Source organism: Camarhynchus parvulus, chromosome 2, assembly GCF_901933205.1.
Source record: "Camarhynchus parvulus chromosome 2, STF_HiC, whole genome shotgun sequence".
Taxonomy (NCBI): domain Eukaryota; kingdom Metazoa; phylum Chordata; class Aves; order Passeriformes; family Thraupidae; genus Camarhynchus; species Camarhynchus parvulus.
This window is the reverse complement of record NC_044572.1, coordinates 48,131,239-48,275,417: the sequence shown is the minus strand read 5'-3', so window position 1 is coordinate 48,275,417 and position 144,179 is coordinate 48,131,239. Positions and strand designations below refer to the sequence as shown.

The window sequence follows — 144,179 nt, the reverse complement described above, 5'->3', positions numbered from 1 at the left end:
GCCAACTCATATCAGGCTAAATGCACTATTGTAGCTCCCAGGATAAACAGCTGCAGCTGCTTAAGCTGTTTTAATTTGAGTTTGCTCAGCAGATGTTTCAAAACAGTGCAAGCACTCAGTACAGTCAAATCAGCCTGGCTTTGTACCAACACATCAGAACCATTCTCACTGAGAGAGTCATTCGTGGGAGGACAGGGCAACTCAGTGTCAAAGGTCTGGGCTTTTCCTGGCATTCTCAAAATCTCTTCTGCCTCTCCACTGATTTAATTTGGACAAGGATAAATGCAGCAGACTGTATTTTACTCTGCATGGGTCTGAGGCACTGCAGCTATTGTGATGTGATAGTGTGGGAATCGTAAGTTCACCCACTTCCCTGGGCATAGAAGTGGCACAATGGAAAGTGGAGGCACTAATCAATTGGCAAGACTGGTAATTACAATTGATAAAAGGGGTGATAAAATCATGGGAGTAAAGTACAAGCCCTGACTCCTATCTTAGATACTACAGGGAAGATTCTCAATATTGAGAAAGCCAGATGAGAGCTTCCTGCAGATTTCTCACAGACAACAGAACTCGTAGATTGAAGAAAAAAAAAAAAAGTGCGTGTATGTATATGTATATATATATATATATATATATATATATATCCGTCTTATAAAAATGTCATAAGAAATCCAACACAACAGTCTGCCAATGGTAATTGATTTGAGATAATACTCTGCCCTCCAAAGCACTTTGGTAGCTTTCCCAAGAGAGGTGGGTTTTTTTTTTTTAATCTTTAATGACTCTCAAGTCACACAACATGCAGTTCATGTAATTCATTAAGTTACATTGCTGCTTGTCTTGCCAGCAGCAAGCAGAAAAACACAGACTTGCCCTTGCTCCATTTCTGTGCCTATTGATTATATCATTAGGTAAGCAAATTGGTTACCTCACTTCAGACTTGATGCTAAATTACAGTCACTAAGGTTTGCTATCACCTTAATAGGGTATTGACTGCCATGAAAGTAATATGTTGAAAATCCCTGTATCCCAGGAGAAGTGACTGTGAAGGAGTGTTCCAAGCTCAGATACACTCTCCAGCATGACACACGTTGTAATAAGTTGTCATTTATATCAAGGTCAAAATTCAAGTCATTGTAATGACTTGAACTGCAAGTATTCATTTTAACAGATCAAGTAAGCTACTGATCAAATAGAGATTTCCCTAATTTCCCTCAGTTAAATGGCTCTGTCAATGGACAGGACACTGACCTCTCCGCAGAGAGAAGCCCTCACAATGCGTTAATGATGGCTGAACATCCTAAGAGACGGAGATATGGCAGATTTATGGGAGCCTCCATCTGCAGGGATGCTTTTCTGATCCTGCAAGTCTGACTCCTGGGTTTTATCGCCAGCTCTACCACTCCCTTTACTGAGGATTTTTGGCTCTGTTCACCTCTGTCCTGATGAGACAAGGGGATTTTACTGCTTTCACCCACCTGTGAAACAGCCCCAGTGAGGGGAAAAATTGGTCAAAGTGACTAAACCTTACCAGACACAGGAGTAGCCTGACCCCAGGTCTGGCTCTTCCTCCTTCCCTATCTCATTTGAGCTGGAGATATAGCCAGCAAATAATCTACTCCAACCAGTCCTCAGGCCCAATTTTCACCTTATGGCATAGATATATATAATGGGACCATTTGGTTTTGGGCTTTTTCCTAGTCTGAGCTGCTTAAAATCTTTAGCAGCCCCAGAAGGATACAGTGAGTCTGGGCTGAAAGCACATCCTGACTTCAGCCTCAGGAAAAGCACATTGTCACTGCTCTGCAAAATGCCCCAGCCTGTATTGAAGGGACAAAGTCACAATGCCAGTTTGGTTAGGTCCTGAAAGCAGAAGGATGGGCAGAGATGGCTTCTGCTTGGGTCAGGATGATACCAGGCATCCCAGAGGTAATGTCTCCATCCAAGGCAAACACACACCCTACTTCTGCTGGGCTCCTGGTGAGTGAAAAAGTAGAGTCTTCTGAAAGGACCTCTCTGTTAGTCACAGAAAGTGTTCATTTCCATCAACTTCTAGATTAGGCCCTTAATTATTATTAACTATGGCTGGGGATTGCAAAGCAACTTAGCAAAGCAGCTTAGCAGCAAAAAGGCTGGCAAATACTCAGACTGCTCTGTTCCTTCATCTTTAGGTTCAGCTCAAGTTGGGGCAAACATACAGGTTATCACCTGCTTAACCTAGAGAAAACAGGTTGTCTGCCTCCTGGCTCTGTTGTGCATCTCACAAATCAGTATTCCTTCTCCATGTACACATCCATGTACAGTTTTCCTGGAGTTTTGCTGTACAAGAGAGTTAGCCAGGGAGTTGCATTTCCCAGGAAGCAGCATCAACAGTGTGTGACACCCCTGCCTGCAGCCTGTGATGACAGTGCCCCCCAGAAGGCTGCACAAGCAGGTCATATACCACAAATCCCACAGAGAAAGCAAGACATAGAGGAAAGAGGTGGACATGGAGAACTTTGCACAGCTGTGCTGCTAAGCCTGGAAGAAAACAGCTCCTTTGCCATTCTCCAGAACCTCAACTTCCTCTTTTCCAAGAAAGAAGCGAAGCTGTGATTTTCCCCATGCAATTAGAAAAATTGGTGGAAGACAACAAACGAGTAGCTCCCACCATGGGAGAGGCCACATGTTCAAGGCAGGATGTTGAAATGAATACACCAGGGAGGTGCCTCATCCCCTGCAGCTTCTTCCCAAGTCCAGAACAGACATTAGGAAAATCCATCCAGGAAGGGCCTTATGACAACTACATAGCCCCTGAGTAGTTTATTTATTACAGCCTTGTCTCTCTGAACCACAATAACTGGATGATTATAAATATAGTTTCTTTGTAAAGGTATTAAAAACTCTTGTCATCATCTCAGGCATTGAATTCAATGAAAGATTCACTCAAGCACAAACAAAATTCTAAGTAGCTTCAAGGAAAATGGATGACTTAGAAGACCTGACCTGGACCACAAGAATTTAAGGGTTTGAGGCATATTTATTAGTGTAACATATACTCCCAAAAGAGTGGCCTAATATTTATTGAACTAGTGTCTAAATAGCTTTATCAGTACTGGGTGTATTTAATGGATATCTTTTATGATTAAATTTCCAGGCAAGGATCTGTGGATCCTGTCAGAAAATAATTCTGCATGTCAAGTTGACACACGCCAGATGTGCTTATTTTCCTGACATTTGAATTTCAAAGGAAATTCATTTTTTATGCTCCTCATTTTGTTTGTTTCCATATTTCCAAGAAGTTGCAAAGCTCAGTGCTTTTTCTGGCAGGGCAACCTCAGCCCAGAGCAGGGAGAGTGTCCTTCATGCAGTCTAGAAAGGAAAATCAGACAAGAACACCTGCACAGACAATCTGCAAACACTAACTTCTCTGTTAAAAATACAGCAGGAGACAGCAATTGTAAAAACTGTGCTGCTGCCTGGGGACCTGATTGTTCCTCAGGCTTCAGTAACACTCTGTGCCTGAGCCTGAGTGATTTTGTAAGGAAGCCATCTCACTCACATCTCATTGCTGCCCTGAGGAAGACTGCAAGGACACTTAACCCACTAACTGGGCACTGGCATGAGGAATTCATCCCTGCTGGAACGAGGGCCAAGGCTCCCTGTGTGCATGTGTGGTCATTCTCCCCACCTCAAGCAGTGGTTTCCATGAGCCATCAGTGGTTTCCATGAATCCCTGTTTGCAGTGAGGAAGCTCCTTTCCCAGCTCCAGCCAAAGACAGTGCACAGCTCTGGCCAGGCTGAGCTGCTCCTCTTCTGAGGGCAACCTCTTTACATTCCTGTAATGTCAAATGCTCCAGGATCCAACATGTGCACTGGGCTGGTGGGCCCACAGCTGAGCTCTCAAGACCTGAAGCTGCACATTCTTCATGTATGCTGAAGAGCTCACAGCATTTTCTGCTCCAGGTGCTCTTTGCTGAAAGAGTCCTTAGAAAAAACTACAGTCAGCAGCTTTCTCAACAGCATATTGGGATGTTGAATCCCAGTTTCACAAAGTGACATGATTTGGTGTGTCTAGGCCACTTAGGTGCTTTAAAATTCTCCATCAAGAGATCTTTTTTTACTTTCAATTTTAGGAAGAAGCAGAAATTACACAGCAGGGGGGTACCTACCTCTTGATAACAAGGGATGTGAAAGGGATGCAGGAGTAAGCAGTGCTTGCAAGTAAGTCCTGAGAACCCTGTGCTGAGACAGTGCCTGCCTCAAAACTCACATTGCCAGAAGAAAATTAACAAGAGTCCACAGAGTTTGCCCAAGACAACCATCAGGTGGATCAAACAGAAATGGATAGGGAATTTTGTAGAGACTTGAGGAAAGGTATCAGTTGGAATCAACTGTGAAAGATGCATGAAAATTCACAGGACTGGGGAGAGAATGGTCACAGCAGCAGCCAACCTCAGTTCAGTGTTGCCAGAAAGTTAGGAGAGTTAATTATAAGAGGAAGTTTAGGCACTTTTAGACTCTAATTAGCATCTTGAAAGTATCTAGTCCCATGGCTTACCTATTGTGCTGCTGATACTAATGTTCACCAATTGTTGGTTTACTAGATAACCATCAGTGCTTTGATCCTGATTTGATGTAAACCATGTGAGCCAAGCAGTTGTTCCCTACAACACACCAGAAACTTTCCTGACTGCAGGGGACAGCATAAGAGGAGGAACAGGCTTCTGGGTCCAAATCCCAAATCTTTAATCATTTCTGAAAACATGACTCACCCAGCAGTAATTGTCCCCATCATATGGAAGTTTAGAGCACCATTTCAGTGCTTCATGGAGTGCTTTGAGATAAAAGATGCCATATAAAAATATTTTATGTTTAACACTTTGGCAGGTGGGACATTCCTTCTCATAAAGGAGAATCAGAGTGGTATGCAGGATAACACATTACAATTTTACCTTATGAGTCACCCAATCAGAATTCAAGTGCTTATCTAGCAAATAGGATAGAGCAAAACCAGAAACAACCCAGAAGGGTTTTTTTAATGTTATATTTAATTCCCTTTCAAACCTATTTTTTTATTACTTTTTTAAGAGCTGAAAGAATATGATATGTAGAATAGATATGTAAACTCAGATGTCTTTTCAAATGGGAGCAGATAAATTCAGAGCTCAAATTTTAAAACCTACATAAATGTTAGGGGTTTCTAGAGCTTCAAGTAGAACCATACTGCCATTTATGCTCCATTCATGGCAAGACAGATGCAGTCCCAAACCCAAAAAGGCCTGGATAATACAGATTGCTCCCATTCAGACATTTTCTGGACTTGTGCAATCAGCTGTTTCTCTAATAGAAACTACTTGGCAGCCTTTTTAAACACACATAAATGACCCAATCCCAAAATGTTATTCTTGTGAATTTGTGAGTATGGCTGATCTCCAGCCTCATAACTATATGTTGAGATTCTTTTCCTTCAGTTAGTTTCTTACTCTCAATATTTTGGGTGGGGTTTTTTTTTTGTTTTTGTTAGAGTGTTTTGTTTTGGTTTTCTTTCCAGGGGATTTATAAAACTAACATTAAAAAAAAAAGAAGGAAGAGAGAAATTTGTACGCATAAGGCAGTTATCCAGTAAGTATCCACCCAGATTTGAAATGTGATGGGAACCAATAATATCTGTAGGTTTTTCTATGTTGGAAACAAACTGCAGGAGAAACCTGGCTCAAGGCTATGTCTGCAACTCAGGGGCAGGGATAAACATTGGGAAAGTACAGGAGTCTCTGGTTTATCTTCTGAAGCTTCTCTGTGTCCTTCAAGGTTGCAACCAGACCTCAGGTAATGGGCTGCAACAAAATTTGTTTGTTCCCACAATTCTTTCTTAAGCTAAGGCCTAAAGCTCTACAGTCTTGGATGCACTTCCATTAAAAAAATAAAATGTCTTTCCAAAAGGCTTCCCTCCAAAATGTCTTCCTTGGCTTCCTACACAACTGAATGCTATGCATGGTCTATAAAGCTGGATATCAAACCCACCTTTCAGTGGTGAACAAAAGGAGCAGACCCCCTACTTGCTCACAGATCATGGATGTACACAAATGCTCAATGCATTGCCAAACCCACTACAGACACAGGGTCATGCCTGACACCTGTCAGCTACTAACAAACATTCAGGGGAAACAATGACCTCTTTTTGGACAAAATCTGCACAGCATATCTAGAAAATTCATCCTTATTCCCTTTGTCTGAACATTCAGACCAGTTAGCCACCACTTACAGAACAAACACTTTTTTTTCATGGTTTCATGGAGTTCTGGCCATTTCTTTTCCTTGACATGTGCAAAGCATATTACATTCCATGTGTAGCTTTTTTCCTTCAAGCTATGCATGTGAACAGCTTCTGCAACTCTTTCACAAGCATCTTCAGAGCATAATTTCTTGTTAAAAATATTTTTTAGACAGGAAATCTACTTTAAATATAACTACTTATCAACAATTCAAGGCTTAGTGTCCAAGACACCAAATTAGAGAAATTATCATCCTTTTCAGTACCCAAGTGTCTTTTTACTTATGCCACTACTCCTCTGTTGTAATCCCTCACCTGTGCACACACAGTCTCCCACATCCATAGCTATTAATGCCCACCACAGGATTTCTCAGACAACACCCCGTTTAGAGAGCCCAAGATCTTGTGCCTTTTTCTAAGAAACAGCCAGCAGTGCCAAGGAAACAGAGCAAATGCTGCAGAACTCAACCCAGGGAAGAGACAGCAATGCTAGCCCAGAGCAAACTTCCTTGGCAGCTCAGTGACCAGCTCTGGCAGGGGAAGCAGGTCACCCCCAGGGCCTGGGGCATGAGCACTTCCCAGTGTCACACAGGGCCCTCAGGACTCTGACCTTCAGACACTGCCAGCACAACAAGGGCTCCAACTTCCACCCACAGGTGAGAAGAGGAAACATAAAGAAAATAATTTCCATTTTACTTGGTGCCTTCATAGAACTTCATCTCCCCTTGCTTACCCTTTATTTTTGAGACAAGCATGTTCACAAGAAAAAGAACTACACATGAGGAGTGTTACAGCCCATGGTCCACCTCAGGTCACAAATTCCTGCCTCTGCATTCTTCACTTTTACATCAGACCCCCTTCTGGTGCAGGGTTTCCTCCAGAAATGCTGATAGTTCTGGGTCTTGGGTTCTGCTTTTTGGCACATGCTACAACTAGCAGCAAGGCACAAGGCAAAGAGGTGCTGAAAAAGCAAGCAGTGTGTTTCAAACTGCTTACAATCCAAACAAGTTCCAGCTGCTGCATACCCAGAAACACTGTCATTTTGGTAGTTCAAGTTTCTGGGAATAAGACCATTTTTTTTTTTTTAATTATTGTTTCCGTTGTTGTTGCAAAAGAACAGTTCACGTAACCCCAAGAACTGGAAAGTTTTGGTGTCCTATAAGAAGGAGAGGGTCTAGCAGATCCCATAACTTATTTCCTTTCCAAGCATAATCACTTCAATTCCATTTGATTTTGAAATCAAAGAATTCTAATGGTATATGTTGCTAGAAGAGATGGTCTATGAAAACAAACAAAAAAAAAAAATCAGAGTAGTGTACACGTTTTCCCTGTCCCAGTCTGGCACCATCTTATGTATCCAAAGCATTGTCTAAAAATCATCTGCAGAGGGGCTCCCTCATAGCTGAACTTTTAGCAAACTCATCTCTCCTGAGCTTTGGAAGACAACAGAGAGACCTCTTGTGAAAGAAGGATGTACTGCAAGCAGACACACCACAACACCTTCTAGGCAACTTCCTTGTCTTCCTTGTCTTTTCCCTCTTTCCTTACTAATGGGCTCTTCAAGTGAACAACTCCAGAAGTGAACAACTCCACCACAGTCTTGTCCTCAAATAACAGAAGGAAACAACCTCCTGCTCCTCCCTGCCTGTTTGTTAGGACATCCCTAGAGGAAGGTGAGTTTAACTCAAGAAGGAGAATGAATTTTCATCCATCATAAAAATTTAGACTTATTTCTACAGACTTGAAATCAGACCCATGTACGTTTGCAAAGTTCACCCTGCCAAGCCCAGTGAGACCATTTCTGACACAGGCTCAAACCCTGGATTCAAGAGCACAAGTCCTGCACTCAGTGTGGGACAGGGATCTGCAGGCTGTCCCTCAGGTCTTCCTTGAGAGGAACTTGAAGAAGCAAAGCCCTATAAAAATTCAGTATGTCACCCAAAGAGAAGTAAAAAAAAAAAAAGAACAAGCCAAGGAAAGGGAGGTTGCTAAGGTCCAAAGTCCTGCTCTGGCACTCTGCCTAGCAACAAGCCCCCATTTCAGCTGACTCCTGCCTCTCCCAGCAGTTTCAGCTGCTAGGGAATGGCTGGTCCAAGACCAGTGTCCAAGCTCCAGCAGCAGAGGTCAGCTTTAGTAATAGAGGAACAAAGCTCCTCAGCTCTGACTCAGAGGAAAGCAAACAGCCCACGCTGCTCAGTAAGGCAGAGAACAAAATAACACATTTTATCTCCAGCATCTCCATCCACCCTCAATCTATTTATCACTTGGGGACATGACTTACAAGACTGTCCCCTGTTCATCTCCTCTTGGATCCTTCTTTGTATCTGAGGTGTCAGATGGCACATCAGTGACAACAGCTCTACTCATCTCAGCCATAGGCACGAATCTTGGATTTCATCTCCAAAACAGACAAGCTGAATGGGAGGTGAGAGCAAAACAGTGGCCAAAACAGCCAACTCTTCCAATTGTGAAAAACACAGGGTGCCATTTGCTGCCAAAGGGTGACTGCTACAGGCACAGTTTGCAATGGGAAACCATTCCAGGAAAAAAAAAGGGCCGTAGAGTTTTCCAGCAGGGAAGACTTAAAGGATTCTCAGTAGGAAAAGGAGAGAAGACTACCTTCATTCAAGGTGTCAGCCCAGCTCCCACAAAAGCAGCCAAGAGCTGTAACCGAGCACTGGCTGCTGGGACAGCTGGGCCATCCCCTGGGACAGACCCTTGGGACCAGAACACCAGAGAGCTTTCCCAGGGAAGCAGGCAGAAGGAAGACATCTTTGCGGTTTTCCCCTGGGGAGATTTCAAACAAAACCACCCAATTTCCACACCCACCACCCATGGCAGCTGTGGTACACAAAACAAAAGCTATGCTAGCACAACTGACCTCCCTGTCCTCTCTTGTGCACGAGTCGAGGCATCATCAGAGCCATCCTCTGAACCACACTCTTTGCTGAGGGGGTGTCAAGAAGATTCCCATTTCAAAACTGGTGGTTTTTTCCCCTTTGGGAGACATTGTAAGAAGATGTCTATATTTAAAATGTTTTTCCAGGACTAATTTCAAAATCGGGAAACTTCTGTGCATCCTGGAGAGGAACAGCTGTTGGTGTCGAAGTTCATTTGTAAATTTTTTCTGCAGCCAAGCCCAAACTTTTGCATGGAGCTCCATGCCGAGTGGAGAGCAGCATCCCAGGCTCCCCATTTCTGTGCCAAGAGCACCACCCGGTGGCCTCCCTGGCCATCTCTCCCTCAGAAACTGTGATAGAACTGAAACATTTGAAGGGGAAGGAAAAATCAGAAGCCTATAGCTGCGCACAGATCTGTATGGATTAGGTGGGTATAAACCCTGATGTTCTTATTGAATGAAACCCAGCCAAAATAAGAGCAAATTTAAAAATCCTGCATTACAGGCGTCTTGAAGAAGAGGAAAGAGTCACAGGGTGGGTTTTGCTGGGACCAGGTGAATGCGCAGGGCTGCAGAGGCTTTGAGAGAGCAAGCCATGGTCCTGCTGTGGCACTTTCCTCCTCCTCCTCCAGCACCTCCCCAGACAGCAGCCCTGCTGCTCGTGGGGGGCAAGTACCAGCACCCCAAAGGTGCTGCACTGCACAGCAGCTGTCCCTGCTCCCTGCACAGCTCCCTGCACCCTCAGCAAGCCACAACAGCTCTGGTACTGCTGACCTGGGCAGTGATGGGCTGCCACCTCCCCTTTCCTACCCTCCCTTCGCTATCAATTTACTTCTACCCAGTGTGTTTAAGAGGGTCACATCAAGTTTTTGTGAAGCCTTGATGATCCTGAGGCCAAAAAGCAAGGATGTAACATGTGCTCATGAGTAATTTTCCATATACTGCTCACAGACTTTGGCTGCAGTTGTGCACTCATTGGGTTCCCTGGGGCATGCTCACCAGAGAAAACCTCCCTGAGCACTGTGGGATTTCTGTGTGCATCCTCCTGCTGCCTGGAGCAGGAAAACATTAAATAATTCAGTTCTGGCAAGGAAGACAGCCCTGTGGGAAACAATTTATACAAGGGTTATTGGCTGTTAATGAGAATCTTTGGGAAGAAAAAGGAAATGTACACTTCTATTTAGATTAAAAAGGAGTATGCCCATATAACAAGTAATTCCCAGTAGCTATGTCTCGAGGCCCATGTGCAAAGGATAAGAAAGGTCCATTGCTTTTAGTACTCTGTTCTGAAGGTTTTATATAAGAGCTGAATGGATCAGAGGGAAAATTAAAGAGTGATGAAAAAAGTCATGTTCTGCTGGCACTAGAGACCTTATCAAGAAGGCAAGGGAACTCACCAGCTACCTGAAGTATTAACAAATAAAAAGAGCTCACAACAACATGAGCAGGAAAGAGGCAAGGATCAGACATGGCTAATTTGGGAGTGAGCAGCCTACAGCAAAAGCCTGTGAGCCCAGCCTGGCAGCGCAGCATGATGTGTAGGATTGAGTAACCCAAGACACCTTTAGCTCGATGGTCAAAAGCCACCTGTCAGCTGAGACAATCCTTCACCTCTCTTCCTGCTCTCATTTCTTTTTGATTTCCTGTCCTTTCCACTTTAATTTTCCTCACAAGTTTAGGAAGAGCACTTTGTCTCCTCTGCAGACAGACCAGCTGGCAGGTCACACAGCCATGGCTATGACAAATACTCCAAATGTGGGATGAATACATCCAGCATATACTTGTCCTGCTTATCTTCTGGATGTCACTTTGTCTAAATACAGCTGCACCATGAGAGGTGTTTTCTTGCTAAAATATCAAAGCTGCTTTAGTAAAGACAGAATTACCGAAAAGGCTCTTCACTTCCAGAGACACTTCAAGACACCACAGCACTGTAAACCTTTATCATTTTAATAGAAAAATCCTCTCAATTGTTGTGTACTGTGAATGGTGTAGTTTCTGGGACAACATCACTGGAAAAAATGAGATAAGTACACGTGCACGAAGGTGTTGTGTAACAAAATGTAGTGCCACTTTCATTTCCTAAAATTGCAAGGGCCCAATTTTATTGAGAGACACTGGAAATTCTAGCCCACACTAATTAGAAGTTTAGAGTGATATTTTCCAGGTTTATCAGATGTTTGATGAACATTATCTAAATGATCTGTCTTATGCTTAAAGCTCTTTGGAAATGTATTCAATTATTTTTGTTTAACCACCCTTCCTTTGTTCATAAGAAATGGGTGAACACAAAAGGTACGTCTGTGTTTAAAACATAGTAACATTACTGGATTTTACTTTGACATAAAGATTCTTGATATTACAATATGCAAAGCAGCATTTTTCACCTGTTAATACAGCTTTGTGGGTCATGTCCTATTGTAGATATCCTTTTTCAATTTTTTTTTCCATCTGAAATGAATTTCATATTGCAATCCTTGTCAGCTTGAAACTACAGCCATATCTCTTTTTTCAAAGCTGTTTGCAGATTGTAGAAAAGGACGCAGGCAAGAAGACGGTTTCTCTGCAGCACTTGCAAAAAAATTACCTGCTGTTTACTTTCACTGTGGATTTCTACAAGGATTGCTTTCAGTAGCAAAATTTTGAAGAACGGCATTGAATTTTTTTTTTTAATTGTTTCTAAGGTGCTCTTTAGATTCTACTTATACATCCCCTACCACAACAAAGAAGGTCTCTGGATGCTGCTCCACAGAAGGTATTTTAAACAGTCTTTGTAGACCTCCTTCTTCTTAAACCTCATAGCACTTATCTAAGAAAAGTAGCTAAAATATTCATATAAAGTACCACTAAAACTCAGTTCTCAGAAGTATTTCTCCAGCAGCAATATCCCAAGCTATAAAGGTTTGCTTCTGCTGAAGCCACACAGAAAGGAATGAGACTGCAAAATAGGAGGAAAGACCCCATCTGGAAAGTGTTTGCAACTTACACACAGCTCTGTAATGAGGCACAGACAGCGAAGGAAGATGAAACATGAATTCCAGCATACACAGCAGTCCCTACTGCAGCCTTAATCAACACAAGCCATTGTCGATGACTGACAAGAGGACAGGATCCTTTTCCTTAAGCTTTTGAAGATCAGGCTTGCCAGTGGCCATAAGGAACGCCACAGGAATCTTACCTTGGCAGAAGATAGAGGCGTGACTCCCTAAAACAATTTCTAGTCCCCTGAAGTGTCACAGAAAATGCCTGGAGGAGACATGGCACAAAAGACCACAGCACAACACCTCTTTGAGCCTGAGGGTTTCCCTTCGCAACACCTGTCAGCTCAGGTCTCCCATTTGCAACTTTTTCCCGTTCTCCACAACCCCATGGCAATGTGGGCCTGCAGCATATGTAGACACTAACTATCATTCAACAACACAGAAAAAAGTGTTGTTAGAATCATAGAATGGTTTGGGTCAGAAGGGACCTCTAAAAATCATCTAGTTTCAAAATGCCAGCCTCCTGCAAGATGCAGAGGGCAGCTGTCATTCTCTAGACAAAGTGCAGATAAGACAGTGGGAACTCATGCACAGAGTAGCATCCCTCAGTGCCTCACTGCTCTCCTTGATTCTGCTACTCATTGCTACTATGAGGGATTTTCTCTTTGAATTTCTCCTTTTGAAACCAACCCTTTTACAAAGTGACTGTTTAATTTGAGGTTATTCGAGCCTCTTTGAAAATACTTTGCAGCAATGAAAAAATAGCTCCTCTCTCCCCAGCTGCTTTTAAAACCACCACTGATAATTGTCCTTGCCTTTCCTTGGCTGAAGATTTCCTCTTGCAATGTTTTTCTCCCTGCATAATTCTCTTCCCCAGGCTAACCTTTCTTAAACAGAATTTACTTGAGGGAATCTATCCAATTAGACATTTAAATCAATTAGGGTGATTGACAGGAGGACTAAGTCTAGCATATTCTTGATTACAGACACAAACACTCAGCTGGAAGAAATACCTGCTTCACATAAGGACTTGCTGAGGCTTAATTAGTTAATGTTTGTGAAGAGCTTTGAACACATGAAGTGCTGTACCTGCTCCATTATTCTCTCTGTTCCTAGTAATGTAGGTTTCAAATTTGGACGTGGTAAAAACAAGGATAGCAGACAGGGACCTTGACCCAATGCCACTGGGGACCAGAGCTGCAGGAGAGGACAGTGATATCTGGCAGGGCTTTACTCTAACTAAATATTTCTGCTGCTCTGTGCTCACAAAGCCTCTCTCATTTCTCTGCAGGATGGCATCAGCTCCTGACCTCCAGACCTCACACCAGGACTTTCCCCCATTCTGCAACCACACCAGCATCAGATCAGCAGGCAGGGCATGAATAAATTCTGGATCCCAGTTGTTCTGCATCCTGTTCTCCAGCATTCTTCCCAGGAGGGAATTCAGGTTGTCTGTGCTTTTAAAGAAGTGCCATTCACTAAGGCATCAAGGCACACACTGCTAATAAATAAACAAGAGCTCAAGTTTGTGGAGGCCTTTGAAGCTGCCCAAAAGCAGCACTGGTAATACTGCCAGCTAAACACACCTAGGAAATCTTCACATTTACAGAAAATCTCCACATACCTCAGCAATACAAAAAATCTCTTTTCAAAGAAGCATACATAAAGTGTCACCCTGAAAACTAAATTTCTCTGGTTATATGGGGTTAAATACAGATTCAGTTTTGCAAGTTGTATGCTTCACCAGAAAAGACTACACCTGAAAATCAGCAAAATAACTAAGTAATGAAAATAAGTAATTTTTTCAGCCCACACAGAACTGTCTTACCCAAATTGCAAATGTGTACACACATGTGAACTGAAAAACTTTAAGTTTGGGACTCACAAAATGTAGTTTAAAAAATCCTCAGAATCCAACCATTGTAGCATGCCAGTAAGGAGGTTTCCATCCAAAAAACAAAGCTGTCCCATCCTTACCCTTCCTCTGTCAGCCCATTTGACATTGAAAACAAATTGAACAACAGTCAGTCCGGGTGCTTTACCTTGGCGTAATGAAGCTGCTGAATTCTTTGTCTGTTCTCCTCCCAGAATCCCTTGTACAGGTGTGGCATTCACATTCTCTGAAAAAATCCCTTTGCCCAGGATTTTTCTCCTGGGAAGCTGAGAAACCTCAGAGAAGAGGAAAACAATTCTTAATCTCATTTGCTTCTGCTCTGTTTTGCTCATGCGGAATGTGTTTGGAGATTGTTTACCCACAAGTGATTGTTTCATTGGATTCTGGTGTGAGTTTTTTGACTTATTGGCCAATCAGGGCCAAGCTGTGTCGAGACTCTGGAAAAAGTCACGAGTTTCATTATTATCTTTTTAGCATTCAGTAAGTGTCCTTTCTGTATTCTTTAGAATAGTTAGTATAGTATTCTTTAATATAATATAGTATCATGAAGTAATAAATTAGCCTTCTGAGAACATGGAGTCAGATATATCTTTCCTGCCTTCATCAGGACATTCCCAGCAAGAACAATATACAGGATCTGTCCAAAAGTTCATCCAAAGTCCCCCTGATGAAGGCTGTTTACATTTTGGTAGAATTCATAGCAGTCCCATCACTGATTCATTAAAACAACAACCTGAAGACATTGTCTTTGCCAGCACATTTTGAGTAATTGCTGAGGATTTTTTCTGCTGTAAGGAGAAGTAGTAAAGCTGGCACATAGCACCAAGAACCAACACAACAGAGGGCATGCACAGAATTCACACTGATACCATTAAAACACGTGTGCACACACACAAGCTGTAAACCTGAAAAGTCTCAAGCAATAGTTAATTCCAACTAAGGGAAAGAAGTCTCCATCACCAGCTCTAATCAATTTAAACAGAGGAATGCCCTCAGAAACACCAGCAGATCTTTTAATTTCAGAACATACATTTTTGAAGATGCTCATGAAGGAATCTTTGCTACTGGAAAGTGCATAGGAGCTAAGTTTAGTGTCACAGAAACACAACACTAAATGTTTGTTTTCCTTAAAACTTGGATTAGCAAGCACCAGAAAATACTCTAAACAAGGGTGGGATTTTCAAGGCAAAAGCATAAATTGTACCATTGTTTCACAGGAAGTGATAATGTAAACCCCACGTTTGTGTCTTTTAAGATTCCCACCATCAAAGCTTTAAAAATACTAAAAGAAATATTCTATCATAAAAGAAATACGGGTTCATTTTCAGCAACGATCACTCAGTGGTTTCTTCTGGAGTTTAGAGAACCAATTGTTTTTCCTGGTCATTAAGAGATTTATCTGAATACCCTTGTTCCAGTTTTCCTGATATATCCTGCTGCCTTTCCCCAGGTAAGTCTGCACCTAAACACAGGTTTTGGAATTTCTGATTTTGTAAACTTACCAGTTATCAGCCAATAATTCATGTAAGGCTTCAGCTGTTAGGAGGAGTTTATTACTGTCACATTCTAACATCCACCTCTAACTTCTGTCCTTTCAACATTAACTGTGTGAGTTATGCAAGCATGTAAAAATAAACTTCCATAAAATTCTCCTGTGGATGAATAATTACTCAAAGTTACTTACATGGTGGAGCAGTTTTGCTCTTATTTCTTTTAAGGGATTCTTCTCCTATCCTGTCCTTAGAAAATTATGATCCAGGTGAGAAAATCCAGTGGTTGCCATAGTATCTGCTTGGAATCAGCTATTCCCAGACACACAGAAGGAACTGGGGAACCACCACAGGAATGTCACACACCAGCAAAGGCAGACATTTTTTATTTCACTCGTGAAGCTCTGGTAGATTTGTCTAGAGAATTGGTTTACTTCAGAAAAGAAAACATTTTAGAAAAAAAGTTGTTTTCTTTCAGATTTTCCTCCTATTTTATTTTCCACTTCTTTCTTTCAGCATCTTGCTTGTTTCAAATCACAGGGGGCTATTTAATATAGTGTCTCTCCTTCTTTCTTTATTTGAAGAAATAATACCTTAACAGGACACATGCTGGCTTTTAGCCAAACAGCCAACATGCTTCCATTTTCAAGAACAATTTTATGCTTCCATTGGAAACACTGGTCAATAATACATTTTTCATCCATCGCTCACCGTGTGAGCAATATTTTGGCCACTAAGTTTCCAGGCCGAAAGCAGAAATTATTAAGATGTATTCAACCCATTTAGTTCCAGCCTTACACTAGGCACAAAAGTTTCTTCTGAGCTGTTAAATAATACATTTTTATGCTGTAGCAGTGCCATGTCATTGAAACTCTCAACATTGCAAGCTGGGTAGTTCCAAATGCTTAGGTTCACAAAACTGAACTCTTCTTGAAAATCCAGCAATAAGGTTTTCTTGACAATTTACCATAGCAGTTAACATCTCACACTTCCATTTTCTAGGCAAATTATCTTCATTGCTGAAATCCTTTATGTTAAACACTATCTAAAATGTTTTATGCTGCAATTCTTCATGGGAAATGCCTTCTTACAGTACAATGGTTGTCACTGAAATTTAGAAAGCTTTATAAAGACGGCAATGACAATTCAGAATTAATCTTTTATATGATTCAATATATTTTTCCAGTGGTTATAAGGAGCACCCCTTTTTCAGACCTACACTCCTTATCCAATCTAGCAATCTCACACATCTCCAGTTGCAGCACTTGCTCAGCCCTAGCAAGGTACTTCATGTTCTCACTGCACCAAATATACTTATTGCTTTAATTGCTGAAACACTCTGGGAATAATTCTTGTATTTCTCTGGTTTTTAAAATGCTTCCAGCTCTTTATCAGTTTCTGAATTTGGAAAACAAAATATATTTCCAATGACAGTTTAAGGTTATTAGCTTTACTTTTTCTGATTTTTCAATTGCTACTTTGTCAAAACAGTTCTAATTTAAAAAAAAAATGTGCAAGAATACATCTGATTTTTATGATAATCACACAAATTTGTTGCACTGCTGGACTCTGCCTTCAACTACTTCTGACACAGAAAGCACATCTGAATCCCACTCTTAACAGCAAAGCATTAAATCAGATTTAATTAGCCGCCTATACAAATTGTTAAAATGAAGTGCAATAAATTTGTGTGATTATCATAAAAGTCAGTCATTCCAAAGAGTTTACTCTTATTCTTAGCGTAATAAGGAGGCTGTGATGTCTTTAAGGACCAATATGCAATAAAATTTTCTCACTGGCAGCCACTTTGTCACACATGCTCACATGCAGAGAAGGTAGCTTCTTCAAAAACACCATCAATATCCTAGACACAGTTTTATTTCCACTGCTTCAGGAGATACTGCAGGCATGCAGGAAAATACCATTTTTAATAACAGAACTGAAATGTACACAAGCCACTAAGAAACAGTCTCCTTTGAAAAAGCCACTTTTTGAAAGCGACTCCATTTCAAATAGAATGCCTGTTTCCACAAAGAAAGCAAACTTTTTTCTAAACAAACTTGAATTTTAAAGAAAATGATTTAATGATGGGAGAAATCAGTCCTGTATGCATTAAGCATAAGTGAAGCTGAGTCTGCTTGTTGTGATGGCTCTAACTACACAGCATATATGAATAAGACAATATGGGGCAAAAAATGGTGGTAAGATAAATCTCAGCTCCAGTTCTGCACAAATTTGTGCTGGTTTTAATGGGACTACATGCAGCAGCAAAGAAAAACACAGCTGTTAAGTATTCAAAGAACTGCAGCATTAGAATGGGTTCTGCTACTCATAAATGAAGGTATACACAATACTTACTGAAATTGCAAACCTTTTAAAACAAGCATTTCCAAATAGATACATTGCCAGAAGGTAAAAAAAAAAAAACAAAAAACAAACCAAAAAAAAAACCCCCAAAAACCCCAAAACAACTCGAAATACTTGGCCGCACATTTGTTTCCCAATTTATTGGAAAGAACTGAAACATAACATTTACTGTATAATTTACCTTTATTGGAGGTACAGGGGGAGGAATAACAACTTTTCTGCTGAAGTCTACAGTGTATTTTAATTTAGAAAATTACACCTTCAGCCAAGTTACAAATAAACCATATTGTAGAACAAACAGTGCCATTATACACTGTCAGCCCAGTTAAAGTGCCCATAATTCCTTTCAGGAACAAGAACATCAACAGTGAAGTATTACTCGTGGACTTAAAAAAGACAGAAAAATGCATGCCCAGAAACATAAAAAGCATTTTCCTTAAATTGCTTAAATTAAAAGAAATCCAGGTGACAGAAGAAATTATAGGAAAAATATTTAAGAGTGTTACTTAGGTGTCTTTGGGAAATCACTTTATAAGCACAGCAAATTTACTATCATTTCAAACAGACTGAATACCTCCCCAAATCTGGGTACTTGCCAAAAAGCAGGCAGTTGACTCCTGAAAGTTCACTTTAACAAGAGGATCAAACCCCAAGAGGCCTAAGCTCAGGGGATAACATCCCACTACTCCTCCATCACCCTACAGCCAAAAATTGCAGTAACAGAGATGTAGGAAATCCACCTATAATTCCAGTCAGAAATGAGGTTGCTGATTTGATGGTGTTTGAGCCCAGCTATTTCACACAGCTGCTAAACAATCTTAGATTAAGAAGGTCCCTGAATAAAAGTCGGTGTCTCAGAGGAAACAGTCTCTGCTGTACTGCTAAGCTTCAATCACAGGTCTCCTGGGCACACATTTTTAAATATTAGGAGACTAAGTATATGAGCAATGACCAAATACCCATTGTACATCTTCCGGCAGTTATGCACCATGCAGTGTGAAGCACCAGTCTTTTGCTCAGTTTCACATGCCTAAACACTTCCAAAATTTTTTGCTCATTCCCATTTCTAAAGCCAGAATTTCCTGAAGAAACGCACACTAACATGTGAAGATTTCATGATGTTTCAATAATGGGAGCGGTCCAAGGGGATAAGAGGCCAATGACAGGAGGCAGATGACAGGTGATAGAAAGTATGTAGGTGAGGTCTAGGGCCAATGAAATAGCATATGGGAAAGTGTAGAAGTTGACCTTGGTGGCAAATGGAGGGGATATCCAGGGACCACTTTATCTTCAGGCAGTTGAAAAGCTAAAAAAGCAACTCTGTCTATTAGGCATGTGTTTTACTACAAAATGAAACACTGATGACTCAATTCTACATGCCTGGATACATGCTTGCTTCAAGTCTGATGACATGAGAATATGCAATCGTGCTTAAAAGCTGCAACCAACTAAAGAAGAGCCAAATCAATGGTTAAAGATGATGGAGAGCCTCTGGTTTCTAAAAGGAGAACATTTATTGAATAGTCAATACCAGATAAAGAAATAACCCTGGAATAACTAGAACTTGATCAGGATCTCCATTATGAGTTAGGAACCAAACAATACCTTTTGAGAGGCATGAAAGGATTCCTACTCAGCTGATTAGCTAAAGCTTTCAGCAACAAACAGGTTCTTGCCTTCTATTGCCTTAGACCCAGCAAATCCTCTGGAAGTAGAACTTTCCTGTTGAGGTCTGCAATATTAATTAATATTTTGCACTTAGCTCTTGGGGGCAGGGTTGGTTTACTTGGTGATATATTCAGACTCTCTTCATTGTTAGTATTTAAAGAGATGAGGAAGACACCAAAACTTGTTTTATTTTCAGTGGAATATAAAACCTAATCTAATCTAATCCAATCCACAAAGATTTAAGGAGGGCAAGAAGAGATACTTCTTCTCCCTAACAAATCAGCAAGAATTTGCTCTGAGTCTATAATCTCCCTCAGCTTTGAGCTTCCTCAGACATACTTTAGAGAAAGGAACCAATCAAGAAATGAAAATATTAAGGGGAAGATGACTCCAGAACCCAAGGAGACAATATACATTAGAAAAACTTCAGGAAAGTATGAACAGTGATAATCCTCAACCACAGAGTGTGAACATGGTTCATATATCAGAAACCCTCTTACAGAGCATAAAGATCAGGTCTTCATTGGAACGTCACACAGAGGGAAAAGAAAAGCCTGAGAAAAGGCAGTAGGAGATGAGAGGGGATTTTCACCATTTTTTGTCTTAGTCCTGCCTAATATTACTTTCAACACCAGCAAGTAAAGCTTGAGGCTGAGCTCTCCAAAATCATATGGGTTTTCATTGCTACAAGTAAATTAAACCATAGTGTTTGGGGACCTGGACTCCCTTGGACAGCACAGAGGCAGTGCAAGAACAGTGGAAGCAACAAGAGAAAAGAAGGAATAATGAAGTAGGAGAGAAAGAAAGAAGTAAAAACCCTGAGAAGCACCTGGAAGCTTTTTCAGCCTCCAGCCTGAAGGAGGAGGGCCTAATGCCACACATCTATTAGCAACAGTGACAAAGCTGTGCCTCAGCACTGCCACAGTAGCATCTGTACTTACAGGTGCCCTGCAGTGACCACCTGGCACAGTCCATGTTTAACCTGTCTGGAACACAGAGAATGTGAAAGAAAAACAAAATCATTGAAAAAATAATTACTTTTATAATCATTACAAGCAAATTCTCCATCTTCTGCACTATGAATAAGGCTGCAGACAGGTTCTTAAAGGTGAAAAAGGCAACTTGTAACACAATCTCCAAACTTTCAGATTCATTGTTGATTAAATACTTTTTGTCACTTCAGACTTTATTCCTAAACAACTCTATTAAAAATAAGATAATTACAAAATATAGTATTGCACATCAGAAGCTATTTTTCCACAGTTTCCTATCCAAAATAGACTTAAATTGACAGAGGATACATTATTACCAGTACTCAATTACAATGTAATGCTTTTATAATATTAGGTTACATTAGGTTCCCTTAACTCAGGGAAGCACTTAAATCCATTCTTTTTTTCAGGAAAAGGAAAAGTCTTCCTGACTCACAGACTCCAAAGCAGAAGTATGACATATCACAGAGCTACTACTTGAGCATACAGTAAAGATCTGATTGGTTTGTTTCACCAATTCTTGAACTCCACAGCAAGTCTTATTCCAGTAAGTATTAGAAATAAGCTAATTCAATTTAAAGTGCAATTCTCCTTTAAAAGTCAAGTGATCTCTACTTTTATACATAACTCTTGCAGAAAAACAGTCACATGATGAAACAGAAACATGATGACAGCACCCTACACTTTTTGGTTATTCAGCAAGTTCACACAAAATATTAGCACTCACCAAAAATAATATTCTGGTTCATATAGTTGTGAAAATGTTCTGCTGATTCTGAAATGCTTCTGACATTTCTCACTATGAAATACATAGGCAGAGCAGCAGCTCTCCAAGTGTAAAACACCCTCCTTCATTTCTACAGGCTGTGTATTCAGTGCCAACACCACTGACATTCTAACATCAATATTATTTGCTAGCACATAGAACTTGAGGACAAAGAATTATAAAAGGGAAAACTCAAGTGCTTTTTGAATTTTATTTAATTAATCAGAAGTTCTGAGATTCAAAAGCTGGTCTAGGCCATGGCCCCTCTCTGGGCTGTAATTTTCCCCCACAGGATTTCTTTAAAACTGCATCCGATAAAAATATTAAAAACCACATGCAATAGAGCATCTGACACTTCCCCTGGGAGACCTTTCCACAGCCAACAAGTTGTTTTTCCTCAAGTTGGATTTTCATTTAATTTCATCCCATTGCCTATTCTCATGAAAGCAAGGAGAAAAGGTTACAGCGAGGGCAAGAGATGGAAAAACCCAACCAAACAGACAAAACAATTGCTAAACTACACTGAAAAAGTGTGTTGATGAAAGGGAAACTGTGAAGGCAAGGGTTAACTTTAGTCACAATTTCCAAACTTTTTCTTCTCCATCAGCATGGAAAAGTCACAGATGCACACGGATGTCTCCGAGAGGGAAAAAAATTCAATATGGAAAATTGACTGAGTTACCATTCCATAACTATGATTTTGGGAAAAGAAGCAAAGCGCCCTTAGAACTGCTTAACTTCCTACTGCCCAGAGGGGAAGAAAACCTCTTTGAAACTTGTTATTATCTTGTTATTATGAATCTTGAAAAGGTATCAGCCATATCTTCCACCTTTTAAAAACAAATGAAACCTACAGAGTACACCACCTTCTTGTAACAGGAACATTGTACCATCTATTACCCTGAACAACCAATGAAAGATGTCACCAAAGGAGATATCATAAAACATCAGATTTACTCAATAAGGGTTTGTATCCCCTCACAATCTAATAAATACAGTATCTGGCTGTTTATTTAATATATCCTACAGCTAAACATTTTATTTACTTTTTATTCTTCCTTCTCTGTGGCTAGAAGGAATTAGTGAAAAGACTCTTTAAAGAATTAGTGCAAGATGTGTATGCAGACAGCTATTTTGAAAACATTTCAAACACAAAACTCCTGGAGGATATCATACAAAAAGGATGAGAGAAGATTGACCACTAGTGTGAGTCACAGAAGCAAACATTTGTAAAAGATGTAAAAGCCCTAATCAGTACTTAAAGAAAAAGAATAGACACCCTCCAGAATTTACCTAGTTCCTACTGCTTTCAACAGAGAGAAAGCAAGTAACATCAGAGGAGGTGGATGTGAATGTGATCTCTGTCCTTCAGAATCTCAGAATCAAAAAAAAAGGCATGGCAATAGCCACCAACAGCTACACATTAAATTCCCAATTCATTTAGAAAAGAAAACATAAATGATTTGTTATCAATAAAAAGAAGACAAAATGAGCTTGAAAGATTTCATGTGTCCTCATCAACAACTTCCTTTCGGCGCTGGGCCCGGAAATGGCGCTCGATGTTTATTGTCACTTCCCTCTGCAGATTCCTGCTGTTGGTTTTCCCGGCTGTTCTGATCCAGGGGTGCTGAAGTACCTGACGTGCTGTGTAGCGCTTCTGGGGATCCACTATCAACAGCCTGGTGATGAGGTCTTTTGCTGCTATTATGAAAGAAAGCAAAGGAGAGAGGGGTGAAGCACAGCGGTGTGCAACACGCTCCAGGATGTGCAACCCTGTGCAATGTGCTGTAGCACGACCCTGCTTGAGCAGGGTGTTTGAAACACATCACCCACCATGGTCACTTCCAACCTTACACATTCTGTGATGGTGACAGTGATACCCACACAAAATGTCCTTCTTACTTTTTTCATTAGTTTTACCATGGTTTTTGTAACTATCCCCAGGAGCTATTCTAACAACTGCAGTTAGAGTTAGTGACAGAAAATATTAAATCTCCATGACTGATGTCATTTTCCCCTGAAACAGAGGAGAAAGTGAAGGGAATTTTATCTCAAAAGTGTGCTGGAGGCATCTGGCTGAGTGTTCACATTCACAGGAATGAGCACTGGCTATCTTATCTCTTATGAGGCATAAATGTTGTAAAATGCTGTGGAACAAGTCCTTTAAAAGACTGTACAGGAATTAAAGGAGTTCTAGGGTTTCTGATTTTGAAGACTGCACAAAAGACACTGTACTAGCCTGTGAGAAAGAAAAAACTATGTGCAGACCCCACTGTCAACAGGAAATCGACACTGTGTTCTGCAGGACAAGGATTTCATTCACAGCTTTTGAGATTTTTTATAACATCTTTAAAATCTAACATAGCCCTTGAGAGTATTTTGACACCTTTTTCTGCAGAGACACATAAACAAGATGAGGAAAATCCTTGCTTTTGCTTACAAAGGGAGGAATTGAGGCATTAAAGCATTCTGAACTAATATGCAGAAACACAGTACCAGAGCACTAAATTCACATTTAAAGCACAGATTCACACAAGAGAGACTCATAAAACACTCCAAGTTGATCAAGCTCACTACCCTAAAAAAAGAATTTCTCCCACTTCAGGGAAGAGGACTGCCACTTCTCAGATCTACTGTAAGTGCAGAATCTTACCTGCAGAAATATTGTCCCAGTAAGGGGATAGGAACTCGTAGTGACCCAGCTGTATGATCTGAAACAGCTCCTCTTGATCACGGTCCTGACTGCGGAAAGGGGGAAAACCGCAGAGCAGGATGTAAAGGATCACACCAGCTGCCCACATGTCTACTTCGAGGCCATAGCCTAAGGAAAAAAGAGAAAAAACACGTCTTGTTTTCGAAAGAAAACTCACAACTGCAAGGGAACTGTTTCTTGGAAACAGAATGAAAAAGAAACACAGAATCTCTGCTCAGTTCCTCAAAAAGATGAGGTGAGCAAAAGAATGAGTGGCTGGTACACCACGCTTACAAGCTGCCCATTATTAACCAGCGCTCTCACAGAGTCTCTCTTTTCCACAACATGTTTCACAAACACTGTCTCACAAGGCCAGTGTCAACTGGAAACTAATTGAGAAAACAGGGCATGTATTTCCAAAATAGTCATCCTCAGATTCCCTTCAAAAAAGAACTAAGAGTGCCAAGTTTCCATTGAAATTGGATATAACTGGAGATGTGAAACCCAGCTCCACAGAACAAAAGCCAGAAATAGATTTGAGTCACCAACAAAACTGACTTCTTTCCAGGTCTGAATCTTTTTGGAGCTGAAATCTTCAAAATTCCTTGTGATGCAAAACATGTTTTGAAATATTAAATAATTTTAACATACACGTTCACAATGACCTTGCATCATCAGGGGATTTGGAAAGTTGTTTGGATTGCAGTAATGAAATGGGGCTGGCTACTCTGCAACATGAACTTTTGGTCATTTTCCCCCCTTCAGCTATTATTATCTATGATATTTTACAGCTTATCTGCTTGGAAATCAGTGATATATTAGCACAGACATTAATAATGTAAATATAACTGATGTCATGCTCGTGTTTGTTAAAAACTAAGAGGTTTCCTTTCCCAAATTACACTGCTAGCCAACCTCCTACCCTAAAAAGATATTTCAGTAGGTTGAAACATTCTGGACTATTTCCATTATTAGAAAGTTCAGCATAATTGAAAGATTTATGACAAATTAAAAATATATACACTCACCCTTCTCAGCAAGTATTTCAGGAGCAACATACGTTGGTGTTCCACAGACAGTAAATATGGGTTTTGTAACCTGCTTAGCAAGGCCGAAATCTGCCAGTTTCAGTGTAGTAGATTTATCTGCATTGTGCTGAACCTATATCCAAATAAAATATATATACATGTTTAGTCCAGATGCATTTTAAAACAGCAAAATATAAAGGAAGCAGAAAATTAAACAGGAGGGAGTTCTAATAATAGTACTAATAATGGAAACAGTTTTCAGAACATGACTCTTTTCGCCCATACACTAAGTGTGTGCATTTATTTAAGAGGATAAGTATTTATTTAAGAGGATAAGCAATTATGGAAAAAAGAAAACTTTGCTCTACAAACTCTGACACACTGCAATTTCCAAGAAATTAACAGAAGTAACACAAAAAAATAACTGAGAGTCAATTAAATACTATTATTTCCTCTTGAGAAAATAAAATGTTCTTTTTCCCTGGGAAAGAAAAGAAGAATGCTGTGGACTTAAATGAGCCCATGTAAACTACTGATTTTGTTTTTTAGCCCCATATAGCAACTAAGTACCACACAACTGCTCAGTCACTCATCCCCCAGCTGCCCACAGTGGGATGGAAAGGAGAACCCAAAAAACAGTGGGTTCAGATAACAACAATTCACTAACTGAAAATTATAAAGTATAATAATAATAATAATAATAATAATAATAATAATAATAATAATAATAATAATAATAATAATAATAATAACAGTAGGAATGGTAACAACTATAAAGAGAAGGGGGACAGGGAGAGAGAGTGAGAGCAAGAGAAAGGGAAAAGAGTAAAACCCAAGAAAAACAAGTGCTGCACAATACAATTGCTCACAGCCCACTGACCCCCAGCTCAGCCCAGCAACTCCTGGCCCACTCTCCTCAGTTTATTTACTGAGCATAATGTTCCATGGCATGGAATATGCTTTTGGGTCAGCTGCCCTGGCCATGCTTACTCCCAATTTTTGGTACACCTGCTACCTGGCAGAGCAGGCGACACTGAGAATTCCTTGACCTAGGATAAGCAATGCTCAGCAACAACCAAAACATCAGTGTAGTATCAATGTTATCCTCATACTAAATCCAAAGTACAGCACTGTACTAGCTAAAACCAAGACACATGGGAAGTGTATCTCCATCATACTGGTCTAACAACAAAATACAAACCAACAAAAGCTTTACGTTCTTTACAAATTCCTCTGCTACTCTACCTGCTGCCCTGAAACTAGGTTATTAATGGTCACCACGCAGCAAGAGTTATAGAAATAGGTTCATGTAGAATGACCTTCCAATTGGGCCTTTTCAGCAGTTCTCATCTCCTACATCCACCTGGCAAATAGTCAAAACACCTTCTCCAATTCTAATTTTGTATGCACTTTGTATGGTCTTTAGTGTTACTTTATAATGCAGTTAATGAAGGGTTATTTTCAGAAATGAAATGCTAATGACATAGACAGTGGGACTGAGCACACCCTCAGCAAGCTGGCAAGCAACACCAGGCTGAGTGATGAGTTTGACAGGTCTGGAGGATGGGATGTCATCCAGAAGCACCTGAACAAGCTCAAGAAGGTTGAGCCTCGTGACGTTCAGCAAGGACAAGTGCAGGGTCCTACACCTGAGCTGGGGCAATCCCTGGTATCCGTACAGACTGGGTTATGGATTGACAGCAGCCCTGAGAAGAGCAATTTGGAGTAGATGGTGGATGAAAAACTGGAATGGGCTGGCAATGTGCAGTTGCAGTCCAGAACACCAACCATATCCTGAGCTGCATCCAAAGCAGCATGGCCAGCAGGGCAAGGGAGGTGATTCTGCCTCTCTGCTCTGCTGAGACCCCACCTGCAGGGCTGCATCAGCTCTGGGGTCCCAGCACAGGAAGGACATGGACCTGTTGGAGAGAGTCCAGGGGAGGGCCAGGAAGGAGGGATGGAGCACACCTCCTGCTGCAAGAGTTGTGGTTGTTCAGCCTGAAGAAAAGAAGGTTCCAGACAGATCTTATTGTGGCCTTTCAATAATTAAAGTAAGATGGGGACAGGCTTTTCAGCAGGGCCTGCAGCAATAAGACAAGGGGCAGTAACTTTAAACTGAAGGAGAGTAGATTCGGACTAGATATTAAAAAGAAATATTTTGTGGTGAGGGTAGCAAAACACCAGAACAGGATGCCCAGAGAGGTGGTAGGTACTCTACCCCTGGGAACATTCCAAGTCAGGCTGGACAAGGTTCTGAGCAACGTGCTCTAGTTGAGATGCCCCTGCTCATTACAAGGGCTTGGGTCAGATGACCTTCAAAGGTCTCTTCCAACTCAAACCATTCTAAGATTCCATATTCAAAGGCGAAGTCATAAACAATGAAGCAGGATAATCATATAAATCAGTATGCTCAATACTAGTGACTGAGACTCAAATATTCTTTGAGAGGTAAAAAAAATCATTAATTTCCTTTAAATGAAAAATTGTTTGTCCCTGCAGCTATGGGGAACGGATCAACAGCTAAAATGTCTACAAAAAAGCCAAGTAAACCTGGACTTGGTTTTGAATGGACAAACTGGAATATAATGTGACAGGTATACTCTGTGCTTTAATACCTCATAGTTCACCATCATGGCTTAAGAAAGCCAAAAATTCAGGATGGTCTCTATTATCAGATAACTAAAGGCACAGATGTGACAACATTTGCCCTTATACATTACAGTTGACTAATCCCCATTAATCATCTTTATGGAAACTGTAAGCACGCATCCAATTTTGATTAAGCAAAATGGGTTCAGCCTTCTTGGTGGGTTTTTTTTTTTTCTTTTCTTCTTTTAAGAGACAAAAAAGTATTCCATTACGAAATAATACAGTAAAGCCTACTAATCCCTTTTAACCCTTAAAAAAAAAATGCAGAAAACTGGGAGGAGTGACTGATGCCCCAGAATGCTATGTGGCTATGCTATTTAGAAGGATCTCAACAGACCTGAGAGACAGGCAGGGCAAAACCTTTTGAAATTTAACAAAGACAAGTGCAGGCTCCAAAACCTGGGCAGGAATAACCCATGCATCAGTACAGGCTGGGAGCTGACCAGCTGGAAAGCAGCTCTGCAGAGAAGGAGCTGGGGGTCCCAGGGGACAAGAAGTTTTCCATGAACCAGCAGTGCCCTTGTGCACTCTTCTAGCCTTTACTAAGCAAAATATTTTAGTGGGGTTTTTTTGCTGCTCTTCCATGAAAAAATATTTTTCAGTATGAAACTGAAAAAAGTTTACTACAACCATGCACTCAAAACTTCTACAAGACAAAGCTAAAATGCCACAGCCATTTTCTCTATTATATTAGGAAACCATGTGACAATCTTTTGCCATCATGCCCTGTGGACACAAACTGACAAAAATGACAAAAAAATTATAAAAGTAACACTTGCTTTGTAGAACAACATCTATCTATAGAATTTATATTCTACCAATAGGGGTAATAGTAGTAAGATGTTACAAAAATTCACAATTGAAATGCTCAATTTTATATGTAATACAAATATATGTGCATGAATGTATTTTCCTACTCTACATATATATTTTTAATTATATAAGAAAAGCATGTCACATGGAAATTCAACTACCCTGCATGCTACTGTACTAAGACAAACAATACTGAAACGTTTATATACAATTTTAGAAAACAGCAGGGTGGTGGGAAGGGTGGAGAACACAATGGTCTTAATCCCAAAATCTTCAGGAGACTTCTCCCTTTGTAAAATGCACCGTTACACTTTTTCTTTTCTTAGGATGCCAGACTCCTAATCTCCCATTACAGCACAAGGTGGCAACACAGCACCATCTGTTCTTTCAGGACAAAACCACTGAGCTCCCACTTTACTTAACAACGGAGCAGGTAGGAACAGCAGGCACGGTGGGTATACTTTCACAACTTTGTGACAATCACTTCAGAAACAGCATGTAATCTATCAGCAAGCCTGAAAACCTCACCCCAGAACTTCTCAGCAGCCTCACTAACACCGTGCTCAGAACAGCTCAGTCAGCTCAGAGAATTCCCTTCATCCCCAACTTCCTACTGTCCAGTCTACCTTTCCATCAGCTGGCATCACCTTGAGCATGCAAATATGCTTCACTGTAGAGACAAAAACTTCTCAGATTCTTTTTAATCATTCCCAAGGCCAGACTACTTCCTCATAGCAGTATTACAGAAATGCACAACCTGCTCAGGAGAAATCAAACCCCTGACATCCACGGTATGTATTCCATGCAGTGGTGAGAACAAAGCAAAAGTAGTGCTGCCTGCCTATAGACTTAATTGAGGTAAGAAGGACCAGTACACTTCATACACTTTCTATAAACAGGCAACTTAGGCCATACAAATACAGCATCCGGTGGCCTTGGACAGAAAGCAGTCAAGTCAATTGCACACTACTTACTCAAATACAGATGACATGTCAGAATATTAGAATATTGCCCAAGTATTTCTAGCTATGCCAGTCATACAACAAGAAGATTATATTATAAGGGCAAATTCATCTTCAAAGGGAAAAAAAAATCTTTCTCCTTCTATCCTGTCTGTGGATGACTCCCAGCACTTAATGCTTTTGTTTGAGTTCATATCTACCTTGTGAAATCCATCAGTGTGTTTAGATGATGATTGAAGACATTAATAGTTCTCTGTATGCACATGTATGGTGTAGCACAGATTCTTCTTATGGACATCATGAAAGCCAGTTAGCCCATGTGACATTTTGTACATGGGAAACAGATAGAGCTTAAGAAACGTTACTGCTTACACATTTGAGTTTCAGACATCCCTTGCTGCTAGCTAGAAGAATCTCTGTGAAAAAGCTTACAGAAAATTCTGGAAGTTATGACAGGTAAGTGGTTAAACAGGAGTTTGACTTGCACTCAGGAAACAGGCAGTGCTTTGTATATATGTAAATAATGTTGGAAAATGGACAGTCCTTTGTATACATGTAAATAGTGTTGGAAAATGGACAGTCCTTTGTATACATGTAAATAGTGTCACAAAGTTCAAGGGCAGAAAAGCTATACTTGGGTTTCTCACACATACATGAAAACTTGCAAGACAAAAAAAGGTGGAGGGATGCGCTCTCAAATGCATAAAAAGCTATAACATTTATGAAGTTGAGTGTTGAAGAATTAGCACATTAGCATGTGAGGGAAATGTACAATGAGATGAGTACACAAAGACAAATACAGCCCTCTCCCTTCCCCCTAGAAAAGGGTGACTTTATGTCTTTTACAGCTACAACATGGACAAACAACACCACATTTTGGGCATTAATTTCTCACTCACGAGCGAAGAAATGCCAGCAGCTGTAGAATTAAACAGCCCCTTACCAAAAAACCTTGCCAGAAAATCTTGCTCCCTGAGGTAGCATGAAAGAAGTGACTGGCTTCGTTTGTGAGACCAAACACACCACATTGCCCATCCTTAGCAGCAAAGGTTTTCTTGCTGAACACCTAGTCCTAGATGAGGTGATTCTGTTAGCAGATGGGAGGGAGTCGTAGCAGCTGTCTTCACACCAGCTGTCAAACAGCTTGTGTTTTTGTAGCGCAAGTCACCACCCTTCTGCCTCACAGCTACGCTGCAAGGAGCCTGATCAATGTGGGCAGACACGGTAGTGAAAGAGAGAGGGGAAAAAGCAGAGAGGATGATAGTGGCCTGGCACAGAAGTTTATAACTAGAGGACAGTTCCATAAGAGAAACTGAAGTGCAGTGAACTAATAGCTACACCAGGTTTCCAACTTTCTCTTGTGCCAATAATTTTACAATTTACTAGACATCAAAGTATATTTCTATCTTTTCTTCTGTGGGGACAGAAACTGTTTTCCTTCTTTCCCCAACTGCTTATTTTCATGAAACTTAGGGAAATATTTTTTCCCAGATTGCTGCTTGTCATCTCTTATGACAATTAGCCAATATGTTTAAAAGTCATTAGGAACAGGTTAGATTCTCACACAAAGCAGGTTCAGAATAGACATACACATTTCCTTAGTAAAATAGACCAAGGATCCTTACTCTTCCACTTCCCATCTCCTTGAAGGGGAAAAACAGTAGATGAAGATTACAAGATTACCGGACCAAAAGAAGACCCAAAGTAGGACAAACAAGTCAACAGCCTAAAAGTACAAACTTATACTTTGACCTTTGTGTACAAAGTCTAGGTAGACTAATTCAAATTTAAACATCCTCAGTGTAAAAAGAGGTATCCCACAAACAGGAACATCTCTGCAGGATGCTGGAACTTGAAGCACTTAGCTTCATCTCCTGATGCTCTTGCTCCACCAACAGCCAATGAACCCATGAAATTTGCTTCGATGCTGCTTGTTACTGTTCAGCACTGGATGATGGTAAGATTAGTGGCAGCTCTCCTTCCTACTTTGCTGCCCCAGCCACTCTAAGGAGACAGAGGCAGCACACTAAAAAGAACACTAAAAAGAAACCTCAGAATCTTGCTCAAATGGCCTTTTTTTATAGGAATACTTATTAGATAGCAGGTGACCTATCCAATACTATCAGGACCTTATAAACTCACCTGCATGGTTGAATAGACTTGCTTTTCAAAAGTATACTTTGTGTACATGGTATCTAATACTCATGTGCACAGAAAATTAATAGCAACGTGAAACTAGAACAGGTAAAATTTTATTTCCTGCAGTGTTTAGGTAACACTTGCACAATAAAATACCTACAGTCTGGGAGCTGCTCTGTCCTTGAAAATTGTATTCTGACTTTCTTTTCTTCTGACAGAAGGGGCAACATGATTATTTCAGAGCTACACAATGCTGCCACTGCCCAGCATTCTCGGTTTTGCAGTTCTGTGAGCTAAATGTGAAAACAACTGGAACAGACCTTTATCTTGCCCTTCTTTGCTTATCTACATCACTGTGATGATTATGTATTATAGAGGGAAATGAAGCATCAGATCTCAGGTGTTTCATTGAGCATTAGCTTATTTTCAGCAAATAGGAAAGAGCAGGACTTGGTTTATAGTGGAAAATCAGCTTCTGGAAAAAGCCATGCAGCTCTATGTGAAGTTTTGTTCAAACTCTGTGCAAACGAAACACAGGAAGGAAGGACCTACAAGCCCACTTTCTCCTGCAAACCAGCCAGTCACATTTACTGCATTCAGAGTTGCATTCATTCTTTCATTTTCAGAGATCACACACCAAAGATTTTCATTAAACTAAGCAGGATTCACAGCAGGACCTAATGAAGATACTATTGCTTAGTTTAAAGGTTTGGGAGCAAACTGTTCCAGCCTAGCCTTATGCAGCCTCTGTATTACCCTTGAGGCTACACTGCTCCTTTTCTCCAGAAATCCACACTGATCTCTGTGCAAAATTAATTCTCTTAAAAGCACTGAATAGCCCATAGGACTAAATAATCTATTACTTTTTGTGTTTGGCTAACCCTGAACTTCCAAAAAGTAGATGAAATCCAATTTTTTAGAGGCTGGCAAATACTCGCTATTTATCTGTTTATCAGGAAATTAGGAATGCTAATATAAAACTGTAACACACACTTAGCAAGGGAGAGTTGTTTACTGTTACAGCCCCCAATGTGAAGTGCTACAATTAAGAAGTGTCAATACTACAAACATTTCTATGCATATTCACACATGTCAATAACTCTATTGACTTTAGTGCTGGATGCAAAGAATGCAGCCTCAGAAATGTGATGGAAACAAGAATTTTTCTCTTTGGCATGAAGTTACTGTTTGAGCTGACTTTAATGCTGTATTCACCAAAACATTTTACTGTCAGATCATATCAATCAACTGCATAATATTTCTGCTTCTAAGCAAAGAAATTGTCACTCACAAGATAGAAATCACTATATTAGAAGACTAGCACACTAGTCTGAGAGATATACAAATGCAGTGGACAAAAAGTCCAACAAATAAATAAGATGATTTAGCAATTCTAATAACCTTTAGTCTACAAGGAAGATGCTTTATGATTCATCCTTGGACACCTAAAAGTCGGATGCTAAGTAACAGGCTTGATTTCTAAAAAATACAAATGCTCACTACCCCTGAATATCTGATGATTTTTACTTAAATTCCTTTCTACAACCACTGCTATTTGCAATGCACAGCAGATCTATGTAAAGCAAACTGCAATTGTAATTTCACTCCAACATTGTATCCATTTTTTTAAACAGTCCTGTCACAGCACATTATTTCTGTACGGGATTTGCTTAAAACAATTCAAAGAAACGTAATTGGAAGGAAAATAAATTCAATTCCTGCACAAATGCAAATGTTTGACAATACTTACCAAGAGATTCTCTGGTTTGAGGTCCCTGTGGACAATGTTCTTGCTGTGAATATAAACCAGGGCTTCACACAGGTCAGTGATCATGACAGCAGCATCGTGCTCTGTGAACTTCACACTTTCTATGATTGCATCAAATAAGTCCCCTCCTGGGACATACTCTAAGATTAAGTAGATCTCAGCTTCTGTCTCATACACCTCAATTAAGCTTACTATATTGGGATGAGAGAGACTCCGAATAATGAGGATTTCACTTTCCATCATGTCCTCCTTCCCCATCAGCTTGGATTTATCAACAATTTTCATTGCATAGATCTGATTGGAATCACAGTGGCGACATTCCTTCACCACTGCAAAGTTCCCATCCCCAATAGTTCTGCCAATCTCATAGTGCTTTTCCACATCAGTTCTGCTTTTAATGACGTGCCTCCGGCTTGTGCTTTCCAATCCCTGAGTTTTGTTGTCTTCCTTACTCACCCTGCGCTCCCCTGTTTTTTCTCGTCGAGTCATATCACTCTCTCTACATGTGCCATTCCCCTCTCTTCTGGCAGCTTCCTCTTTAGCCCTTTGTCCCTCTCTGCCCTCTCTATGTGTTTTAGACATTTTCTCAGCATCCCTCAGACAGTCTTTCTTTAGCCAACCACTTTGGTGCATTACACAGCTACTTCCATTATCTTCCTTCACTTCATGGGATAGCTGGAGCCCTTCTACAGCATTCTTCCTGATTTTTACTACTTCCTTCCCATGATTTTCATGCTTCTCCACATCCTTTTCTTTCTCAATGTTCCTTTTTTGTTTCTCCAGCCCTTCATTAACAATCCTATGTAGAGGCTTCCACATCCTCCTACTGCCATTATCTTTCCAGCCAACTTCCTCACCCTCCAGACAGGTTTCGGGAGACTTTCGGCTGTTCCTGACTTTTGTATTTCTTTCTGCATGGTACCTCTGACACACACCTGTGTTCAAGTCTCTATCCTCAAATGAGGCCTCTGCCTGCCTTTCCCTCCGTAATTTTTCTCTGGCCTGCCTTTCCTGTTCGCATTTCTCACATCTCAGCACCCCCTCAGAACTCTCTTCTAAGCCTTCCTCAGAACTCCTCTCATGCTTAAGGTACCTTTCACTTTCCCGTGTTTTCCTAGAAGGCTTTGCTCCATGCTCACCACCCCAGCTCTCTCTAGTCCACTTTTTTTTGGTTCTCATTTTTTCCTCTTGCTTTGTCTTGGTTTGACTTTTTCCTTCATGTCCAGCTACTAGCTGGGAAGACAAGCCATTGCTGCAGTTCTTGGTTGTTTCTGTCTCATCAAAGCCACTGTCTACTTTCGAGGCCTTGTCATACAGCCTGCTCTTCAGTTTTTGGGACTGCTCCTCATTCATCTGAATGGCAGCACTGGCAGCATAAGGATTTTCAGGATAGAGCTCTTGTAATACCACCTCCAGGTCCTTCAAAGTGAGGGGCTCCTTCCCCATAGCTATGAACGCATCACCTTCCCGGAAGAACTCAGAAACACTTCGGATTTCTCTGCCTCTCAGATTGTACAGCTTTCTCACACGGTCATTCTTCCAATGAGGAAATCCCAGAGCTTCTGAAATGTCAGCCATCAGCTGCTCAAAGGTCTGCACTGATCTCCTGTTGAGAAGCAAGGTTATCCTTCTGAGTGTGCGTCCCCCGGGTTTCACCACTGTAATTATCCTTGGCTTCACAGGACTGTGCTCTGAATGTATCGTGTGAAAACCATTGTGGGGACTGAAAAATGAGGACCTGTGGCTGTTTTCACCCAAACATGGTTTTTCATAGTTTCCACGGCCAACGGGAGGACAAGTCCCATGCAGCTTCCTCTCTTTTACTTTTGAGTCTGTGTTGCGTGGTGAATGGTCCAACAAGCCTTGGCGTCCTAAGGCAAACAAAAAGCAGGAATATTTATCATTTTGCATCATCAGACCTCTTGCAGCAAGTTTTCTATGTGTCAGTGCATGTGACCTCAGAGAGTAAGGGTAGGTGACTTCAAGGTTTATAAAGAACTTTTAACTACCACTATCTCCACATAGTTGTAACTCTGACATTGTCAACTTTGTGAGAAAATCTAAATTCATTTTGTGACAGGGGAATGTCATTAAAAAATAATAATATTGAACAGAAATAGATATTTCCTCTAAATCCTCACATCTTCCAGAAATCCTAGAAGAATAGCAGCATTGCATCCAGATTGCTTAGTATTCTTTTATTAGTACATCTCCCATAAACTCACTCAATTCCTTTCTGAACCCAATTGCAATTTTGGCCTCTGTAAACCCTGTGGCGACAAGTTGCACAATTACACTGCATGAAGTAAGATAAACTAATTACTTGTGTTTTAAAATTACTACCAGATGGCACTCTGTATGCAACCTTACATTTTTATAAATAATTATCTCCTCTTCATTTTCCCTAGACCTTCTATAGCAAGTTAAATAAATGCTTTTTAAAAATATTGCTTTTGCTATAATTTTTACTGTAATTTTATAGGTCATCTAACAGCAATGCAATTTAATCTTTTGCCTTAAAGAAAAGCCATCTCATTTTGTTTGATAACTGAAGTCATGGTTTTCAAAATTTTGGGTTGACTTTTTTATTCTAAAAATTATGTGAAGTCACACAAAGTTCTGAGTATTCTCTGGGGACATTGACATTTCATCTTAGAACATCATCAAAGAAAATGGCACCATTTGTTACGCATAATTGCGAAACAGAAGAACTGAAAACACAACATATGGTTATGGACAAACCAAGCCATAACACAATTCCATGTCTATCAACAATAAGCTCACAATAAAAATGTCCCCCAAAAGTATTCTGAGCTTTTGTACTTGCTAGGATTAAAACCTCCTTACAATGCATTTATTTTCAGCCTCAAGAAATGTACTTTCAGAATGAGATTGCAGAGTGTTTCCACCTCCATTTAACAGCCTTGCTCTTCAGCTGGGAACAAACATTCAATATATATGAGCTAACAGGACCAGGACAAAAGGAAACAGCCAGAATGTTTAACGAATCATTACAAGGAAATTTCTGTACACCAATTGCTTATCCCCCAGAAAATCAGGTCCGTTTTCATAATTACTGTGATTCCATAGCCACAGTGCAGTGGCCAAATCCTCAAAGGAAAATCTGCACATACCAGTCAGCGTCTCTCTTGGTGTTAGGCTCATGCCTATTACATTTTGGGTTTCAAGTGCAAGAAGCCATTTTCGGTATTTCACGCTACATATTTTTATTTGTCCTTTCCATCAAGGCATAATAGAGTGAAGAGGAAATACACCTCCTTTCCTAGAACAACAAACAAAAGGGAAAACTGCAGAAGTGCTGCAGCAGAGCATTCACTTGCTCTGCCTCAAAAAATACCCAATAGGCCAGGGCTTGAGTGAGGAAAGCACAGGAGGAGACACAGCTATAGAATCCACTCTGCTGTTGCCTCTGCTTGATGCAGGATGATGGACACTTCTTGGTTGTAATACTCTCACCAGCTAAGCACTGTGTGCCCCCCAGCATGTCCCTTAACTCTTAGCTTCATTTTCTTCCCCTGCCAAATGAGATGTTCTTCTCCAAACAAATATTACAAAGAAGCCCAGCTGCCAGCATGCTGATTGAAGACGTAAGCATTATATAAGAGCTACGTGTGACTAATGCTTGGTGGTTGTACAGGTTATTTCTGTCTTCATTCTGCTTTTTAAGGATGATCTCTTGTTATCAAAAGATGACTACATACGTACTAGTGATTTCTCAACATTCACGTATTTACATTCCACCCAAAATAAAGCTTGCTGTGAATGGAGGGGAAAAAAAATCAGCTGTAATAACAGTTCTCTGAAATCTAAATTAACTCAACAACATGTTAGTTACCAGGAACTGAGGAAGCTCTGAATTTAATCAACATTTCCAGGTTCTTGCGTACCCACTGCCATCAAAGCTTCATCTTGCTTATGGGAACTGTGAGTGACATTTTTACTGCTCATAATCTTGGTACAACATAAAAACAGTGGTGCACAAATAATGACTTTTCCCAGAGAATATGTTCCTCCCGGTTATGCTGCTATTATCATATCTTTGTATAAACCATTGATTTTAAGTGCTTGGTTGTACTGTTGATTGTTTCAATTACCCAGGCATCAATTATGTTTCCTTTCTTCACTAAATTGGCTAAGCCTTAAGGAGAAGACAAGCTTATTTTTTAATTCTGTAACTAATGGAATAAGAGCAGTTTTATGTCATTATTAAGAACAATACAGGAATGCTTTGTTCTTTCTAAACTAACTTGATTCCTAGCCAAAAACACTTCGACAAAAGCCACAAGTTGACATATAACAATGTTCCTTATAAGAGTAGAATTGCATATTCTTCTATGATGAGAAAGGAAATAACTGCTTAAATCATTGCATGAAAGCATATTCTAATATTTTCTAAGAAAAGGGGAAGTGTCAAATTTTGTCAAAGTGGTGGTCACAATGACTACATATTACATACAATTAAAAATTCACTTCAGTTGCCTGTTACAACTATTTCAGTCATAATTTCTGTTATTTTCCAGTTATGCTATATTTAACTGATACACAAGAAGCAAGACTCAATCTGTCAGGAAAGTGCATATGCTTAAAGCGGTAACAAGCATTTCTAGAAAGCCTTCAAAGGTCACACACATACCCAAATCCTATAGCTACAATTTATATTGCTTCAAAATCTTGTTTCCATATTTATATACAAGTGGGAGAAGGAAGAAGAGGGAGGTGGTATGAAAAATACACTTCAATGAGTTCAAGCACTGGCAAATTATACCTCTGTGAATAAAATGTGCTTTTTCTTTTGCTGTCCTCCTGAGAGCTAATGATTATTAAATATAAATATTCCTTAGAAATGCTAAGAAGGATCGATGAGTGTGTCTGACTTTATCTGTATACACATCTATCCATATATTCTAGTGTATTATGGATTATCAATGGTGCAGCATGGCCAAGGAGGAGGCTGAGGCTGCTGCTATGGATGGGCAGGGGCGAGGCAGCACAGCTGGTCACCCTGCACACCACCTAAACTGTGCACATGGACACAGGGAAACAAAAACTAGAACCTATGGAGAACTCCACATGATGAAGACATGATGGTCTTGTAAGGCAAACACTGACACCAATACTCTAGAGAAGCACGGAGGATGTAACAAACTGGGATTTGGGGGCTCAAACATGTATCAGAAAAAAGAAATTTAGCACCTATGACCAAAGCACAGATGCTCCCTACAGAGAAAATGTGCTCCCCTGCAGGGAGCACAGCTTCTGTGACTCATTTTTAAAATTTACAAATCACTTGTGATCATCACAGTCCATCCCACTGTGGGGGTAGGGAGGGTGGGAAAACACCGGGAGAAATCACAAAAATTCCTCTAGAAGACATTTCCTCGGAGTGTTTTGGATCATATTCTGGACATGGAGTAAAATTAAATGAATTCTGAAGACTTATGCTCCGAAGAAGTTGTGTATAGAGAGCATCAACATCTATATCTTAAGGAATTGCCTAGCTACACCAGCTAAAACAGCAGACTAACAGGGTTTGCCGGAGGTCACTCACTGCAACTAAAAATGTATTGCTGCCATTTGTCTTTCAAAACTTATCCTTTCCCTTGGCCAGTCCATAAGCTTTTGTTCATTAATTAAAATACTGCCACTCAGTTTGCATTCTTCTTGGCTCTCCTGCTGGAGATCACAGTTTCAGTAATTAACAGAATGGTTCACCATGCTGCTATAAAGGCACAGGTTGAAGGGGAATTAAATTTTTACAGGGAGTTTTACAACACAAAACAGAAGGCAGCAGTGAAATAGGATCTAGGCAAGGCATTGCTGTGAATAAGATGGTGTTATTTGAGCCCTCCAATTTTTTTAGAAGGCTTCCACTTACAAAAGCAATTATAAAGATGCCCCAAAGCATTAGCAGCAACTAAACTTGCACATGACAGAAACCGTGCATCTGGGAGTTGTTTTGCTATACTGGTCCAGATACAGGATAAACAAAACACTGTCTAAGTGGGCAGAGAAAGGACAGCAGTAAAAATGCCTGTTTTTTCCTTAAGAAAATTCCTGCTGAGGGCATGAAGAACGAAGACCATAGGGGCAAAAAAAAGAGAATGATCTTACTTGGTACAGAAAACATTTGATTCATTTCACAGTACTAACAAGTATCTTCAAGTACTTGAGTATGAAGAATGCCTCTGGCACTGAACTCGGAGCAGCCAAGTACGCAGCTCACACAGGTTACCAGTGTGCATCAGCAGGATGCAATCCAAGTCCTCTAGAAATGTGCCATCTTGATCTCCTCTCCTTGCTGTAAATTATTTAAAGTTGCAACTTCCAGAGCTAGTGCGCAATGTTAGTGCCCAAGACTGAAGCAGTAACATGGCAAGTCTTAGTTCACTAGATCAGATGCACAGAAACAAAACATGATCACAGGCATTCTTTTACAGCAAGTAAATTTTACATTATCTACAGCCCCACTGCTGGAAACACTACTGGTGAACTTTTCTCTGAAGAGTCATACCCTCTCTTTCCTCCCCTGCCATGTTTTACACCATTTTAGGGCAGAGATTTTGTTTGAGTGAGGACTGGTGGCTATTTGAGCAACAACACTGCAGGCAGACACATTGCATCAGTTTTCACCACACAAAATCCTGAGTAGAAAAAGAAAGTCAAATTTCACAAGGGCTGAATCAAGACAGTGTCAAATGTCTTGTTACTGTTGCTGTTAGTTGGACAGTCGCTGAACAGTTAGTTGCAGCCTGAGCAAGCTCCAAATGCTCACTCAGCTCAGAGGTTTGGAATTGAAAATGGAAAAGGAAGCCTAGTGAAGAACTGGACGGTGAGGATAAGAGCAAAGAGGAATTGTGACTGCAGAGAAGGAAGCCAATAGTGCTGTAGTCAGGTACTGTCTAACACAAAGCAGTTCCTACAAACTTTTATACCTGCTGATAGCAATTCCCCTGGCCTTTACTGACACAGTTGAAGCAGACAGAGACTGTAATAGGGCAGCAGTAAAACATGAGAATAAGAGTGGATCAAGAAGTCAGGTAGAATGCCAAACTTAGACAAAGAGATGGGATTGGAAGTCAGCAAGAGAACTATCCTCACATGGTCTGCTCCTTTGCAGTTCTCAATAAAGAAGATCTACCTGCTTTTGCTGTCACTTGCCATATTACCTTACATCGATTTATATTTTTTTAAATAACAGGAAGAACTACATACACACAAAGAGGGGAATACATTCAAAGAACATTAGCAAGGTCCTCAGTGAGACAGGAGAAAATTAAGAGTTATCACTCACATCCTGCATTGCATCAAAAGCAGCATGGCCAGCAAGTGAAGGGAGGTAGTTTTCCCCTGCTTTTCCATTCTCATGACACCTGGAGTGCTGCACTCAGCTCTGGGGCCCTTGACACATGAAGGATGGGGACATGCTGGAGCAACTCCAGTGGAGGGCATGATGGTGATCAAAGGGCTGGAGCACCCCTCCTATGAAGGCAGAATTGGGGACCTTCAGCCTGGAAAAGGCAGCAGCTCTGGGAATACCTTAGAATGGCCTTTTAGTGCCTAAAGGGACCTAGGAGAGAGCTGTAGATAGATTTTTACAAGGGAATGGAGTGATAGGATGAGGGGGAGTGGCCTTAAACCGAAAGAGAGGAGACAGATTAGATATGAGGAAGACATTTTTACTGTGAGGGTGGTGAGAGAGGCCTTGGGTGCCCCACCACTGGCAGTGTTCAAGATGGGACTCTGAGCAAGTTGGGGACAGTATAAGGTTCCCCTGCCTATGGCAGAGGGCTTGGAACTTAGATGATCTCTGGGGTGACTTCCAACCCAAATAATTTCTTCTGTGAATTCACTTCCTCCTTGCATACAAGACAGTTTAGATATATACACAGTTTTTCTTGTGTCCACCCCAGGGTACATTGGACCCTCTTTATCAAGTAAACTGGATTAAGGACTGTGTTGTAGAGAAATTTATGTAACTAGAAGAGCTGAAAAGTTTGTGACAAAATAGAGGAAGATCAGTTTCTCTGCTTAAGGCACTGCAGCTCTGAAGAATTGGATTTTGTCTCAACCAATTCCACTGAGTTTCAAAGGAATTGACTTAATTTATATTTTCCAGAGAGGATCAGAGTCTGGTAGCCAAAACAACATTCTGAGTCCTGGTCCACAAACCTACTCAGTGCTCATAGCTGCAAGGGTGCATACTGGAAGAGTACTTCAGACCACAAGATAACATAACACAACACACAGATAATGTTAAATCATCCCAAAATTCAGGACCTGGGCATCTCAAGTTTCTTTCTTGCCCAGATTAATGTACTTTTGACTTTATTTTCTGCACCTTGGCTGCCACTGAATGCAGTACAAGCCTTCCCTTTGGAGGTATCACAGATAGGCTAATTCATATTTGTTACTGTAGAAATAACCATGACAAAAAAGCCCAGAAGCTAATAAGCCTGTATTAACAGCAGGGCTCAAAAAACACACAGCAGAAGGCATGAAGAACCAGGGTAAACAGTAGAGTAGAGGCTCATTAGGAAAGCTTTGTCCATCACATACACTGATGGAGACAGAGTCCCTGGGGATAAAAAAAAGCACCATCTGATAATGAAATAATGCATATATCTTAATGCACAGGAACATGGGTTGGGGGAACAGCAGTTCTAATCAATAGCCATAAAAGCTTGACTTTGTAACCTGAATAATATTAGATTCTAACTACCTGGCCTCATAGAAATAGATTTTTTTAATACATTGAAGAAATACATCAAATAAGCCTTACATGCTCAGAATACATTTGATGGTAAGGCAGTTATAAACTATACTAGGCAATAAAATATTATTGTAAAGCATATGGTATTATAACCATGGTTTACAAAACAAAATAAAAGAAGCACAGTCTTTTTAGAGACCAAAGTGTATTTTATTCAATTATGTTAACGGAATTTAAAAAAAAAAAAAAAACCACAAAAACAAAAAACCCAAACTCATCATGGTATTTGCATTAATTCTTATCTGCATTAGCTACTGCAGCAGAAGGAAAACAAAATCATGTTCAATATCATTTATCAGCTGGATTCTTTCAAAAACAATTTTAATACTATAACAATGAAAAAAAAAAAAAGGGGCGGGGGGAGAGGGATCAGTTTAATTTCTGTAACATCCCTTCTGCCACCCTAATGGGCATTTCCAGTCACACTCATGCCAGCACTTCCATGTCTGATATGCACCAGTGTAGGGGAGATCAATCACTGACCCAGTCTAATGCAATTTGTAGAAAATGAAAATCACTCAGCAATTCAGACAGTGTTCTAAGTTCACTGAAGAAAAACTAATTTGGGCTCACATACAAAAAGAAAAAAAAATCAGAATAATATCTCTATCTCATAAATATACAGTCTTAGCCCTAAAAGATCATATAAAATTAGTATGATGGGATTCCAAGTTCTTTATCTTTCACAATTTCATATCAAGCATGCTTAAATTCGCATGCAATATTATTTTTCCTTTAACTGTCAGCCCTGCAAACTCAGCTATGTGTCAAGTTGGGTTCCTTCTGTCCCACACGTCACCAACAGAACTAAAGTTTCTCCCGGCCAAATGTGTCTGTTCCCATTAGGTGAGTTTCCAAAGTGTCAGCTTCAAGGAAAGAAAATGTTCTTAGTGGCTACACCTGGACTGCAGGACCATGGGAGACAATCACCTCTGGAGCCACTCTCTGGCCTCATGAGGGCAAGCAAGAAGACTTCAAAACTTTGCACTGTACACCTTATCTTCAGTACATCTGCTTTTTATTTTAAGAACAAACATACGCTGTGTTATGCAAACTGCAAACCAGAGATCCCTAAATCCTTGAGTCCTATAAGTGTCTGTTCTCATTCTTCCCCAGCCTCTCACACTAGAAAGAAAGAAGTGAGTCTTCTCTCTTCCCCCAGGCTCTTTATCTCGCTCCTTTTTTGGGACATAGACCTCAGAGTTAATGGGAGACCCTGGAGAACAAAGAGCACCAGAGCAGCTAAAATCAGGCAGACGTTGCAGCAAAGAAGTTCCTAAGATGAGAAGCACTGTCTAGAATGACAGTCTGATGGAAAAACTTTGCAGCTGGCTGGACTTCCGCAGAGGAGGGAACCTGAGGGATGCCCACATTACAAAAGCCTCCTTTGTGGCTAAGGGAGCGCTGGACTTTTCCATTCTGAGGACGGATGGTGCCTCTGTGACACCCTCAGCCCCAGTGTGAGTGTCATCCCACAGCCAAACACTTGTGGGAGGCTCAGCATGCCACAACATGTGACCATATTTACTGTATGAGAATCACGATGGATAAGTGACATTTAGCAACCACCTTTCCTTATTTCTCCTCAAAGATAAACTTAGACTTTGCTCTGCCTTATTCGCCCCACCCCCTTCTCCTTCACTAAATGTTCAGAGCCCCTTTGCACACTGTGCTGGTGTTCTCCTGTCCAGCTCCTCCAAGAAGGGAGAAGCAGGGACTGGACTGCCGCAGGGCAGCTGCGGTTGCTCTCTGTGTTACACTCCCCCTTCCAACCTTGCAACAGTGCTTGGGCAAAAATTATCTTCCCAGGTGCTTATCTCCTTCCCCTGCAGGCCCACAACCACCCCACTGTACCGCTGCAGGTTTTCTAAATCAAGCCATTTGTAATTAAAAAATAAAATATTTACAGCAAACACAGATGGTTGCTGCCATGTGTTAGTGTTAAACTGAGCTGAATCACACCCAGAGCAGCAGATGAAGGTAAAGATTTCATGGAGACTGGTAATGACTCACAAGTGCCATCATATTTACTTTTTTTTGGAGCAGAATCCCACTTTCATTATCTTCTTCTGACATTTTAAGGGTAGCAAATTAAGAAGCGAGCATAAAGAGAAGTCTTGTAGAGAAGTATACAGATGCATAATCTGTAAAGAACTATGTGAAATGTAAGACTGCACGTGAAATGAATCAGTGCCTTTGGAGGTGTGAGGCTTGGTTTAAGCTGCATAAAACCAAAAAAAGAATATTATGAAACTGCTCATTTATTTAATTTCTTTCAAAGATGACAGGCTGTGTATTTTATTGGGAACAGCCATGGCTGCTTCTTGCATTTTTTCTGCTTTAGGGTCTGCCCCAGTAACCAGGGAAGTCACTTCTGCAATCCAGGACTTTCCATCAAGGATCTTTCAGGAGAGGGATAGAACTGACAGAGGGGAACAAAAACATCTTACACAACTGTGGCATTTGCCAGAATCCATCTGGCAAAGCCCTCCATGTGCCTCTCAAGGCTCACTGTACAGGGAGCTCTTGACTGTTGATGCTCTTGACTCCTGAAGTACCATATATTTCAAATTAATTATTCATGTTTCATTGCAAAGTAAGCTTTCAACTGCTTTTTAGTCCTGTTAGCCAACAATGTCTCAGTCAAAGGAGCAGGATTCTGTTCCTTCTTGTGGGAGACATTATTTGCATTGCTTCCTAAATCTCAACTTGATGACTAATCGGTTGCAACTGAGCAAACCCAGTGAAAATAAAAGAGCCTGCAGAGGTGTCACTGAGAGTTTAATTAAGCTTCCAGATCCTTTACTACCAATAACCTCGTTGCATAACTAAAGGAAAGACCCGCCAGAGTCTGATTCTCCATCTGGTTTGCAAAAGGGGAAATCACACAGAAGTTTTCTTTGTAAATATAGCACTTTTAAGAGATGTTAACTCACATACAAAAGCAGAATTCCCAACCCCATTATTACAGAACCACTTTTTCGGAAGAGATTCATATATTGAAGTCAACATTGCAAAACAAATTGTTTCACAGGACTTATAAAGGAAGATGGGTTTCTCAGGGAAAACTGTAAGCCAGCACTAATTAGACTCAAAAGCATGATGACAAGCAGATCATGATTTTCACATCACCAGACATTTCCCAGCATTTCCATTAACTACATTACTTGGAGTGATGAGAAAACTAAAACCTGGAGAATACATGCAAGCTAGCACTATTGATGGAGTGGGAGATGGTGTTTTCAGAATGTCTGCTGAGAGCTTCCTCCACAAACATGTGGCATAATTGTTTTGCATTCTTACAATAATTAGACTGTGTAAACAATGCTAGCAACAGAGAGAAGATGGTAAACATGCCTGACTTTCATTTGCAGTGAAAGCCAACTACTGCTAGGTAAGAGGGACAATGTGCAAGCATTACCAAAACTCCAAATTTACATCAGAATCAATCAAGGCAGTAACTCCCACTCTTTCCTCATTGTTTCCAGAATCTAGTGAACACGCCAAAAGGACAGAGCCCATATCCTGAAATTGAGAAAAACATGAAAAACAGAATACTGTTATGAAGAGAAATGTCATTCACCTCTTCAACTACCATATTTTCAGCTCTGATCCAAGTTGCATTGAAGCTAATTAAAAGTTTCACATTAGCTTCAGCGAGATCTGAGGCAGCTAAAATCACCATACTGTTCTGATTCTAATTATATTTACAAGAAAGATTCTAATTTTATTTACAAGAAAATCGATGTAACACTAATTTCAAATGTTGTTAAATGTCAAGGAATCATTAACTTAAAGGAAATGAGAAAATCAGTGACAGAAACCAACTCAATTCGCCCTAGAGCTGTTGGAAGAGAAGGAAGGACCATGAACTTCCCTTATTTTTACAAAACTATAGATGTTTCTGCAGAAAACCAACCAAGCTAGGTAATCCTGGAAATGGGGAAATGAATCCCACACAACTTCCCTTAGTCACCACGCGCTGTAAGTCCAGCTGGTGCCAAAATCGTGACGCTTTGCGGAACATGACCAGAAAAAGCAGCAGTGAAAACAGATACAAAGCTTGTAGTGACACTACCAGATAAAGATACACTCAAAAGTCAGCCTAGCATGCCCAAGGTAATTAACTTGAGTATTAAAAAACCCAATCTAGACTCGAATTAAACCAACTTATCTTATCTTTGCTGACAGTTTAAGTCCAATTAGCCAATTCAGGATAATAAGTTCACAGATGGAGATTTATCAGAAGCTAACTCTCAGCTGATGTGCCCGAACACCCTACAAAAATTTTTCATGGAAAAGGTCATGTTATTTCAGAAGATCCACACCCATTATATTACAAGAAAGGGACTAATTCAGCAGGATCATTTTTATCTGGAGAGCTGAAGGGTGGCTTCCTGAGATATAAAATTCAGTTACCTCTTGAGCATGAGTTGCTACAATAACTGCACTTCTACTACATAAAGCAGCTGCAATATGTTTTGTAAGCTTCATTTCACTTGCTGACTGTTTCAGGAGTCTGCTGAGTTCTCAACATTTCAAAGTGTCAAAACTGCATTCAGATCATAGAAAAAAAAAACACAAGAAGCATCAAGAGAAAAAAAGAGGGGCTAGAAGAAAAGGAAACAAGTAGGTGGGAAGACAAACTTGTATATATGCATGTTTTCGTGTCTCTATAAAATTAATATCAAAAGCATGCATAACAAATTATCAGGTTCAAGGATAAACTCTCAGTTTATACCCTCACGCAGGATGAGTTTCAATCTAACTGCTCAGAGGAAGGAGCTAGAAACTTTTTACACTATTGCAAGGCATTAGGATTTTTTGTTGGTTTTGGGGTTGTCCTTTTTTAAAAAAGGAAACCTTTTAGTACCCAGTGCAGCAAAAGTTTCAGTTTATGGGGTTGTTCTCAAATACTGTGTCTCACAACCTGCAAACTGCTCCATTAGCTCAAACCAGTGGCCCGTCCAGTCCTGCTGACGCTGCATACTGAATGTACCCTGAGGAAGGCAGAAAATAATGCTGCACAGGGAAAAGTTATGGAGTAGTTCTCCTATAAATACCTGCTCAGTTATTAAACAGAAGCAAACACAACTGATATAACTACAGAAGCCAGGGGATGCAAGGGCACAGCCAGCATTCTCCCCGACAGAGGTCTGGCTACCACATATCACAGCATCTCCATCTGACACAAGAGCCCTCCCCACTCTGAGCCCCTGCCTGTAACCCATGTACCTCCAGGCGTGGTGATTTCCCAGCTGCGGGAAGATTCATCAGCCTCGAGTGTGTTTTAACACACACTTGTGCAATGGTTTAAAACCCTTACACTGCATTCTATTCACTTTCCCTTGCAGAGCATCAGTGCGCTCTGAGCAGCCCACAAGCATTCGCTCCAAGTGAAATACTCTCATGCCGACTATTAAGAGTGCAAGTTACTTCAGATCCTTAATTTCCACGGCAGCACAAATGACACCGTGCCTGCCTTTCCGAGCGGCGAACGCTGAGTTCGCACTGAGCCTTCAAAGCTTGCCCCGGTACCGGCGGGCTGCCGCGGTAGCTTCCCAGAGCAACCCGCTTCCTTCCCAGCCAGTGCACTTCGCTACTCTCCCCTACAGTACAAAACTCTGGGGGCGAAGGGGCTCCTCTTTAATCCAAAATACAGGCAATTAAAGGAGCACAGTGAAATAACCACCCCAACTCCGGACCTTCGGTGACCTCTCTCCCCTCCCAAAGCCCTCGGGCCAAGAGGCATCGTACCTTCCTTCCTCCGTCAGTCTCCAGCCCTATTTTCCAGCCCAAACGCCCCCGAAAGCTTCCCCCCCGCTCCCCACAAGGACCTGGGCAGGAACTTTCTCCGCCGCCGCCCCGCGTCCCCCTCAGCCGGGGCGCTGCGCCGCCAGCTCGCCCCCTCCTCCCGAAACCTGTCCGAGCAGGGTCCTGCTGGGGCGGCTGCCCGCGGGGAAGGGGCCGAGGGAAGGGGAAGGGGCTGAGAGAAGGGGAAGGGGCTGAAGGAAGGGGCACTCACCCTGGCAGTGGCAGCAGGCGCCCGCCGCGGGGTGGAGCGGGGGCGGCGCGGCGGCCGGCATGGCGCGGGGGCTCGGCTCGGCTCCGGCCAGGGGCTGCCCGCACAGCACCGCACGCTCCCTCCGCGCCGCCTCCCGCCTGCGAGGGCAGTCAGGGAGCGGGAGAGAGGCAGGGAAGGAAGGAGGAGACCCGGCGGAGAGGCGGTGCCGCACACCCGCGGTCACACCCCCGCAGCCTTTCCCGGGCTGCCCCGCCGGCGGCACCGCCCCGCCGCCTCAGCGCTCGCCCGCCCCCGCACCGCTGCTCGCCCGCCTCCCGCCTTTCCCCAGCGCCGGGCTCGGCCCCGGCCGCCGGGGTGTCCTCGTTTGCCCCCCAGCCGGGTGCCCGCCGGCCGGGCACGGGTGTTTGTTGCGTGCCCGGGGGCTCCGTGCGTTCCCGCGGGTGTCCCCAGGTGGCGGGATGCGGGGCATTGCTCCCAGCCCGCTCATGGGTGAAAACGCTTTCATTGCCACCCTGTAGATGCCAAGTAGACTTGGTAAATCATTCACAGAATCACAGAATATGCTGAGTTGGATGGCGATCCTCAAGTATCATCGAGTCCAACTCCTAGCCCTGCACATCACCATCCCCAAGAGTCACACCATGTGCCCGAGAGCATTGCCCAAATGCTCTTGAGCTCTGTCAGGCTGGTGCTGCGGCCACTTCCCTGGGGAGCCTGTTCAGTGCCCAACCACCCTCTGGGGCAAAAACCTTTTCCTGATACCCAACCTAAACCTCCCCTGACACAACTTCAATTTTGCTTGGATTAAAAAAGACAAGCAGTAAGCAATGTAAATAAAGTGCACGCTGGATGCATGAACAACTGGTTGCCCAACATCTATATAAAATATGAGGAGGAGTTTATTTCATCCAGACTGCCCATGGGATGCTGGCTACATGGCCGGCACACCTAAAAAGATATGCAAGCGAAGTGATGAGCCACAAAGCTTATTTAAGGGTTGTATAAGTAGAAATTGGTCCCCATACCATGCTACAAAAGGAGATGCAACTTAATAACAGCACATACATACCTTCATAGGGGAAAATACCACAAACTAAATGGCCCTTCAACTTTGTAGTTGAAATGAACAAGAAAGTCAATGTCTGGAAGCTGAATCTGAAGGATAAATTCAAATAAGAAATGTTATTGATGGGAGTGAGTAATCATTGGCACAAATTGTGGAGGGAAGCTGTATTTTATTCTTTGGAAATCTCCTAATAACACAAGATGTCTCTGTGGAAAATAATATGTAAATACTGTATGAATAACTGGCAAATACAGTATCCCAACAAAGAAGTTGGACTTTCATGCAAAATTTGTGGCCTGAGATATCCAGTAGGTCAGACTAAAAGATGTAGTGTTATGTCATTCTGGCCTCAAACTGTATGAACAGGACAAAGCAGAACATGATAAACATTTATCTATACTCTTATTTTTGCCATTTACTGAAAGTATTGTCAAGCTGCCCTCTTTAATAGCTTGTCTTCTATGATTTTACTTCCAAGGTATTTCATCATTTTGGGAGCAACATAGTTTAACACAAACATCTTTGTAAAAGTAGATCTTGAACAATATTTTCCCTGAAATTTATTTCACTGTGCTTATAAAGAAATGGGTATAAAGCAGAAATATCTTTACCCACTCTTTGGCATGGAGAATTAGTATTTGGCTAGACTATGTGGTGAGTGAAACTATGTAAAATAAAAACATAGACAAAAGCTGTCTTATAAACAAGGCAACACTCAGTTTGTCAAAACCCTGCAACATATTACAATACCAAAAAGATAGCATAACTTCACCATCTTTTGAAATCTTCATATTTGTTTAAAATCTCAGAAACTTTCAAATTCCGTATTTATTTTCTTATTTTTGCCATACCTTTTTATCTAGAGCTTGTTGCTTGCTACAGTCCTGCAATCATCATTATCTTTTTCGTTTTGAGCAACAAATGTTCAAGATTAGAATTGCCTGGAGGAGCAAAACTAAGGTGTTGCTTTTCAGTCATTTTCACACGTGCAGTTTATGTTGTGTCACAACACAAACCTCTTCTGACACCTCTTCTGACAAACCCCATGCCCATGTGAAATCTTGGCTTCAGTAAAGGCAATGGCAGGTGACTTCTGCTATTCCCCATCTTTCACCCGGTCCTTTAAGCAGTGTTACAACTGATTTCTGCAGATATTGGCATCTCAGTTTTTAACCCTGTCATAAGAAATCAGGGACTGTGTTCACTTCCTCTCTCTGGGACTCCTCCACCAGGTCATTTCACTTTTCTGTGTGTGACCTTTTCAATGTGAAGGGTCAAAAACAACATCAGTTAAAGGGATTGGCTGTTGATGGATGCAAAATCCTTAGAACAGCTAAGTATCACTCTGCAGTTGGCTTCCAAAACAAGAATGCAACATGACCCAAAAATAAACACTAGATCAGTGGCACCCTCATTTCTTTCCTAAAATGAAAAACAGATGAGGAGTGAATACAGACTTCTGAAGATACCTCATTTCTACTTGCGTCTGGAAAATTGTCATCTCTTCCTTCATCAGTCAGTGAAGTGGTTTTTCCTTTAATCCACTTTTTAACCAGCCAGTGACCTCAACCACTCCATTCCTCTGCTAAACTATCTGCTACTTCCTTGCCATTTCTTAATAAGTGTAATCAAGAACCACGAGATTTGCTTCTCAATGATACCTTTTTAACCTGTAAGCAAACTGAATTTCACAGACAAATCAGCAGGAAGTTGCCAAATACATGTCTCTGTGTTTTGCACACCAGCTCATACGTAGTATCTACAGATGGCTATGACTGACAACAGATATGGTGGTACACCCTTGGAAATGGGATATTCAGTCTCTTTTAGTAAGAAATCCTGCTTTCTTTTGGCCTTGTCCTAAAATCAGCAATTTTCTTCTGCCTTAGAAACCACCTCTTCATCTCCCTTTTCTCCTCCCTTGAGACTCAGGATTCTGCTGGCACCTGTTCTGTTTCAAGGGCTGTACTTAAATTAAAGGAGATATGTAAAACAAAATTTCCACCTGATCTTCTTGAGGAATTATTCTCTCTAGGTGATCATGCTTGGAAATTGCATTTTGTTTGCTTCTTGTCGTATTCTTATAAATATATCACTAAAAATAAATCCACATTTTTTTTCACAGTGGACCTATTAACCAGATAGGATCATCTGGTTATACCCCAGATAGGATCATCTCTTCTGCTATCAAAATACATTACTTTGAAAGTGATAAATCACCTATACACACCATACCAAGTGAGGAAGAAGTAGCAAGAGCTACTATATATATTTATTTGCCACTGTTTTGCATAATTTAAAAGAAATTGCAATTGCTTTGTGACAAGAAAAAATCAGCTACTTTCAACTTAATCAGTTTATTCACAAAGCCTGATGAGAGCTGTCTTCCAAATGTCCAGAAATCTAATCTAGGATATTGAATAAATTGGCATAGAAATATCAGTTTCATAATGTCTTTTCAGTAACAAAAATGTTAGTCTATCATTTTTATGTGAAAGTCATTCACACACAGTGGTTTTCCAACTTGCTAATAGTCCCTGAGGTGGCAAATTAGGCTTGAAGTCTCAGAGCCCAGTGCTATAATGTAATTTTTCCTTAGTTTAGAAAGAAAAGTGTGTGTATTGTTTTCAGATGAATAGGAATATCCCATGGCACTGGGATATTCCTAACACCCAGGAACCAATGGTTGCTTGGGGCACATTAAACTTTGTCACATCATGTGGCGTAAAGCAGCTTCCACTGACACAGAGGCTGAAATACAGAGGCTGAAATGCTGTGACAGGCAACCTGACACTGCTGCTTCTGGCAGAACTATCAGGGATTATTTCATATTTGCCAAAAATACCTATATTGTAAATAAGACAGCAGTTAATATAGCTCCTAAAAAAAAAAAAAAACCCGGTGCATTTAATATAAGAACGAACGACAAAAAAAAAAAACCCTGACCTTTACAGAGGACTAAAAATAATACTGAGTTATCTCTAAACCACATTTCTATCTCATCTTCTATGGCTTGAGTGTATGAAATACAAGGGGCAAAAGATGAAGGAATTAATCTAAATGAAGGTGATGGTAGCTAACAGTCTGCTGCTGTTAGAGCTCCATAAGCTAATATTTCAGATCTCTTCAATAAGAAATCAAAAGCCATCAGTAAAATACCAAAAATGACAGGCATTATTCAAATCACAAAAAACAAATGCCAAGCTATATGGGAACAACACAGGATTTACCCTCCACCCTCAAAAATAAATCTAAAAATACCAGTTTATATGCATGCTCCTCCTTAAATGTCATGAAGGAAAGAGTTCCCAATAGAAACCAAATTTTAATACCAGAGTGGAATCAAGACAATGTATAATTTTGCCAGAACAGTGATATTACGGGCATTTACATAACAACAGCACTGAACAAATTCACAAGATCAAATAAAAAACTCGGGATCCAAAGCTTCCTCAGCCACAGTCAGCAGGCCAGTAGCTATCCAAAGTGAAAACCAGACTTTGGCAATTTATTACCTAACCAAGAAAGAAGATAATGAACACAATTGACTACTTCTTTCCAGAATTAACTTTTTATTTAAAGGGCATATTTAAAAAAGATCATTGTATTCTCACCAAAGTAAGGTCTGTTATCTTCCTCTAGCATACTCCCTTATTTCAGCTTCTAAGCTATGAAAATACTTAATCAGTGTCAAATTCAGATAATTAGAAACTGCAATGGAAAAGGGCATTGATAATAGGTGTATTATAAATGGCAATGTTTTGATGATGTAGGATAATTCTCTATGACTCGTTTTGGAAAGTGTTCATGTATTAAAGAGACACTCATTGGTATCAAATGAGTAGAAATTGTGATTGCCTGACATCCCCTGACACTCCAGATTTCAGCTTTACCTGTGCTAAGCAATACATACAGAATTATGACTTCTAGTAAAACTCACAGAATGGCATGCTTATTATTAGGATACTTCGCTAAGGAGACATTGTATATTTTATTTATATTTCACATTTAATAATGTCTTTCATTCAGGTATTGCAAAGGTCATCAACATTCAGTGAAACCTTGCACAATGCACCATAAAGCACATAGGAACTTCATCAATAGATGACCTGATCAAAACCTAGAGCTGGAGAAAAATAGTGAAGGTACATAAACAGTATTTAGGTACCTTAAATGAATATGAAAAGCAAGACATTTCAAACGTGGAGACACTCAGTGAGGGTCATATAGAAAGTCACAGAAATAGAATCCAAACCTCAACTGCCTGACTTTGAGTGCCTCAATATTTGCCATTGTTATTACAATATTTGATGCTGAATGTGGTTTTTTTTGAAAATCCCCTGTGTATTTCCACACCTACATAAGCTTTCTGTGGATTTTTTAGAAGTTATATCCCCTGGCTGACAGTATAGCTTTAAAAATACACTCCTCTCCTTGCTTAGAAGTTATTCTCCCTTCCTTGCTTTGAAGTTTTGAACATGGTTCTTGCTCTGAATACTTCTATTTGCTACATATCAGCTTATTTTATGCCTCATGGAAAGTGAAGAGGAACCTTAGCTTCTTGGAAACATTGGTTTTCACTGCCACTGGCAGTGATGGCTCAGGCAACAGAAAATTTAGCTGCAAACAGTGTGAGACAGTGTTTGTACAGATACATTTTTAAATGACACAATTCATAGTGTTTGGAAGCAGGCAGTTCATACTTACTAATTATGTCTGTATTGTTACTGTAGAAATGGAACACTACCAGAAAAATAGAGATGGATGGGAAAAGCAGACCAGTAAACCAGAAACAGCAATACCAATCTGACATAATTTTTTACCCCAAGGTCATTTAATCTAACACAGGTCAGTACTGATGAACAGGCCGTACTTGTGAGTGACACCAGAACAAAGGGGCTGTACTGGGAAAGGCAAGAGAGGCATCACTGAATTTTAGGGCACCTCTTCATGTAAACTGAGGGGCAATATATGTTTCTCTCCTCATGTTCAGCAGCTGGGCTTAATGAATAAATTCAATTCCTCATTTCTGCACTGAATGAAAAGGCCGGAGCAAGGAATGTGTTTCTGTTTTCAGGAGTGGTTGAGCAGGACTCCAGGTGCCCAGCCTCTGCTGCATCTTTGGGAAATGTGGCCACAACCTGTCAGGTTCATATATGCAAAAGGGAGGGGCCAAGATACTGCAGTCAGTCTTCTGTGTAATATGGCTGTAGATCTTCCTTAAATTCTTGCTCACTTCTCTTTTGAGATAAGGACTTCTCATGCAAACAATGCCTGTGGTTGGTGGGAAAAGAAAGAATTTGAAAACTCTAGATTTTATCTGAGAAACTTCCCAAATAATACAAAGTGGACTTTAGCATCATTATAAGAAACATCATCTTCTATGCTTTCCTTAAAAATACTTGAAAACTATCTTTTGTGCGAGCTCCAGTCTGATTAATAATGCTTATGATTCTTTGGAAAAATGGATAAAGGATCCATATTTTCCTTATCACTCTTGAATACATTCCACTGTCATTAAAATTTCAAACAGCAAACAGGGCACTATCACCTCTACTTTCTCTTTTCTTGCAGCATCACTTTTGCATTTCTTACCCAGGACAGTACTTGTTTCTTGCCCATGCTTTTGCAAAGTCAGCCACAACAGTGTTCCTGATGGCCTTCTCCATCTCACCATAAAAAGCACACATGACATGGAGGGAATCCATGGGCACAGGGATTTGGCATTTTGAAACTTTTCCCCAAGGAGAATTCGTGGGGAAAGCCTACACAGGTGATAATCTCATGGACAGAGACCTCAGTGGGACTCCTAAGCAATCACATCAGGCAGGTCAAACCATCTGGAAAGCTAGGACCAGACTGAAGAGAGCCAGACCTCTCTATGGAAATATAAAGTCCTCGCAAAAGGGCTTTGTACTCAACAGGGAGGAGAATTTAGAGCATGTAGTTTACCTTCCCTCTTATTACACAAACCCCCAAAAGACTGCCTTGCAGTCCCAGTTATTCAATCCATTATTGTCATAGCACAGTGGTATTAAGAGGTGACAATGTAAAGTTGCCCCTGGAGTTAAATTAATGCATTGCAAGACACAGTTCTGACACTCTGATGAGCTGGGCCCAAATTTGCACTTCAATTAATTGATGATTGTCACTTACAATAGGAAGAAAGTACAAGGTTAAGCCACATGGAATAAGAATGTTTCTAATGGATTACAGCATGCACAAGAAGTTAACATATTTTTGTTTGTATGATTCATAACCCCTTTCACATCCACAGGAACCTGCTATTTAGTTCAGAAGAATAGGGAAACGAAGACCATTTGTCATCCAAGTCAGTAAGAAAGAAAGAAACCTTCTACAAAATAGAAAAGTATATTAAAGAACAGAATGTGTTGGGGAAAAAAACTTGTCACTTTGACAAGGCCAGGAGACAAGACAAGCCTGTGCATGGTAAATGCATGGAGTATTCACACATTTATGCTAATGACAATGTAAACACAAATGTATTTATTAGGAATGTAATTTTCATGAGAAGTCACAGCTGAATGACAAATCATGAGTGTCTGAAAAGCACGCAATGAAGCAGAATCCTTGAAAACAAATTACTTCTCTAACCCCCTTGTCTCAATAAAGACCTTAACAGCCTTGCATTAAAGTGAATGAATACTGCTCAGCTGCACCCAGAGTATTTCAAGTGTTTCGAAGAGTTGTCTATATTCCTGAAGTTTTTATAATTTTTCCTTAAAACTTTTGAGTTTTATAACACTGTATTAGAAATGCAACGCTTTAGCTGGGACCTTGACATGCAGCCAGGGAATCCAGGGAAGAGATTCCCATTGGGCAGCAGGAGACTGAGCTCTATTCTCAGCACACACAACACGGATCTGCTCTGGAGCCTGGCACAAGGCACCTCATTTCGTGGTGCCTGCCTTTCCTCTTCCTAATTAGCTGTGATATTTTGGAGGAAAGGGATAGAGGGAAACTGAGGACAGGACTGTCTCCTACAGTATTGCAGATCCAAAAAATTGTACCTTCAGGCTCCACTTTCAGCCAGGACACCTTGGTATTACTGAGGTATAAATAAAAATATCACATTGCAAAGCACCCTCTAATATTTAGAGGAAGATTGTGTGTAAAAACAGTCATCAGCTGTTCCTTCTCTGCATGCTTAGGACAACTGGTGCCACTGGTGCCATAATTTTTGGGACCCCCAGTTAGAATTAGCTGTTTATTCTGGACTTTGATGAACAAGATATGAAATCAGCTGGAGAACCAAAACAGGAGAAGTTGTTCTGGTTACTTTTTATATTTCATTAATCTCACAATCTAACAATTTTTTTTTTTTTAAGCCTCATGTGCAGTTATATGAGAATTTGCATTACCATCAAAAATGCTTGGCCCTCCTGACTGAGAAAGAGTATCTTGAAAATACCACCATTACTGGTTAAAGAAGCAGCAGACAAATATGCAATACGGGCATTAACTTTTTCGGGCCTGAATTCCCAAGAAAGAAATAATTTTGAGGCTGTGATTTTCTCTTCAATTTCTCATTTGTCTCTTTCCTTCTCTTTGCCCAATAGTTTTGACAGCACTGACTGATTTCTACCAAAATTGACAAGAGAGTAGACATTTGAAATATAACTGCCTTGTATACATTTTGTGAAAACTTTAAGCTGGCTAGCACACAGGGAGCCAAATTATTTTCCCTCACAAGAGCAAAACAACCAGGATGTAGCTGCTCTTCACATATGCAACTCCTGACAACCAACTGGCAGTAGAACATGTGTAACCATCCATGGGCAGCCTCACATTAACCCTGGTCCTGGTTTTCTGGGATACCATTAACAGCTGCTGCATCAACAGCACATAGTGGAGGGCTGACATTATTCAAATTCAAGGAAAGCATAAATGAAGAGATAACAGACTGGAGGCAAAGGACAATTTATAGGAAAGCAAGATTGATTACTCCCCCTAATCACAGAAAAACTCACTCAAATCTCACTGGCTTTTGCATAGGGACCATAGACACACTGTCAATCTTAGGACAACACAGTAAAATGAACACACGGCATTAATTTTGACTCATCAGAAAAGCATCTTAAAAGCCTTGTCACCTTTTTTTGATAGCACTTTCTTTGCTTCCTAGGCCAATATGATGTAATACATTATTTATAAGCTTTTGAGCTCTTTATGCAATAATTTCACTGCTTTCCTGACTTAGCCATCAAAACAAGAGTGCAAGAGATACACATAACTGGACAAGGTTAAAATTCATGAGAAAGTGTGTGGTTTTCCATTGGCTTTAATGAACCCCAGAGAAAGCATAACTACTACAAGTGCTTCTATGTAGCTGCCAGTAACTCATACCCAAGTAAAGGAGAAAGATGTAAAAGGCAAGAACAGGCGGGTAAATGGGTTATTAGGATTTTTGATGGATATGGTGCTTTAGCACACAGCCACATGGCAGAAAGATAATTTTTTCTGGTTTTGTCTCTCTCCTCATAATGCGGTTAAAGTGAAGAAAAATTTGAGGGGCATCCCAAACCATGCTTACTCAGATAAGAGGACTCTACCTAGTATAGCCTTTCCTCTGCCATGTGTCCTTCAGACGCATAATGAGCTCACACATCAAATGGTGTGGGCACAGTCCTTCATTCCACCTCCCAGATCAGGCAGATCAGAGCTGCCCCTATCATAGAGACATTTGTTGGAACAGAACTTGGCATAAGATGTTCCGTTAAAATTTTCTGTCCCTCCTTCCCTGACACAGATTTGTGGTTCCAGCCCATTCTCTACTGCTCTACCCAATGCTATTTTTGATGTCCTGCTTTGACAGGAGATTCAAACTGAAACAGTTCATGTAGGTGCACCATTTGCAGAAACGACCTGTTACAGTGTTAAATTAGCCATTTTGCAAGAGATGAAAACCATCTTTCTACCAGACCTCTGCTCAAATTTCATTGCTAAACAGCTATGCCAAGATTTTAAACTTCTTTGAACTCAAAGACCTGAGATTAGACAATTTTCCTCCTGCTAAAAGGGATGAAATTCTTCTGTACGTGCAGAATAATGAGGAATAGGGCATTGATGTGAGTGCTTTCTCAGTCTTCTCTGGCAGCGGACATGGATGAAGCAGTAACTGTACAAAGATATTTATTGTTATGGTTACAGATGGTTACAACCTTTAATTTATACTTTTCTAATTTTCCAGTGTTCTTGACACTCTCTGTCTACACCAAGGAAAAAGAGACTTGAAAAGGTGAGAAAAGAAAAACAGGTTGCAATTTCCATCTGAGAAAATTCAGTCTCTCTAAAGCCATCTTAGACCCACTGCAGATCACTTCCCAAAAGCCCATGCGGCACCTCACTTCAAGCAAAGGCACAGCAATGCAGTGAGCACCTGTTGTCTGCATCACTTCATCTAGTTAAACAGTAGTTTGTCTAAAACAACATGCAAAGTCCCCAAAATTTGAAGTTCGCTCCTAAATCTTCCCCTGTAAATATATTTTCCCTCCTTTAAATGATCCATAAATTTCTCTCAAGCAAGGAAGCAGAAGTGAAGTAGTTCAAAGTAACCAATCACTTTCTAATCCCTCTATCTTTATTAGAAACAGGCCTGCAGTGTTGTACTTGCTCTCAGCCAGGGAGCCTGGGGACAATATTCTGCTACTCAGGCAACTTCACATCACCAGTAAAGCCCTGTGGATAAAATGTGCCAGCTGATCTGAATGAGAAATCCTACATCTCACCAGCTATGTCTTTTATTTACTTAACAAGATACAAATACAGCATCTGTCTTATGGGTTTTGTAGAGAAAGGAGTGAAGTTTACAACGAAAACTTGATCAGAGTTGTTAGCCAGGCTTTATCCTCCCATGCCTGTGCTGAAGGACTGTGAAACACACTCCAAGGATGCATTTCCCTTACTGGTGCTGAAATGTGGCATACGTGAGACACTTGTGTGAAGCTGCAGATGTAGATCAATATTCCATCTTTGTATCTGAATAATTAGAATTATCTATTGAATTTTCCATCAAATATGGACAAAAGAGAGAGTCAGCCTTAACTAAAGATGTAAAAACTCCCAGTCTGTCTGCTTAAACCATGCAGAAGAGAATCTTTCATGGATCATTCTCCTCATTTTAGGGACAAATGCAGAGACTCTACTCTTTAAAGAGAAAATGGGTATTCCATGTATAAATTTCACCTACTTCAAGTAACTGGTTGAAAATATCTGGAGTTTCAAGTGTTTTTAAATACAGATCTACATACATAGGTCATACGTGTACATACAGATCTACATACATAGGTCATACATACACACATTGGTTATACATCAATACTGTCCAATGTGTGACAAACTCCTAAGAAGTGGAGATGAGGAACTGAAATCAGTCTGTGCAGAACCACTTTTAATATTATGTTTTGAAAATAGTGCAGACTGGCTGTTCTTGCCCTACCCTTTCCACTGGAAGATTTAAGGAATCTACACCCATTATTTCTTTTTACTCCGTGCTTCATGTCCTGTGGTGAGTGTGAACGGCACTTGAAAATCAAGACTGTAGCAAAAAATTACCTCCCCAGTGAGCTGATAAGGGAAAGAGCAGCACAATGTCAACAAATTCTTGCTTTATATTTTAAATCTGGAGGGTTTTAAGGCAGTTTTGTGAATTAATTTAATTTAGACAGAACAAAAAATTAAGGTTTCAATCCCATATCTGTGTTACAGTTATGCAAGCAACTGTATTGCAAAGGCATAGAAAATTTCTGCAGGCAATTTTATCAGTTTATTAGTTTTGAATGTTCAGCAAGCACTCCAAAGGAGGACAATTTAGAGAGAATCATGCTGTGGTAAATACTCAAAGTTTTCAATAAGAATTCTTTCAGAATAGAGTCTGATGAGCCTAGGATGTTTTATAGCCACTTTTCCAAGAGAGAATTTAAAGGAAAGCTGAATCTCTGTTAAAAAGTCCATGAGTGGGTGCTGTTAATAACTCCAGTAGGTTGGGGATGATTGCACATGACTTGCAGCTTTGTTTATTCACTGAATATTAGATGACGTGGCATAAATCCAAAGGGAAACAATTAGTATTCATGTGCTGAGAAACAAAGCAGAGCTGGTTCTTTTACTTCTAAACTCTCAGAGGAGTGACCAAGGAGCAGATTTATGAAAGAGCTGAAAGTCACAGAAATGAGACTTAAGTTCACCAAACCAAAATCACACTCTTAGGCATTTTCCCCCACTTCAGCCATGTCTAAGTTCTGTAAGCACCTTTGTTTTATCCAGAAGGTGTTTAGAGCAGAATTCATAACCACAGAGAGGAGATCAGGCTTTACCACCCCAGCCCTGGGCAACAAGGTCTTGGTCCCTGGACCCCCTGACTTTCTCACCCAGGAAGTCTCTTAATGGCTGCTTACATGGAAGGACCAGGCTTAAGAGGGAACCTTGCCTCCAGTTTGGCTTTGTGTTACGATCTCAGAGTGGCAGATAGTGATGGTCTGAATATTCTGGGTGAGAAAAGGCTCTCTGTGCTACCATTTTGTGTACAAATGGTACACAAAATGCTCCCACCATTTTGCTGTTGTCTTCAAGAGGGACCTCTAGGAAGTGTCTCAGGGAGATGGATCCCATGTAGACACCAGAGCACCTTCAGGCAGAGATTCATTCTCCCCTCCATTATTTCCACATGCCTAGCTTGAGGCAGCTGTACATTTTAGCTGATCTCATAAATAAGTGTAATGGCTGCACTGGAAGTGCATCCTGAAGAGTTTTATTCTCTGCTTGAGTTGTATACATTTCTGAACAGAAGATTTTGGATTTCATTGTGGAGCCAAGCACCAGGCATTTGCGTGCCTAACACATTTACTGAACACATTTGCCTTAATGTGCTTTCACTAAAAAGAAAAGAAATATGTTCATTTAAGATCGGCACATCATTTGAGGTCATCTATTAATTGTTCATTACTCAATTGATACAAAAAGAAAACCTAAAATAAAAAAAAAGCTCTCACAAATGCAGCTATCATCAAATGCACAGAAATCCTACAAGAGCTCAAAGAGAAAGGTAACATATGGGTAAGGCTGGAAAAGCTAATTTTAACATGATTTAGTTCAGTGAAGAACACATCCTGATTTAAAATGTGGTTTTATTCTTATCTCACATTGGTTATACTTAGTTATTTTTCTGAAGATTGATTCTCACTTTTAGCAATTATTAAGGCATGCTATTTTGCAAGTAAGTGAGGCATTTTTACTAAATTTGATGCCTTTTCTTTGGTAACTAGAAGAAAGTATATTAGCGTTCTGATTTAGGGCAAATTTAGGGAGGAAATTTCTGAAGGGGTCCCTCTAGAAAACAAATTCAAGCCACCCTTCCCCCACCCAGTTCAGGAGACAAAAAATCTCCTTTGAGAAAAATGGGAAAAAACCTGTGTATTTAACAAGCAAAGTATTCACAAGCTTAAAAAAATTAAATAATAAAACCTCTTGCTGTTCTGAAGAGATGGCAAATTCAGGAAGTCCTTGTTGTGGGGTGTAGCTCGGCTCAGTCTCTTACCCACACTGGAAAATGCCACATCCTGGACCCCAAGGGCCACAGGTGGGAGCTTCTCTTGTTTTTCTGGATTTTCAGTCTAAAGCAGGGCTGATCAGTTCCAGGAAACAGAAAAGCCACAGTGCAGGGAACTTCACTGCCTCAGCTAGCTACAAAAAACTAACTAAAATGCAAAGGAGAGGTTCGTCCCATTGTCCATGCTGCAGACAACACAGTCCAGAAGCAGGATGTGGAGGAGTAAGTGCAGTTTCTGATAACAAACTCCACGCTGCTTTCCCCCACTTTGCTCTCAGAACCTCTCTAAAACTGGTGCAGAACTTAATATCCAGCATAAACAGAACAGATGATTGGGGATACAAGCATCATAAAGTCACCCGAGGACAATTAGGTAACATAAATGTCAGACTGTATTCTATTAGAAAAAGGCAGATAATACTTTTTGTTTCTAAGGGGATTCCTTTCTATTCATGATTTGGGTAAAGCTAATTTGGATGGAAATATCAATCATATATAATATGCAAAAACTTGATTACTTTAAGCAAATAAATACAATTACATGGAATACTTTGAATAATAACAACAAATTTCTTGAATTATATTTTGAAGTTAAAACTCTTTGAATAAGGACTTCTTTGTAGTCATATGTCCTTCAAGACATCTAGAATCAGAGGAGGTTAACTCCTCCCCTTCAAGGTTTGTCATTAGGTTGTAAATTCTCTTCAACCCAAGGTTTCAATGCCCAATCAACTTGTCAAGTTCTAATGGTCCTTGTATTGTATTAAGCTTTTCATGCAGAAAAAAGCATATAATTTATTCCTTCAGCAAATCCCACGCACCAAATCATGGGAGGTGATTTCACCTATTACACTGACTGGACTTCTGTGACTGACAGCAAATACAGACATTGTCCTCGGTGTGATTTACAAGGATTTTGTAAATAACTCTAACCTGCAATATACATTTTCATGGCAATATTCAGGACAGAAGCAATAAACACATTTTAGTAGAAAACATTCATGACAGTGGGCCCAGTTGCATGCCTTTTCTTGAAGCCACTGTTGTTTTATTCTGTCTTTTCATACCAAGGCAGAAAAAGAGACCAGCAAGCATACATTTTAGTTTCTTTGTTAACCTACTCATAACTTAGTCCAGAAATGGGTCAGTTAATGCTCTTTCATTCTGCTTAAGATATTTTTCTGATACGTGAAGCAAAATAATTCTCTATCAATGTTTATAAGGCTGGTTTTCCTCAAGGCTCTTTATCTTGTCATATCACTCAGCCAAGGCTAATATGTGTGACAGAAAGTAGGACACAGATCCCCAAAGAGGGACAAAGAAATGAAATGACAAATAAGCTGGAAAAGATGTGGGGTCATTTCCCTTTCAGCCTCAGTGAAATACCTTGCTTTATGAGTCAGCATTGAAGATATAGTTTGCAATGACATAAATAGTTTGCAATAACAAATATAGTCAGATGAATATCAGACACTGGCAGAATGTATTTTGTTACCTCAGTTAAGCAAGGCAGGAACAAACAGGACTGATTGATCTGAGAAACCAGAGTTGAAAACCATAAACCCAGGGGATGAATCCATGTTTTTGTTACCTAATCAATCAGCCAGAACACCAGGCCATTGTGCAACACAGGCAGAATCACCTCACAAAGGCTGAAAAACAGCAGTTTGAGATCAGCTTAGGAAACCCTCCTATGTACAGAGACACCTTTCCCAGCCACAGCAATAAACACTTTCTAGAGCCTGAGAAAGCAAACAAGAGGCTCATTGTGCTGCAGCCTTCTATTCAACAGTATTGATGGCCAGTCCAATTGGCAAGAGAACATCCCTGTTTTGATTTCAGACTAGATGAACAGGTCATAAAGTCAGAGTAGTTCAGAAAACACACTTCAGCTTGTACTTTGAGACCTGACTGCCCTTGCACCTGAAGAATCTCACTCTGATTTTGCTTGTTTTCTCTTTATGGCAATGAAAGTAATCTGATTTTTACCAGGTTTACTCCACTTTTTCCTAAGTATAAATAAGATTAAGGTGTGTTTGGAAGCATTTATGCTGGGTACAAATAAAGCTCCTTCCAGTGCAGGGGCAGCAGAACCTAAAGCTCTCTCGGAGCTCATGTTTAAACATTTCACCCAAATACATATATCTTCATGTAACCGCAGTTTTAACCTTGTTTTATAACAGCAGCCATTTTTTAAGGAAATGGGGAAAGCTAATTAATTTATATTGCAATGAATTATCAGAGATGATTTTTCTCTACCCCTCCCCCCTAGTTAAAACAAATGTTGAGGGAGGAATAAGTAAAATTTTGCAGGTGGAAACAGTACAGATACTCTCGCTTCGTGATTCTCTCCCTGCCATTTTCAGATGAGTACATTTGCTTTCCAGGAGAGTTTTAAAGTCATCAGTTCTAATGAAAATGACAGGTAAATTGAGCCTGATCATGGGAAGCAAATGGCAGTGTATTCCAGGGGGAGGCTGGGTCAGGTAGAATTGTTCATGCTAATCCAGGCAGCCAGTCAAAGTCTGAACAACATACAGGGCATGAGGTCCTGCACTGGAAGCCTGCTGAAGATGACAGTAGTGTGACATCCAGCCCTACAAACCAATATCCTTTTGCACCGAAATCTTGTCAGCACTCTCCATTCCTGAATTTCTTCATCTCTAGATAGGAATGATCAATACCTGTCCCCTGGGATATCACAAAGCTCAGCTGTCCAGTGTTTGTAAAGCATTCTGACAGTCCCAGATGGAAGCTGCTCCATGGAGAGTCACCTCTACCTCCCTGATGCTGCTACACTTTTTAATCCACCCTTTTATCAACTGGTATTTCATGCACTCTCCCTTGCAGACGAAGCAGTGAGCGAACAGAAATGACAAAGTGCGCTTCCAAACTTCCCTCCCACTCACCTCTCCTCCATCTGTTGGAGAGAGAGATTTTATTTGCTGCAGAACTGCTGTCTGGCTAAAAATGTGAGCACTTTTTACAGCATGATCCCACTCTCTCCTCCACACACACCCACTGCCCAAGTGCTTCATTTTGAAATATGACATTGCTTCTTAGCTAATCCCCTGTGTAAGAAGAGGCTTCTACAGCCCATTTTATTAGGTGATGACTAAAAAGCTGCTGTAGAATCCCACATGGTGTTCACTGCTGATCACCTCCACCCTACCTATTAGGAACGGAAAGAAACAGAGGATATCCGACAATAAAGACTATTTTTCTTCCTCTTCTCCCTGTCACAAACAGTCCAATTCAGTCTTATGCCTCATTATTTCCAAATTTTGAGGTTTAATCCTGAGTCTTATAGCAAATTGGTATTTATCTTTAATACCTAGCTCCTGGAAGGAAGTGCTCACTTCAAATTTTCTGTTTCTTTTAAAGAAAGCAGTAAGTCAAGTATTCCTGGATAGGAAGGAAAACTAGGTTTGGCTGAAGACAGCTGAAAAGACTCAGGAAATAAAGGTATATACAAAAATATCAAACTTCAATAAACACACAATGAAATCCTGTGGCTTTAAGTCCGCAACTGTGCAACAATTCTAAATTGTGGATCTGGCAATATGAGGAGTGGGGGGAAGTTTGTGGTCATGGAATACAAAATTGTCCACCATGTGTAATTAAGCAGAATATCAAAACCTGTTTTCAGACAGTATTTTAGTCCAGATTCCAAGGTCTGGTATTGAGATGGTGCTGAAAGAAAAAACACAAAATAAATTAGACAAAAAAGAGAGACATTGTCTAATTTATCACTGAGGTGAAACCTCTTAACTTCAAAAACTTTCCAACTCCATTCTTACTCTGGATATTGTGTCTTTCATAAAGAGAAAGGTTTGTATGTTTTCGGACTTTTTTCAGTTTTCATGGTGAAAGGAAATATTTTTCCTCTGAGTACCTATAGTGGTCTATCTATCAATCAAACTAGGTAGACACATAATTTTATTCCACATTTTCAGGTAATTATTTTGTAATCTTTGCAGAACAAGTTACAAAATGGGGGTGTCTGTGATGTCCAGGCATTAGAAAGGCAAGTTACTTTTTGGTGGAAGAGCCTTGTTAAGATTTAGGGCTTGAACATTTCAATGATCTCAGACTTAGGGGAGAAGGATGTACTACTACAACAGACAAAAAGAATGCAGAATTTACAGGCCACAAGGACATTTTGAAAAACTCCCACGATAAGGAAAAAACGAACAAGCCAACTCAATCAACTTTGCTGAAGTCAGCTCTGAGTGAGAAAAGGTAATTCTGGCAGGGGGAGTTCATGACCACTGACTCAAGAAACCCACTGACTGAAGAGAAAAATTGAGCATGTGGACTAATCAGCATAAGAAGAGAGGGACTCAACCAATAGAAGACAGAATGCTAATTAGTAAGAGAGCTGTGTAATTTGAAGCAAGTGAACATTAATGCCTTTGTTTGCTAAAATGTATAAATAGTGAAAAGTTTTCACAGCCACTGTGATGGCTTTGTGGATTTGCCACCCAGCACCCAGTTTTGTGCAGAACAATAAATAAATACCTCAACTCTGCATGTGGAATGACATCGTGCATGCTGGGTTAAAGAACTGTATTTTGGGACAACATTTGGAAGATAAGCATCAGACAAGACAAGGCATTTTCTCTTCTTTCGTGCCCCAGTTTGGTTAGAAGGAATATGGGGATGGAGATCCGTACTACAACTTTGAACCTGTAAAGATTGTGTTCCTTTTTGTATAAGGACACAACTTCTTCAGATTGTCCTCTAGCAATTTCAATCAATAGGCTTCAGTCAGACAAGCAGATGCATCACTGTTTCCAATTAGAGGCCAAGGCTAAATTACAAGGTGATGAGTTCCTATTAAAAACCCTTTATACCTAGAAGAAAATGTTCTTCATTTGGGGAATGGTGACTAGTCCCAAGTGGTGACTGCAGCCTTGGACAAAATTCAATCAATCTGACAGCTGCTCAAGAGAGTTATAGCTCCTGCCAGACAAAGGGGATTGTCTAACCTAGGTCCTCAAAAGGGGGAAGTTCAGCATGTTTTTCTTGCCCATTCACAAGCCACAAGAACTTCAGAAAGATCCTCCAGCAAAAAACAGATGGAGTTAGCAATTTATGAACTAGGCAACACAAAGTGGGCAAGGTGAGGCCATAAAGAAGGGCTCGTGTCTTTAGGCAAGTGATGGAAATAGGAAAAAAATCCCCATTCCATATCAATATTCACTGATCAGTAAAAAACAGTAACCTAATTTTAATTCACAATGCAAAACATATTCCACACAACAACCAAAACCTTTTCTTCGCCCCTGCAACCAGACTGCTGCACAGAGCTATAAATACCCCAGCTCACAGGTACAGTTCATTGTACTACAAGTTTATTCCATTTTTAAACATCAGACTCCTCCAGCAAAAGTAAAGACTGGTGACAAAATGTGAATGTAGCATCAGGAAATTCCTTCCTATTAGCTGGTGTTTAATCTTGTCTGAGTAACACTGGCTTGAACAGCAGAGACATTCAAAGTGATGGGGTCAAGAAAAAGTGAGAGTTATCCAGGCATGTTATTTACAGAGACAAGCAGAGCAACTTGGAAACTGGTTTTTGGCACTTACTTATTTATTTCAGCTTGATCGTTCTGTTCTTTATACAGGTCTCTATCCAAGAGTTCCTTGTTAACTGCTCAAAGTGCATCTTTTAGGGAAACTTGAACATGTTCTATCTAGCAACTGCAGAAAACATGATTCTGCATTATTTGTTAAAACAAAGTATTTAAGTGCTTTATATCTGCCCAATAATCATGGTTCAAATACATTCAATAACACTGCTAACTTACTCCAGTGAAAGGCTATCATACAAGATTGCAAAGCACCAGCTGCCCTAAGATCTCCCAATTCTAAAACTGATGGAGTTATGTGAGCAATGTTAGTATCTGCATTTAAGGGACACAAGAGCAGGAATAGCCTCATTGGCATGGGGATGGCCATCAGTATGGGAATGAGGCAGAATTCCTTACATTGAAGGTAATGTCAGTTTGACCTTGACACTACACAGCAGCAGACTGACTGGGGGAAGGAAAGGGCTTCAGAAGAAAATGTGTGGGATTAACAACTGGCCAGTATCAAACCCAAGATACTGGTCTGCACTACGCTTGGTTTGACCCTGTACCTCTATTATCTGCCCATAACTGCCATATTTTGACAAACACAGTATCTCAGCATATCACCTACCCTGCAAGTCCAACCAGGATCCAGAAAATAGGCAGCTCTTTCTCATCATCTTCTTCAGTTCAGTAAAGCACTCCCTGAGGTTCATCCATACCATGGGCATCTTCATAAAACAGTTACTAGCTCCTGAATCAGTGTTCTCCCAGGGAATAGGAAATCCAGGCTTAACTCCATATCCACCTATCACTTAACAGTGATGAGCCTGGCTGGGGGCTGCTGGTAATCCCACCTCCTCTGGAGCTGTTTCACTGCACAATGAATTCAGCAGTCATTTATCAAAGAAAGGGTACTCAACTCTGCCCTGGAAATCAAGCACCACCAGTACTGCAGGTGCAGGTCCCTTTCCAAGATCTTTCACGTGTAGGACTGCTGTGCTGGCACCTGCAACTCAAATGCATGCATTCCCTTCCTGAATGGGTTCCACTTCCACCCTCTCTCTGGGTCCAAAATATCCTGAATTAGGCACCTTCAGCAGCAGCTGCAGTGAATGTTTTCTAGGCAATTTGGCATCCAACGGCTCAGAGCACCCTCCTGGGAGGGCTGAGTTTGAAACCTGGCCGTCTCAGCAGCCTAGAGAAGTACTCCAGCCACTTAGCTGTTACATAAGTATCCATCATCACCTATTCCTCCAAGCAAAATTTTCTGTCTCCTGGTGAAAGTGAAGAACTCTGATCTATTCTTTTGACAGGGAGATGCCTGAAGGTTTCCACACTTCAGACACTCCTTCACCCGGACTTCCCCAGTCAAAGCTCCAGTGATACCGAGGCTCTGCAACTCACCTGTATTCGGCAGTTTCCTTTCTGCACGTCTTCTGACATCTGAAACACCATTTTAGATCACAAGCACCTTTCAGCTCAGTGTTCTCTGCTCTGTAAACCATGAGGTAATCAACTTTTTCCATAGAAATTAGGCACCTGAATTATTCTGCTTCAGCATCTTGTCAAGCTATTCTGTGTTCAAGGGCTCTTCTAGATTTGCAGAGCCTGTCCATAACTACTATTAATGCAGTACAAGACCAGCTAATCCTACAATGCATAGGATTCCATTCCCCACCACACCACCTCTTAGAGAGAGATATATAGCACTGAACTCATGTAATGTAGCTTCAGTGAAGATCTACTCACTCCTTCACAAGAGAGAATTGCAAGGATTTACTTCCACGAGACCTAATGAAAACTATTTTAGGGTATCACTATTATTTATTTGAGAATTTTGACATTTGCAGAATGTTGAAGAGGCAACATAATTCTGTCAATTGTTTGCCAGAGCTTCAGTGCTGGTTTACATAGGACAGTTTAGACACCAATTGATCAGAAGACCATTGAAAGTAACTTCTAACTGTCTATGACCATTATTTAAATCACTAGCAACTACACCTTTAAACCATGAAACTCTGTGTGTGGCCTAAGCAGAAGATGGGCTGTAGGAAGGTAAGAATCTCCTACCAATCTCTTTCCAAAGAAATTGCAACTATTTCCATAGACCAAGCAGTACAGAATGACCATACAGGCTTCCAAGACACTGTAACCCATCCTCTTGCAACAAGGCAGGATGAACACAGCAAAGAGCATGAACACACACTACCTGTGCACATGCACATACCATGCTCAGACGGCAGGCTGAAAACAGTTACAGAAATCCATGTCAGAAAACTGAAATAAATGTTCTAATTCTCAGAATACTTATGTGTAATGGTTATTAACTCAACAATTCAACTACTTTGGTGTTTAGGTATCTGGCCTTTAAGTATTTCACACTGATGCTGAGTATGTACACAGCCAGAAACGCTGGTGTATGAATGTAGTTATGAAAATTACAAAATAAAGTATGCAAAGTCTTCCATTCCCCACCACACCACCTCTTAGACAGAGCATTAGGGAAGATGCTCAAAAATTCTGCCATCTGCCACATCAAGATAAAGAGCAGGGGTGTTGCCTGGTACTTTGCTAACAGAAAGATGTGCCATAAATCTAATACCAAGGTGTCTCTGGGTCTTGCTGTGGAAGTGTAGATGTGAAGATTTTAATGAAAACTGAATTACAGAATAGTTTGGATTGGAAGGGACTTCAAAGATCATGTTGTTCCAACCCCCCTGCCATAGATAGGGACACCTTACACTAGGCCAGCTTACTCAGAGTCCCATCCAACCTGGCCTTGAACACTGCCAGGGATGGGGCATCCACAGCTTCTCTGGGCAACCTGTTCCAGTGCCTTATCACCCTCACAGCAAAGAATTTCTTTTTAATCTCTAATCTAAACGTACTCTCTCTCAGTTAAAAGCATTTCCCCCTTGTCCTATACATGTCCTTGTAAAAAGTCCCTCTCCAGCTCTCTTGTAGGACACCTTCAGGTAGTAGAAGATACTCTAAGGGGTCTCTGGAGCCTTCTCTTCTCCATGCTGAACTCTCTCAGGCTTGTTTTCACATGGGGGATGCTCCAGGCCTCCCATCATCTTCATGTCACTTCTCTGGACTCATTCTAGCAGGTCTACATTCTTCCTGTGTTGATCAACAATAACCATTTCAGAGACATTCAAAGTGATAGGGTCAGATACAGATACAGTAATGTGTCCCTATCGATCATATTTTTGTTACCACTTTGTTATTGCTGGTTCTATTTTTTTAGCTCTTCTTTTCTGTATTTAACTTTCTAAATGCTCCAACAAAAAAGGCTGAAGCTCAGTAGCAACAGCTGTGGTCCCTTTCATGCAAGGAAGGGTGCTTCCTAATTGGTTTTCAGCAAATACTGTCACAGGGGTTTCTGGCAGGAAAACCTTTTGATTCATTTACAGAGATAAGAGATTTTCTTTCTTCCTATGTTTTCAGTAAGTACAGAGGTAAAAGGCTTCCCTTTAGGAATGACAGCAAATGCTTAAAAATGGCAAGTGTTTAAATTATTTGCTGAGTCAGAGTTTGTAACAGCTGACTTTTAGGCAAGTGTTTTGGAATAAAACTGTGGGCAGTGTAATGAAAAAATGCTTTTAAGAGAAATAAAGGGAAAAGGTGAAAAGTACACATCATTTACCACACAGTTCTTTGTATTAATATGAGGTTCAAGGAAGCAAGAGATTTTTTTCCTTGGGGAGTGTGAAATTTGGAGACCTGTCATGTTTAGGACCACACACCCCATCTTCCAACTGCAGCAAAGTTTGTTCTTCTGTTTCATTTAGGTGTAATTTTTATATCACCAGGGAGAGAGATTTTAAGTCACCAGCTTCTGAGCTTTTGAAGCCTTTTCAAAATTCTTTTCAACACGGCTTAGACAGGCAGAAGTGGGTGGATTAGCTCGACAGCCTGCATCCACTGCTTAGTTCCAAGGTTTCAGTGCAATATGCATCTCACACATACCAAGGCACCTGTCATGGGTCTTAAGCCCTTTGAGTCATAGGTGTTAGCTGGTGCCAGAACACTAGGGCTTCCACCAGAGGTGAGAAAGATTTTTTTTAAAAAATAAGGAAAAAAACAGAACCAAAAAATCCCAAAACCCAAGGGTATATTATATATAAGCAAACTCATTTTGATAATGTAATATGTAAAAAGGATTAATGCACTGAGATTGCTATTATCTGAAGAGACTGCCATGGAAAAGGAAGATTCATGTTTATTTATGGAGACCAGCATAGGGGAAAAAACCCTTAAAGCAGTGACCTTGGTCTGGAGATCCAAGTAGACTTGCCATCTCTGCTTGAACATTACTGAAATCTTGACCTAATCCATCCCTGAAACTGTGAGCTCTGAAATTTGAATGGCCATTATTTTTGTCTAGCAGTCAGTATTTCATATGTTATTGAAATAACTTCCATCTGGGAGTGCTGATTCAAAGTCAGAGAAAAACCACTGGGTTGCATGGAACCACAGGTCCCTGAGATTAAGTTCTTGGCAACTTCTGTTGTTATTTCTTTTTCTTTGTTTCCCTTTTGCTTGGTATTTTGTGATAATGTTTGTTTTTTCATAAAGAGAAAGAAAAAGTATAGTAATTCAATCTTTAAAATGTGGCTGGCAAGGATTTTGAAATTGTAACTGTCCTTAAAAAGTTTATGTAGTGTTTACTGCCACAAACGTAAACAGTGAAGCTGGGAAACTAATCAGGAAAGTTTCTGCAAAATGCCCATCATTACAAAAAACAAAGCCAAACAATTTACATTAATGATCCAGCTTTCTTAATTCTTGACTTCTATACAGTGAAGTGACTTGCATTACATTTCATCAGTCTATGTTTCCAAACTATCTTCTAAATCCTTGCTTAACGAATAAGACTTCTTTAAGAAGAAATACCTGGAAGGAGACTTTTACAATGCAATAGAAAATTATTACTGCTGCCCACATAGCTCCATTCTACAGCAGCATTTCATTTTTTACCCATGTAAAATGTCCCATTTCCACAACACTGAGCATAATAACAAGTGATTAAGTTGGTTTTTTTTAAAGGTAATTATTGAAGCAATTTGTTATGTATACAAAGACGAACCCTTTTAAGGGCAAAATATTCCAACAACTAAATAATACTCTAATTATGTTTAACACACAAGTGTTTTAATTGAAAAGGTTGCTAAAGGAGACTACATGTTGTGGTTTAAACCCAGCCAGCAACTAATTACCACACAGCTGCTCACTCACCCTCCAACCTTCCCTGTGGGATGGGGAGGAGAATTAGAAGAAAAGGTAAAACCTGTGGCTTGAGATAAGAACAGTTTAATAACTGAAATTAAGACAAATGCAGTAATAATGACAATAATAATAATAATAATAATTTCAATGAAAAAGGAGGTAAAAAAGAGAGGGTGGAATAAAACCCAAGAAAAACAGCAATGCACAACACAACTGCTCACTCCCCTGACTGATGCTCAGCCCCTACCCAGCAGTGATCAGCCTCTTCTGTCCACCTCCTCCCAGTTTGTGTGCTGAGAAGATGTTTTAGGCTATGGAATGTCCCTTTGGCCAGCTGGGGTCAGCTGTCCTGGCCATGCTCCCTCTCAGCTTCTTGTGCACCTGCTCTCTAGCAGAGCCTGGGAAACCGGAAAGTCCTTGACCTATGGTAAGCACTGCTCAGCAACAGCCAAAACATCAGTGTGCTGTCAACATTGTTCTCATCCTAAACTCAAATACACAGCACTGTAGCACCTATTAAGAAGAAAATTAACTCTATTCCAGCCAAAACCAGGACACTACAGTATCCTGGACACCCTGAGATTCCATCAGAATGAAGTGACACTCTGGACCCAATTTACAAACCTCACTCATGCAGGCACATACGGCTTTCAGAAAGCATTCAAAAAATCAGACAAGATCAAGCGATTTAAAAAATTTTACAGGTTTTATAAAAAAATTATACATTACAAAAATGTATCAAAACTCCCCTTATAATTAAAACTTACAAAGCATTTAAAATGAGTAACATTCTTTAAAATTAGGATTATCCATTTTTTCAATAGGTAAAGGTAGACGTTTATATCAAAACTTTATCAAATAAAAGACAACCTCTAGCTCTCATACCTATTTAATCAGAAGAATATACACTGTCAGAAATATGAATGTTTATAGAGATTTCTTGTCTATAAAAATAGAAAAGAGGGATACTGTGAATATCTCACCTGAAGACTCAAGAAGTTCTAAACATACCAAGACTCTTAAAATCAGAGAAATTATCAATCTGTTTTTCTGAGGATTCCAGCTCAGAAGAATGATGATGCAAGGAAGAAGAAAAAAATGACTGAGTGGAAAAACACCCCTGAGATAAATCAGAACATTAACATTTTTTTCTACTTGCTTGTTTCTTTGGCTTTTGTTACTTTTAAGCTATCACATAGGTTTGAAAGGAAATTGGTCCACTCATAGGTTTTAACAATTACATTATCATAACACAGGTAATTATTCTGACACAATACAAGCAATAAAAAAACCCCAAAATAAAACACAGCATAAGTTGCTCTTTTTCTTCAGACTCTTCCGATTTTTGATCCCACCCCTCTATTTTTAAAAATTTCTTTTCATTCCAAACATAGATTATTAAGAGGATAAAATAGTCATCTGGAATAATTTTTCAAATTATAGTTTCCTACGTCTTCCTTTTTTCCTTGAGAGTTTTTTATGGACAAGTTCTTTAAAAGCCATAATTTCATCTTCCACTTCATTTTCCAAGTCTTCATCATGCACCAAGCCTATATTAAAAACAATAAATTAATGCAGAATGGAAAACCTCAACACCTTTTTTCTCTTAACAGTACGACAAGCTATGTCACTGCTATTTTACATGTCAGCAATATACCTTCATATGTGCATAATCATGTTTGAGAAGTATTTAGCTTAATATGATGATATGCTCAAGAGTTCTGCAATGAAGCAGACTACTAAGCCACTTGCTGCACTAGTAATTAATTTTCACACTGAAAATCTGTTTCCATTGTTATTTCCTTTGACTTTTCTAAGAAGTCTGTCTCAAGATTCAGTTTCAGCAGACACTACATTTCCTTGCTGACTTCCAAGACAGACTACAAGGTTCCTTTTGAGACTACAAGAGTACACCCTCTCCTATTAACTGTATCTGCTGGAATAGGAAGAGGCAACCCAAGGCTTTATCACAACGAATTTTTTCTAAAATTGAGCTACTTTAATGCTTTACATACAGTCTATTTTGTAAGTCTAACCACTTCACTGCTGCCAACTGTTGCAATCCCACCACCTAAATATATGTTTAAACATGAACATTAAGGGAGGCACAATGAAGTCTTAAACTTGCCCTCAGAGATCTGTGATGCAATAGACTGCATCAATGTATGCTACTTTTTTGCATGAAACCAAGAGAAATGGAAGTGAAAATAAAAGAAACAAATACAAGCATCCTTTATCAGGCTGGGATCCTGAAGGCCAGGAAGAAGTCTTGCTCCACTCTGGCCACCCTGCATCCAACTGCTCTGTTTTGAAGAGCCAATGAGGGAAAGCCTGGTTATCTCATGTTTTCCAGAGTGCCCCCATGGGAGTGCCTCTCAAAGGTCAGTGAATATCCACAGTGCTGCTGAGTGGGAACTGAAGTGATGCTTAGAGACCACTACTGAACAGCAGTGGGTACAGAAAGCTGTGCAATTTTAAAACATACCTTCTTCTGCTATCCTGTGAGAGTCCATTTGCTTCAGCCACTTATGAGCGTCATCAAGGGTGTCAACCAATTTTTTGGCATGTCTGGTTATTACTTCTTCAGCTGAAATGGAGCACAGTTAACATTCTGTGAGAACACTTAGCTGAGAAATGGACAGCAGCTAAAAGTCAAGCACAAAATGAAGTTACACAGAGCCATCTGGGATGACAATGCTGCAAACTAAGAAGTTATGGTCACCAGGATAATTCACTAATGTGGATGAAGATGATGTATGTATTACTCCCCATTCTAATCAACATTACTAGCACTATCAGAACAGAGGTTCTACATCCTTGTGCTGCCCCTTTTGAGTTACATCTGAATCCTGAAAACATCCTACTTTATTTTTGGGTTATAAAGTTCCTGACTCTCATTATCTCTCTGAAATTATATGAACCAAAACAGAACATGGACCTAAAATGGTGCAGTCTTTGCTGAACTGCACCATTAAGAGCCTGAAAAATGTCCCTTATAAAGAGAGGGAAAAGTAGTCTCAGAAAAAAATAATTTCTCTCTATACATTTTCACTGAGTAGAATAACAAGGTAACATTCATCAAGCAGGTGTAGCAACTAAATCCACTATTACCTAATTAAGCCTACTATATCCATCTTATTCATCACTATCATGGTTCACTGAGCAGGAGGTCAAGTAAACAATAAGCTAAACTTCATGGACTTCATCCATATGTGAAACTTGCCACCAGGAGTAGGATAAAGCTTACACATGAAGAGCACAACCTAACATTCAGTTACAAATTTAACATATTTCACTGATCAGAGCTGATGAACGTATCAAGTACTACAGTTTTTCACTACTGTCAGACATCAAAGGCAAAATGACAGCTTGACAGGATTGGTGGATTTCTACCAGTGAAGCCAGTAACAATGTTAAGATTTAAGCTGTCACTCTCCCAAAGCAAGTATACTAAACAATTTTGCTTCTAAGGCCACTCATTCACTAATTCAATTTTGCTTGCAAAAATCAGCATAGAATAATGCTTTAAGCATATAAGGGGGTTGGGAGGGAATCTAATATCAAAATACGTATCTCAAGCACCATAAATTACTAAACTTTTTAATACCAGTGTTGCCTTTGAGTGACACACCACAGATTTGTGGTTAAGTATCTACTTTTGCTCAGCCCTAGCAAAATTATCAGTTCAAGGGCAGAATAATCAGAGAAATCCTTAGTCAAAAACTCCAAGTATTCCTACCCGGCTACCCCTGCATATCCAAATTACTGTGGCTAGAAGTAAATAGGAAACAGTAGAAACAATAAAAAAAATAGTAAAGATGACCTGTCAGTAAAACTGCAAAGTTGCTGAAAAACTGTGTAGGTTCAGAGAACATAGTAAAGTGAGTTCTACATAGTCATGATGTACTATCTATAAAAATTCACTACTATTCACTTTTCTTCTACTATGTAATTCATTAAGTTGGAAGAGTTTAGAATGTATTTTGAATATTTCCAGCTCTCTCAGTTCCTCTTTTCATCAGCTACCTGAAATACCTGGAAAAACCTTTCTCTTGACCACATTAAGATTTGCAAATGGAGCTTTGCCAGGTCTAGCAGTTTGGCCAAAAAATGACATATTAAACTGTATAAAGAAAACTGTAAAGGTCCTACCTCTAGCCCAGGCTTTTTTCTCGTAGATTTCCTCTACTGCATCTGAAATTTTTTTAATATTCTCTTTGATTTTCCTCTGGCGTAAGTTGGAACCTTCTTTATATGCTAAATGGTCTCGGGTGTAATCCCTTCCTGTAATGGCCCCCACTACTTCCAGTCCATCATGTATTATTGGATCTATGTTTCTTCTGAAAAACTCAGCATAGTGTCTGTAGGCAGCATGGTTATTTGTGTGTTCTTCTGTGTTTCTGTGATCCATATAGGCCTCACTGGCCACAGAAATTGCATTTCCTTCTGCGTGCAACTTTTCTTCCCCACTGCTCTCAGTCGGTGTCAGAGGCTCCGAAGTGTCTGACTCCATGCCCTCTGACCGGCTGAAATAGTTCTCAGAGCTTTGCATGAATCTGACCCCACAGAGGTCACACTGGGTTTGGTCAATATCTGCTCTTTTGAATATCTCTGATAAAAATTCCTCTTCTTTCATTGCAACAGGATGAACTCTGGAGCGGGCCTTCCTTTTCCACTTCACATACAGGGAAATTAAATGGAACACACGATACAGCTGGCGTCGAGCTGATGCTTTCTGCTCTTGCTTCTGTTGCTTGCTGAGTGCAATGACTTCCAGGGGATCCTTTTGGTCCTCTAAGCAATGAACCTCTTCAAACTCCTCTTCTAGCTCATCAGCATATTCCATTTCATCCAAAGAGGTTACAAACCTGTCAAGGTTTACGCGTTCATACTGGATACCCCGTATGGGTGGATGCCCCTGAGTGTAGGCAGTGTCCCACTTCCAGCAGCAGTCAACCAAGTGCTCTTCATCTCGCTCTGTCAGCAGGTCTTGCAGGCTTGCAGCAACTTCTCTCACCTGCGTAGCATCACCCACTCGCTCCACGACACTCAGCAATCTTTCAGGTACTTTAGAGGGAGTGTCTTTTCTCATTGATTCCAGCATGGCCTTGATTTCAGGAAAGAGTTGGCGCAAGCGGGATCTATCTTTAGAACTCTGCACCTGGTCAGCATTCAGTAACATCACCAAGCACAGCACTACTGTCCGCTCAGCCTCCCCTGAAGTTATGCAGACGGGATCCCTGAACGCATCCAGGAGGACGTCGAACCTCCCATGAACACCACACAAGACTTCTGCTAGATAACAGAGATGAGATCTGAAATAGTATACAGCTGCATTTGTGTCCTGTGGTCTGTACTCCTGTATAATAGAAAATGTGTCTTTAAGTTCTTTGTAATGGTCCTTGTGTCTGAACAAAAACTCCCAGTAATGAAGGAGAGCAATGTAACTCTTTGGAAGGCAGAGAGTAATGTTCTTGGCGAGACGCATCAGGACAGCACAACACAGAATATACTGGAATTCCAGCAACATCACCGTGTTTCCTATGCTTGGAATCAGGTATCTTGTGCATTTCTTGATCAGGACATTCATGAAACGGAAAAAAAATCTTTTACAGTTTTCCGGGTTCTTATGAACATAGAATTGCTCGAGTGAATTTTCAAGAAGCCGAATGAAGCACAAGTGTGTTCTTCCTGCATTTTCGGCATTCTTGTCAGGCAGCAACATACCATGTCTGCCCTCTAGTCCTTTGGTCTTTTCTTCCTGGCCTTTATTCCTGGGGGAACTTTTTGCCTTTGCCAAAGCAAACATTAGCTCTTTGTTATAATTATCCTCTTCTTTAAAAAGAAGTTTCTCAAATTCTTCAGGATATCCTGAAGATAAGATAAAGACCTTCATGACACTTAGCCACAAGTCAGTTGATTCTCTCCTGGCTGCAATGCCTTCCTTATTAAACTTAGATGTGATGTATTTCCTCAACATCTCTCTACAGGGTTTGGAAATAACACTACTGAATTGCAGTATTTCTTTGCATGCTCTTGGGTTCTCAGACAGTATTCTCAAATGAAAATGATTAGGAAAAAACATTCCTAGGAGGGCTTCACATGATGCATTTTTGTCAGGAGCCAAAATGTCCTCAAAGGTTTTGCACTGATTCAGTAACTCTTTAGGGAAAATGCACATGGCTTCCGACAACAGTCCATTTATTGCCACCAGATGCATTTTACACTGAAATATTGTCCTTGCTTCATGACGCAACAAGGGTCTGTGGTAACCCTCACAAGTTTTATCTTCACAGTTCAGTCCTGCAATGAACTTCATACAAATATCAGGGTACTTCTTGCTCAGTAACTCCTCGGTGATAAAGCACAACCTGCTTAACAAGTGCTGCTTCAAAGCTGATTTTACTTTCTCTGTGCTTACTGAGAGATCACCTTTTGCCTTCCTCTCTTTTAGACTTTGCTTGTCTAACAAAAACTTGATAATGGGTTCAGCTTCATTTTGGGACACCTGGCAACTGTCACCTGCTGGGACAATCCCAAAATAGGCAAAGCATAACTTCACCATATCTTTCTCTGCATTGGTGGCTGCTTTCTTCAGACCTCTAACAAGACTCAGAAGAGCCATTAAGCCACGTGTTGCCATGAAGAGGACATTCTGGCTATGAGTGCTGCAGTGACATAACGCAAAGAGAGCTTCGACTGCACCAGCAGAATGATTCAGAGACAGGAACCGACCGTACGCGTCACTCAGCTTCAAGAAGTCTCCTTTCAGAGCTCCCTGCAAAAACACAGCCTCAGCAATGCCAGACTTCTGCCCAGTTTGTTCACAAAGCTCAAGGGCTTCTCTGAGGATGCTCTCCACGTTCCCCAGGTGTGGTTCTGAACCGCGACTCAGCCTGGCGCGAGCTTCAGCAAGCAAGCACGATGCGCGGAACTCTTTCACAGCCGTGAGGTTGGCTGCTTCCAGGGCAAACCCATGCTGTTTCATCAGCTTCGCAGCCTCCTCCTGGCGATCCTTCCTTTTCAGTAAGTCTGCTGTTTGGTGCAAACGTCCACGAGACTTCAGAAACTCAAGCTGATCCTCTATATCCAGTTTTGAGAGGACTTGCATCATTTCCTCAGTCCTGTTCATACTCAGGTACTTTGCAGCTGCTTCCAAATACAGCTGATTTGCTGTACAGGAAAGTTTGGAAGACATTTGTCCTTTTGCATTCAACATATCTTCATATCTAAAATAATAGATACATCAATTTACTTCCACAGATTACAAATCTAGACAAAAAAAGGCACTGCAATAAAAAAAAACACCAACAAAACCATTAAACAAATAGCTTCCCCTAGAAAACCTTCCTACAAAAAAGCCAACTGTTTCGTGTGATATGCCTGTCAGGTGAAAGAGCATCACATCATCTTAAAAGATCTACAGAAAGAAACTAATTACAACATGAGGCTGTCAGAATCAAGAGTATTACAAGTTTTGGTACAAACAAGATCACAAGGTTTACAGCATTAGTGAAGCATTCTCCACACTGTCAAATCAATGTACAAATAATTTTAATACATTTTATCAGTGCTAATCTTCTATTTATAGAAAAATATGAATTTCAGTGAATCCTCCAAAGGTCAATAAATACAATATTCTGTAAAGTTTACATAAACTTGTCAGTTTAGAGAGAATTATTTCAAGCCTGGTGTATGTATCTGCATATACTTTGTAGCTTATTGAATGTCTGAGCAAAACACCTGGTTGCATCTTTCATAACATGCACTTTAGAATATTCAGTAATTAATTATTAAGGGCTGATGTAAAATTATTGAGGTATCCCCTAAGCCAGTTTTGTGAAATATTCTCTCACTCATGCTGAGAATGAGTAACTTTTTCCTGTTGGATTAGTAAATTATCATCAGCTTTCATTATCATCTTTCTCATGAGAAATGTGGTAGTGCAGATTTTTTGTGTTTATGCTGATAAATTTTCATTAATGTTTCAGGGGGATGATTTAAAAACTTGTTTGCTGGTAAAGTGACTGTAATTCTTGAATGTTTTGATTGAACAATTAAAGAAGATTTAATCATTCAAAAAAGCAGTTACCATTACTAAAGGTAATGTAAACAAAGTCAGTAGACAAAACCCTTCTGAAAATTTTTCAGTGAACCATATGCATTATATGGAATTTGGAAATGCAAAAGACAGTTATATTCTAATACCATATTGCAAGACATACCTTTCAACTGCCTTTGCTGCTTCTTCATAGAGCTCTTCCTGACAATACATTTTAATGGCCAGATCAAATTCCTCAATTAGTTCATAACATTCAGATGCTTCTCTGTAGCACTGGCTTTTCTGATAGTAAACTGCAGCATCTTTCATCTGCAATGCAGAAGTCAATAATGAAACTGAAGTGCTGTAAACAGTCAAAACTACATGCATGGAATGAATCTTGTAATTCCATCATGTGTCTCATAAAGAAGTACACTTTAATAAAATGTAATTAAAGTATCTGAATAAAATTAAATATATATTAAAGTAACCATCACTAAAACTGAAGAGGTTGTTTAAAAAAACTTCAAAATATTTGTGTCTGAAAAACTAGAGTATAAAATGAAAGGTATTTTATAAGGTTTTCAAAATAATTTATCCACCCAGCTCTGCCTGTTAGAAAACACTACACATGCTTCTGCTGATTTACAGATTTTTCAGAATGAATAGTATTAAATTAAAACAGTTATGGATGCAGAAAGAGAACACTAACATTATATCTCAAATTTCAAATATTTCTGAACAACCACTTTATATTCTTTTAGTGGAAATATACTGAAAATAAAAATATTACATATTGTTAGCACACTACTTTAACCCTTCCAAGTTTTAAGGTTCCATTTAAATGACTGTTGTCAATGAAGTTTCAGTATCATCAGAGTACTGAATGAAGCAACAGCCTAAGTTTCATTACATCAGTCATTCACTAATTTTTGACTGCAAATGCCTCATAATGACATTTGAGGAAAGCCAAAGAAATAAAGCCAGCCTGCATAATTGCATCATGCTCCACTTCATTTCTCTTCCGCCTCTTCTCTGACAAATTACTCCTTTTGAACAGCCCAGCTTAAAGAGCTTGTTTAGTTTTGCTATTACCATGACACAAAAAGATACATTACTTTCTGAGTAATATGAGAGGAAAAATTCTGTAGGAAAAGGAAAGTGATATGGTGACGATTTAATACCTTTCCTAATTTTTTACACAATTCTGCACAAAGACGGAATTCCTTTGATTGAATCAGACATTTTAGTGATAGCTTTGGTTCTCCACATTCCAAGTAAGTCTTAGCCAATGTCATATATTCCATCTGTTTTTCCCTGTAGAAAGTAAGAGAAAATTACCACTAACATCCAAATGAAGTTTAGGATCATGTGAGCTGTCACTGAATCCAACCAATACTGACATGACACATTATTCTTAATACATTACCTGATGAATTATGATCTTACAATTAATTATATTTTGTGCTGACATTGCTCTGTCCAGAAGTCTGTTCCAAAATATGATAGCTCTGATAGTCAAAAGATTCTTTTGAGTTTTTTTAACTAATATATTACTATACTGTAATATACTATACTGTAATATACTGTACTGTACTACTGTGATTCTGTACTGCTTCTCTTTCCTTAACTTGTTCTTTCCTTTCTGCTCTTTAGCACCAATGTCATTAGAGACACAAGCAAATGTGTTCTCAGCCTATGTTCTGTCTGACCAAACAATCCCAGCCTTCCAAGTATCACTGCAGCATGATCTAGATTGAATTGATGATTCTCAAGCCTGGAGAATCAGAACTGTACAGAGGATTTCATATAGAACACATGAAAATCTTACTTAAGTTTTTACACCAGCATTAATACCTCTATTAAAAAAGAGAATTCAACTTTGGCAGCTTCATTGTGACATATGTTCTGTCAACGTATTCTAATACACCAAATTCCTTCTCAAATTTTATGCAAGCTTTTGACAAGCACAGTGAACTGAGAAAAAGTTTTATCAGTCCCATCAACAATTTCTCTATAATCACGAAATTTTGTGAGCATCCTTATGCTTCTAACCAGGGGCACTAATATAAAGCAGGTAATTAAAAAAGATAAAATCTCAACTAACTCCAGTAATAGCTTTTCTTCAGATCTTCCTTCTTCTCCCTTGTGTGCCAGCTTCCTCTGATCTAGTCATTCCTTTCCCATGCTGCTATCATTGCTAGTTTCTGGTCTCCCAGAACATGAACAGGAACTGATTCAGTTAGGTTTAGATCTTTCTCCATTAAGTTTTTTCCTGTCTTATTTGAGATGACTCCCAAAGAGTTTCCAAGCCTCTTCGGGAAACTGCAAACTCTCTCCCCTGTCAAACTCTTGAGCTATTTTACTAAGCTGAAATCATGAACTATATGATTCATCTCAAAATCTGTTCCTTTAAAACTGTCCTTTGGTTCAGATCTGGTCCTACTTGTTTAGTTTAAAACGACTGTAACATTAATTTTACTCCAAAACTCACTTCTTCCTAGCAGCTTTTCTGCCCCAATGCACACCGCCACTCCCTCTCCTTTGTTGAGTGAACATGCAGTGGGGATTAACATATTCACTCAACAAAGTGAGTTGCCACCAGCACTGCTGATGGCATATGTTCTCCTATCTGTATCTACGGATGTAAAGCCTCTTGACGTAATGCAAATCCTGCTGCTTTCCTCTCATAGAACCAGTAAGCCCTTGCAAGGGCCAATTTCATTTGGACAGCCCTTCCACTGCTCCCTAGAGGGAGCAGTGCCCCGGATCCTATAATGCTAGAACTTCCAATTTCTTAAATCTCTTTTGCCAACCACAAACACACAAAGACATCGCTCCTGCACTGTTCTCCAGAGTCTCTGGTCAGGTCCCAGACCTGTGGTGTGAATCTCACCCTCTGCACCACAAAGTGACACTCACTCAGCTGCACTGATACCCTACCTTGGGCTGCTTTTCTTCGCGTGCACTTTGAGAACAGCGTCATGTGTCAGGGCCAGCTTTGACTTCTCAGCTGCTCCTCCCTTTTGGTAACATTTGGCAGCCACCTGGGGTGAAATCACACACAGCATTCACAGAAGTGCATCCACCCCATGGCTTATCACATAAAAGCAGTACTTAATTTTACAGTCACTGGAATGGAAAGCAGAAAGAATGGCAGGGTGCCTGGAAAAAGGAAAAGGTAAAACATTGTGGTATATTTTTAGGACAAAAAGAAAAGCTTTATGTGCATCTACCAAAATGAGAACATTAAGTACAATATTACATGGAAGTAGTGAAAGCAGAATTCCCGGTAAGCTGATAGAACAAATAGCATATGCAATCTGAATGATAGCCTTAACCATTAACTGGTAAGTCACCAGGCATCTACAACATATTACTAAAAGTGAAGAAGACCAATGTGTGCAAAGTGAAATCGAAAAGCAAGCAACATTTACTCAACGCTTTTATCATACCAGGATCTTTCTGTGAAAACTAAACAGAAACACCAGGAATTACCATGCTCCTAGCAAGGCTGTATCACCCTGCTTATTCTGCAACACCACAATTTCTTTATTCTAGCCATTAATTTAGTGTTGCTTCTGTTTGGAAATTGCACACTGCAAGCCACCCTTGGAACCGCCAAAGTCACCCGACAATGTCATCTAAAGGCAGCACTGATTAGCAAAAATCAAGGTTATAAAGAAAACAGATTTACAGATAATATAGCTAATACACTTCAGATATCAAGATGGGGGTTTTTTTAGCTGCGTGGGCTTTTTTTTCCTCAACTCTCTCCTGTCCATTTAGAAAACTGCCTTTTATTTTCAAGGGGAGATACAGATTATCTGTATAGTGGCAACTGATTACTTTGGTTTTTTGTCTTGTTATAAATATTAATTTTCCCTTCAAAAAAATTTATGTTGTTCCCTTCAAAACACAGAAGTTTTCCCTCTGCTGTGATCAAAAAAGTATCTGAAGTTTTATTTCTTAGAATCACAGAACATCTCAAATTGAAAGGGACTTATAAGGATAATAGAAGCAAACTTATTGCTCCCTGCAGGACTGCCTAAAACATTCCCACATGACTAAGAATGTCATCCAGATGCTTCTTGAACTCTGAACTCATGGCTTAATGCCATGACTACTTTCCTGGGGTGCCTGTGGCAGACCACTCTCTCAGTCAAGAGCCTTTTCTATGTCCAATCTGATCTTCTGATCCAACTTCATTCCATCGCCCCTTGTCCTATCATTAATAACCAGGGAAAGGAGATCAGGACCTCCCTTTGAGGAATCTGTAGACTGTGATGAGGTTACCCCTCAGCCATTTCTTCTCCAAGCTGAACAAGACAAGAGACTTCAGCTGCTCTTCTGAAGACATGTCCTCTAGAGCTGCCCGTGGTAATGGCAGGGGGTTGGGACTGGATGAGCCTTGAGGTCTCTTCAAAACTATTTTGAAGAGACCATTCTATGATTCTATGACTTTTCATCATCTTGGTCACCTTCCCCTGGACACACTCTAACAGTCTGTTGCCCTTCTTATATTGTGGTGCTCAAATCTGCACAGAGGTGAGTGGTCCAAAACTACTCCAGGTAAGTCTGCACCAGCATGGAGCAAAGCAGGACAATCACCTCCTTTGACTGGCTCACAATGCTGTATTTGATGCACCCAGGACACTGTCTGTCTTTTTCGTTGTTGAGGCACACTGCTGGCTCATCTTCAACTTGCCACCAACCCAAACTCCCACATCTCTTTTCATGGGGCTGCTTTACTTGCCTGTAAATTGAGCACTGGGCAATCCAACCAGGCTGGCCCCAAAGGGCCACCAGCCTGATATAACCCCATTTACTGTAACTCTGAAACCTGACTTGACAACCAGTTTCTCACCTAATATATTATGGACTTGTCTAGCTGTGTCCTGCAATTCCATCCAGAATAAAGAGACTGTGAGAGAAACTATTAAAATCTTTGCTAAAACCCAAATATACCATATCTACTGGCTTCTCTTGGTCAACTAGATGAGTGACCTGTCATAAAAGGAAATTAAGTTGGTTAAGTGGGACTTTCCCATAGTGAACCTATGCTGCCTATGACTAATGACTGCATTGTCACTGAAATGTTATTTTCAGTAACTCCCAGAATAACCTTCCCCATAATTTTACCAGGCACCAAAGAGAGACTGAAAGGCCTGTAATTACCAGGGTCTTCTTTTCTACCCCTCTTGAAAACTGGGACATTTGCCAGCTTCCAATTACTAGGACCTCTCCAGACTCCCAAGACCTCTGAAAAATAATGGAAAGGGACCCCACAATAAAATGGGCCAGCTCATTCAGTACCTGGAATGAATCCCATCAAGCCCAACAGATTTATGCGCATCCAGCTGCAGCAGCAAGTCTCAAACTAGTGCAGAGTCAGCTGGGAGTTTATCATCCCCCAAGTCTTCCAGTCCATCATCATTGTTAAAGACAGAGGTGAAGAAGGCATTAAATGTCTCTGCTTTGCCTATGTGCCTATTTGTGAGGTAAATGACCTTATCAAGTAATGGACTGATGTTATGTCCAATTCTTCTTTTGCTGTTAATGCGTTTTAAAATTACCTTTTTGTTATCCTTCACAGTGCTGGATAGCTTGAACTCTACTTGAGCTTTGGCCACATGAATTTTCTTCCTACAGTGACAAAGAGCATCTCTGCTGTCCTCCTGTGTCACCTCCCCTTGTTCCAAAGTCCACACACTTTCCCTTTTCCCCTAAGTTCAAGAAGAAGATGCCTGTTCAGCCAAGCCAGACTCTGCCCCACTTGCTTGACTTCAGACCCTTTGGAATTTCCTGCTTCTGCACACTTCAGAGATAGCCATTAAAAAGTGCCTGTCATTCACAAATTCCCAAGGGACCTTACTAACTGCAGCTCAAGTCCGCTCTCCCCATATCCAGGGTCAAGGTATGCAGGACTTTTTCTTCTACAGTCAACAACTTGAAATTCCATTAATCCCCATTTCACTCACAAATGCCTCTCTGTTTAGTAGGAGGTCACCTTTCCCCAGTCAGCTCCCCTAGTACCTGCACCCATAAGTTATCTTCAACATGCCCCAGAAATTTCCTGGACCTATTTGTGTCCACTGTATGATTTTCTCAGTTAATGTCTGGGAAGTTAAAATCACCATAAGGACAAAAGCATTTGATCTAGATACATCCCTTATCTCCCTGTAGAACATTTCATTGATGTTGTCACCCTGGCTGAGTTTTGCTTTGATGCCATTAACTGCCATCCCATATCCGGACTGCATTAACTAGGAAGCTAGGAAACAAAAGACTGTAAAATCTCTGTGTTTTTTAAACACAAAGGGAATGAAACCATCATCTTCCTACCCAAATTAATACACTTCCAAGAAATGCTTTCATTTTCCTACAGTATGTGCAATGATGCTGTCAAGAACATGGTTTAGATTCACGCATATCAGTCAATTCTGATGGATGCTAATAGTTGTTTTTCCAACTGTCTTTCATTTGTGTGAATTAAAATGTATTTCTTTCATGAGACTGCAAATTTCTGGGCAGTCAATTTAAGATTACAAAAAAAGGCTTGCTCTCCCTGCTCACTTCTTGTAAGTCATTTACAAGCAGACACACAGCTACAAATCACAAACTAAGGCACAGTGCTACAGAGCAACTGAAGATTTACAGATGGTTTTATAGATACAGAGAAAAGAAAAGGTTTCAGAATAAGCAAGAATCTTTATTTCAGATAAACATATATTCCTACCTCCCAGAACTGGTGTTTGGCATAGTAGTCTCCCTGTGCAATCCATTCTTCTGGCGTTGAAGTTTTAGCAAACATGCTGTCATCTAAGTCTACAAGGGCAGGGGTGACCATTTTACATTAGAATGGATAAAGCACAGAAACCACTTAACACGTACCAAAACTAAGCATTATCTCACAACGTTCCAAGCTCCATGTTTGTGCTTACCCCGGTAATGGTAACTATGAGTCAAGTGTAGTAATACTGTTGTGTGAAGCTACCAGTGAGAATACAAAAATCCCCAGAGCATGGCTGGAGACTGGCCTGCTAAGTGGCCGAAACTGCATTAACACAGCAGAAAATCTGACTACAAATTGACCACTTTAAGCTATAGATATCTGCAGCCATCAGGGTCCATTGAGCTCTCTCCACAGTAACTGGCTTAGCAGTGACCTGATCTCTCTTTGTGTAGGAACACCTCTTAAGGTCACCCCTTGAGGCTGAGGGATCCCTTACCCAGCACCAGACATCAAAGGACTTGTAAATGACATTTCTGCATGTGTGTAATATTTAAGATAACTATAGAAAGCTTATGTAAAAAGTAGAGTATTGACCACCAATCCATCCATACTTACTGAATATTTTACATATCTGAATTTACTGGTTAGAACTCAATAAACTAATTACAAGATCAGATCTGTCTAAGGGATCACTGACTCTCCTCACATGACAGCAAGAAAACTTAAACTAGTGAATTAGCAATAAAGTTATACTTTAGCACATTCAACTGATCTTTAGAGACAAAAGAATTAAGACCCACTGACATAAGTGGAAATTTGCAAGGGCAGTTATCAATGGATACTGTTAGAAGGACCAAGGCATTTAACCTTCTTTATTACACAGCCTAAAAGCAAGAAAACAGGAGTTTTGACTGTTTGACAGTCTTTTAAGAAAGTTTTACAACAACTTTACCTTTCTTTTCATCTGTTTTGACAACCTTAACAAATTTTCTTTTGATGAAATACTTAAAAGCTGGAGCCCGTTTATCACGGTCTTCATCAAAGATCCAAAGATTGACTCTGGCTCTTGTAATTGCAGTATACAATTGCTTGAGTTCTCCATTCAGCATCTGAAGCAGAACAAAAAAAATTGAATTAAATAAATGAAACGCCGGATTAGCTAAATTGTTAGAAAGAAACATACTTTGCAGTTATAAGAAAATAGAGAATTTATACAGAAGTACGAAAGTGCTGTTAAGTAAGCAAGTCTAAATATTAAATGTGGGACTCCAATTACATAAGCCATTATCCATCTAACTTATAAGGAACTAGTACTACAAATCAGCTGCAGGAATGACAGGCTATTTTCCTTCTAATCACTTACAAATATAACTATCAATTTACCATACAATCCTGAAAATATCTGACTCACCAGATTCTAAACAACTTCCTTAATTTCAAGGTAGTGACACCAATCAGAAACCAAACTATAGGAATAATGAATATTGACAAGCTGAGTTGCTATTTGCTTTAACCACAGTTGTTCTGTAAATATATCCAAAAGTCTATGACACAGGTTTTGTTCTCTAATCAAATTACATTTACAATCTCTTATCTTTTAAAATCAGTATTATTTTACATTACATTTATATTATATTATACAAATGTGAACAACTATAGAAGGTAAAGCAACCTTGATAAACATGGAACTAACAGGATGAAAGGATTTAAGAAAGTTACCTGCTTTAAAGATTTAAGAATTTAATTTGTCCTTCCTATTCCTAATGTTACAAAAAACTCACCTTGTACATTTCTACATTAAATGGAGTCCTTTCCTGCACACCAGTGGCATCCTCTAATGGCACCTCAATTAGCAAGTTGCTTCCCACTTGCACATCCAGATCAGGACTATAAGAAGAAATTATCTTCCATTCTTTGCTAGCCTGAAATATCAAGAGAATAAGGTTTATTTGTATGTACTAACTACTACTGCCTACATATGCACAAGATAAGATTGCATGGTGTGACCTATTCATCCCTACAAGGGAAGAAGGCTCAGAGGAGAAGACTGGGGGAGAAAATTATCTCAGGGAAGAATGTAAAGAATAATCAGCAATTTTCAATGAGAAATCTGAACTACATCTCAACACAGCCTTTGCTAGAGATACTTGTCTGTACCAGATGGTCATCAAGGCATATAAACAACCTTCCCTAAAACAGCTAGTACAGAGTTACACCTTCCTGAGCTGCCTAGGCAAAAGAAAAGATGTGCCTCTGCCCAACAGACTGCAGAAAATTTGAGGAGCGAAGAAAAAATACCTTTCAGAGTGCAACTGGCTTGAGCTGGCTACAAGCTGCATATTACTTTTCAGGGACTGGGGATGGCCAGCATCATGATGGAGAAGCCAATGGGAATACATACATATATATGCATATATGTATATATATATGTGTGTGTGTACACAGGGAGCACTAACGGGAGTCACATCTGTATTGTGATTCCAATGTATATTGCCATTGTTACATTATGCTTGCCTTGGGATTTCAGGATACTGCTACATCACTCTTCTAGATCCAAATTATATGCAATGCTCAATATATCAAATAAGTAATTTGATATTAAACATGAAGATCTCCTTGGGTGGACTATAAATTTTCACCTAAACACCCTTACAGTGATCCCTCTGTGGAGGAAGTCAGGTTACCTTCAGCATGGAGGAGGGTCAAGTTTTAGTCCTAGGGATGAGGATCCTCCTACAAACCCCCAGTACCACAACAGGCAAACTCACTGAGGGGGAGTGTGCTGATTGCTGGGGCAGGCAGCTCCCTGCCAGCCTGGGGCAGAATGAAAGGTAACTGGTGGTGGGATAACATTCACAAGCTGCAATTTGTCATACTAAAATCTACTATCTAAAATACACTGGAGAGATCTTGGCCTGCAGGTTAGGAAGGGCAGCCACTAAGTCTCCTTGACTCCACAAGACTGACAAGCTCAGTGAGCTGGACCCACACATATCCCATGCTGGCGTATATTCTCATCCTCAGGGTTCCCAGAAAAGATCTGGCTGGTCATTCATGTGATGAATGTATTAAGCCTCGTGTTGAACACCAGTAACTGCTAGTGCTGGTCTCAGCCAGGGGGTGGAATGGCACCTGCCAACACCTCCTCTTGTAAGAACACTCAGAGGTGAGCAAAAAAAACCCACTCATGGGGAAAGTCTAAAAAAGCGTGGTCAGAAAATATTGGACTCCAACACAGAGACATGTGAAAGTTGTCTATAAATATGCACAGGCACTCCTAACTATAAGTTAAGTGTGGCAGCAGATCAGTGCTGTGCACTCTCATGCCATGTAGGAAATGCCAGCTCCTGATCACACTGTTCCTGTAGGGTCCTGATCCTTGCAAAACTAATAACCTTAAATTCGTGACTATATTCTAAGTGACGCTCATTTTTCCCTTTTAGTATTGAAAATTCCATTTAATTGCAATGTGATTAAATACTGCCAAATCACCAAATGTGCCATTTCTAGCACAACATGAAAAATACTCATAACAAGGCTGAAATAACATTTTTACAATCTATGTATTTCTGAGCTTTCAGCAACACAAAACAAGTTAACTGTCTTCCCATGGGGGAAAAAAGCAGGAAACCTTTCCTGCAAAATGTATTTTGAAGTTAAGATTTCAAAAAATCATCAATTAAGATATTCCTAAGCCTGTCATAGATTGTAACATGATAATCAGCTAAAGGTATCAGTTTGGTCAAGAGCTTGCTGTGTTTTGGGGGCTTGGCTTTTTGGCCTTCTAGATTTTTCATTCACATCTGCTTCCTGAAACAAGACTCTTCTTAAATCCCATTTTCAAGACAAATAAAAAGAAAACCCAACACTTTACGAAGTGCACACGGCCACACTGCTGTGTTTACAACGGTTCAGAGATTCAGCTTTTCTAAACTAGAAAACCTCAGGGTGAGCTGCTTTCTTGCCTGCTTGTTTAGCTGCTCAAATCAACTCAATTACTCATGACTCACAGAAACACGGAAGAATTGTATGAAAACAGTTCTCCAGACCTGACATACATTAGTCTAAGCTAAAATGCTCTACACAACTCAACTCTGCTAAACTGCTTCTCTAAATCCTGATAAATGGCTTGTTGTTTTCCTGATTACAACTTGCATCCCCAGAAACAAATCAACTTTGAGAAATCTACTGTGACAGCCAGTATTTACCTCAAGCTCCCTCCTTCCGCCCTCATCACATAACATTCACTAACCTCTGTGAAGAGCCACCAGTAAGCTGCCCTCAGTTTTCTTGTGGTTTTCATCTGCTGAAAACCACATAAGACATTGTTTTGAGGGGCAGAGGCAGTGGACATCTGCAACAGGGCTGATCACACTGAATGTTTAATCACAGAGTAACTCAGTCATGGGTACACGGAGTGTCCTCAGGCATGTTCAGTAAGGAATATTTGGAATACTTGCCTGGCTGGTGTCAGAGGAGTAGTCTTGGTGTGCAGCAGAAGAGTGTGTGTGTGTGTGTGTGTGTGTGTGGGCAATGTGGTGTGTACCCCAAGGTTCTCCCTTAACTTTTAACAGTAAACCTGAAGGAAAATGCAGCACTTAAGGAAACACGTTCTCAATTAATAAACGTATGACCTCTCTGTTTTCTACTGTGATGAAACCACTCATCTTCAGAGAAAAGAGGGAATCCTTTCCCAGCTGAACCACCAATTAGACTGCAAGAAAGAGACTTCAGAAAAAAATGCAGAAAAAGAATAAGAATTAAATACCTCTGAATCTGTGAAAAAGTTGTAAAGGAGGACATCATCAAATTCCAAGCCCTTTGCTTCATAAATTGTCAGTACAAGTGCCAAACTAAGTTCCTCAGGTATCTTCTCCTTTGCAGTTTCATTTGCCACTAATACCACCTGCCATAAAATACATTAAAAAAAACATTAGAAAGCAACAAAGGGGGGAAAAAAGTAACAGTTGCATAGAGAAAGACAAACATGATGATAATGCAAGAGCCTTCTAAAAACTAGACAACACAAAGACATTTCAGCACACTTCACAAAAAAGGTCACAAAGCTGCCACTAGAAGACTGACAAATGCGTGGTATGTGCAGACAGTTTTAGATCTGGTGTAAGAAAATTTGGAGTTAGAAAGGAACAGGTCAGACAATACCTCACACAATACCTCACACCAAAAACAGAACAGAAAGAACCAGACGTATTAAGAAGAAACAGAAACCAACACAATAAAGGTTTCTAAGCTTGAAATGCCTAATTTATCAGTGAGACAAGGGCTTAAAAAAGAAAGTTGTGGGCAGTTCATACAAGACTATTATTTAGCAACAGAGCTGGCAGAATCTACAAAAAGCCTAAGAAAAGCGAACCTGATGTGCTCCAAATTCTATGGGTTGTGTTTTCCTTTTGTTGCCCCTCAGCAGAATTGCTAGGTCGCTAACACTGCAGGACTCCAAGACAATAGGTTTTGGCCCATCAAAGAGACCACGGTCCTGAGGAAGGCGATCAAAAGATTCTGGAAAATAATGCTGGAGCAAATCAACCACTCCAGATGCTAAACGGAGAATACCTGCAAAAAGCAGAATACAAGTTCTAAATTTCAGCCTGAAGTCCTTGCAAACACACTTCTAAAAGGTTCTGCTAGAAATTTGGAATCAAGAAATATGACAAAAACACTGACCAGGGAAGGCTGAAGCTGTAAGCTTCAATTTATGTTTCTGGCAACTTGAGTGGATGTCATTCTTGGGCCTCTAAGGATCAGAAAACATGCTACAGTGGCTTGGCAGCATTCTCACAAAATAAAGATCACAAATGGGAAACAAGTAAGAAAAGCAGAAGCAGCACACCAGTGCTACAAAATCTAGTGCTTTGGGGGATAGGACAACAGAAATGGGAAAGATAATTTCTTAAATTTTCCCTCAAAGACAGCCAAAGCATTGAGTAAGCATGAGTTCAAAAAATTACAATTTTAAAAACATTCATTTTTGATTTTCCAGTTGAGTTGTCAAAAAACAGAACTGACCTATCAGAAAATGCTGTCCATCTGATCTTTTTGAAAAACAGGCCACATAGAGACTGGCTTTCAACTGCAGCAGAAAACTTCAATTATCAGTGACATCTGAAGAGCCCAGGCTCCGATCATAAATAAATTTGTTACTCTACCTGAATGGGACCTGTAGTTCTGGTACAACTGATAAATCCTTTTCGGTTTCCTAACACGCTGCTTCTTGTTCACAGAGCTCTTGCTTGCGTAATAAAACAGGGACCTCAGGTCACTAAAACGAAAAGCCACTCCTTTCATGATGCTCTGGGCAGTGTCACCAGTCAGAAACATGGCATTGGGGTCATTGATGCATTTCATCAACAGGGCTAGCTCAGCTTGCGTGAAATCCTGTATCTCATCACCATAGAACTCATGGATGGACCATGGCAGCTCCCTGAGCTTCGAAAGTCTTTGAGATAAATTATACAGCAAATCTTCTTCATCAAAGTAACCCCTCTGTGATCGTATCTGCTGGTAAAGACAGAAGAGGTAATAGATCTCACTCCTGTCTTCCGTGAAGTTTGGCGATCTCTTTCGGCCTAGCTTTTTGTACTGCTCCTCAGTAAGCTTGCCCCCAAAGCAACTCAGTGCCTCAAAAGAGCCTTTCAGAAATGATTTGATCTCTTTCCAAACCAGGGCTGGATTGTACAAGCTTTTACCCTTTATCATTTTTGGCCATATTTCATTTGCAAATACGCTGTAAGTCACAAAAGTCCAAGGATCGCTTTCCTTAGGACACAGATCTGTAGCTCCTCCATCATCACCATGTTCTGCTTCAAGATTACCTTCTTCATCCTCATCCTGCCAATTTGGTACAACCAAGTCTTCCTGAGGACTCCAACCAACAATTGCTCTTTTAAGACTTCCATCTTCATTTCTTGGAAAAAATGGGTCAGGCATGGATGCATCCAGTAACAGCAACAACTGTTTGGAGGTGACAAACAGTGGAAAATTTTCATCTTTAATGTCTTGTAGCCTGTGAATGTTTGGGTCCAGAGGTTTGAAGTGACTGGTCACCTTGGAAGACTTGCTAAGTTCAATGAAATTCTTCTGAACTTCTCGGCACAGGACAGGATTTTTTGTTACAAAGATCTGGTGCAGGTGCTCCAGCCTGTTTGATGCTTCTGCACTACACGTTTGGTCTTCTTCATGGTCACCACAGGAATTCATTTCTGCACCAGCTGTGCCCACGGGAACCTTTTCATCCTCGCTGTCCTGGTTTTGCTCATCACTCACCTGCTCCTCACTTGAATTATCACTCTCGTGTTTTGGTTCATTCTCTTCCTTCCCTGAACTAGTTTTTTCAACTTCACTGCACTGTCTCTGCTGCCATGTCTGCCTCTCCAACAGAGGTCCATCTGCCAAGGTGGATTTTTCCCAGTATGAATAGAATTTCTTCCAAAGCCTATACAAGCAGCAAGTTGTCTTCCCTGTTCCACTTCGCCCAATTAAAATGATTGGCTCCATAGGCTTTGGATTGAGATCAATCACTGCGTACTCCAGCTCCCCAACACGGAAAGGGTAATCAACAGAAGACTGCACATCATTTATAATGTTAAGTGCCATGTTAGTACTGAAGCTGTGGAATTTCATTATATTGTATTCCAGTTCTGCTGCACTAGCTGGAGGGAAATACTCAGGCATGGTAAGTTCTTTTGATTTTTCTGCCTCCATGTCTTCAACATAACAACGCGGAACACGCTTCTGCGTTGTCACACTGTGGTTCTGATGCCCTTCGTTTATACCCTTGAGCTTTTTCCTCAAAATGCAGGATAAGCCACGGTTGTAGGAAATGCATATATTTTCTAAGACACGGTTCAGCTTGCAGTGGTCAAGAACAATGGCCCAAATTCTAATTATTTCTGTGTAAACTCTACCTGATTTTTCTAGACGACTTTTTGTCTGTTCTGTCTCCATGATCTTTTCTGGACTTTCACTGCAACGAGGAGAAAAGTCAATGGCAAGTTCCCATAGCATTCTTGCACCTTTGCCCAGTTTGGCCTCATACAGCTGGATATCAGCTTTCAAGTGTTTCAGTGGCTTCTGGAGGCCCCTAGACCATTCCCCATTGCCAAGGCGCTTAATTGTCATGATGGTTTTAGCTTTCAGATAATGAGGCACAGCTTTACTGCTCAAAGTCTTTAGCATTTCAGGAGTGCACTCTATTTCCCAAGTCATGTTATCAAACTCCTGCACATATGCTTCAATATCCAGACTCTTCCCCTTTTCTTCCTCTAGTTCTTCCTTCTCTCCATTAGGCAGGGCCATACTAAATTCCCCTGCTCCCTTCTTTTTCTCCCAGTCATCCCCTTTTCTTTCAGGATGAGCTATGCTTCCACAAGGTTGCAAGGAACTCCTTCCCTCTTCTGAGTTAGTCTGGGCTGAAGATGGTTTTTGCACCAGAGGATGATCCTTTTTCAGGGTGTCGCTCACTTTCAGTTGCTGAATTAAAGCTGTGATTGCCTGCACTAGACTTTCCTGCAGCGTTAAGGGGCTGTTTATTCCTTCTGTTTCCTGCTTTGCCAACTGACCCTTTTTTGTTTTCATGGAACATGGGGTTTTTAAATCATTATGCACTGCGTTGCCAGATGGTGCCTTTAATGAGAACCCAGATGAAGAACGCCCCGTGCTCTTTGACTGTGAAATCTCAGAGGCTGGAATGGGTTTAGATGCTTTAACCAACTGCCCTGTTCTGTCTTGGCGGTGCCTCTTCTTCTCCTGCATGGCAATATTCCAGGCTTCTAGCAGTGGATCTCTCTTCTTAATTCTATGCATCACATCTTTGCCTGATTTGTTTTTTATGTTGAAGTTAATGTCAAATTTTGCCAGTAACTCCACTATTCTCTTAGTCTGCTTTGAAAATCCTCTCTGGAAAACAATATGCATCACTGTATTTCCATTGTCATCTTGTATGTTTGGATTAAGATATGGAAAGTCAGATGGTCTTGAAGCAAAGAGGTCAAGCAGATAATTTAGGATGTTTAAACCGATGCCATCTGAAAGTAGGAGAAAAACAGAAAATAAACTAACTCACTTTACAAGTCTGCATTGTATGCCAACAATTTTAATACTTTTTTTTTCTGCTGCTAGGAAATCAAAATCAGTTGCTTTTAAAACAAAAAACAAAATCTACATTTCACATTTATAAAACATGCTCACCTGGAACAGCTCAAACTGAGCTTTCCCAAGTTTCAGGAAAAACAATACACAGGCAGCAAAGCTTTAGAAATTCCTAGCGCTGCAATTATTCCCATAGCATCAGTCAATTTCATTCCTTTTTTAACCTCTGGGTACAGACAGATTTGTTCATTTTCCAACATCAGCCCTGACTACTTCCCAAGGGACACTGGTGCCCTGTCATCCAGACAAGCAGCAGCTCGAGATAGTGCTCTGGGGTCATTTGGTTCACTTTAATAAGGCACCCAGAAGTAATCTGCTGCAGATAACTTTGCTTTATTAAAATAACCTGCAAGAAATCCCAATTATTTCCTGATATTTGAGGTCCCTGGAGCAATTTCCTACAAAATAAGATTAGTTACCTCCCCGGGGAAAAAAACATATATATTCAACAGCTTTCTAGATTTCATCCAGATAATAGATGTGATTTAAATGAGACAATATATGTGAAACATTTATATTCTAGCTGTAAAATAGTGGTATACCAAAATCATTGTAATGAAATTACACATCAAAAACTTTGCACAGTGAAAAATACTTCAGAGAACATATTGTCATGGGGTTTCTTAATCTTTTGATTTTAAAATGACAACTGGCATTATCTATGCTTGTAATCTCTCTAAAGCCATTCAATGAAATGTTTATGCTTTAAAAATTAATAAATTCAATATTTTAAACAATTTTAATCCTTCAACTCAAAAATGCATTTTTTTCCTAAGTTAAAATCAAACCTGATTTAGGGGATCAATTTCACAGTTTATCCTAACTTTTTATATTTTTACATAAGCCCTACAGTTCTTTCACTCCTCCCCTGAACAAAACTTTACTTGATTTATGACTGAACAAAAACTGATAAACAGATTTCAGATGCCACTGCAGGATTTCCTTCAAAGTCTGCTGCCATTGCTCTAACTTTACCTTTGTTTCTTCCAACCCACCCAGCACTCATTTTACAGGGTTTTAGAGAGGAGCCTTCCTTGATTCCCCCATGTCACCCGAGCTGCCATTACCTTTCCTCACAGTCCCAGCCAGCAGAGCCACAAAGCACAACACATCAGCTTAACAGCTGTGTATCCCTTTGGGGGCTGAGCGAGACACGGTCAGACATCCTGATCCACTGTCCTTGCAACAGCAGAATGGGCAGGTAAGGAATGGGGAATGTTTCCAACAGCAGAAGCCTTACCTTTTTTATTTAAACAGATGAAAACTGCAGCATGCAGAGGAGTGTCTCCTTGTGTAACAGAGAGGTTTCGAGGGTCCGCACCTTTGGTCAGCAGCAAATATGCCAGTTCAAAATAATTCTTTCTGAGGCATATTTTCAGTGGTATTTCAGAGTTGGTTCCAAAACCATCAGGCAGAGCTGGTGTGAAGGACAGGAAAATATAAGGCTTTAAAACTCACACATCAATCTGCTAATTGCAGAAGGCTCTCAACAGATGCAGTCAGATGCTGATTGTCAGGCAGGTGAGAGGGGTATTTTTTTGCCTGCTTTTTATGTGTATCTGTTAAAACACTTTTCGACTAAGAAGATCTTCATCATTTCCCCTTGTCTCCCACTAAACTGAACAACCAGTCCTTCTCTTGTGATAGAAAGACATAAAGGCCAGACCGTATCTTCTCCACGTCAGTCAGTCATTGACTGAAACAAGAGGCCTCCTTGTTCCTGTGACCTTCAAAAGGCTTCAACAGGACCATGTGTCCATAACTTATAGCTAACATCAAGCTGTAAGATTAAATGAAATATGCCAGAGGGATCCAAGGAATAAGCTCATGCAAAACACAAAGTATGATGATGTCTACATTAGTTAAAAAAAGAAAGACATCTGGTCATGCCTTTGAAATCAATGAAGAAGTCCCCTGTTTGTAGCATAACAGCAGAGTGAACTCAAAGACTGTGGCTTCCACTTTCTACCAGGACAATATTGTGGCTGAAGACAGAGAAACTGAGGCCCAAGAAAAACTACAGATGCAGGAGCAATGATAGTCCTGGGCCTTTTACTAACCCTAGAGGAAAAATTTAATTTGCTAAACATCTTCCACCCATGCAGCCTTACTAGCTACGCCATGTCCCACACAGCAGATGCAGCCAATGCATTGGCATTCCAACAAGCTGCTGCACTTACAGAGAGCCACAAAAACCCCATGTGTTGGTATTTTTGAGACTATCTTGCTCCCAACATGTCAAATAACATACTGCATCTCTTATAGCACATTAATATCACAGTTTTTCACCTCCTCGTTCAAGCAAGCATCTTATGAGGTTCACTTGCGCATCCAATTTTTCACACTGTTGGATAATGTTGCCAATGTCAACATCTGAAAGACTGCAGGTTTTGAAGAGTCCTCCACCTGATGGACTTTCCCCATCGGCTTTCCCTGTTAGGAGCAGCAAAACTTTATGCCACATTTGCTTCCCCAGCAACTGTTTTATGAAGCTGTTAGCACAGGCATTGGAGATGTCGCATGAGATTTCTTCAGGGATTTCTGCAAGACAGTCAAGACAACATAACTCACTCAAAAGACACATAATGAAATCCACCTCATTGTAAACTAATTTCAGAACAATTAACTTGTTAAATTGAAAGTAAGGAACAGCAAAATATATCTTTCCATCTTTATGCTGTCAGCCAAATCAGTTTGAACATTATGATACATCATGAATTTCTGTGCATATTCCATTGGTTCTAAGTGCAAAACACAACATTAAATGTAATTAAAAGCACATTGTTCCAGTCATAAAAGTTACAGAAACACATAACAGAAGGAAGGGTAAAAGGGCAGTAAGTTTATGTTAGCACCAAACACATTTTTCACGGCAATTAATTTTTGTGAAAGGGAGAACTGGGAACTCACTGCACCTTTCACAGAAGACAGCCATCTCAGAAATCGCTTAACTGCATCTTCCTTCAATACATTTTTATTATGTGCTCCATTTTCACACCTGTAGAACTGGACAAACTGTTCCAGAACATCCTGGAGAGAATCTGTATCAGCTGCGGCACTTTCATTCTCTCCTGCAAAACATTACAGAAATTGAAAATCCACTTCCTTGCCAGCATGTTTTCAGGGCAAGACTGTAATGCATTACATCCCAGGGCTCTAAGAAACGTGTAGTGACAGATTAAAAACAGATGGCTGAAACTCTTACTGCCAATGCCAGTCCTGTGATGGATTTCTGACCCCAAAGGAAATTTGATACTTTCATCAAATACACTCTTGTTCTGGTTTTGCCTGGGATAGAGTTATTTTTCTTCTTGGTAAATGGTACAGTGCCATGCTTTGGATGTAGGACAAGGATACTGCTGATAGCACAGTGATGTTTTGGTTGTTGCTGAGGAGTGTTCACCCTGAGACAAGCACTTCTCCATGTCCCATGCTCTGCCAGCGAGCAGGTGCACAATGAGCTGGGAGGAAGCATGGCCAGGACAGCTAATCTGAACTGGCCAAAGGATATTCCACTCCAAAGAATGTCATGTTCATTATATAAACTATGGGGAATTGGCCATGAAGGGACCATTGCTGCTTGGGGATGGGTTGAGCATCAGTTAGTGGGATGTGAGCAATTGTACTGTGCACCATGTGTGTTTCTTGAGGTTTATTCCTCTCTCTTTCTCCTTTTTATAACTATAACAATAATAATAGGAGTGGTAATAATTTACTTTATTTCAATTTTTAGACTGTTCTTATCTCAACCCACCATGGGAGGGAAGGGGAAGTGAGTGAGCTGCTGCTTGGTACTTAGCTGGCAGCTGAGGTCAAACCACGACTCCATTTACCATAATTCACTAGGCTGAAAACTGTAATAGCTTCTGTATGCAGGCAGGAAAATGCTGCAATTATATAATTGTTCGGAATTTTTAGAGTAGATGACTAAACTCAGTAATGTTTGCAGTGTACACTTTTAATGAGCTTGTCTTATTCCCCAGTGCCATTTTAAAAATACAGCCATAAAAGAATTTCTCCTATTAAAATTAAAAAAACAAAGCCAAAAATATACACCACACCAAAATGTTACCTACAAGTTTTAAGAGATATTCATGTAATGGGAAATAGCAGATTTTAAACAATGTTCCAATAAATGCTAAACAAACACCAAAAAACTTGGCTTGGATTTCCTAAATGCTTCGAGGAATTTAGACACATGAAAGACCAAATCAAACAGTAGCTTTATCTCTTACAACAAAGAGAGAGACAACGCTGGTCATCTTTTTAGAAAGAATGACTAACCTCAGACTTTTACGTGTAAAGCTGAGGCTCATTCTCCAGCCTCTCATTTACACTAAGCTTAGAAAACTTGCAGCTTGTGCATCTCCAAAAAAAACCAAAAACACCCTGGTCACAAAAGACAGTGCAACCCGAAATGCCAACCAAAGCCATTATTACCACAAGAGGTATTGGTGTTAACCTCCTAATGGAGAACCACTGTGCTAAAACCTTCTCCAGAGCAGAGATCTCCACAGTAAAGAAAGAAAACCTCCTTTGCCAGGAGCTGTAAGATGCAAGCACAATAAAACCCAGTGTTTCCCAATAAACTTATAAGCAATACACACATGAAAACTGAGATGTAGCCTAAAAACTTTGTTTGATGCCAAGTTTGATCTGAACATCACTTGGCCAGCAGTTGCTTTCAAGCAAGGACAAAATGTTCACTACTGACTAGTAAGAGATCACAGCGACAACTCACAGGGAAAGTTACATGAAACACACCCACAATAACTTATTTGAAATAAAATGATTTTGTACCTAAAGGTTATAATTTTAAAACAGGTAAAGCACACACTGCTGTAGTACCTGTCTGTTTCCCAGAGGAAGTGATTTTCTCAATCTGTGTGCTGATTTCTTTTACAGCATCAAAGTTTTTGTTCTTTTTCAAGATATCTATGACATATCTTGACCGTGCATCTGGAACAGTGGGATCAACCCCGAAATTCAGGAGCATGATCACATCTTCTGTTTGTCCTAAAGCAATACATGAAAAAAAAAAGAGGAAGAATAATTCACATTTTTCAGGATTTTTGTTCTGTTTTCTTTTTTATTTTTAATGACTTGGTACAATTTCTAGCATAATTTTAACTTTTAAAAAATCTAAATTCTTCCCAGTGTCATAAGTTGACAGGGTGGAAGTCAAAGGTTGGACTTGAAGATCTCAGAGGCCTTTTCCAAACTTAATGATTCTGTGATTTTATGATTTATAATATTTATTATATATAGCTATAAAGAAATAAACTTTAGTAGATACATATGAAAATACATGTTTTCTAATATAATATATAATACATAAAGACATAAACGTTAGTAAATAAATACAGATTAAAAATATGTGCTCTCTACTAAATAAATACCATCTGAATAGTACCAAATAAACTTTAAGCATCCAAAAGTCTGGAGTTACCTTGGCTGCGGTGTTTGCTTTGTGTTGCCACCTCGTGGGCAGAGTAAGGAATACAAGGAAAAAAGCCAGGGTAACATAAAATGAAATCCCACAGAAACTGAAGGAAAGCATTTAGTTTTCCTCCTCTGACAAGGCACAGTGCTATCTAGGCCTTCAATTTTCACCTATTTAAAAGAACAGGAGAGGCCTGATGGCAAATTATAACTTAGTTAGCCAGGAATTTTGTGGTCCTTTAAAAATTTTGAAATGAACTATGATTACTTAGCTAAGGAATGTTTGACTGTGTTACTTTAGCTGGTTTTAATTTACATCTATGTCAGCTGAGTGTCAGTAGAAGACCCTGAGAAACTACCTCACCAACCTGCAGAAAGGAACTCAATGGACCCACACCCCTCAGAGAATTTAATCAATAGCTGAAGAACAGAATTCAATAAAAGATTGTTTAATGCAGTCATGTAACTAGAGATTAATTAAATACCATAGAACAAGAAAGATACCTTGAGAGAGTAAAGGAGTCAAAGACCTATGCACCCCAGAAAACCTGATTAATACATTGCAGGTGCAGTAAAGGAGCCACTTTGTAGGTTTATACAGCCCAGACAACCTAATCAGTAGTAATTGTCTAACCAGGACAGCAAATGTAATAAAGCACTGTTTAGCTGGATAAAACTTGGGTTATTCATAAAAAAAAAAGATAGATGAGATGTTCTGGTGGTAATTAAGAGGAACAAAACACCTATACCATAATGCAATAAATTGGGCGGGGAGTATCTATAAAAAAAAGTTGGATGCTATTGTGTATATAAATGAGTGGAAATTCTTATTTTTTTGAACATGTCTATGGCAAATGAATTCCCAATATGTTCCCAATTTTGACTCAAAATTGTTATTATGAATGTTCATCTAACAGGTTTTTGCTGTTAGATTTAAAACTCCTTGTTTCAGGCATCCAAGTGGTCTAATGTGATTTTAAGGGCACATCAAAATTTAACAATTTTAACTTCTAGGATTCTAAGAACTGCAGCATACTTGAGAGAAAACCCCAACCAGACAAATCAAAGACCAAAGAAAAGGGTCACACATCAGGCATACAAATTTAAAAAGGAATTCTTGGAATGTTTAAAGATCAGTTGCCACTACAAGTCTGCATTCAGATACTTTCTCATTTTCTTCCTTAGCATGAAATATTTAACACCAGGGTCTGAAACTTTCTTCCATTATAGATTTTTCCATGTGAAAACAAAACAATACACACACGGACAAGAAAAAGTATTTACTGCGTTTCTGTGAATATTCACTGGAAGAAGCCACAATATGCAGCAGGGTCTGTCCATCTCTGTCCTTCTGGTTGATCCTATCCTTCAGCTCTGGCCTCCAAGTCAGCAACCACCTGAAGAGATGGTTCTTTGCTGAAATAATAAAAAAAAAACACTTAAAGAAACTGGAGTTTTTCCCCTTTGGAGTGGCAAGATGCAAATCTAAGGTTGACTCATGACTCTACTACACACAAAGAAACTGCTGCTCCACACTGAGATGGGGGAAAGAAACACTGGACCTTTTTTAAAGCTGATGTATTCGGGTTACAAAAGACCCATATCAATCACACTTTTGTTTCAAAACATAGAAAATAATTATATTAGGTTTCCACCACTATCAGGCATGGGTGATCAAGGAGAGTGTTTACAATATTTCTAAAAGAGTGCTTTATTGGCATGTGCAAGGTTATACCTAGATGACCTGACCTGAGCTGCTGGGTTTTAATTTTTTTTAATTTAAAAAAGGTCCAGCTGTCAGTCCTCTGATAAAAGCCAGCATTGTTTTATTTTAGCTGCAGATGTCACTCACTTGCTTTGATACACAGCCTGATAACAGCATGCAGCGGATACAGCCCGATGGACTCAGCCTTGGCCCCAATGGAAATCAGCCACTTGACTAACTCTGCTACTTCCTGCAGCTTCTCACCGTGACCATACAACTCAGAAGTCTGGCAGCAAAGAGAACAATTACAACACATTATTTTTACATACACAAAAAGCATTTATTTTTCAATAATTTCTATATTTTCATGACGAGAATCAGTAACACAACAACAACCAAGCCATAGCCACTTAAAATTGAATTATTTATTTCATAGGTTTACACAGAATGGCTTAGCTTGGAAGGGACCTTAAATACCATCTAGTTTCAACCCTCTGCTGCAGGGGGTTGAACACATTTCACTACACCAGGCTGCTCAGAACTCCATTTAACCTCAAACACCTCCAGGGATGGGGCATTCAGAACCTCCCTGGGCAGCCTGTTCCAGTGCTTCAGCACCCTCTAAGTAAAGAATTTCTTCTTGATATCTAATCTAAACCTACTGTCTTTCAGTCTGAATCCATTCCCCCTCATCCTGCCACCACGTGGCCTTGTAAAAAGTCTCTCCGCATCTTTCTTGTGGGCTCCCTTCAGGTACTGTAAGACCACAATTAGGTCACCACAAAGCCTTCTCTTTACCAGGCCGAACAATTGCAATTCTCTCAGCCTTTCCTCACAGGAGAGGTGCTCCATTCTCATAATCATCTTGGTGGCCTCCTCTGGTGGCCTCAGTCCCAACGAACTGATGATAGGAATAATATGGCCTTCAGGACCAGGGTCCCTCTGCACTTGGCACTGGTGAGGCCACACCACAAGTCCTGTTTTCTGTTCTGAGCCACTCACTACAGGAAAAACATTGTGGTGCTGGAGTGTGTCCAGAAAAAGGCAATGGAGCTGGTGAAAGGTTCTGGAGCACAGGACTGATCAGGAGAAGCTGAAGGAACCGGGATTGTTTAGCCTGGAGAATAGGAGGCTAAGGAGAGACCTCACTGTTCTCTACAGCTTCCAGAAAGGAGGCTGTAGCCAGCTGGGGGTTGGTCTCTTTCACCACCTTCCAGGTGAAAGTAGGAGGAGAAATGGCCTTAAGCTGGGTCAGCAGAGGCTCAGATCTGATATTGGGGAAAAAAATTCGACCGAAAGAGTAGTTAGGTACTGAAGCAAGTTGCCCAGGGAGGTGGTGGAGTCACCAACTCAGGGAGTGTTCAAGAGACACCTGGATGTGGCAATTGGAGTTTAGGGATGATAATAGTGCTGCTGTGTTGATTGTGAAGGTCTCTTCCAACCTTGAAACTACACAGCCTGAGCAGAAACCAGCTGAACTTAAAAAGTATGTTCTAGCAAGGACTTAATGAACATGAAGCACAGTCTACAAGGGGTATAGCAATATAGGATACTCTGGAGGTGTGCAGCAGAAGCTAAGATGGGAATTGAGACAATATGCCAGAAGGATCAGGACATGAGGAGGTGGTCGGAAACAGTGTTCAGACAAAACTTCTCCATTTGTGCCAGTCATCTTTTTAAATAGCAGCCTTCACACATGCTTCCAACATTTACAAATAAATTTTTTTTCTAATACTTCATGCCAAATTTTGACTGGCAAGAAATACTCTTTGAGCACAGTTATCAAACCAAAATACAACAGATTATAGGGAGAATGTAGGAGAAGCAGGGGAAGTTTGAGTTGTCAGAAAGCCACATTTTCTAATTTTTGCAAAGGAGGATTGGTACTTTGGGATTTTTCATCTTGATTCTTTCAGCCTTCCATGTGTACAACAAACCCAAGAAAACAGGTAAGATTGGTTGGGCCAATTCAACAAAAAAAGGGCTGTACTATTTGCAAAGCCTACCCATTTTTCCTGACTCAATGAGGCATTTTGCTTTGCTGGAAGACACTTTGTTAAGACACCCTGCATAAGTCTTCTACTGTGTTTCCAGGCTTCACTGCCAGTGTGGAGTTACTGTGCTAGCACTGGCACAGCACACCTGCCTAATGATACCCAACCAAGACATGCTTGCATATATCCATTCACTAATTCCTCCACTATCTCTAAAAACAAGCCTGTGAGATGTGAATTTATTTCCCTTGCATTACCCTCAGAATTACTCCTGCTTACTCTGCCAGGCACCTAACTGAAATACAATTAAGGTAAAAGCACCAATTTTAAATTATTATGACCAAAGTACCACAAAGTAACATCCTTGTAACATCCAAATGGCAAATTCTAATGTATTCCACCAACACAACTTAAGAGCTCTCTGGCCACAGAGAGCAACAGGCACAACTTTCCCAGGCATTGTCCTGGGAAAGGCTGTGAGAAGACCAGAGAAAAGAATGATAAACAATTCTTATCTTCACTTGCTGCACCTGTTGTTGTGAACACGTGGAATGTGTTATGGAGATTTGTTTACCAAAGGGTGGTTCCTTAATTGGCCAATGGTGATGTGTTTAGATGGAAGGACCAGTTGAGTCCACCTGTATCGTGACTGTCTGTAAGGGTGATGGGTTTCTTAATAAGTACAGAGTAATAAAGTGACTCATCAGCCTTCTGAGAATCATGGAGTCAATGCTAATTATTACCCAGTCGGGGGCCTGCAGTGACATAAACCTTTGTGAGAAACAGCAAAGCCTGATACTGAGAAAATTCCTGGGAAGCATGAGAGGAAGTACACACTATCTGAGAACAGGAAAGGCATCCTGTTTCTTCAAAGCTTGCAAACCTTGAGGAAACCAACAAACTGTCAGGCTGACAGATTTATTACAGGCCTGCAGCCGGGTTGCATGCAAAGGACTGAACAAAGATTCTCACACTAAGTGTATAATATGCAATAAACAGATAAACTATGCAATAAACAGATTCATTTTGCTTTCAGCTTGTGAGTCTCGCATTCATACATCACCAAACCTTGCCAGACAGTTAATAGCAAGAAGAGATAGTACAGCTACTACACCTAATGTCTTCTAAAGTTCCTGTCAGGAAAGAAACTGTAAGAAATACAGAAATTCTTTACTGTGAGGGTGGTAAGGCACTGGAACAGGTTGCCTAGCGAAGCTATGGGTGCCCATTCCTGGCAGTGTTCAAAGCCAGGTTGGATGGGGCATTGAGCAACCTGGTCTAGTGGAAGGTGTCCCTGCCCATGACAGGGGAGTGGAACTAGACGATCTTTAACATCCCTTCCAACCCAAATCATTCTAGGCGTCCATGGTAAAGCCCAGCGGAATTTCTCAATTTCTCACAAACACTGTGGATACCTTTAGCAAGCTGGTATGTCACTGCTATGGAAACTGGCTGCTCCTGAGCTGCAGAGCTGTTGAACTCCCAGCAGCTCCTGGCTCACAGCCTCCAGCTACACCTTTGTAATATTAATATACCTTGGAAATATTAAATTTCATTCAGAAATATTACATTACCAGAAGTTAAATTTTCAAACAAATAGATGGTAAAGTATAATCATATAACATCCATGTATTATTCTTAATTTTATTTTTCTTAGTTCAAGATGGAAAATCTCTCTCTAAAGTTATTAGGAAGAAAATAAATAGATACAAGGAAAAAACAAAAAACATGAACTTACCTCAAAGAGATTCTTCAGAGATACCTGGTTAACTCTGAGATCACGGGGCAATTCTTGCTTCTCAGACAACAACAACAGACAAGACTGAAAAAAAAACCCCAACCATTAATGCTCTTATAAGCACACTTAAAACTTTGTTTTTTACTGCCTCAACAGATCTTGTCAGAAAGCCAGCACAGACTAACAATACTTCAGATCTTTTTGTACTATCACAACTGAATCTCAGTTTCTAATTTTCAACTGAATTAATGTAATATACAGTGGAGAGTAGGAAGTTACAAGTGATGAAAGTTTCCTCAGAAATAAAAGCATGTTAAAAAAGTTAGGCCCTAAAAGATTCTCCAATACTTGGAATACTTCCGCTACTTGGAAATAACCCTTTGCTTTAGGAATGGACCTTTACAATGGGGACAAGACTGTCCAGCTAACACCAACATCCCAAGCAGAAAGCAAGAAATGAATACTGTATCTTCTTCTGCTTTCTTCTATTTTCTCAGTTTCTCTAAAAAACTTTGCCTTGCTCCTTGAAAACCCACCTAGCTTCACCAGAAGACAAGGAAGGACTATGGATGCCATCCACCTGGACTTCTGTAAGGCCTTCAATACACTGCCCCACAAGAGTCTTAGCTCTAAACTGAGGTGATATCAGTTTAATGAATGGACTACTAGATGGATAAGGAATTGGCAGAATGGCTGCATCTAAAGAGCTGTAGTCAATGGATTAGTGTCCAAGTGGAAACCAGTAGTGAGTGGTGTCCCTCCAGTGCCTGTAGAGGGACCAGTACATTCACGGTCTTCATTAATGACATCGCCAGTGGGACTGTGAGGTGCCTTCAATCACTCAGCGAGTTTGCAGATGGCACCAAGCTGAGTGATGCAGTTGATAATGCTCAAGGGAAGGGCTGACATCCAGAGGGACTCCAACAGGCTTGAGGAGCAGGCCCATGGGAAGCCCAGGAAGTTCAACAAGGCCAAGCGCAAGGTCCTTCACCTGGGTCAAGGCAATCCCCAGTATCAATACAGACTGAGGAAGAAGGGCCTGTGGGATAACGGTGGATGAAAAATAGGATAAAAGCCAGCAAAATGCACTTGCAGCCCAGAAAACAAACAAGATCCTGAGCTGCATGAAAAGTAGCATGGTCAGCAAGTCAAGGGAAGTGACTCTACCTCTCTGCTCTGCTGAGACCAACCTGGAATGTTACATCCAGCCCTGGGGTCCCCAGTACAGAAAAGACATAGACCTGTTGGAATGAGTCCAGAAGAGGACCACAAAATGGAGCAACTCTCCACCCCTCAATCAGATGGGGATGGAGCAACTCTCCTGTGATAAAAGGCTGAGGAAGCTGGGGCTATTCAACCTGGAGAAGGTTTCAGGGAAAACTTACTGCAATAATGTCAATATAAAAAAGGGGGCTTTAAAAAAAGTTTTTAACAAGGCGTTTGTGACAGGACAAGAGGCAACAGTTTCAACCTGAAAGAAAGTTTGTTCTCATTGGACATAAGGAAAAACTTTTTTATGATATAGGTGGTGAGGTACTGGAACAGACTGCCCAGTGAATCTCTGAATGCCCCATCCTTAAGAGTGTTGAAGGTCAGGTTTGGCTAGCCTTTCAGCAATCTGATCTAATGAAAGATGTCCCTGCCCAGAGCAGGGCTTGGATGGGGCATCTGGGGCTCCAGTGAGTCCATAGCTCCAGTGTGAGTCCCCCATGGGCTGTGGTTACTGTCAGAAGCCTCCTCCTTCATGGTCTCTCCACAAGCTACTCTGCCTAAGCAGAGTGGTGGTAAAGTGGCGGTAAAACAGTTTGAACTTTACCTCATTTGTAAAAGTTATCAGTGTTGGATAGGGAAGGGAAGGTTACACTGCTTATGGTCTTGAAGAATGCTGAGACCAGCCTGATTCATCAATCCCAGAGTTACACATTCTGAGGGTGTGAAAAACAGTGTTTCCTGACAGAAACTGGTACCGGTGACGACACAGCACAGTTCCTGATAAAGGAACCAACAGGTGATACTACTGATAACTGATCTAAAGCTGCTAAGCTGACACTGCCAGCCTAGAAATACATGACTGACAGTCCCTTTATATGACAAAAGCACAGTCACACTTTTTAAAAGCATCTTCTAACATATCCCTTCCTGTATGTGTGCAGAGATTCCTCCCCTGAGTGGAAATTCCCCTCAAGACTACTCCTGGAGGCTGAGCAAAAGTGGTTTGCTCATGGCCACTGGCATGGGTAAGTAACATCAATCTCTATTTAATAACAATTTTGCTATCTTTAATACCAATGTTTTACTATTGCTTCAATAAATAGTACACTATTATATAGTGTATATATTATTATATAATATTTACTAACTGTTATAACTATCTGCACCATGTAGTAAATAATTCTGATTAAAGTATTTTAGTCTGATCATTATCATAAATTTAAATAAGTTATTAATTTTATTTGTATGTATATATTTGGTTTGCCAGCCTTAATCCTGTGGAACAAAGTCATGTAAAGGCTCAATTACACATAAATTATTACACATCCTTTAAACATTAACCATTCACCAAGTCTGGGAGTAGGACTGGATCCGACAGTATCTAGGCACCCCTCTGAGGAGTTCAGAAAGCAAGTGGGTCCTTTCTGAACCTTATGACTGAACAGGAGGGGTTCCCTGATCCCTGAACTTCAACTGAAGCTTCCATTTTGCCTGTGACAGGCTGTAAAGGAGCCCCTTGCTCTGGCCTGGAGCACCTCCTCCTTCTCTACTCCCGGGTCTTGCAGGGCTATTTCTCTCACTCTTTCCCCCTAACTCTCCCAGGCAAGGCTTGGCCCTTTTTAAAACACACTTTCTCTAAGGCACCACCACATTGGCTGAGCCATGCCCTAAAATAGGGCCATTGGAGCCACCTGGAAGTGACACAGCTCCAGCCACTCCTCACATGTGCCCTGCTGGCCCTACTGCCAGCACCTCACCAACAATACAGGTGTAACTGTGACAATGATCAATTTTTTCCACAGCTAACAGAGGACTAAAATAATTTCAGATGATCCACCTTCTGATTTCTCTAAACTACCTGGTTTTGCTCAACAACCATGTATACTTCCACTGAGATGCTCCTTTATTGTGGGTCTTTCACAGACAGTTTCAAAAATCCAGCTTGTCATACAGAAGGAAAAGTAAAAGGACCACAAATAAATTTGTATTTTTTCCCCTCTAATTTGAATATTATTGAATTGAATAGTGACTCTAGGTGGTACTATAAGAGACAACAGATAGCAGCAAGAGACAAGCAGGATTTCAAGTCCATCATATCCCTTTCAGAAATGAGTTTCAGAAATTATTTATCACTAAAAGCATTCTTCCAAGTATTAAAAATCAAGACATTTGAACCAGACAGCAATACATATTCACAGTTTTGGCTTTTAAAGGTAACACAAACTTATGCTGAAGTGGTAAGACATGAGTGCCCAATGCGCAGCAGGAGGTGACACGGTGACACACTTACCCGCCACTTCCCTTTCTGGGCCAGCCTTTCTATCACTGCTTGCCAAATCAGTGCATTGAAATGTGCACTGAAGATATAATCATATGCAGGGTAGAAAGCTTGTGGCAAGATTTGTTCATCTGCAAGAATAAGCAATAGAGAAGAATATTTGTTATACGCAGCACTTCAAAGGTCGGAGTGTCCAACTAAATTACTTCATTGCACAGAGATCATTTTAGCACTGGGTAATACCCAGGGGATTGCCCAGTGAGGGTTTAAGAAATGCTGGTCACCCAACTGATTCAGCAACCTGCTTATCAGTGGCCAGACTTCATTAAACAAGGGGGAAAAAATTAATCCCTGCTCTCAAGAAACACCTCAAAGCCCCAAGGCATGTGAACCTCATGGCAATTCTTCCACTTATGGGTCAATCAGCTACTGACTCTGCAACCAGGAATCAAGGACCTTAGTGTAGGGCTACAGGCTCAGGAAAAGGCAGCAGAGGCACAACCTGAAATCTCCTGACATGCCTGTAGGGCCATCAGACAAAGCCTAGAAAGCAAGTACAGGAGGAGAGACTGAGGAGAGAGGGCAGGGAGACAGACGATGGACATTGCTGAAAAACACCCATACAATGCCACAGGAAGGCCACATTTCCTCTTTTCATTGATATCCATTAGTAGCTGTGGGAAAGTCCTCCACACTGAAATTGTAACAAAGTTTAAACTGCCAATCTTCTGATTATTTTCAAATCTACCTGGCTAAAAAAAAGCAGGGTGGTCTGGACGAAACCCACTTAAAGCGTCTGGGATCTGGAGCTCCAAATCTCCAATCTTGTCCTCCTGACTGTAAATTTTGACCTTTTCAAACTATTCCATAATTGACATGTTCCTGTGAGACAACTCACTCCCCTGCATTGTTTTGAGATTGCTGGTGTCTGCTGTATGCAAACTGGACCAAGTTCACCACACCCTCAGTATGTTCATAATCCTCAAACAGGCTTGACACACTGAAGGATCAAAGGAATGATCTCACAAAGCACGTGCTACTAAGCGTCGTCATCACAACTGAAAGGCTCATAGAAAAATTAAGGTCTTAATTTGAGCTTACCATTGACACTTATAAAGATTCCTGCTATAAACTCAGCAATTTGAGTTTGATCTGAAGAAGAATTCAATAGAGCCAGACCTCTGTGGAACATAGAAACTGCCTCATTAGACTTTGATAACATGATGAATGAGTGGCCAGCTCTATAATAAGCCTGAAAAAAAAAGGAGAAAAAAAGACAATGAGAAAATATTCTGAGATATTTACTACCAAAAAAAAAAGTTGCTGCTCTTTTTTTTAATTCTCACATTATGTTATAAAAATGACATATAGTACTATTTCCACAGCTTCTTATACATAGATCCAAACAAAAAAAAAAAGTGAAATAAACTATTTTATTCTAATTCCTTGAAATGCACAATATGTTCCTGATATTATCACAGATACTAAAAGTGCAATCCTGAAATTCAAAGCTTGGAAAATAACTACAGGATGAAAGACCTACTTTCAGCAGCTGTATGTTAACCTCCTCTGGACAATACTGAGGTTTTTTTGTGTCACAAGGTTCAGAATATATATTTATGTTTCTGCATCACTGCATTTTGCAGTATTTCTTTCCCACAATCAATATATTCTTCAGCCAATAGCACCTGAACGTGTTTATATTCACCCTGAATTAGATTGTACTGAGTTCAGAGTCCTAGTGGAGTTAATTTGTTGAAATCAGATAACTGGCATGTTGCAACACAGCACATGTTAAATGGGTATTTGGATGCAATTTCACCATATCTAAATAAAAAATGTTCTACTAAAGGCTCCAGGAGTCTTTAGTGGTTAGATCAGAAGACTGTTTATTGCCCATAAAAGCCAATCAAAGAGTAGACTCTGTATCATAAATACTGTACAGCTCCTACTTATTCCTAGCTACTTGAGTCAAGGTGTACTTAATCAATGTGTACTTAATCACAAGCCAAGTGTAATGTATTGTTCTGTCCCCTGGAAATACAATATGACCTCGGTCACCAAGTACCACTCCCAGGAACTGGAGACTCATTAACGTGTAACCCTTGTTTGGAATATTGGCAGTTACATTTCTTGAAAGCATTGGTACAGAGAGAACCAGCATCTCCTGGTGCAAAAGGGAGCTGCTACATTTCATAAAAATACTATTACAGCTGTGACTCTGATGCTTATGTGTAGAATCAAACACTGATTCTGGAATATTACGCTATATTTACTCATCACGCCCCAAAGTAAAAATACAATAAAAAGAAGATCATGAGACCATTATTAAATAAAAAATAAAATAAAATAAAAAAGCAAGGAAGGCATGCAAAAACTGCCAGCTTAAGCATCTGAATACCTTAACATACTTCGGATCCCAGTTCAAGCTTTGGCGGGCTAAAACCACTGAATCCTTCCATTTGCCCAGGCAGTACAAGGCAGTTGATTTGTTGCACAACAGCACAGCTATGTCCTGGGAACACCTAAAGATATGGTTTTGGAATGACTCTTTATTCACTTGAAAAAGGATCAGACTTTATAGTTAGTAATATGAATAAATTTAAAAACTGACACGTATCACCCACCTGACAAAATAAGAGGTAAAAAATGTAGTTGTAGATAATAAAGATAATTTGAATGAATATTGGCTAAAAAGTGTCTTAGAGACATCCTAATGATACCTAAGTGATAAACTGGTGTCTTCTGAAGCAGAAAGCCAAGCCATTGGAATAATGAAGTATGAGGATTTAGCAAGAGTTCAGACCACCTCAATACACCTATATATGGCTCAGTGAAAGCCAGCAGCCAGGAATAGGGGAAAACAGACCCATGAATCGAAGCTGTGGGATGGAAAGAGTACTAAACACATTTTGGTCACCAAAAAAACAACCTCAATGTATTTTAGTGTATCACCACTTGGTGAAGTCAAGAGAAAAATCCACATTTAAAATAAATGAGTGGCCGGTGTTAAATTAGGTTAACAGCAGTGTTAATATACAGGAGTAATGAATATTTAATAGTTAACATAATACTCAACTATTTAATCATTAATAACATTACCAACTTATATTAACTGATGAAAAGCACTTAAAAGTGCATCTGGAAAGTAATACCCAAAGGAATCTTCTGCTGAAAAACTATTTTTAACAAGTCGCAGAATACCGAGAATGACCCAATAACAAGAACAAAGTAACCTGCATGAATCATTTTACAGATAATCAGATGATTCATGTAACAACAGCCCAGCATATGGCAAAATCACAGCATTTGAGCTTTAATTTATAATTGCTATTTATGTAAAAATATTCAGATTTAAGTCACTAATTAATCGCTCACATAAATGTAAGGAAGAGAAGAACTATAAAACTGGTACACTAAAGAGAGTGAAAAAAGGTACAAGAAAATCAAGTGTTAGGTCAAAAAACAGTTTTGAATTCACTGTGCAACTGTACATATTTACATATTTCAGGCTTGTCTTATGGGTTACATCTCATAATTCAAGAATACTTACGGGACCCATTGCATTAAATAACCAAGTGTTTGTAGAGCTTCATCATAGTTTTTGATGGCCAATGAATAATTTCCATTTTTAAAATCCTGGTTCCCAGCTTGCCTCTTCAACTGTGCATATGTCATGGGATCCATGCTAAGGAAAGCAAAAAAAGGAAGAAAAAAAAATTAATCAAACAAAAGCACTGACTTATGAGACATTTCTTTCCCTAAAATTGACTTAAATTTTCATCTTAGTTTTTGTATATTTGAAAAGGAGGACAAAAGAGCACATCTTCTTTGTTTCCTGCAGTTGGACTAGTAAAATAGAGCTCTTGTGACAGCCTCATTTTTGCTGTTGATGCCTCCTCAACTTTTCATCTACTTTTTAATAAACTTCAGCTAACCAGATCTACCACTGGTATGTATTTTTGTTTCAATTTTTATCCTCGGGTCTTAAACTATATCTTTTAAATTAGGATTCCAAATTACTTCAGTGCGTGAGCACATACTCAATGCAGGAGGAAATATCTGAGAAAACACAGTATTTATATGCTTAAAAAATACATGAAGCTATACATTTTAATTAATTAAACACAAAAGTCATTTGCTTGCTTTTTATTTATGAGTTTTTTATCTAGGTCCTCTGTTTAGATACTCAACAATCCAATTCATATAGAACTGATAGAAACAATTACTGCAAGAAAATATTGCAACATAGTATGGTAATAGTGCTTGAGGACCTTGAATCTGACTTAAGACAGTTATTAAAATGAATACAGGAAGGGGCCAGAGAAAACAAAGGTTGAAACTAGCATCAATTGTAACTTACTGAAAAACTATTTGATCATTAAAATTCTAAAATCTGTGTCATTAAAGAAAGCTAATCACATGGTCAAGCAACTAGATGAAAGAAACAAATGCAAGAAGAAAAGCAGCTATACGTATGAGAAACAGCACACAAGAAACAGACAAGAGAAATATCCAATGCTAAACTGCTGTGTAGAATCCTTCCTCACAGATTGATTTTATTATTAAAAGCTGTTTCCATTACCTGTAAAAACCTGTATGAATCTCACAAATCTCAGTGCAATTAAGTAAGATTAATTCACCAAATAGGAATGCAGAGATTTACTTATTATTAACAGGCCTGCAACAAAACCCATAAAATCTGCAACCTTTGCTACCTGCCAACAGAATGTCAAGGTTTAGTCTGGCAGGCAGCTAAACACCATACAAACCTCAGCTCACTCCCCCACTCCCTGAGCGGATGGGGGAGAGAAATAGGGAAAAAACAGTAAAATTTGTGTGCTGACATAAAGACAGCTTAACATCACAAAAAAAGAAGGAAAAAATACTAATACTTGATACTACTAACAATATATGTAGAATATACAAAACAATTAATGCACAGCAAATGCAATGCAATTGCTCACCACTCCCTGACCAATGTCCAGCCAGTTCCTGGGGAGCAGCATCTGGCCCATTTTCCCTCTTAATTTATACACATGACATTCTATGGTAGAGAACATCCATTTGGCCAGTTCAGGTCAGCTGTCCTGGCTGTGTGCCCTCCCAGTTTTCCGTGCTCCCCTGCAGCTGACAGGGAAGCATCAGAAGCTGAGAAGTCCTTGACTTAGGGCAAACACAGCTCAGCAACTACTAAAACATCAGGGGGCTATCAACATTATCCTCGTACTAAATCCAACACACAGCACTGTACCAGCTACTGAGTAGAAAATTATCCCAGCTGAAAGCAGGACTGAAATGTGTGCAAGATCTCTTGGCTACAGAGCAAACTAGATATTTTTAAGTATATGAATTTACAGACAAAGCAAGAAAAACTACTGGTGTATTTTCTCTGCAGTACTCCTCAGGATGAGGCTGAAACACCAGGAATCAGTGCTGTCTTGTGGGCATAGAGGTATGATGAAGCACACTACAGATGGCACTGTGCCCCTGCATTTATCCAAGCACAAAAAGCACTTTTCAGGCTCACAAGCGCACTAAGCAGATGGGAGAGCAGCAGCCCACAACTCTGAGAAGGCAACAGCAGAAAAACCAGGTGAAACCATAAAGCTCAGATCTGCACTGCTTCAGACTGACTGGGAAATGACCTGTCAGAAGTTACACCTTAACTAAACAAATAAACACTCCGTGATGATGTCTGTAATTGAACCATCAGCTTGCTAATTCCAGGGAAGCACCAAGAACAGATGAAATCCTGGATAAAAACTAAACTCAAGAGAAAGAAGTCCCAGCTACTTGGGGGAGGCACGACAACCAGTCATGCTAGAGGGGTAATTTTTACATTTATCCCAAGCAAATTAAATCATCACTTTATTGAGCAACATATACACAGTATATACTTTAAAAATACTACTTCTACAGACAGCAAATCAAGCGTACTCATAAGATATTCAGAACTTATTTTACACTGCATGGTATGAGCATTATTAAGATGAAAAAACAGAACAAAGGAAAAAATACTAAAATATGGTTCTACCTCATCTTTCGTATAATTCTTTCCGATTTCAATTCTTTATCATCAGGAAGTTTGACAAATTATTTTCTCAAGAATAATACCAAAATAAGTCAGCTACACAGGAGTTTTTTCAAGTAGGAATACACATGAACTGCTGGTTTTCCAAATTAATAGTTTAATTTCAATTTTTTTCTTCTTTTAAAGAAAGCTATGCTTCTACTCAGTGTAATGCTTTTCCCCAGAATTATATTTTTGTCTTACTTTCCTTTGGAACATACTACAAGTACAAGTACAAATAAAAGGTATTTGCAAGATATTTAAAAGATTTTTTTCCACAGTACAGCAGAAGCAGCAATGAGCATTTTAAAAGGACTTTCCAACGTGTCCTGTGCCGATAAATTTTGGAACTGAACTCTCTGTTTTAGATCAGAAGGCAGCATGCCCTCCCCTTTCCAGAGAGCAGGAATTTTCACCAGAACACAAGTTCTCATCCTTTTCCAGAACTGGAGTTTCCCAGCCAAAACTTCAAACTGTAGATCATATAAATAACTGGGTTGTCTGCTGCAGGCTTTAGCAACTATACCCAAGTTTGCAGACCAGAGAGATACACTGGGCATGCAGACCTGACATCTAAGTTAATGATCCAAAAGAACTGCTGTGCAGGCTAGCACAGCATGTCTTCCTATTGCCCAACATCTTCCTGCAGCACAAACAATTTTAACTCAAAACCAATGGACTAACTGAGGGCCTATTATGTAAAGTCTATCAAGCGTGAGGATCATTAAACAAAACTGTTGTCTATTACTCTGCCTGAACTGGCACAGGTGAAAGACACAGCTGTATCTGGATATAACTACAGAAAGATTTTTTGGGGGTGAGTGCTATGGGTTAACCCCAGTGGGCATCTAAGTGCTTGCATGCTCCCACCCCCAGTGGGATGGGGAAAGAGAAAAGGAAGAAGTAAAACCAAAAAAATTATGGGTCAAAATAAAAATTGCTTAGTAACCAAGAGAGACCTGGAAGAGAGAAAGATAACGGAAGTGATGGAAAAGCAATCATTAACCACCCCCCTGACACGGAATAATGCCCATGTTCCCAAGACAGGGAAGGCTAATCCCCTTAAGTCCCCTCCTCTCCATTACCATTGCTGAGCATGATGCCACATGGCATCCCTTCACTCAGTTTGGGTCATCTGCCCAGCTGTGCCCCCTCCCAACCTCCTGTGCACCCCAAACCTATCCACTGGGAGGCCAAGTGAGGAACAGAGAAAGCCTCAACACTGTGCAAACATTGCTCAGCAATAGCTAAAACATTACTGTGCTATCAGCATTATTTTGCTCACAAATTTAAAGCCCCATACCAGCTACTATGAAGAAAATTAACTCCCTTGCACCCAGACACATGTTGCCCTCATGAAGCAGGGATTTCTCCTAAGCTATGGAGTCTATGAAACACATAAAGGTGTGGGGACACCCTAAGGTCTGGGAGACCCTTCTCAGTGCACTGCTAAGACCTTATCATTCACAGAAATAAAACAGAAACAAAACAAACAAAAAAATCAAACAGACATTATCTACTCTGTTTACTTTTTTTATGACTCCTGAGACCACCAGCATGAATGTGACAACTAAATGAAGCACATTAATTTTTACTCACAGAATTAAACCAAAACATTATACAGTCAAGTCAGAGACAATCCACTCCAAACGCTACTGCTGCCAGTGGTCAAAATTCCCATTTACTTCAGGTGTCATCAACTCTTGTGTCACTGTGCTGGTCAGTGTCCCACTGAACTGCTTCAGTCAGTCAGACTGCTTTCAGAAGCAGGGAGCTTTAGAGTGGTTACAATGCTAAGTTTTGATTTCTCTTGCTTCAGAAGATAATTTTGAAAACACAAATGGAGGCTGGCCAGAAAAGCTATTTGTCACTATTGAAAAATGTTGTGTTCCTTATGCCAGCTCTGGGTCCCAAGAGGCCAGCTTGTGCTTTCTGAACATCTGAAGCTGGCAGTGCTAAAAACTTTAGAAATCTGAGAGCAAACCCAACCCTTCGGTTTTTCTGTCTGCATCTGCTTTACCCATTTTAAAAAGAGAAACTGCATGATACTGTTTAATTCACGGGAAAAAAAATAGAAGGCCTTCACAGCCATGCTCTTAATTATTTTTGATTGTGAAAGTTAAGCCCTAAGGATCCATCCCTATGGCATTACTCAGTGGTAGGATAATGTTTTTATTCTCCAAGCACAGTAGATCTCCATAGTGCAAGGAACAAATGAAATACAGCAATGTTAGGAGTTCTGCATCTGAATTAAAAGAATGGTGACAAATAAGACTCCTCCTATTTCCAGGAAATTTGACTTCTAAAGACTGTGCTTTTCTCAGTCCTATTAAGCAGACAAATCATTCCTTCCTCCTTGTTAACCCAAGCAGCAGACATTACAAACTTGGTTGGAAAAGAAAAAGCCCAACAATGAATGCATCTACACTGTGGCTGAGTTACAACTAAATACATTTCATCAGCATTCAAATAATTCATGTTTTCTCAACAGGAAACCTCAGGGCTCCATTAGCTCTCCTTCAACAAAAGCATCCAAGAGCATGATGCCAAGAGAGGACTGTCATGTCACCTCTTCTGCTACACCAGAGGGACCCCTGCAGCTGCATGCCCACCACTGGCACCACTGGATGTATGCAGGCAGCCCTGCAGTCACCCAGCAACAGGACACTGCATTCAGGTCTTCCAAATGACACCTTCCTTGTGACCTGATATAGACAGCTGAATGTCAGGGCAGACCCAGTAAAAGAAGGAAAAACACAGGCCAAGGAGGCTGTAAGTGGCTGTAACTATGGCAGTGCTCTGCCTGCTAGCCAGTTTTACCTGTTCTCCTGACAACAACAGCCACCAAAGACATATTTACAGAACAGTCTCCTTTCCATGTGTAAAAGCCTAACCTTGACAGTGAAAAGCAAGGGAAAATTTACTTCTCTCATTTTCCGCTGCATGTTGAAAAGTCAAATGAAAAATCTGGAAATCATCTGTACTTTCAGAGGACAGCCTGAAGAAACAGCACAGACAAAAATGAAGAGCTTATAAGTGACCAGGCTACAAGCAGACATATTTGGAAATCTCATGATGAAGAAAGGAAAGAAGCTGAGATTTAGACATGGACATCCTCATGGATCTGTTTAGTCTGAAATAGGTCATGGTGGCATTTGTGACTACCTGAACAATATTTTAACTGAATGTTCAGACAATATCTCTCATGAAGAGAGATATTGAAGAAGATGATGATGAACATGAAGATCTCATATTCAGCACTTGTAAAACATGTCAGCTCATGTTGGAGAAACTGGTCAACTCAAATGAACAGCCTGTAATTTACACAGCTAATCATCAGACATCCCTATAATCAGGGACATATTCAGAGAGATGGACAGAGATAACCTTTTCTATAGATAGAGTCTCACTCAGTCCTATAAAACAAGGAAAAAAATAAAATTCTGTAAGGGGTCACCTTGCTAGATTTGTACCAGACCTTGGAAGTTCCAAAGACCTTTAGCTCCCAGTAAAACCCAACACCACTTGGAAAATAATGAATGAGATTCTAGAGCAGATTTGGATTAGATTAGGGCAAGCAGAGCAGCATAGCAATAGCTTTTTATCAGAAGGTTGTCCTGAACTCAGCACAAATTGGACCAAGTGAAGTTTTCTTTACTGCTTCTGGGCTCCACAGCCAGTCAGCATCCTACACATCACAGAACTCCACAGATAAAGACAGCATGCATCTCTGGAGCTGTGTGCCTCTAAAAAGACAAAACCATTTCCCAGGTAAGTGAATAGAGAGAACATTTTATCAGGTTGTTTCAGTCTGAACTGGACCCCTGTACACAACCTCCATCACTGGACACAAGCAACCCTCAACACCACTTGCAGAATTTTGGTTCTCTAGATACTCTTCCTTCCTAAGTGATCAGGCAGAAGCACTACTAGGGCAATTCAGGCTACTCTTCTGTAGCTTCACCTATGCAGCACCACACTGATTCAGCACACCTTGACAGCACAAAGGATCTCTCACTACTGAGAAGGAATTCTCACCTGACCTGGGTCTAGCAGGCAAGCACTATTTCTGTATTTTGGAAGTCAGCTGTGAGACTTCTAAGCTCTGATGTGCTTTCAAAAGATGTTAAATGGCTGGGGTGAGAGAGCACAGAGTGAGACAGAACATCCCAGCAGCTCTTCATTTTATACCAAGCTTTTCCTTGGAAATGTGCTCTGACTGATGATTGCAGGGCACAGACATTGTCAGAAACAAGATAAACATCCTTATCAACATTTGGCAAATACAGCCCAGATGCAACTAGCACAGATGTCTCAAAGGCCTGTTAACACCTCAAACACCACATACAAAGCAGACAGGGAAGATTTGTGCAAGGTCTGAATAAAACAAGGGGTATAAGCAGAATACACACAACAAGACTCTGGGCTAGGGCCCTGTTCTGGGCAGAGCTGGCCTGAATGACCTCCCAGGGTCCTCTTTTTTTCAGATTACCCCTGTATGTTGCTTTTTGTTTGTGGAAACTGTCAGAAAGGAATTATTAACAACAAAACCCAGCCACCTGATGTCTCCAACCAAAGTCACAGCTGAAACAGCCTGGCAGCTCAGTTCTTCTTCATGAACCACCAAACTTCTTCTTCATGACCACCAAACAGGACTACAGAAATGGGACCCAAACCCAGCCAGAAGTTGGGCCAGCCCTGCTGACAAGCAGAAATCCATGCAAAACCTCAAGAAGTGGACACTAAAATGTTACTAATCTTTAGAGCAGAGATTTGTGGTTCACTTTCACACACGAAATGTACTAGGCAAGTGACAAGTACTAAGGAAGTGACATAGCAAGGAAATGAACATCAGAAGCACGGCACCAGGAACGAGACAACTCTCACAAAAAGAGATGGGTGCACACACCAGCTCTGTACCTACTTCAGACCCTGGGAAACAAGAGTTTCCCACCCATGGACAAGGCAACAGAAACCTGACAAAGCGATGTGACATTCCATGGTCTGGAATATCCCTTTGGACAGTTCCAGTCAGCTGTCCCAACTGCATCCCCTCCTAGCTTTCTGTGCCCTCACCCAGCCTCCCCACTGGTGGGACAAGCTGAAAAACACTTGACTTCGGAGAAGCACTGCTTAGCAACAGCAAAAACATCACTGTTTTGTCAACATTATTCTCATCCTAAATCCAAAGCACAGCACAGTACCAGCTACTAGGAAGAAGATTAACTCTATCCCAGCCAAAACCAGATGACACCTCAGAACATCCTTCCTGCTCTCCTTGCAAGCTGAACTCAGGCCAAGCACATTTGACTAGCCTTCCCTGAAGACAGTTTCACAGCGTGCAGCAGCAACAGGTCTGGCCGTGCTCCACAGCACATCCTGTTTTGTTAACGGAAATAAAACAGGCTTCTTTGCCTTCAGCTTCAAATGATTCTTCCCTCTTTGTAACCCACCAGTAACAAGTCATACCTAGGAAACATAAGGTTGAGCCATGTCTGGAGTTGCTTTTTCAAGAAACACATCTGTTTATACATACAAATACCTACAATTTCCAGTAAATTAAGGAAAGACTTGCATTACCCATTTTATATACAAAAAAATTATGCAAAACCATGTTCAATAGTCTGTTTGCACAGTGTCAACACAAAAACCACCAAAACCTCACAACAGCAGGAAAAGCTAATCTTTCAGTTTCTCTCTGAAACAACAACAGTCTTGAAATCCCTAATCTAGCTCAGCCATACAAGACGTAACTCAGTCCAAGAGGGGGTTGTTTACACTGCCGCAGTTGTTTGCTCAGCCTGGCAATGTTCCTGTCATCATTGTCCTGCTCTTCTTTGCACTGGTGTGGCCTCACCTTGAATACTACGTGCAGTTTTGGACACCACAAATTAAAAAATACATTAAGCTGTCAGAGAGCATCCAAAGGAGACCACAAGAATGGTGAAGGGTCTGAAGAGGAACCTCTATGGGGAGCAGCAGAGGTCTCTCGGTTTATTCAGCCTGAAGGAGACGGAGGAGAGATCTCTTTGCTCTCTGCGACTTCCCCACGAGGGAAAGAGGAGGGGCAGCACTGCCCTCTTCACTCTCGTGACCAGCAACAGGACTTGACGAAAATGACTGAAGCTGAGTCAGAGTAGGTTTACACTGGATATCAGAAAGAGGCTCCCCAGGGAAGTGGTCACAGCACCAAGTCTGTCTGAGTTAAGAAGCATTTGGACAACGCTCTCAGGCACATGGTGTGATTATTTGGGGGGTGTGCTATGTGGGGCCGGGACTTGGACTCAATGATCCTGATAACTTTCTTCCAACTCAGCATTTCTTATGATTGTACAACCGGGTAAGAGAAACGGCAACAAACAGCCTGCATATTTCCTTTGTATAGATTCACTCTGGAATGAGGAAAAAACAAACGAAAACCGCCCTAAGACCAAAACACCAAGACTGCCCTAACATCAAGGTTTTCAAGCTTGCGCAGTTCACATGCAATGCCTGACAAGCTTAATTGCATGTTGGTAAAAAAACACTGATAGGAAATACTCCTTCTGGCATGTTTTCATGAGAAAGCAAAGCGTCTTCCCATTCGCAATGAATCTGAAGTTAATTCTCTGTAAAACGCTAAAAAAAACCCCAAAAGCTGGTGAGAGATTCTTCTGCATTTATTCTTCTGCAGTGCACACTGTGCTCAAACTCCTTTCCAGTTGAAAAAGTCTGTTTTGTTAAGTGACCACTCCGCGACCTTGTACAAGAGTTTTGCTTTTCAGGGAAAGGATCCAAAACCACTGAAAACAATGCTTCGCTCCGGGCTATGCTAAAGCAGTTCTCCCTCCTCTTCTCAAGCACGGACACGGCATCCCATCTCCCCCAGCTCCTCCGCGCAAACCACACCAGGCCAGCACACACACTCCCCGATGCCCGGCCGGAGCAAGAACGCACTCTTCTCCTTTTCCTTCAACCACCCCACACATTCCCTGGCAGGCTTCCCAACCAGCACAGCCACCTCCGCTGCCCACACGTCAAATCCCGCACCCACGCTCCTCGCCGGGGCAGCACGTCCCCTCTCCGGAACTGCTCCAACACGCAGGAAGCTCCCAACAGCTCCACCGAGATGGGAATGGGAAGCCACCCCGAAGAGGCCGCGGCTGCCCCCGCGCCGCACCAAGCATCCAGGGAGCAGCGCGGGGGGCGCGGGCAGCTCAGCCCGCCGCACCCGGCATCCCGCACCGAGGGGCCGGCTGCCCTCACCGGGGAGGGTGAGGGGTGGGTACAAGGGGTGACGGAGGAAGCGCATCCACGTACCTACCTACCTGGCTGCCCCTTTTCCCCCGCCGCCACCGGGGCGCTCCGCTTGTCGCCCTTAAACTCTCCGCCCCGCGTCCCGCCCCCGCCGCCCGCGTCACCGTGCGAGTGGGAGTGGGGGAATCGAAACAAATCCAAGGCGCTCCGGGAATCGAAACGAGACAGCCCCGCCCGTGGGGGATGTGTCCCCCCCGTCCCCTCCCGTCCCGACCGACTGCCCGGAGTGTGGCGGCGGTGCGCGGTAGCCGGTGTCCATTTCCCCGCTGGAACGTTCGAGAAGTGGCTCTGGGATGGCTCTGGGCTCCCTCCGCAGCGGGAAGCGGATAGAGTGCCATTTCTTAAAATGACTTAGCGGTGCCTCCAGGATAATTGGAAAACCGGTGTCGGTGCGCGCCAGAGCCCCCCCGCGTCCTGAGGCGCCGCGCTGTCCCTCTGGCTTCTCACGGCAGCCCCGCTCCGAGGAAGCTGTGGCTCCGTGGGACTTCCACTGTGCAATGATCACCTGGGGAGTGAAGCCTTCTCCTCCTGCGATGCAACTGTTCGCTGATTTATCGTTTCCCGTGGTCTTTTCACACCATAAAAAGTGGATCAATGGGTCCAAGATGAATACTTCACAGGAGATCGTTCAGTAATTCACTCCTCTGTTAACCACGTTTCTAATCAAGTTTTTCTCTGGCATTGACTATTACCCCTTGCACATCTTCCTCTGTATCCGGGCTGGCTGGGATGGAGTTAATCTCACCGCCAGCAGCCCCCACCGTGCTGTGCTTTGCTTTGGGAGCTAAAACCAACATTACATTGCTCCTTCACCAGTAGGCCGGCGGTGGGCAAGATCTTGGGAGAGGACACAGCCGGGACAGCTGGCCAAAAGGATATGCCAGAACATGTGATGCCTATTCAAATATAAAAGCTAATAGAAAGGAGTAGGAAGGTGAGCCATTCATTATTTACGTTTGCCTTCCAGAGCAACCACTGGACATGCTGAAGCCCTGCAGGAGCCCAGGTCATGGCCGGATGTTGCTTGCTGATGGGAGGTAGAGAACAATCTTTTGGAGTTTCTTACCACTGCTTAAGCTTCTGTTTTATTAAACTGCCTTTATGTTGACCCATGAGAGTTTTTTCCATCTTAGTTCCTTCTCTCTCCATCCTGCTGCGGAGGGGAGTGACAGCAGCTTGATGGCCTCTTGATTTCCAGACAAGGTGAACCCACTACAGTCCTTTTGATACTCAGCATGGGGCACGAGACAACAAGAGTTTTGTATAAAAGCAGTGGCTCTGTCCTTTGCCCCGGCATTTCTTGCCTTGCTGTCCTGGAGGAAGTATCTTATGGTGAGCACGAGGAAATATATATCCCTCTCCATACCTGGGAATAATGCACATAGTTTTATTATGCAGTCCTCAGAGATGCTTGTTCATCGTTACATGAGCTGTTTAATACTACTTATTAACACTGTTAACATATTATAGGGTTTGTGGAATCCAGTCTCATCCTGATCAAGGAGAAGACAATTTTCAGATGAGGTGATACTGAAATGTGCCCAGGGACAGCTGGTCCTGGGGTGGCAGGGCATGTGGAAGGATTTGGGCAGGTTCCTGGGGCAGTTATAATCTAAAATCCTGGAAACTCACACCTGAAGAGACAGGTTACCCTGGCAAACTGACATGCCACAAACTGATAGAAAGGTGCCCTGCCTATTCTAAGGAAAACCAGCAGCTTCTAGTACTGTTCTGGGTCCTGGCCTGTGCCTATGGAGCCACAGTTCAAAACTCTCAGAGGAATGTGGTTGAGACAGGAACCCCAACAACAGCTACAGTAATTCTCCCAGTTCTGAGAAAGTAACAGTGGATTAAGAAAACAATGGATCTGTATTGTCAATTAGTAAAGGAGGAAGAAGAAGAGGAAAGGTCTGAGCAAGAGGCTGATTCCTGCTCCCACACTTGAGAGGAACCATCTCCAAAGACTCCAAAGATTCAAGGAAGATCTTGTGAACTTGCCAGAGGAATGTGTACCTACCACAGACAAAGGAGAGAATTAGTGGTGATGAAAGTCATCTACACTGATCTAAACAATTATTCGGTCTCCAAAGATCCAAAGGATGTCCTGTGCACACAGGCCATGTGCAGGAAGTGCTCCAGCTTCATATTCTAACAGTTTGGCAGTAATATATTGCCCAGATATCAACACCTCCATTTTTGGAGTCAAGTCTCTTCCAAAACTTTGAAGACCATCTCTGTACATCTCCATCCTTATGGTTCAGCACCTTGGCAGTTGGACATGCTGCAAGAAATTAGTCTTCTCCTGCCCTGGTCGGAGGGAAAGGGAGCCCCAGGCATGTGCTGCATGGCACACTTCATTTTTTCCTTTGTGACCAGGAGGAGAATAGGGATAGCCAGGCTTACTGGACTGCGTAGATTCAATTGCCTGGCACATCAGACCCACCGAAGTAAAAATCCATGGTGTACAGTGTGCTCTGGTGCCATCAGGCTGCAGGGGCACAGAACACATTTGGATCTTTTCAGTGATAGAGGCGTGCCAAGAATTGTCTGTATTGGAGGCAGAGCAACCACTATGCATGTAAAAACCCTACTTCCCAGGAAGTGTCTGGCTGTGGCCTGCTTGAATATGGAAAACAAATATTTTGTTTTCATTTGCTTCTGTAAATAAAGCCTTTGTTTTTGCTTTATTAAACTGCCTTTGTCTTGACCTATGAGGGTTTTTTCCCACTTTATCCCTCTCCTCCATTCCTGCTCAGGACTGATAGAGTGGCTTTGATGGGTACCTGGTGTCAACCCATCCCATTCTCAAAAAAAAATGGACTTCCACTAAGCATCCATCTTCTGCATTGAGTTTTCACATAAATTATCCTGCTACGCATTTAGGGACTAGAGAAACAAAGTAATACTAACCTTGGCATGTATGGTTTTATATCACTTGGCTCCTAGTGGAGTGCATCAAAATAATAGGCAAAGCCGCTTTTAAAGAAAGCAGTCAAAATACAGCCACAATTGTTTTGTAGCTGCATCCACACGAGGTGGGGAAATACAGTGTAATCTTGTTTCCTGAGTCACTTGAAAATATCAAAGTACATGGGTGGGATTTTGGAGTTCATATTCAGGCAAAAGTGCCTGAGTGAATCAACATGATATAAAGGTTGAGAGGAATGAGTGGCTGATGGATACTAATATATCTGGAATTTCATGTGACCTCCTGTAAGGCCCTCAAAAAACTTGCTTGAAGAGACTTTTAGAAGGGTTTATGGTTGTTCGTGTACTCTTGAGTTAAGGGACTGAGAAAAATACTGACAAGATATGCTCAAAAGGTCAAAACAACAAAAAAATACTTTATCAGCATCTTGAGAAAATCAGAGAACTTTAGCAAAATGTTTAGAGCAACATTCAATCAACATGAAACACTTCCCTAAGCATTAACTTGGTCCATTCAACTTAGCAAACTCTAGATCCATTTACTTTTAAGTTACTCAAAAATTCCAAGAAGAGGAAGTTAGAAGAATGAAAAAGAGAGAAAGACAGAAAAGAGTTAGAAGAGGGCACATACAGCTACCCATTACTGGGTTCCAGTGACAGTATAAGGATAAAATGCTTCTAAAATCATGGGATATTCAGGGGAGTTGGAAAGACAGGTTGGGCCTGGTAGGCCCTGGGAAAATGTTGGGCTTTGCTGGATCATGCAAAACTGCACCTGTATAATTATTTAATGACCATCATAAATTATATTATTGTTAAATGGGATGATTGTTTGGTAATGGGATATGATTATTGTTTAATCATAATAGGAATCATGTGAAACAATGTTTGGGGGGTTTTATGGAGATTACAAGAATCCATGCTTGGATGAGATTGAAGTATACAAGAGAACAATATAATTTTAATAATTAATGTGTAGTTATATAACAATAAGGGTACAAAAACATGTTCATCCCGAACTCATGTCAGAGTCAGATTTGGTTCTGTGCCCCTGACACCCAGAACTCTTCAGTAAAAGCGCCTGCATATAATCATTCCGTGATTGTGTGTTTCTGAATGCTAACACCAGCAGTGTTCAGGTAAAAGTTCCAAGAGGAGATAGGGTCAAACCATGTTCAGCCTTAAATACACTTTGGCCTTCCTGGTCCATTCCCCCACGGAGGACTTTTGGTCATTTAGCCACTTGGGAGCTGTGTTAGGGTCTGCAGAGGTGGGTGTGGGGCATTGCCCCAGGTGTGCCAGGGATTGGCAGACACCACCAGGCTAGGATAAAGGCCCTGAGGCAGGGGCAGTGTACAGGGCAGTGTACTACCTCGCCAGGACAAGGCCTGACCTGCCCTTTCCCCCATACACATGCACCCCAAAATGTCTCTGACACATCCAAACTCCCCATCATTGTTATTTAGGGATGTTTCAGTGCAGCGCAGAGAAACCAAGGACCAACCCACTTTAATACTGATAGAGAAAGTGGAACTCGCTGCTTTTTGACTCAGAAGGGACTCTGACCTGTGTCACTGGCACAACAGTCTTTGCTACATCTGTTGGCATGCTATGGGTGTGTTTGTCAAAACAGTCATGAGACAGAAAACAAAACTAGGGTTGTTTTTTTTTTTAATAACTCAGCTGTGAAAATGAAACTTGGCAGCTTGCAAGCCTCTCTCTGGTGTGCAGCAGGGCGTTTCCTTCTCGTTGCAGCATGTCACATGAATGGCCAGTGAATTACTGAGTCTGCAGATTATTGCATTTCCTGATCTATATGAGTGGAGAAGCAGCAGAAACTGGGAAGGGTGGACCCACTTGAGGAGGCAGTACTGTTTGTAAGCAGTAAGGAGTTATGTGTGCTGGTTGATAAGGGGTGCTCATAAGGGACAAAGAGCACTGGGAGGAGGTGCTCATAAAGCCCAGTAAGGCAGCAGAAAAGTATGTATAAAGCCATTTATACATAGCTCCTAAATCCCTTCCGTTGTGACTATAGAGTAGAAGTGTCTGTGTGGGTATATTTCCAATGGAAAACATTTGTTTTTCATGGTAGATGGAGTAATAGATCCCTCACATTCCTTGTCACTCAGCACATGTACCTGTACATGGGAGTTCATGATGCAGGTACATGGAAGGATGGGTCTTGGCATCGTGCTAGCAATCCTTCTTTTTATCTCTGCTTCTTTTTCAATGATGGGAAAACCTCGCTTTGAGGGGAAGAAGAGCCTTCATAACGCATCAAGGAAAGAGAATTGCAGTGCACGTCACAGGCCTTGGGTCATGTTGAGCTTGAGAGAGCTACTCCACCAACAGCTCTTGCTCTCCTGTGCAGTCAGCATCTCCTGGCTTCTGAGAATACAGTCTGTGTCAGATATTGCTGCATCTTATCCCAGACCTGCACCTTCTGCAAGGCAGCCTCAGCCCTGAAGGCAGTGCATCTGTTGCAGTGGCAACATGTGCCTGACACCAGCCCAACTGGAAATGGGGAACAAACATCACTCCCTCTCCCTTGAGGACAAACTACACTGTACATCAGGGCCTGGGGACACCCACCATCCTCAAGAGCCCTGACCAACCTCACCTGCGGTGCCCTTCAGCCCCTGTGGTTCCAAAGAAGTTAATTCAATTTCTATTGTAACTGTGAGCTGAAAGACACTGTGACTGTGAACTTTTAGCAGAGAAGACACTGCGTCTGCAGGCCTTTAGCAGAGAAGCAAGGCATGCAGAAATTATTCCCCATGCAAGGACGTTAGAAGATAAAGAGGGGACATCTGGCTGAGGAATACAGTTACAGCCAAAACAAGGACTAACTTTGGGAACATGGGAGACATGGGGAGGGTTTTTATGGTAATCGGTAATGGGGTTTTTTTGTGTGAAAAACATATGGTAATGTGTTTTTTTATGGTAATAGGGTTTTTATGTAAAAACCACTATGCACGTAGTGACTGTATATCAGCAACTCGCTTGTAACAATTGGGGGTAACAATGTTAGGAGGAGTGATCCCCCCTGCCTTCCAGGCACTTAAATAAATGATACTCTCTTTAACACAGGAAAATTGGTGTTCAGGAGTCTTATTCTTGTTTTCAGAGATTAGGTAACACATGGGCTTGGCAATCACAGGGCTGAATCTGAACCTAGTTCCCCTCACCAAGACTATTTCTGATCCATGCCTGCAAGCACACATCCCAGCCTGACCTCAGCCCATGCCCATGCCCATCCCCATGGGGCAGAATGGACCCTGGCTAGGGAAGCCTCTGCTTGGCCTGTCTCTCAGGGATTTCCACATGTCCCCAACCCTTGGGAAGGAACTGGTCCCTGCTGCTCTCTGATACCATACACAGAAAAACATGTATTTCCTGGTATAACTGCCCCAAGCTGCCACAAGACAGCTAGGCAACAAAAATATGCTGGCCATAAACAATAACTTCAGCTATTACAGCTATGAGGGCAAAAGTTTGTGGTGTAGGTGTGGTTTTGTGGAAAGCTGCAGTTCTATCAGCATGATTATTTCAGGATGTTGACTTTAAAAGCCTATCTCCAACTGATGTAGTGATACTGGTTACGGACTTCTGTTTGCCCTGCTGCTTTATTTCTGAGTCAAGAAACAGGTTTCAAAGAAACCAGGTACTTCAGAATAATACCAGCTTTAAAAGAACTTTTAATTAAGCACATAATAATTAAAGGACAGTGCAACCAAAGGCAAATACATGCCTAATTTGTTATTCTGCTGCTAGTTGCCCTAATGCTGAAAAATCCCGTAACATCTCTCCTGTCTAATGCTTCTTGCATATTAGCCTTTTCTGTTGCTCCTTTTCCTTAAAGCCTGACTGCTTAACCATGTCTGTCCCAGCATCATGTAGGCCAGTACACTCATAAACCACCTGAAGGACTACTTGTCCCCCATGAAGAAGTCTGTATGATTTTACAGTTGTCAGTGATGCACACACAATCTCTGGTGCTCTTTCCAAGACAAAGCTTTTTGTTCCTCTTGTGTCTGCTACCAACACAGCCGTTCTCCAGTGTGATTCTTTACACACTTAAAACAGTTGTGGCACAGTATGTCCTGAGTGGGGACTGGAGTCCTGTGACAGCAAGCAGTGCGTATCCTGTTGGGAAAGCAATATAATCTGTTGTGCATGGCAAGACTGCTCTAGCAATGTCTCTTAGCTGGGCTTTAACCCAGCTATTGATGGTAGCATTAAAACTGCACAAGCATAAAAGTCACTTAGTATCACAAAAGTAGTTTCCTTTCTTTGCTATTTTTATTTGTGGCTGCTAAACAATTTGGAATAACCCAGCCAGTTCAAGACTGCTATAGAAAGTGTAGTCAATCCTGTGGGAGCAGTTTGGGTAATCTTACAGAGTCAAGCAAGGGACAAAGAATGAGTAAGGAGAGCAGTAACTGTGACCAGGGCAAAGAAACATGCTCTTTCTGTACCTCTCACTTCAGCCTATTTGTTTTGAAGGCAAAAGAGCTGAGCAAGGAGGAGTGGAGGCAAAAGAAGAAAGAGAAAGTGGAGACGAGAGGGGATGGTGAAAGTTTAAGGAAAGGCACTTCTTGAGGCTCTTTGTTAAGGGCTGGGACTGGCAAGTCTCCCTAGTAGTGGTGCCTGAAGGAATCTGGAGAATGGGCAACCAACAGCTGGCAGCAGCAGAACAAACAAAAACATGAGGCTTGTGGTCACAGATGAGTCATCCTGGAAGAAACCAGAAATAATAATAAAACACAGGTATGTGGGTTTGCACTCTTTTGTTTTGAATTAGATGCATAAATTTTCCCCAGTTCTTGTTCAGGTAATTTTGGGTCAGTAACTTCAGACTCATGTCCTTGTTGCTTCCATCCCTGTATGTTCTAATGGGGTGCAGACACCTCTGTGTGGTTGTTACAACCTGCTGCAGAAGGCAAGGGTAACTCAAGTTCTTGTTAATAGATCCCTTGGAGTGGATTGGAGTGAAAACACTAAATAGTTGATGTTTGTAAATATACATGTGTAGGGTTTATTATAGTACAATTTGGTTGCAAATTAAAAACAGGTATATAACAATTTTGGTTGTTATTATCTACAGTTATATAACAACATGGAAACATTGCAATGTGAATGTGCAACAACATCACCTATGGCCATGCACAAGGGAAAAGAAAGAAATAAAGAGAGAGAAAGGACGAGAAGGTAAAGATATCAGCACCTGTAGGCCCAGGGACAAGACTTGGCTGCTGCACAGTCTTGTTTGAATTGGGGGTTGCAGACCAGAGCCAGTGGGTGGGGGCAGAAGTCCCAAAGTAATGGTGAGGGAAAATCTCCAGGAAAATCTAAGGAGGCAAAGGAGCCCTACAACCCAGTGGTTTGTGCAAGGGAGGACAATATAGCATGACAAGAGGCATCATCCAGTCTCCAAGGATTGTCTCCTAACTCACTCATAGCCCATCATTCACCTTCTGTCTTATCAGATAAGAGATCAGCCATTACACACCCAAAAGCTCACCTCCTCCATTTCAGCAAAGCACCCCGGCTTCTCCACAAATGGGGGAATGTTTTGTGTCATTATCACTTAACAGTTCAGTCTCTCACAATGGTGTAATATGTGAATGCCACCTCCCTGAGATCACTAAGATTGTATGAAGCCAATTGTGAAAATAACAGTAGCAGAGGGTTTCGGGTGTTTTGGAGCATGACGACCAAGTTTTAACCAGCAAAGAACATGCCATCTGCAACACCAAGGACTGGACAGGATTTTAGCAAGAGAGAGTGGCATTGAGCTTTACTTCATGAGAAACAGAGGTGACAGTCTTGGTGACACAAAGGAAGATGATTGCTCCTAGGAAGAGATTCCCAAAGGTCAGGAGATGTTTGTGTATCAGGAAAAAAGTAAAGGACCTGTGCAAGTTTACTAGGACAACTAATTCAAATATATTCCAATCAAGATCTCAGAACTAGCATACTTCTGGCAGCACACCAGGAAAGATTGGCAGGATTTTCTGTGTTTGTTTTTGTAATGAGTTCGTGCCAAGGTTTAAGCAGGCTGTATTTGTTTTTAGTGACTACAGTGGGCACCACCATGGGTTCAGAAATGCAAAGAGGTTTTACAAATTTCACTTGTCCCCTTTTGTGATCTCAAAACAAACCCATGACAGAGACTACTAAAAAGGACACCACCTGCCACTATCCTCCAGGACCTTCCAATGGAGCCAATGTGATCCCCTCCGCCCCAGGGGTACAGCATGGCTGACATGCCATTCCTGTACAACTGAGCATCTGTGCAGGATGTTTCCCCCAGCTGTAGGACTGCTTGTTTGGTCTGTATCTAGACTTTTGTCTTATTCTGGAGATGGTGACAGGATTTACTCTTCCTGAATTATGTACTTTTTACCAAGCACTACACCCAACTCTCAACCCCATAGGAAGTGCCGAAAAAAAATTGGTTATGTGTCCATTCCAGTTTGTCAAAGAAAGATCCTTGTCTGAAAAAAGGTACATCTGTTTTACACAGTTACTGTCATACCACTAGCGGAAGAAAATATAGCTGTGATATACTCTGATTACCTTTAAAAAATAGCAGGGATCTCTTTAATTTAGCATCTGATTGCTACTTATTCAAAGGTCTCAGAAAAATTTCCACAACTCTTTTAACTCCTACAGGCTTACAAAATGGTTTTGTGATATATGTTTTGGAATAATTCGTGCCTGTGTAAAATATACATGAAATAAGTTGTGCTTGTACAAAAAATTCTTAAATATCTAAAACCACAAGCCACAGCCCGGGGAAAGAGATTGCTTCACAAATTGTGAAATCACAGATAGCAGCAAAGAGAAAAAACCTAATTAGCAAACGAAAGATGTGGTGTGGAGATGGGCCCTTTCCCGGGACAGTCCAGAGACACCAAGGAGATGAATACCTGATAAGTATCTATGATCAAGATAGTCAGAGTCGTCAAGGGTGTGCATCCCAATACCAGGTTCCCATAACTCGACAGTCAGCATTCACCACATCTCAGAAACGGTTTTGTCCAGCCCAGCACAGAGAAAAGGAAACTACATGAATATGTGAAGCGATGAGAAGAATAGGAGAAACTCTGCCCCAGGCGAAAAAAAAGGTATAAAACCAGCCTGGCAGAGACAGCATTGGTGAACAGAGGGGATCCGAAGCAGTGGAGTTTGGATCTGTGTTCACCCAGTGCCGATCCCAGGCTCAACGCTGGCCCTTGATTGTGGCTATCAGAGACCGAATCTTGGTCACGAAATAAAAACCTTTTTTTTTTATTATTGATTTGGCTTTATCATTTATTATTTATAACAGTTTCATTATATTTTTCATTAGAGCACAAGCAGGCAACTAATTCTGAATTACATGCTGCAGATAATATTATCTAAAATCCCCAGAAACTTCTGTAGAATGTGACACAAATTTTATGTGAATCTGGAGGTCATGGTGTTCTTACAGTTATGGAATCTAGCCCATATTGCAGTAAAGGATTTCCCTGTGTTTGGGTTTGTAGCTATTTGCTTTAGGCTTTCTTGTTATTGGAGTATGGTGTCTCCATACAAGAGAAACACAAAAGTGAAAATTTAGCAGAGCTGACTGAAGTTTGTGGTGCTTTTGCTACTCTTGATGTCCATTGAAAAGACATTAAATACCCTGAGAAGAGTGGTGGTAAAATTTTTCCAGACCTTGCCCAGTATCTGACTCACCTATGTCTTAAAATGTTACTTGTACATTTTAAAGCATGCAGATCACTGACTGGCTGTGAAAAAGTATGGCTTATCCCCCACTGCTCTTCCTTCTGAGAATAAAGCTTTTTTGTTTATTTTTTTTTCTTTTTCATTTATTTTACCTCAGAAGTTCAGTAAAATGGAAGTCTTTAGAGATTTCTTAGCCCAAGACTCAGATGTCCCTCAAGAGCTAGTTCACCTATTATGGGAAAGGCCAAGGTATTGAAACTTTGGCACATGTATTTTGTCCATTTTTGTAATGTATTGAAGTTAAAGAGCAAAATCAAAATAGGACTTAAATCACAATAAAAATTAGGTTAAAACACTGCCAGTGTTTACTGGCAATGAAAATATTAGAAAACAATTTTTTTTCTTCCTGCAGTCCAGTCATACAATAAACACAGAGCCATAGAAGAGCTCAGGTTGGAAGGGGCCTCCAAAGTTCATCTGGTCCAATTTTTGGTGGGAAAGGGAGCCTTGATGACATTATCTAGCACTGTGTCCAGTTGCACCTTGGACCAGTGATGGAGGGGTCCTCTGCAAGCTTGAGGAGGTTTTTCCACTGATTGATTGTTCTGACTGTAAAAATTTCTTTCTTATGTCTCAAGATGAAGACATCTGTATATAATTTTTTTTTCTCTAATTTTTTTCCAGTAAGATATAATTCTATATAGTTAGTATAGTACTTTTAAGTCCATATTAAGCTTCCTCTGTTACCATGCCAAAAAACCTGATCTTTCAGAATATACAAAATCCCTGAGAAAAACCCAGTAGCAGAATACATACAACGTTATGCAGAAGTATTACACCATCAGGACCTCACAAAATACTTCATAAAAGTAACTCTTACATGCTGATGAATGCACAGTCACACAGGAAGTAAGGTACAAAAACAAAGGAATAAAACAGTCCTTTTGTTTCATACTTCCTGATTGGTCCAGAAGATGTTTTGTTTCAAAGGAAAATATAAGTAGGATATCAAAAAACTACCATCATCACGAACAGTAGCTTGGAAAAATTTAAACACTGTGGAATGATGCTGTAATCGGTGGAAAAGAAAAGGTGGCATAAATTTGGTGTCAAAAATTCCATCTTTATACCATTTTAGGACCATGGAAATCCTGGCTTCATAGTGACCTGTTTAATTTGCATAAGCATTCTGCTTGTGACAGTTTTTAATGCCAGACAAAGAGATAACAATTAATGTTCTGGTACAGTTGCAAAGACAAATACAAGCTGCCTTGCCTACAGCAATGTCCTCTCTAAGAATCAGGGCTTCACCTGCAGTCAATCTGCTACTGCAAATGAAAGCCTGAAGGATTTGCATCAGCTTGACAGGGTGGGGTCTGGGTTATGTTAGCCCAAGCTGATTCTGGTTGATTTTAGCAGTGATGGCAACCACCCAGTGGTCAGGTTGGGTTTAGGCTCCCTTTAGGTGATTGTGACAACAGGAAGTTACTTTCTGTTGCCTGTGTGTCTATTATCCTAGAACAAAATTGAAGGTAAAAGAACCAAAAACGGGATGGTACCAGTGGTCCCAGGCTGTGAGAACAAACCAAGTGGTCATTACAGGAAGAGAATCTTGTTAAACCAGTTCAGATATAAAAGAAATAATAGAAATTTGAACAGCTGAGAACAAATGGAGAGCAAGTTCCCTTACATACAATGCATTAAGGAACTCCACGTATTTAGTGCTCACCATTTTTTCCAGCAAGATTTGGGGCATGACAAAACTTTAGCTTGTACAGCACAGTATTTCTTTTTCCCGAGGTGCTGCCTTAAACAGCTGGAACAGAGGCTAGACAGAGTTAAGGGGAATAAAAGGATATTTATTGAAGGGCCTTCAAAGGCCACACCCTGGCAGTACCAGAGCCATGACTTTGGCTCTGCCCAGATGGCTCCAAAATGGAAGCAAAAGAGGGCTTGGTCACAAGATCTCACATTTTTACAAGTTTTGGTCCATTAGCATATTGGAGCTAATTGTCCAATTACAGCCCCAGCCCATGAAGTCCCATCCTTCTTGGTTTTTTCTCTCTTCTGTCCATGTTGTTTATACTCTTGGGCCTGAGATCTGGATTGGCTGTCCTTAGGTCCCTGGCTACAGAAGGAATTGTGTCTACCAACTCTGTGAAGAGAGCTTACTATCCCCATGTATGAAAACCCACACCTTACTATCCCCTTATGTGAAACCCAGACCCACAAAATCAAAAAAAGAAAAAAACAGAAAGCTGAAACCCAAGGTATCATAGAAAATCAAACTATGAGTGTTTTAAGGTCCATAGAAATAAATGCCCATATTCTAGGTAGAGAAGTGATATTATGGTTAACATACTGACAAAAAAGAATTATTCCAAATTCTATCAGGCATAGATAGAATATCAGGAATCCTATAGGATCAGGAATTCCATATCAGGAACCCTATAGGATCTTACACAAATCATGCTTCTCACCTGAGTGCTCCAGGGCCATCTCAAGTGGACTTAATAATAACTCCTTACCTGACAGGACTGCATACACAGGGGTGTGATGAGGGGATTCAAATACTTCGAAGTTATTTTCTCATCATGAGCTTCCAGAACATGCTTTCCTTCAGAACTCATAAAAATGCGCTATAAACTAGGGTGAAAAAAAAATTTTATTGGGGCAATATTGTCCAGCAGAAACTCCTCTTGCCTCATGCAAATGCCTGAGGCTTTGTATAATGGCATTTGACACGTAGTCTGGAGCAGCTGTTCCACTCATAGAAGCACGTTTTCACCAAACCCTGGACCATGAGTGAACGACTCGGAATAAAACTACTGTGGCTAAACAAGTGATCCTGTGTCAGGTACTGTCCTGAATTACATATGGGATAATCTGATTTCAGTGGAACAGGAGTCTGAGACCTTTTCTTCTGTCATGAGATGGGGCGGTTGTGTGTGGGGGGTTAGCTAGGCACTGCAGCCACTCAAAGCAGCTCCTTCTCTGTAAATAGGTTTAGTACATCAGTACTGCCAGTACTATTTCTTCTGCTGTTGATATGCAGCCAACCTTTGTCACACAAATTTTGTGTTAATGTTTTATTCTACATCCTAAAGATGCAAGAAATTCACTGCAAGAAGAGTGGGTCTGTATTCTGCAATGATAAGGGTTAAAATAACTGCCTGGATACTCTGGGTGCCTGTCAAGACAAGCTGAAAAGAAGCAGAGGTCTGTGAATCAAGGTTATTTGTTTGCATTCTTTCAGTTATCTCTTCCTTGGCAACTGGAGACATTTTTGAGAAACTGTCATAAACTATGCTGCAGTTTGGCATTAAAAACTGTAAGAAGGGTGAAAGATGCCATTTTCCACTAACATGCACATCATGGGAACTTATTCAAGGGCAAATTAGAAAGACATTTCCAGATACAGGCATATCATCTAAAAAAAAAAAAAAGTAGCTGTTTTTTACAAGGAATTCTGTTAAAGTGGTAGTGTACTGGAATGCTGCTCAACTTGCTTCTCTTTAAAAACAAACAGAAAATCAGGCTTTTTTTTGTTCAAGCAATCCTCATCTTTTAACCTCCTATTCTGCTTAAGCTGCAGTCTAAAACCCAAATAATCCTAAGCTTTCAAACTGATTTCATCAATCTTCAGTCCTTTTGTCAGTGTAGCAGATCTCTGCCTTTTTTTCAGCCACGTCTCATGTTTCAGAATGTAGTCTTGGGTTCTAGTTTCACACAGAAGACAGTGTTGTGCCTGATGCCTAACCAGCCAAGCTTTATTTGCTTCCCCTGTGCTACAATCCCATGCTCCAATTCTTTCTTAAACCTTATTTACTATTTCTTAATACTCTCTTTTAACCGCTCAAGGCAAATAAAGCAATGTTGACTTTGAAGGGGTCAATAACTACTTACAAATAAGTTTCAAAGTTTCAAATGTTTTCTGGGGTTCCTAATATATTTGAGTTGGAATAGTAAGTACATGCTGCAGGTAATGAGTGGCTAGGACTTCAAAATACTATGAAGTTTCATAGAATCAGAACAGTTTGGATTGGAAAGGACCTTTAAAAATCATTTAACCCAATGTCCCTTCAATGAGCAGAGACATCTTCAACTAGACCAGGTTCCTCAGAGCCCCATCCAACCTGATCTTGAATCTTTACAAGGATCAGGCTGCCACTACCTCCCTGCACAACCTGTTCCATTGTTTTACCACCCTCATTATAAAAAACTTCTTTCTTATGTGTAGAAGAATGTATTAGATTAATATTATCACACCCCAAACTAGATAGATCTTTGCATTTAAGAAAATAGATTTTCTAGTAAAAAACAAAGCATTTAAAATCCATATTGTTTACTGACACTTAGGCCACCTTTTCCCAGCACAAGTAAGATTTTTGTAAGATTGCAGCTCTTCTATTGTTTTTTTTTTTTCATGACCCTTTATGTCTTAAGGGAAAAAACTCACTACACTTCTCTGATGACTGTGGAACTGTTTCAGTTTCATGTCTTTCTAAGAAACTAATTCTTGCCTTCTCTAATTTCATAGCATTGATTGCTAAATATATCAGCTTTCCTCTCTGGGATCTTAAAAAGCATTAAGATTCCAACATTCCAGGCTCCTTCCACTCACTCCTCACCACTTTTGCTCTAACACCACTTCTGTGCACTGGCACCAAAATACACTGGTTATATCTTCCTAAATTATTTAAAATGACATCTAGATATTTGGGGGTTTATTTGCCTTGATAAAAACAATTTTATTTTTTAACACACTGTCACAGAAAACAATCCAAACTGGAATGGGTGAGAGCAAAGCTTGCCAGATATGAGCAAGCAGGGCTGACCTCCAGTTGGAGCAGTTGCGATGTAAATGTGAAGAAATCTTTTGATGACTGCTTGCAGCTAGAGAAATAGACTTTTTCACACCAGCTTCCACATAAAAATAAGGGTTTTGGCACAGACAATACAAAAATTGTAAAGCTTCATGCAAGTGACATCCTGAGCTGCATCTCTGTGATACAAGCTTCAGCACAGTTAAAAGGAACATAAGTGAAGATTTTCCTACAGGCTGGTCCAGGGCAGATACTGACAGCACAAATACCTGTCAGCAACAGCATGGACCAGGGAGAGTTGGAGCAAATGTCTTCTGTCCCAGATCAACCAGCAGATTCCTACTCCCATCTCCAGCTGCTCTGGGTGGTGCTTGTGGCTGTCCAAGGCCACTGAAAAGAGATTCCTCCTCTAGGTTCAGATTCTGGAGCAGAGTCAGATCCATCAGATCTGAAGTCCTGGTGCTTCCCAGGTCAGTACACAGTCAAGGTGAGTACACAGTAGGTCACCCTCTCTTTGTCCCTATTAACCCTTTGCCCCCTGCCCATCCTAACAGCTCCTGAATCTTTTCCTGCAAGTCAAAACAAAAGTGCACCATGGCCAAGATAGTTGTTACTGCAGCCTGGAGGTTCAGGAAGCCACAGGCAGGGAGGTGGTGGGGCAGGACTGCTGTCTTCTACCCAGGTATTTCTGCCAAGGTCAAAAACTGGGGAACCTGAAGTCAGCCTCAAAAGGGGCTTTTGTGGAGATCTGTCATGCTTGGGGACACTGCAGGCACCTGTACATATGGACAGGAATTAGACAGAGTGAAACTTGGTAGCAACCATCCCAGACAGTGCTGAGGACAAAATGTCTTTGGAAGGCAAAGCATCTTATAGCAAGGTACCACCAGTCCAGGTTTCACATGCTTAGTCCTTAACACTCACAGAAGTGGTTCTGCTTCTTGCTCTGCATGTTCCTCAGAGGGACTGGATCTTCTTCATGACCTTGGCCAGGATCATCCTGTTTAAAGTGACAGCTGTGAAGGGATATTTCTTAGAATAGGTTTTTTTTCTTTTTCCCTTCTGCAAAGTGAAAACTGCTTTGTGTATTGCTGTCAGAATTTTACAATTAATGTACAATTTCAAAGATGAAGACAGGTGGATATGAAGAGGATGAGAAGAAGCTGAAGTTATATTACACCAGATTAAGAGATGCCAGTTGTAGAGCATATTCAAGTGGAACGATGGCCATTTCTTGGTGCTGCAGCTACCAAGACATAGCAAGACATAAAAAACATGAATACACTCTGTTGTTTTACACAGTAATACATTTGCTACATCACCCTGACAAGGCATTGCAGTGACACTGCCATCCTGGAGAAGCTTTTGCTTCTCTGAAGCCCCATTTACAGCTTGCCTGAAAGCAGCAGTGGCTACTGTGCTGAGGGAAATGCAGAGAAGAGCTGTTTTGCACCAGGAGATGCTGGACTGCTACTATCCCAGTACAATCTCTTATTTGAGATAGAAAAATAAAGGAGGACACAATAGTACAGATAATCTTACATCCCTTTTGATACTGGGAGCCTTGAGTGGTGAAGCCTTGAATGGGCTTCCAGTGCAAGTATACTGCAACATGCAGACCCTGTCAGCAGAAAGGGTTACTCATTTTGGCTGTTCAAGCTGTTGTAGGATTTTCTTGCATGAAAGAAAATCCATTCATCATTTCTGCTGTCAAACAGAAAGGATGTTCACATGAGAACTCCTTGCTGCATTTGTAGATAAGGGAAAGGCCTCACAGGTGGTGTAATTGCTGGTATGGAGGGGGAGCTGCCAGCAGCTTCCTCCTTTACAATGAGACTGAGGCTCTTCTAGGGGGGAAGGAGTTTGTGCAGCACAACGCAGGCCCAAAGCCATGCTGGGTGTGCAGCAGTTTAATTCATGTGTGTTCTACTGACTCCTTTGCTTGCAACCTTGCTGGTCAGGACCACTGTGAGACCAACAGGTTTCATTGCATTGTGGCTATGGTCTCTTCCTGTGCCTGTAAGGAAGGGAACAGCTTCCCTTCTCCTGCACACTGGTGTCCTAGATTGCAAGGCAGTGTGTATTCTATTTGCCATCTGTTAGAAGTGTGGCAGTTATCTTCTGTTAATTGGGCAGTTTTCTTTATCTCTTCCACAAAGAAGAGATTCTTCTTCCACAAGAATCCTCCCTCCAGGGAGACATCTGCTGTTAATGGGCCATGGAGTGTCACTGCATGACTGATAAAAATTACATCATCCCATTGTGAGATGCTCTGCCCAGAGGGAGGAGCCAAGCATTCCTAACTGGATATAATCTGAGATTTTGGGACACTGGCACAGCCTTTTCACTGGATTCCCAAAGGAACAGCTGCCTTTTCAATCTTCAGAGGAAGACTACACCCTTCTACAGGATCCCTGCTCCAACAGAACCACACCTGACACTCCAGGAGGACTGCCGCCACAATTCCAATTGGACTGCTACCAGCACCCTGACCAACAGGGTGTCAGGTTTTGTTCTGACTGTCAGTGTTGTTTTGTATTACCACATTGTTTATTTTATTTTTTTATTTTCTTCCCTAGTAAAGAACTGTTATCCCTGCTCTCATATCTTTGCCTGAGAGCCCCCCTTACTTTCAAATTCATAACAATCCAGAGGGAGGGGGTTTAAAGTTTCCAGTTCAGGGGAGGCTCCTGCCTTCCCTAGCAGACACGTGTCTTTTCAAACCAAGACAACTGGTCATGCTCCAACCACAAGTCCTAGAACAATGCATGAGGTTGTACAGAATCACAGAATCATTCAGGGCTGAAAAGACCTTTGAGATCATCTGGTTCAGCCTTTGACTGATCACCACCTTGTCAACAAGACCATGGCACCAAGTGCCACAACCGGTAGTTTCTTGAATACCACCAGGAATGTTGACTCCACCACCTCCCTGAGCAGTCCATTCTAATACTTAACCACCCTTTCTATTTGCACTGGCAGAGAAAGCAAGAGCTCTTCTCAACAAATGTCTCCAAACCTCAAGAGACCCCAAAGCCTGGAAGTTGCTGCCAAGTTTTAGCTGTTGCACAAGTAAGGATCTGCTTTATATTTTTGAGTAATTACTGAGTAACAACATGTACTGTGATTGCAGAGACATATATTACAATGGATACAGGAACGCCCTGGAATGCATCCTGTGATTGGAGACATGTAGTGGCAGTCACACAGCAGTGCAGTCCTGCTGTCATAGGCACAGAGCTCAGCCTTGATGGATGCCACAGTTCCCACAGCAGTTCACAGAATCACAGACTGGGTCAGGTTGGAAGGGACCACACTGGGTCATCTGATCCAACCTCCCTGCTCAGGCATGGACACCCTGGAGCACATGGCACAGGATTGCATCCAGATGGTTCCTGAATATCTCCAGTGAGGGAGACTTCCACAATATCCTTTGTGAAAAATGCGTATTTTATTATTAGCTTTTCGCAAACATTAAAATGAATATTTTATGTGTTATGTTAGAAAGTAATGCTGTATTCTCTTAAGTAGTATGTTAAATATAGTTTTAAGTTATAAAAAATGTTGAAATAGAAACTATGCTATGTAGGATACTTTTTTTAAAGAAAGGACTCGCAGCGAGATAGCAGCCACAGGACACCTAAATCTTTCAGAGAAAAAGAATTTATTGCCCTCTTATCAAAAGAAACGAACTTCTTCCTGCCTCAAAGGCGCTGTTAGGATTCAGAGGAAGAAACTGATGATGACCAGACAGAATCCTGTATTTGAATAAAATTTATGCATCATGTATGAAGTGTATGAATATACAACAAGCTATTGTTTTACAAATTAATCCTTTGTTAAGGAGTGTCCTTTTCCAGGCTTGTGCTGCCCAGAAAAAGGTACCTGGACGTCTGTAACCCTTTGTCTCTATTGTCTCATACTGTCCTAATTCAATTTGTCCAAATTATTATTACTCTAATTGTATTACTATTTTTATAACCATTTTATTACTATTAAACTTTTAAAATTTTAAAAACAAGTGATTAGCGTTTTTCACACCTCTGTGGGCAATCTGTTCCAGTGCTCGGTCACCCACACAGTAAAGAATTTCTTCCACATATTCAGTTGTGCATCACTTCCTGTGCATTCGCTTCTGCCCATTGCCTTTCTCATCCTATTGCTTGGTGCCACCAAGAAGGACCTGGCTCCATCTCCTTGGCACCCATCCTTTAGATATTTATACACATTAATACAGTCCAATCTCAGTCATTTCGTCTCAAGGCTGAACAGGCTCAGCTTCTTCAGCCTGTCCTCATAAGAGAGATGCTCAGTCACCTTTGTGGCCCTCTGCTGGACCTGCTCCAGGAGCTCCATGTGTCCCTCGCAGGACACAGCACTGCCGATGTGGCCTCACCA

The 144,179-nt window shown here is 40.8% G+C and overlaps 2 protein-coding genes across 4 annotated transcripts; both read right to left on the bottom strand.

Moving 5' to 3' along the window:
* Positions 1–22,455: 22,455 nt before the first annotated feature.
* On the bottom strand, positions 22,456–48,293 carry DCLK3 (doublecortin like kinase 3). Its single transcript, XM_030971731.1, has 5 exons — positions 48,181–48,293; positions 33,347–35,235; positions 25,034–25,166; positions 23,967–24,134; positions 22,456–23,014 (listed from the first exon to the last, which is right to left on the bottom strand). Exons 1-5 carry the CDS (start codon positions 48,239–48,241, stop codon positions 22,818–22,820), a joined length of 2,448 nt encoding a protein of 815 aa, XP_030827591.1. The 5' UTR covers positions 48,242–48,293; the 3' UTR covers positions 22,456–22,817.
* Positions 48,294–72,982: 24,689 nt separating this feature from the next.
* On the bottom strand, positions 72,983–124,374 carry TRANK1 (tetratricopeptide repeat and ankyrin repeat containing 1). Of its 3 annotated transcripts, none has more exons than XM_030971634.1 (24): positions 124,316–124,374; positions 114,493–114,627; positions 113,341–113,464; positions 112,041–112,191; positions 110,952–111,070; positions 107,450–107,533; positions 103,865–104,003; positions 103,297–103,428; positions 101,419–101,586; positions 99,486–99,641; positions 98,860–99,111; positions 97,811–97,987; positions 93,570–96,446; positions 92,777–92,976; positions 92,171–92,308; positions 89,184–89,324; positions 88,355–88,511; positions 87,406–87,494; positions 83,610–83,713; positions 81,851–81,983; positions 80,851–80,996; positions 76,778–79,854; positions 75,111–75,212; positions 72,983–74,175 (listed from the first exon to the last, which is right to left on the bottom strand). In XM_030971634.1, exons 2-24 carry the CDS (start codon positions 114,624–114,626, stop codon positions 74,063–74,065), a joined length of 8,913 nt encoding a protein of 2,970 aa, XP_030827494.1. In that variant the 5' UTR covers position 114,627; positions 124,316–124,374; the 3' UTR covers positions 72,983–74,062. The 3 variants fall into 3 exon arrangements, with proteins under 3 accessions (XP_030827494.1, XP_030827492.1, XP_030827493.1); XM_030971632.1 differs by having other exon boundaries at positions 124,312–124,362; XM_030971633.1 differs by having other exon boundaries at positions 124,320–124,347.
* Positions 124,375–144,179: the final 19,805 nt, after the last annotated feature.

What these genes read in the sequence shown, in the direction of transcription:
- DCLK3 (XM_030971731.1), bottom strand. Translation starts at nt 48,241, where the DNA reads ATGCCGGCCGCCGCGCCGCCCCCGCTCCACCCCGCGGCGGGCGCCTGC. An exon ending in TCAAACCAGAGAATCTCTTG is followed by an intron (nt 25,167 to 33,346) that starts GTAAGTATTGTC and finishes ATTTGGATATAG; the next exon opens with GTTCAGCACAATGCAGATAA. An exon ending in TGAAATACTTGCTGAGAAGG is followed by an intron (nt 24,135 to 25,033) that starts GTGAGTGTATAT and finishes TTTTTTCCTTAG; the next exon opens with GCTATGGCCTCGAAGTAGAC.
- TRANK1 (XM_030971634.1), bottom strand. Translation starts at nt 114,626, where the DNA reads ATGGATCCCATGACATATGCACAGTTGAAGAGGCAAGCTGGGAACCAG. An exon ending in GGGATCCGAAGTATGTTAAG is followed by an intron (nt 112,192 to 113,340) that starts GTATTCAGATGC and finishes TTTTTTTTTCAG; the next exon opens with GCTTATTATAGAGCTGGCCA. An exon ending in CAGGCTGTGTATCAAAGCAA is followed by an intron (nt 103,429 to 103,864) that starts GTGAGTGACATC and finishes TTATTATTTCAG; the next exon opens with CAAAGAACCATCTCTTCAGG.